Genomic DNA, 140,915 nt, shown 5'->3' on the forward strand with positions numbered 1-140,915 from the left:
CCCCTGCCTCTAGTCAATTCCTCAGGGCGGGTTCATGATCTTACAGTCGCAAGACCGAGTCTTACCCGTCGTTCCTCCCGGGAGACTCCGTCAGTGCTCTGTGCCCAGTCGGTGGCTCAATGAATACTATCAGCACCTGTATATATGAATATATGTACATATTTATTACTCTATTTATTTTACTTGTACATATCTATTCTATTTATTTTATTTTGTTAGTATGTTTGGTTTTGTTCTCTGTCTCCCCCTTCTAGACTGTGAGCCCACTGTTGGGTAGGGACCGTCTCTATATGTTGCCAACTTGGACTTCCCAAGCGCTTAGTACAGTGCTCTGCACACAGTAAGCGCTCGATAAACACAATTGATTGATTGATTGATCAGTGCTACTAAAACGTTGCCCGCAAGTTTGGTCCCGGTAGGCCCATCCTGCTGCCAGCTTCCAATTTGTACCCGTGTGCTTTGCGGATGTGGCTGAAGAGAGAATGAGAACTGAATTCAGGCCCGAACGGGCCAGGCCAACCAATTAATGCTATTTTTTGAGTGTCTCTGTGTGAAGAGGGAGAATGGGAAAGGTAACAGAAGAGCTAGTTGAGCTGCGTTCAACTCAACTTGCTCCCTTTGCTCTTCCCCCCTCCTCCCTGCCCCACAGCACTTTATGTATACATCTATAATTCTATTTATTTATATTGATGCTCATTTACTTGTTTTGATGTCTGTCTCCCCCCACCTACACCGCGAGCCCGGTGTGGGCAGGGATTGTCTCTAGTGCTGAATTGTAAGAATAACAATAATTCAATAATTTTGGTATTTGTTAAGCGCTATGTGCCAAGCACTGTTCTAAGCGCCGGGGGAGATATAAGGTAATCATATATATAAGGTAAGGAGATATAAGGAGATAAGGATATATAAGGAGATATAAGGTAATCAGGTTGTCCCACGTGGGGCTCACAGTCTTAATCCCCATTTTCCAGATGAGGTAACTGAGGCACAGAGAAGTTAAGTGTTTCTAGACTGTGAGCCCACTGTTGGGTAGGGACTGTCTCTATATGTTGCCAACTTGTACTTCCCAAGCGCTTAGTCCAGTGCTCTGCAAACAGTAAGCGCTCAATAAATACGATTGATTGATTAAGTGACTTGCCCAAAGTCACACAGTTGAAAAGTGGTAGAGCCGGGATTAGAACCCATGACCCCTGACTCCCAAGCCCGTACTTTTGCCAGAGCCACGCTGCTTCTCTAATTGAACTTTCCATGCGCTTAATGCAGTGTTCTGCACACAGTAAGCGCTCAATAAATACGACTCAATGAATGAATGAAGGTTAGGCTAGGTGAGGTTTGACCGAGGTTCCCTGAGGTGCCAGGCTCTCGAACTTTAACCTTCAACTTCAAAAAGCAATATCCATCACTGCGGCAGTATTCCTTATGGCACGAGCCCAGGACAAGTGACAGTGCCATTTTTCCCACAGCTCAAGGAAGGTTTGGACTTCGGTCCTGACTAGAACGCGGGTGCCGGCCCCATCAGTAGACTGTGACTTTTAGACTGTGAGCCCACTGTTGGGACTGTCTCTATATGTTGCCAACTTGTACTTCCCAAGCGCTTAGTACAGTGCTCTGCACACAGTAAGCACTCAATAAATATGATTGATTGATCAGTAGTCCTAATGCTGCAGCTCCAGTTCCCTCTTGATGTCTGCTCTTTCCTCCAGTCCATCAAGTCAATGGTGGCCAACTGGCTCTAACACAGGGCAGGTTGCAGGGATCGTCAAGTGGCTGCTTGAGACTTGGTGGCACTGGGAAGACTTCCAAATACCCAGGTGGTGGCCAGTCCCTGGCATTAAGATTCAGTTAAGTCGCCAACGATTCCCACCAGTTCTGGATTGGAAGCCGCAGGCCCCTGCACCCAGGCCCAAAGATGCCTTGACGTGCCAAGGCATGACATGCCAATCAGTTGACAAAAATAGGGAATGATAAATGGACCAGAGGAGGGGGGAACTGGAGGAGGCACAGCTGATGCACTTTTAGGTGATCAGAGGGTACAGCTGCATCTTGCCATTCTTGAAGGGTATAAAAGACACAGAACTTCTCGGAGGGACAATAGACAGATGATACCCGCCCCCCTGCCCGCCCCCGCCAGCCCTAGGCCCAAAAGACAGGGGCCAGGAAAGAGAGAAGGGAAGAAAACTATAGATTATAATTTGCAAGCCCTTCAAGGTCTCTAAACATCTTAAACAGGATAGTATTCTGCATATCTGCATCCAAATTTCCTTAATCACCCACTGCTGCCCCAACATTACCTAGCCATTGCTCTTGAAAAATAATAATAATAATAATAATGGCGGCATTTATTAAGCGCTTACTACGTGCAAAGCACTGTTCGAAGCGCTGAAAAATCTACTCTGAATTGAATATTACAGATATTTCAAGGCAAAACTCATCTCCCTACAACTTGTCTTAACTCAAGCGCTAAGTCCAGTGCTCCGCACACAGTAAGCGCTCAATAAATACGATTGATGATGATTAAGTCAAGATACATTTTAGTGCTGATAATGATCGTCCTCGCCCATAAACGAGCCACAGCTAACAAGAGACAGAACTGAGAACAGGATCCTCAGATCTTTTCACCTACGCACATCAGCTCAACTGTGACTCGATACGAGTTTGGACTTCATACTAGGGTTACTCTGACTCAGAGAAGGAACAATCAGAATGGAAGGAAGAGGAGAAAACGTGTGAGTTTTGGGGACAAGGCTGGCAACGTCCCCCCAATTGCCCCTTCGGCACCAATGCCCGATCACAGAAGCCTTCCGCCGCCGCAAGGTCTTTCACTACAAAACTAAACTGTTTCCATACTTTTTTATTTGTTAAATTGCTAAAAAGTCATCGGGGGAGGGAGGGAACATTAACAAAAATGAAATTTACACAGATTTAAATATCAATGAAATCCACTTTTCATTCCTATACTTGTATGTGCCTAAAATGATTATTACAGGGTAAGTCGTCATGGCGGTACACCTGAGTCATACGGGAAACCTCACTCACAGCACCAATTACATCGGAGCACACCGGGGGTTGACCTGGACTCCCGCTGGTTGGTGGTGAGCGGAGAGGAAGTCAACATCAATGGTTTTCTCTCTCATTCAACGATGAACCACTAAGGAAGCCACTGAGTGGGAACCGGGCAGAACATGCCTTCTGCAACACGCGAGCAGGGGGAACGGGAGAGGGGAGAGGTCACTTTTTCTCTCGCTTTCTCTCTTACTTCTGATCCTTCACGCTGACTTGTAAGCTGGTAAGGGACCACAAATGAAGCAGAGCAATGAACATCGCCATGCCAGGATCACCGCAAGGACAAAGACAGATGGGCAAAGTGACCTGGAACGTCGCTTTAGGTGGGGAGGAAGGAGAGAAGCAAAGCACAGGAGAATCCAGAGAGTTGGAATGGAATGGGGTGGGGGGAAGGAGAGAGAGGAAGGGAGGGAGGAGAGAGGAGGGGGAGCGAGTGAGAAACAGAGAGAGACAGAGAGAGGGAGGAAGGTAAGGTCCTTTCATTCTCCACTGACTAGAGGCCTGAACTGTAAGCTATCTGTCCTCAATGTTAAGCTGCAACAAGATCCCAGCTCGTCTTAGGCTACTTTTGAATGTCAGTTTTTGCTGTAAACTTCCAGCACTTGAAGGCTGAGTGTTTCGCCCAGCTGTGCCTTAAAAAAAAAATTTCCAGAACTCTAGCGCGTGCTCCCAAAACACAAAGGCAAAACATCCCTGTGTTTTCGAAAGACGCGAAACCAAAACACAGAAACCCCCGTGCCACAGACCACAATGGGCAAGAGAATTGGCGCTCTTTTCATGGAAGGTTGGGAACCTGTGGAAACTCCTGCTACAAATTCCATAGAGTGAGCCGTTAGGTCCACGCAACGCTGCAAACCTGGAAGGCACTCGGTAGGCCTGGAAGGGGTTAAAGTTTCAAGTAGAAACAAAATCGTTTTAAATAAATACTGATAAATAGATCTTCCTTTCTTTTTCCCGGTGCTCCTGAGGTTTAGAGAACAAAGTTCTGTCTTGTTTTCTCAGCAGGTTTAAGACAAAAGTGGTGTCCAACGTGTTGGTGTTATAAATCTGATTTAATCAACTCTCTCTCCGACCTTGGAGATGCTGGCCTCATGCCCTTTTCAAGTCCCACGCCTGGTGTGGCTTAGGGGTAGGCTGGAAAAAGGTCCACCACCGTGGTTAGATTGGGGATCTATCCGGGCTCACCCACTATAAAGGGCTCGGATTCCTTCAAGATTCACACAAACCCCCTCTTCGCCATCTAACACAATCCTGGTGTTCAGGGGCCACCAGATGCAAGCGAAGTTGGCAGGTCCCCAATCCAACCCAACCCCCAAATCTTCAACACCAAATGAGTGGAGCCGAGGAAGATTTTTCTTGGACAGCTGTAGCCCACCTCGGGCGGGGCCTGGGAGTGACAGTGTAGCAGCAGGTTCCCAGCAGGGAACCACACTCTTTTCGAAAGAAAACCTCCTTCGCTTGCTGCTTCCAAAATGGGGATGCAGCAATTAAGAGCTAGGATGGGAGATGGGGGTGGTGGAGGGCTGGCCCAGAGTGTTGTGATTTTGGCTACTACTAAGGAGATCTTTACCCACTTTCAGTCTCCCACCTACTTACTGCATCTACCAGTCACTGTTCTGAAACAGGAAATGGGGTTTGGAGACCGTTTCGGTTCCCGAACCCCATTTCAGCTCCAAGGTTCCGGCAACAGTGACTAAATCGATGCTTTTCTTTCAGGGTACCGCAACCCGGCAAAAGAAGACCGACCCCCAGCCTGGTCTAACAGTCCTAGCCAAGGAAAGGATGGAAACGGTCCCAGAGAAGTGAGTCCGGGGATCAACACTGAGCTTGGCTTAATCTGAGAACAGAGTAAGTAGGCACATGGGTAGCTCGCTCATTTAAGAAGATGGAATGTGGTTCAGTTCCTCGGACCCACACGCACCTTCTCTCCTGGGAGCTGGCACTTTGCTGGGCTTGGCAATGGGAGAGAATTTCCACCAGGACTGACCTAACACCCTGCAGTTCAAATAAACTACAATACTGGAGAAATCCGGGGCTCCGGATCCAGCTGAAACTAAGCCTCCCTGATCTCTGGGGTCCAGGAAATTCCCACAAAGCTAATAGAGGATGGAGAGCTCTAAAGACAGAATTGGAATTTAAAAGCATTTTTCAAATCTCCTGCTCTAAAAATCACTGAGAATCACATTCACACCCAATGCCTGGTATTCGACTGGAATCACATCTATTTCTGCCTTTCCCTTACGGGTTATGACTTCGGAATCTGGTTGACTCACATTTCCCAGGTCACCCAACTTTTCCAGTTCTGATCTTCCTGTGACAATGGAGCTCTCCACGGAGCCAGAAGAAAGGGTGGTGGGGCTTCCCTGATCTAGAATGTACTTCATCGCTTTCTGTAACACACGCTTTTTCTGTCCGACTTAAGCCGAATCACTGACGCCTGACCTACGAGGTCGGAAACATGGATTTTGGAAAAACTGATACGGAAAAGTTCTTGGGAAAAATGACACTTTGCTAATCGCGGGCAGAAGCCCCAGCCAATGACTTTTTTCATCATTTGCAAACGTGGATAATAGGTCCAACATGCTTTGGAAGAAAATGGAACTGAGAAAGAGGGAGGCATTTCTGAGATGCTACAAGTACGTCTCATGAAAGCATATGGGGTTGGCATCTCAAAATTCACCTCTGGCACCCCAAGAATAGTGGCAAATGCCAAAGCCCCTCTCCTGCCACCCCAACTGGACACATTCCTGGTAGGTACCTTTTTTTCCTCTCAACCTCACCGAGAAGAACTGATTTGAAGGGTACGAAAAACGGAATCCACATTTGCATAGAAATTGGAAAAGCAGGCACCAGCGAGGGAAGACTTTATCGGAGAGAGAATGAGTGGACTGGGGTTTTGGCAAGTTGCTACCAAATGTGATTGTCAGAGAATTCCACTATCAAGGGCAGTCTGACTAGGCTACATGCTGGTTGTACAGACACGGATTTCCTGACGATTCTGGCATTTCAATGAGGATCAGCCCCACCCTGCTTCCCTACACTTCTCCCAGCGCGATAGGCACGGTCTAAAGAGACCAAAGGGGGCTGAATGAAGCCCAGGCCTGAGGAAACCAAAGGTATTTTGTCTCCCTCCTAGTGTAGGTTGCTTTTCAGTCCCTTCTGAATCACCAGAAGGCAGGGAAAAAAAAAGAAAAACATTGCTATTTTTTTTCCAGAGGCAATTGCGTTGAATCTGCATTGCTATTTCAGAGCATTCAAGCTTGAAGTCTCTAGCTCTCCCTCTGCGCAATTTTCCTCACCTGGTTCCCCATCTCATAACCGCAGGGAGGGCAGTATATAAAAGTCTGTATCAGGCGGTTGGTTCTTTTAAGAAGGTATTTGGTGTTAGTTGGTATGTTCCCTAACTTCTGGGTCTAGTTACAAGCAAAGTAGAAAAAGGCAGCAAGGCCTCTGCTAAAACACAGCAACGATTTTATCGGAACCAGCACGGAGATCTCTCCCCCTTTGTAAACAGAGTTGGCTATATAATATATACATATATATATATATATATTTTTTAATATAACTTTTTAATGGAGACTTCTGACCCCAGCCCCTGGAGTGAGGGTTAGATTGGGAATTGGAGATTTGGTTTCTGTAGTTTGTTTGGATTTTATTTTTATTTATTCCCCTCACCTCCCACGCCCCGCAATTCACAGTTTGAAATGCCTGCATGACTGTGTAAAATTCAAAAGAAAAAGCCACAGAAAGGGGAGGGGTTTGGAACGCGCCTTTTGCCATATTATCTTTTTGCTCGCACGAAGTACAAGGCGTTTGTTTTGGGATAGTACTTCACGTTCTGTTTCTTGTCCATGAGGCCACCGAATATGATGAGTTCGCCCCTTCCCTGTACCACCGTGTGCAGGCTGGTTTCGGGCGGCCCGACCACAGAGCTGCTATTGAACACCTTCCACTTGACCCGCCCTTTCTCCTTGGTGTCTTTAATGTCTAACACGTACATCTGCATAGGCTTACAGTTCATGCTCTGGTACAGGGGCTTGCCGACGTTCAGAGACTGGGGCGGGTGGTGGCCCAGGCGCCGGGCGATGGGCGGCAAGGCGTGCCCGTCCCCCTGGGCCGGGCCCGGGCGCGGGATGGGCACGGTCTCTGGGCCGCTCAGGCTCTGACTCCCGGGGGAACTTGGGGAAGACACCAGAGGAGGGCTTAGCGCCGCAGAAGTAGACGGACCTTTCGAAGAGAGGGCTTTGACGGCTTCCAGGCTCCTCCGCAGGGCCCCGGGGGACACGGCGCCCGGCAGCGCGCCGGCCCCGTGAGGCGGGGTGTGGATTCCGTTCGTCTGTTCTGGGGGGTTCCTCAGGCTTCCCCCGACCGTCCGGTGGTCCGTGCAGTCCATCTGACTACTGCTGGAAGCGGGTTTTAGATCCCAGTTCAGGTCCATGGAGCCTAGTCGCAGATCCTTCTGATCCGGAAGGGATCCTCGCCGGGGGGCCAGAGAGAGTCCGATTTTCACGTCGTACCCTTCGGCAGCGGATGGGGTGCTGGGAGAAACCGCCTGAACTGGGCTGTCCAGGGAGGCCCCGCCCACCGCGGCTCCTCCCGGGGACAGACTCCCTCCGTTCAGGATGGGTGAGCTGTCCCCTCTGGCCGGGGAGAGGCTCCCTTCCCGAGAGCCCGAGGGCGTCTGCCTCTGGGCCCTGGGCCTCAGGGTCCCCCAGCGCCCATTGACGCAGGGCGCTTCGTCTGCGTTCCTTACGGGGGACTGAGAGCGGTACTCCCGGGGCTCGGGCACCAGGGCTGGTGGGGTGGCACTGATGGGAGACGGGCGAGAGTTCAAACTGGGGCTGAGAGGCGCTCTCCCGCTGGGAGCCTGGCTGAAGACCACCACACACTGGCCCACCTGAAAAACAAAGGGGACGTTACTACCGACTTCCTCCAGCCTGAAACTCTCTCTCTCTCTCGACTGGGCTGAGAGACTTCCAGGGTGCCCCAGTCTCAAATGAGACAGAAAACGCCCTCGGGAGAACTGCCCTGGCGTCGCAAGGCCGGTGGCGATCTAAGAGCCGCTTTCACCATTTCAGGAGAAATGAACGGGCCGTGGGAAATCCATCCTCACGGCTGGCTGCCATTCCCCACTCTTACCCTGCAGGCTGGGTGACACCAGAGTTCGGGGGCCCCGTGATCTTCGTTCTCCACCTTCAGGGGCTGCCAGGTCCACGGGCTAGAGTGCATGTGCAGTAACCAGGCATCCTTGAAGAGCTGTGAAGGAAAGGACGGATGCCCGAACTTGGCTTGGGGTACTGTGCTTTGGTACAGACACTCCGCTGAAGTTAGGGAATGTTTGCAAAAGGAGTGCCTCGGCAGAAAGAACAGATGGGGAAGCCCAGCGGGGACCTTTCTTAAATAAAGACCCCCCAGATCCGAGGCACTTGGACTGTGACAGCTCTTTACGTTTCAAATCTTGCCTCATTACCAAACCAGGGATAACAACAATAAAAACAAGAACCACAGTCACGCTATTTTCTAAGTGCTTCCTATAAGCCCAACATGATACTAAGTGCTGGGATGGATAAAAGATAATCAGGTCAGATCCAGTCCCTATCCCACATGGGCTTACAAGGGAGAGACAACAGGCATTTTATCCCCATATTACATGCGGAATTTTACATATTAATAATTAATATGTAATATTACATATTACATCTGGAAACGGAGGCATAGAGAAGTGAAGTGAATTGTCCAAGGTCAGACGGCAGACAAATGGGAGGGCTAGAATTAGAACCGAGGTCTCCTGAACATTGGGCCTGGGTTCTTTCCACTAGGTCACGATGCTTCTCAGTAGTCCTAGACTTCAACTTTTCCTTCCCTCTGTAGACTGTCAGCTCATTATGGGCAGCGAATGTGTCTACCTACCCCACTGAATTGTATTCTCCCAAGCGCTTAGTACAGTGCTCTGCACAGAGTAAGCCCTCAAGAAATACCATTGATGAAAAAATGGGAGAAGTGACTGTTTCAGGCTGAGTAGCAGAAAATACACATGCTCCCAAAACAAGGATCTCTGGTCAAAATGCCTAGCACAAGCAACTGGAAGGGAATGGGGCAAAACATCCAGGAGAAATGGGTGTGATATTCCTGATCCTGGAGTGCTTTTCTCCAAGACTTTCACCAAACACAAGTCAGGGCAGAAAAAAATCTTCCCTCAGGTGGCACGTTGACTGGCTGGAGCCCCTAAGAACTATTTCTGGTAAAAATCTACACACTTACTGCATTTGGACCTCCACAGCCTCCAAGGATTAGGATGGTCTGGTTGTCCATGACAATCTGGAAAAGGCAGACAAAAGAGGAAAGTAAACAATAATAAGAACTGTGATACTTGTTAAGTGCTTGCTACAGCCAAGCACTGGAGTAGATACGATATCATTCAGGTCCCATGTGGGGCTCATGGGCTAAGCAGGAGGGAGAACAGGTTTTGAATCCCCATTCTGCATGTGAGGGATCTGAGCCACAGAGAAGTTAAGTGACGTGACCACAGTCACACAGCTGATTGAGTGGCAGCGGTGGGATTAGGACCCAGGTCCTCCAACTCCCATGGTCCATCCTCTTTCCACTAGGCCACGTTGCCTCTCTGATTAGGAACAAATAATGTAAAGTCATCCCTCCTCTGCCACTTGTCAGCTGTGTGCGACCTTGGGCACGTCACTTAACTTCTCTGGGCCTCAGTTACCTCATCTGTAAAACGGGGATGAAGACTGTGAGCCCCACGCGGGACTACCTGATTACCTTGTATCTACCCCAGTGCTTAGAACAGCACATAGTAAACGCTTAACAAATACCAGGATTATTATACAGGCTCATGTGATCTGCATAGACCTCGATGGGTCTTTGATGCCTCCACAACCACAAAGTGGACTAAACTTTGACAATGAAACTGCACGGCTATGCTCTAGGTTGGTCAAATATGTAAATTAACGTTCAGACCTCATCCAGGGCAGTGTCCCCAGACGAGTGAAACCGGAAAATGGCTTGGTACTGTTGGACTTCTTGCGACCTCGTCCTCTAGACTGTAAGCTCGTTGTGGGCAGGGAATGTGTCTGTTATATTGTTGTACTATACTCTTCCATGCTCCGAGTACAGTGCTCTGCACACAATAAGCGCTCTATAAATATGACTCACTGGTATGACATTTAGGACCCATCAGATGCTGGAAAACAGACAGCAGATGAGAACGACGCTGACTTCTTTTCTGCCGAGTTTAGGTCGACCTCCCAAGGTGGCAGGCTGCAGAGGGCTCGTGTGATTCCCGTCCCATTTTTTTTTTTAATGGTATTTGTTAAGTGCTTACTATGTGCCAGGCACTGTACTGAGCACTGGGGTAGATACGAGGTTCTCCTCTCCGATCTCCCATCCTCCTGTCTCTCCCCACTTCAATCCATACTTCACGCCGCTGCCAGAATTGTCTTTGTGCAGAAACGCTCTGGGCATGTTACTCCCCTCCTCAAAAATCTCCAGTGGCTACCAATCAACCTACACATCAGGCAGAAACTCCTCACCCTCGGTTTCAAGGCTGTCCATCCCCTCACCCCCTCCTACCTCACCTCCCTTCTCTCCTTCTCCAGCCCAGCCCGCACCCTCCGCTCCTCTGCCGCTAATCTCCTCCCTGTCCCTCATTCTCGCCCGTCCCGCTGTCGACCCCCGGCCCGGAATGCCCTCCCTCTGCACATCCGCCAAGCTATCTCTTCCTCCCTTCAAAGCCCTACTGAGAGCTCACCTCCTCCAGGCCTTCCCACACTGAGCCACCTCCTTCCCCTCCCCACAGCACCTGCATATATGTATATATATGTACATATTTATTACTCTATTTATTTTACTTGTACATATTTATTCTATTTATTTTATTTTGTTAATATGTGTTGTTTTGTTGTCTGTCTCCCTCTTCTAGACTGTGAGCCCTCTGTTGGGTAGGGACTGTATCTATACGTTGCCAACTTGTACTTCCCAAGCGCTTAGTACAGTGCTCTGCACACAGTAAGCGCTCAATCAATATGATTGAAGGAATGAATGAATGAGGTTAGACACCATCCCTGTCCTAAATGGGGCTCACAGTCAATCCCCATTTTTACAGATGAGGTAACTGAGGCACAGGGGAAGTGAAGTGGCTTGCCCAGGGTCACACAGCAGACAGGTGGTGGAGCCACGATTAGAGCTCACTGGGGAGTTACGTCCCCTGACTCCGAGGCCCTTGCTCTACCCGCTAGGCCACGCTGCTTCCCGGGGTGCGGTCGCATTCACGGAATAATGGAAAAACTGTAAGTAGGGGGCACCTGAGACTGGCCACCTCTTGGATGAGGGCTGGGGCCGGAGACGTTTGGCTTGGACCAGCCCCACTGCTCCAGGTCCAGGACCCAGACGTCGTTACTCCTGCAACGACAAGAGCACAGGCATGAAGCTGAGGGCGCATCCACTCAGGGGTCCCACGGGAACCATTATATCGTGACACTCCTTTCAGGATGCTTGGCAACGGTAGGGCACGCCCACTTAGTCCCTGCCGGGTCTTCTAGATTAACGCGCGGCACAGATACTCGTTGGCTGTTACAATCTCCTGCCCAAGAATCAGGAATTTCTAGCTAACAAACTTCTATCCCGTTACACTCGCCACAGATTGGCAGAAATGGAAAGCAAGAAGCGGCAGGGGGGAGGTTTAGATAAAACCTACAACTCGGAGGTAGGCCAGCATAGCCCATACTTAAGGATCTCACTCTGTTTCCCAGACAGAAATTATTTCTTCTCTCCAATCAATCAATCAATCGCGTGCACCATCAAGAAGGGAAGGTTAGTTCACATTCATCGACAGTCGCCATTTAAGAACAGTACACTCCAGGTCGTGAATTGCATGCGTGATGGGAGATGGTGTCTGAAACACCTCAAGAGAACATAGTTAGCAGACACACACTTGTTGACAGTGAAGGTTGCTACACAGTGGAGTGAGCTGGAGGGAAAGTGTAGGACTGATCCCTTTCCTGGGAGATAATAATATAATAATAATAATAATAATGGTATTTGTTAAGTGCCAAGCACTGTTCTAAGCACTGGGGTAGATACAGGGTAATCAGGTTGTTCCACGTGGGGCTCACACAATCCTCATTTTGCAGATGAGGTAACTGAGGCACAGAGAAGTGAAGTGACTTGCCCAAGGTCACACAGCTGACAAGTGGTGGAGCGGGGATTAGAACCCAGGTCCTCTGACTCCCAAACCCGTGCTCTTTCCACTAAGCCACGCTGCAGAAATACCATCTGACCAGGACAGTTAGTCAGCCTGGAGTTAGGAGGATGGAGTAGACAACCTCTCGATTCCCCTACAGGCCTACCGAGTCTCTAAACCAAGTCTGCCGCTTTATTCTCTGGCAAAAATAGCAGAAGAAGCGCACCAGCCAATTCCCTCACGCATAAAATGGGTCAGGGAGGGGGGTTTTTGAGTTTGCTGATGAAACTAGGGAGAGGAGGGGAAGAATTACCCTCTCATCTACTACTCTTTCCCCTCCCCGACCCACTCAAAGACTAGAGAGATTGTTCCCGGCCTTCTCCCTCTAATCTGGATGATGTTTCAAGGGCCACAGCCCCCCACGTCATTTAGCCACCACTCCCTGCCCGCCGCCATTAGGAATTTAAGAGGAGAATGACAGGAGAGCTGCAGGAGGACGAGACTTTATTCAAACACAGTGGGGCTTGCAGGAAGGGCTGGATCTCCTTGAACCGTCATTGTTTATCCATCATTATCACGTCCACCACAAGTATTCCAGCGGGCTTGGGGAGGAACTGAACCGACTTACATTTGCCTAGATCCTAAGGAACCACCAAAGACGATCATTTTGTCTTCTATCACACAGGAAGAGTGGCCCGCCATAGGCGGAGGACCATGTGTCGTCACGATGCAATTCCACCTAGGGGAAGAAGATGGGAAGAAGCTAGGAAATCCAGTTTCACTTTTACATCTAGCGCTTTAACATGGGAACCAGAAACTGGGGATCAGTCCTTTGCAGTTATATACTAAGCAGAAAACCTTTTATTTTGCAAAAATACTTGAGAGTAGACAAATTGGTTCAGACACCCCTGTTCTCTTAGCAATTGGACCTCCTTTAGGATAGCCTGTCCTTTAAAAGTGAAATTCACCCTTGCATCCCTAATTTGGATGGTTCATATGGAATTCAAAACAAGCTCTCATCTTCTACAAACTGGCTTCTCTGCATAAACTCCACAGTGAATTACACCAACCACTTTGCCCGCAGTTTTCTTTCTCTTACCTCTGGCTGGCCCTTGCCAAGGGATGGGAATGGCTTGCATTTGGATGGTGAATAGTTTAAATAATCCATCCTTTTGGGAACACACCAGCAGAGGGGTTGGGAACCACGGGTCTCGAGATGTGCAGTCGCAGCCTCGAGCCCAGGGGTGTCCAGCGTGCAGCTCCTGAGCTGTGGACGGTTCTTGGGCGGCTGTTCAGCTCAATGGGGAGAGCTAGCTAACAGGTGCGTCTTATTATGGGTGATTTCACCTCTCTGGCAGCAGGCTGTGGTGCCCCCTGTTCCAGTACTTCCAGCAGCAGTAGAAGCGCCCCGGCCCCAGAACCAGTAGCCTGTTACTTGCCATCGCTCCTGGTCACCACTCCAAGAACACGGTTCTGGGCCTCGGAACTTTTTTTTTGCTCTGTGCCTTTGGACCTTGGTGCAGAGCACTTCAATTCACAAAGCTCGGACTCCCCACCACCCCGATCTAGATGGTCTTTGGTCATCAGAGTCAACCACCTGAATGGCTCCCTCCTCCTCTCCCACCTCCTCAATGGGAACCGATGGCACCCAGAGGGGCAGTCTCTCATTTTTAGGTCAGGAATGGCCCCTCTCTCTTCCTCTGACATAGCCACCAAGCACCCCGAGGCAGCCCCCATGACCAAGGAGAGCTTTTGGAATCAAAAGATCCCCCCTTCACTGCTTACCAGTTTTTGGAGGGGGAGTAGGTGTGTATTTCATCAAAGAACCTTTCTGGCTGGTGTAGAGGATAGGGACTTGGCCGGGTCCAGCCACCAAACAGCACAAGCAGGTCTTTGTACACCACCAGAGTAGCCCCAGCTTTCGGCGACGGATAAGAACCTGTCAGAAGACAAAAGCAGTTAGGACTAGGGAACGGCCGGCACCCGGCAAGTTAGCGGGGCTTAAGCTGCGGTTGCCTGTGGATCAACTTTTTCCTATGGAAGTCGCAAAATGGAACTGTCAGGATGAAGCTGGGAAGGCAGACAAGAGTAGGTTTTGAAATAGTAAGGGGAAACCACCACCCATTTGAGTGCCTTTGCAATTACTAAAAGCCTGAAAGCAAATCTTAGATATGGGCAAAACATCTGTCAGTCGGTGACGGGAAATTACTAGCTTTCTAACAGATTTCTTTAAATTACTACCTTGGCGGAGAGTAAAATTATTGCTTTGGCACTCAGTCCTTCAAACGTGAAACATCTACTAACTTTTTCCCTAGGGAGGCAGGAGAAAGAATGCTAATACAATTAGCTTTGTTCAACAAGGAATGAATCGGATGCACAGAAGAGGAAACTTCTTCAGAATCTGGGAAGCTTTAAGCTAACCTTTCACAGTCTTTGTGGATAAATCGCTAATTAAAAGTGCACCTTGATCATTCATTCATTCAATCGTATTTATTCATTCGTTCATTCAATCGTATTTATTCATTAATTCATTCAATCGTATTTATTGAGTGCTGACTGCGTGCAGAGCACTGTACTAAGCGTTTGGGAAGTCCAAGTTGGCAACATATAGAGACGGTCCCTACCCAACAGCGGGCTCACAGTCTAGAAGGGGGAGACAGACAGCAAAACAAGACATATTAACAAAATGAAATAAATAGAATAAATATGTTAGAGGGAAGTGTGATGGAGATGGAGAGAGAGTTCTGCACAGGCCCAAATTTTATGGCCCAGGTGAAGCCCACTGTGTATTGGAAAATATGGGCCAATTTTGGGCATGAACTCAAAATTACTGAAAATTAACCTGTAGCAGGCCTAAGGATTTTCAAGCAATCCCCTTCAAATCACTCAGCAGGAATGAAAACCAATAAGCAAACCCACGAAAGCTTAATGCCAATCTCTCAACTATTTGGGAAGCAAAATAAAGGAAAGCGTTCAGATCTCAAGATCAGCCTATCCATGACTAGAAGTTTCCAGTTTGAAGTACTGTGCCAAAGCAATAATTTTGCTCAGCACCAAAGTAATAATTTAAGGGGATATGTTAGAAAGCTAGTAATTTCCTGTCGGTGACTGCCCAGGTCTAGACAGGGGGAGCTTTTTTAAAAAAAAGGCCTCGGTTTTAATCTCTTCCTTGCCTTTTATGCAGGTTTTTTGGGAGTGGGCATCAGTGCTTGTTCACCTCTGTGCCACCTGCCGAGGCTTGGGCTCCCACTCGCCCCCAAGGATCCCCCAAGGGGATGGGGGAGTCCTGGGGCAATTAGCTCTCTGTGGTGAGAGCGAGTGCACCACCTCCAGCCCCAAACACACCTTTATGGTATTTGTTAAGCAATTAATAAATGGTATTTTTTGAGCACTATGTGCAGAGCACTGTATTAAGCTTGAGAGAATACAACAAAACAAAATTACAGACAAGTTTCCTGTCCATAATGAGCTTGCAGTCTACGGGGGGTGGGGGGAGACAGACATTAATAGGAATAAATAATATGTAATACATAATTTAAAGATATGTACATAAGTGGTGTAGGGTTGGGGTTCTTCTGGTATGTGTTGGAGCGAGTGCACCACCTCCAGCCCCAAACACACCTTTATGGTATTTGTTAAGCAATTAATAAATGGTATTTTTGAGCACTACATGCAGAGCACTGTATTAAGCTTGAGAGAGTACAATAAAACAAAATTACAGACAAGTTTCCTGTCCATAATGAGCTTGCAGTCTATGGGGGGTGGGGGGAGACAGACATTAATAGGAATAAATAATATGTGATACATAATTTAAAGATACGTACATAAGTGGTGTAGGGTTGGGGTTCTTATGGTATGTGTTAAGTGCTTATTATGTGCCAGGCACTGTTTTAAGTGCCAAGGCAGATATTCGTTGGGGTGGGGCTAACTCAATGTCTAAAGATCAAAGATCCAAATGCAAAGATGACAGAAGGGAGAGCAGGCTGGGAAGAAGAGGGCTTCATCGGGGAAGGCCCCTTGGAGAAGATGGGCTCGGGTTCTTACCACTAGACCCCGCGGCTTCTTAATTCTTAGGCCTGTCTTCCTGTGATAATGGGTTCCGTGTGTTTACCATGGAGGAGAGTAGTAATATTACAATAATAATTGTACTTGTTAAGCCCTTACTATGTACCAAACACTGTTCTACGTTCTGGGGTAGATACAAGTTAATTCCCAGACTAAGCTCCCTCCTTCCTCTCCCCCTTCTCTCCCTCCCCATCCCACCAGGCCTTACCTCCTTTCCCTCCCCACAGCACCTGTATATATGCATATATGTTTGTGCATATTTATTACGCTATTTATTTATTTTACTTGTACATATTTATTCTATTTATTTTATTAATATGTTTTGTTTTGTTATCTGTCTCCCCCTTCTAGACTGTGAGCCCGCTGTTGGGTAGGGCCCGCCTCTATATGTTGCCAACTTGTACTTCCCAAGCGCTTAGTACAGTGCTCTGCACACAGTAAGTGCTCAATAAATACGATTGAATGAATGAATGGGGCCTTAGTAAGTACTTACTATGTGCCCGGCGCTGTACTAAGCCCTGGGGTACATACAAGCTAATCAGGTTGGATACAGTCCATGTCCCACATGGGGCTCACGGTCTTAATCCCCACTTTGCAGATGAGGTAACTGAGGCCCAGACAAGTGAAGTGACTTTCCCAAGGTCACACAGCAGATGTGTGGTAGTGCCAGCATTAGAACCCAGGTCCTTCTGACTCCCAGGCGTGTGCTCTATTCAGAAGAATACACTGCATCTCGCCCCCTTCCCTCACCCCAGCATTCGTGAGTCTCTCTGCGGCCGCAGAGTGCAGAGACGCTTACTGTACCCCCGGTTCTTCCCTTTCTCGATTGTTGGCTGCCTCAATAGCTATGTGTAACGAGGACAACAGGAACCAATACAGACTGAAGCCACGGCCAACCAAGTAAAGACTCAATACCTGCTTGTTGTTCCTTCCAGGCTGAGAAATGTGAAAGCCTTTTGGGCGTTTGGGGGTGATGATGATGGTATATGTTAAGCGCTTACTATGTGCCAGGCACTGGTCTAAGCACTAGGATAGACACAAGGTAATCAGGTTGTCCCAAGAGGGGCTCACAGTCTTCATCCCCATTTTACAGATGAGGTAAATGAAGCACAGAGAAGTTAAGTGATTTGCCCAAAGTCACAAAGCTGACAAGTGGCGGAGCCGGGATTAGAACCCACGACCTCTGACTCCCAAGCCCGGGCTCTTTTCACTAAACCACGTTGCTTCTCTGCAGTCTAGGGTCAACCCATGTTGGGTGGGGATTTTTTAAAGATCTGCTCCAGCTCAAGCCGGATTGCTGGCAGATTCGAATCCGTGCAGATCGGTGCCCATCAGCCCAGAAACAACAGGGACGCTTGTGACACCACTCGAGTCAAATCCAGCCAGAGGAAGAGCAGTGAATACACTGCTGGCACATTTCCTTACACCTCTGAGCCTTCATTTTGCTCTTTTCCAATAAGTCAGTGTTCTCGCAGCCCGCTAAAAGGCTCCATTAGAGAAACTGCAAAGCTGGCTGTTCCTGTTGCAGAACGGCCCAGGGTCAGATTTCCAAGGACTAAAAGCTTCTGATGACGGCACAGCCCTCGGGGAAAAGGAGCTCAGTTAAGCTCCCTCCGTTCTGGTTTGATCATCCAGTGTGGTCTGGTGAGGGGCTGAACGACACCGAAAAAGGGGAATTTGCCTTGGGCTCTGGAAACTGTTATTGGCAATGACTGATTCAATGTAGTTTGTTGATGGGTTTTCTCCTCCAAAAAATAAAAGTTATTTTCCCCCCTACTAAATCAACCTTTTAGTCATTGATGCAAGTGCTACCTATGATCTTACAGCACTTGCCTTATCTGTTTTGTTCAGAAAACTTAACTCTAAAAGGAAGCTTCATCTGAACAGCCGGAGACGAGCCAAGACGGGCAGGCTTGTCGGAGAAAAAAAAAAATCCCGAGAAATCCCAGTTGAGATGATCCACAAGTGAAGCGATTCTTTTGGCAATGCCAAAGCAGCTGCTAACCTGACTTGCTGGGAGAGCAGCAGGACTCTGGCTGTATTGTTAGCTTCCTACCGTGTCTGCCGTTCTGGACGAGATCCTACTAAAATAGCCGCTGCCCTACCCACTGCAACGATCCCTCCCAAGTGCACCCGTGTCAATCGCCAGCGCGGGAAGATTGACTTGAGGTTTCTGGGAGGTGTGTTCTCACTATCATTGTGTCGACTGGACATCCTGTGCTGAGGACTCGTTATAAAACTAGCTCCTGGAAGGTAAGCTCCCCGACCAGAAAACGGGCCCAGCGATGAGAACTCAACCAAAGCCAGTTGTTTCCAATCAGCCAACAGGAATCAGTCGGGGAACAGATCTGGTTAGGGCCCTAGTTTCCTCCGAACAAGACGATCTCAACAACAAGCAGTGGCTATTCTAACTACGAATTCCTAAGAGCTGGGAAACGTTTCTTGAAAAAGAATGAGTAATGACAATTGTGGTATTCGTTAAGTGCCTGCAGCGTGCCAAGCGCTGGGGTAGACGCAGATAATCAGGTCAGGCACCGTCTCTGTTGCACACGGGCTTGCAATCTAAGCAGGAGGGAGAACGGGTATTTAATCCCCAGTTTACTGATGAGGAAACTGAGGCACAGTGATGCTAAGAGAACATCACTTGAGTAGCAGCCTATCTCTTACTACAACCCAATCAGCACAGTCCGCTCCTCTAACACCAACCTACTCTCTGTACCTCAATTTCGTCTATCCCACCACCGACGCCTTCCCGTGCCTTCCGTCGGGCCTGGAACTCCCTCCCCGTTCATATCCAAGAGTTCACTACTCTCCCCACCTTCAAAACCCTCCTAAGGTCACTTCTGCCCCAGGAGGCCTTCCCAAAATAAACCTTCCATTTCCCCTTTCTGCCCTCCCCTCTGCGTCAACTATGAACTTGGCTGCGTGCCCCTTAAACACTTTGATACTCACTCCAGCCCCACAATACTTGAGCAAATAATGTTATATGCTACCCTTTCCCCTATCCCTACTCTATCTTAATGTCCATCTCTGCCTGTAGATTGTAAACTTCTTGTGGAAAGGGATGGCACCTACCAGCTCTGCTGTATGGTATCTCCCCAAGTGTTTAGTACAGTGCTCTGTACACAGTAAGCACTCGATACATGCTACTTATTGATTGACAGATTGAGCGTGGCCTGTGAGAAGCAGCATGACCTACTGGAAAGAGCCCAGGCTTGGGAGTCCGAAGACCTGGGTTCTAATCCTACCTCTGCCACTTGCTTGCTGTGTGACCATGGTCAAATTACATGACTGCACTGTGCCTGCTTCCTCATCTGTAAAATGAGGATTAAATACCTGTCCTTCCTCCCCATTGAATGTGAGCCCCTATAGGGCAGGGACTGTGTCCAACTTGATTATCTTGTAATAATAACAACAATAACTGTGGTATTTGTTAAGTGCTTACTATGTGCCAGGCACTGTACTAAGTGTCGGGGTGGATATAAGCAAATCGGTTGGACACAGTCCAAGACCCACATGGGGCTCACAGTCTCAATCCCCATTTTACAGATGAGGTGACTGAGGCACAGAGAAGTGAAGCGACTTGCCCAAGATCACCCAGCAGACATGTGGCAGAGCCGGGATTAGAACCCAAGACCTTCTGACTCCCAAGACTAGGCTCTCTCCACTACGCCACATTGCTTCCCAGTACTTAGTACAGTGCTTGGCACCTAGCAAGTGCTTCGCAAAGATCACAATTATTATTATAACTGATGCGAAAAATGAGAACCGAATAAAAAGGAAGACCACCCTTTAAAGAAATCAATCTTCCCCTGAGCTATTTTTGGCAAAAAATGCTTTCCAAAACTCTCGAGTCTTGTTTTACCCAACCATGATCACTTAACTTTTACCACTCATCCAGCATTCCTCACCGAATCCTAACTATTATTACTATTTAGTATTTCCAATCCAAAGCACTTGTGTACAAAGGCATATTAGGCAATTATTTCTTTAATCTGGTTTGTATTTGAGTGGTCTAGCATTTATACCGCTTCCCGCTTTCTCCTTACCTCCTCCTCTGGCTTTCGCTATCTGTGAGGATATTTGTCTCTCGCACTCAAACTGTAAATTCCTTGAGAGCCAGGAGCATGTTACTTGTTACTATATAGTGCCTAGCATTCGGTAAGTATTCAAATACCACCGAGTGCTGGATTGACTGATAGCGTGTAGCCCAGAAGCATTAAATTAAGGTACATGAAATTTTCACAAGAGAGTGTGCGCCTTAGGGATTTGGGATATTGTGAAGGTCTGAAATTATCAGTAAAAGTACCTGGCTATATTTCACATACGACAGCAACTAAATATTTGTAATAGTCTATTCTTACTTTCCCCTGGCAGGGTCGCACCTGGAGAGTTTCCAGTACTTTACCAGTCTCGGCTATGGGAGGGAGAGTCAAGCAGAGGCCTACCCATTCCATTCCTAGCTTGGCCAGTGGCTAGCGAGTGGAAGGCAATCGGCCACAAGTCAAAACTCCCCTGTGCTGGGCACAGTGGCATGGGAGAGAGTCGAGGGTGGAGACTTGTGTGGAAGGTGGCAATGATAAACCACTTTTGTACTCTGACCAAGAAAACTCTATGGATCCGCTACCGGAACGATTGCAGATGGACAGTGGGGCGTTCTGGGAGAGATGTGTCCGTGGTGTCGCTATGGGTCAAAACCGACTCGACGGCATAAGACAAGACATTCTTGCTTATTTAAATATACGCCTTTTGCAAAACGAGCAGAAGCGCTACGAACAGTGTATAAAAATTTGAGTCTTGTTTTGACAATACCATTAAATGAACAAATACAATGACGTACTGTTTTCAAGAATGAAAAGCCACAGAAACGGGTAAAAAAAGAATTTCACACAATCGTAACACACAAGACCGAGCCGGAGAAAAGTGTAAAGAGGCCCAATTACAAAACTCACATCACCCTTGGCCCAAATCTAATTCCCAAAGGGAAAAACATTCAGCAAACTAGATATAAGTGATAGGGACAACACAAGCCAGGGCCAAGCGCTCAATAAATACGATTGAATGAATGAATGAATGAATGAACCTGACCCCACCGTCGTAACATCCTGTCACCAGTACCTTGAACTTAAAAACAAAAACAAAACAAAATCACAAGGAGCTTCAACTTGAAGTGTTTCTAGTTGACTTTTTTTTATTATTAAAGGAGATGCCACAGCAGGCAGAGAAACAGATTTAACAAGTCACTCCTTCTGATCTAGACATCAACTGACATCTAGCCTATAGAGACGTGCCCATCATTTTGTGCCGTAAGGTTTTCACAAAGGTCATGGTGTTTCTGAAGGTGACAGGGTACAAAATAATGCCTCTGGTGACCAGCTCCAGAGAAGATCTGATGGGTCATCTGTCACTTCTGTTTAGAACTCACTTTTGAAAGCTACCGAGGGCATGTACGATTAGGCTTTTCTAGTTTTGCAGAATCTTAGGTGGAATTATGAGATGAGTTACAATGAACGATACTTGGAAGCAAACTCTGTGAAGACTGAAGCAACGGACACACTTAAAGTTGGAAAACATCAATATTCTAAAAGGTGTAAAACTCTATAGGCAGGGGAACGTGTTTACCAGCTGCTGTGCTCCCCAAGCATTTAGTACCGTGTTCTGCATACAGTTAGCGCTCAATAAATAAGTACCATTGATTGACTGACTGGTCTACAGGATAAAATCTTCCCAAATCTATTCCGAGATATCTTGTTTTTTTTTCATTCAGGGGAGGAAAAAAAAAACTGACCAGAAGGCAAACGCTGATTACTTCCAAATTCAATTATCTCCAAGAGGAATAATATTTCCACATGGGTAGCCTTTCCAAGTTGCCTACTTTGCAAATAATAGTACCCAAACCCCGGAGGATGCTTTTGTACTCCAGCTCAAATCACTAAATTTACCATAGCAACAACACCACTGAACAGGGAAAGAAATCCACACCACACTAAAACCATGTCAGGAACAGAAACACCAAGGCAAAATAAAGTCATTATGACTGGAGTTGATATACTGGAATGTTCATGTCACTCCCCATCAAAGTCTGACCCACACCTCACTGGCAAGGGGGTGCAGGGAGGCCCAGCCGGTGGCCTAACTGAAGAATTTATTCATTCATTTGTACATATTTATTACTCTATTTATTTATTTATTTATTTATTTATTTATTTATTTATTTATTTAATTTATTTTACTTGTACATATCTATTCTATTTATTTTATTTTGTTAGTATGTTTGGTTTTGTTCTCCGTCTCCCCTTTTAGACTGTGAGCCCACTGTTGGGTAGGGACTGTCTCTATATATTGCCAATTTGTACTTCCCAAGCGCTTAGTACGGTGCTCTGCACATAGTAAGCGCTCAATAAATACGATTGATGATCATTTATTGAGCGCTTACTGTGTACAGAGCACTGTACTAAGCACTCGGAAGGTACAATTCAGCAATAAAGAGACAATCCCTGTCCACACTGGGCTTATGGTCTAGAAGAGGGGAGACAGACATCAACACAAGTAAACAGGCATCAGTATAAATAGAATTATAGATATGTACATATATACATAAGTGCTTTGGGGTGGGGGGATAGAGTAAAGGGAGCGAGTGAGGGTGAACCAGAGGGGAGGGGCAGCTGAGTCCAGGAAGGCCTCTTGGAGGAGATGAGCCTTCAGTAGGGCTTTGAACAGTGCTTTTGCACATAGTAAGTGCTTAATAAATGCTATTATTACTATTATTATTATTATTATTATTATTGAGGGGGGGGGAGTGTGATTGGCAGATTTGAGGAGGGAGGGTGTTCCAGGTCAGAGGTAGGATGTGGGCCAGGGTCGACGGTGGGCCAGGCGACACTGAGGCATGGCGAGAAGGTTAGCACCAGAGGAGTGGAGTCTGTGGGCTGGGATGTATATATGTTTGACGTATTTATTACTCTATTTATTTATTTATTTTACTTGTACATATCTATTCTATTTATTTTATTTTGTTAATATGCATTGCTCTCTGTCTCCCCCTTCTAGGCTGTGAGCCCACTGTTGGGTAGGGACCGTCTCTATATGTTGCCAACTAGTGCTTCCAAAGTGCTTAGTACAGTGCTCTTGCACACAGTAAGCGCTCAATAAATACGATTGATTAATGTAGAAGGAGAGAAGGGAGGTGAGGTAAGAGGGGGCAAGGTGATGGAGAGCTCTGAAGCCAATAGTGAAGAGTTTTTGTTTGATACGGAGGTTAATACGCAACCACTAGGAGATTTTTGAGGAAAGGGGTGACGCCCAGAATGTTTCTGTAGAAAGATAATGAGAAGCAGTGTGGCTTGGAAAGAGCCCGGGCTTGGGAGTCAGAGGTCATGGGTTTTAATCCCGGCTCTGCCGCTTGTCAGCTGTGTGACTTTGGGCTAGTCGCTTAACTTCTCTGGGCCTCGGTTACCTCAACTGTAAAATGGAGATTAAGACTGTGAGCCCCACGTGGGACAACCTGATCACCTTGTATCCTCCCCAGCGCTTAGAACAGTGCTTTGCACATAGTAAGCACTTAACAAATGCCATTATTATTATTATTATTATAATCCGGGCAGCAGAGTGAAGTATGGACTGAAGTGGGGAGAGACAGGAGGTTGGGAGGTCAGAAAGGAGGCTGATGCAGTAATCCAGTAGGGATAAGACGAGTGATTCTACTAACAATTGTACTAGTGGGGTGGAAACACTCAGCAAGAATTCACAAAATAACTGGCTAGATTTGTGGCAAAGATCGCAGGGGCTGCCGAGGTGGCTACCTTGGCGACTGCCAGCTGGTCTCTGGTGCTACCGCCACAGCGCTGGCACCACGCGACAGTCACTTTGGCAGTAAAGGGGTTTTGCACATAAAATTTTGTGGGCTCGTTGCAATAGGCGCCCACCTCCTCAGCGCTTAGTACAGTGCTAAGCGCTTAGTACAGTGCTCTGCACACGGTAAGCGCTCAATAAATACGATTGATTGATTGATTCTTGCACCCTCTGCCCCAGGGGAAGCCCTGACTGGTTAGGGCCAGAGAGTGCAAGACGTGCTGTGCAAATGGCCAGCACTACAATGTATTCATCCGCACAGATTCGCGGTTCCCAAAGCCTTCGTGACTGGGCCAAGTCTGGTCCGTTTCTACCCTGGGAGTCTCCATTCACTGGTGCCTTCGAACTACCGGAACTTCTGACAGGCCGTGTTAGACAATAACACAGACCTTTATTCGACCTTGCACGGCTAAAATTACCTCCATTTTCACAGCTGTACAATTTTATCGTTTACAGTTGTACAGTACGAAGAACTATTAGGTCTTTGGAAATTTTAGCCATTTTAAAATGCGAAATAAGTCCAAGCCACAAACGAGTGGGCCTGGTAATCAATACAGGTTCCTTGAACATTAGAGTGTAAGTCCCTCGGGCACAGAGACCGGGTCCTTTATTTTCGATTTTGCATTCCCAGTGCTTAGAACAGTGCTTTGCACATAGTGAGCGCTTAATAAATGCCATTATTATTATTCCCAAGTACCTCGTATGGGGCTCTGAACACAGTAGACTGTAGGCACCTTAAGGGTAGGGATCAGGTCAACTAATTCCATTATACTCTCCCTATGGCTTAGTACGGAATTAAAATTATTGACCGATTAGTAGCAACTCAGTAAATGCTGCTGCCACAGCCGCTGACCTTTTAATAGACCATGGTCCCCTAGCAGCCATATTTAACAGGTTTGCTTTACAAAAACTAGCTTGGGACTCATTTCATATGCATCGGTCCATTAGCAGTGGCATCCACACATCGATAATGCATTTATTTATTTGAATGTCCATCTCCCCCTCCAGACGTAAGCTCCTTGTGGGCAGGGACTCTGCCTACCACCTCTGTTGTGCTCTCCCAAATGCTTAGTACGGTGTTCTGCATACAGTAAGTGCTCAATAAATTTCACTGATTGATTGAATGCAACTCCAAATGAAAGGAAAACACATTTATTGTGACAAATAAGCCGCAGCTAGACACAGTTCCAGGGTTGTATTACACATTTATCCTTGAATTTTCAGGGTCTTTAATGAAGCCAGTCAGTCTTATGGACAATATGGACATTACACCCCGAGGCAATAAGTCCTGATTTATCTCATGTAAAATAAAGCAGTACTGACTCACTTCTATGTGAAGTCTGTGGGCCTGGGATGGGTGAAATAAGACTTTTTGAGATCCTTTAGATAATGATGCTATGGATCCAACTGTCTGCATGTTTCAGTCTCCAAACTAACAGGCCCCTTATCTTCTATCAGATATGATTCCCCCTGAAAAACAGGGCTGGAGCCAATGAAACAGATGTGGGAAACTGGAAAATCAGATACAGAGCCCTGCAAAATAAAACTGTTAATTGGTTTAGATGTTTCCCAAGATTTTTGTTCCTCTATGAAATCAGAGGGGATTTTCACATGTGAACAATTGAAATGGAACGTAATTAAACAGCATTTGTGTTTACTCTTGCAATGGATCTGCTAAAAACTGTGAGGCAATTCCAGATTCTAGTTCAGTTTCTGTGCCACTTTCCCACAATCAGTGTTCCAACAAACACTCTGGGCCCAGGACTGGAAAGCAGACAACTGGGAACCGATTTCCTGATAACAAGATAAAACAAGTAGTTCAGTAGTTTACTGGTGGAGAGAGCTGCATTTCTTACACGGTTGGAGCTGCTCTTTCAGTCTTTCCATGCAACTGACATTCTTAATCATCATCATCATCATCAAACGTATTTATTGAGCGCTTACTATGTGCAGAGCACTTTACTAAGCGCTTGGGAAGTACAAATTGGCAACATATAGAGACGGTCCCTACCCAACAGTGGGCTCACAGTCTAAAAACAAAAACAGAAAAAAGCTGACCCTAGCCTGAAAGCCGGCCACAAAGAGAAGTGTAGGTGGGAGTTAGTCCCTCGAGAAGCTGACAACTGGGATCACAGGCCTAACCACCATCCTGGGTCCCACCTTCTCCAAAAATCATTCTGGGGGGGGTGGGGGGGACTTGTTTATCTAGGTTCCAGATGGAGCCCCTGCCTCCCACAGCATGGAAGTGGTCTCCAGAGAAGGGCTACTCAAATGCCTTTGCTTTCCCATACCTGCAAAATAGTAATAATAACAATTGCGGTATTTGTTAAGTGCTTACTATATGCCACGCACTATACTAAGTGCTGGGGTGGACACAAATTAATTGGGTTAGACTCAGAACCTCTCCCACAAAGGACTCACAATCTTAAGCCCCATTTTACAGAAGAGGAAACAGAGGCACAGAGCAGCGAAGTGACTTGCCCATGGTCACACAGCAGACAAGTGGCAGAGCAGGAATTAGAACTCAGGTCCTTCTGACTCCGGGGCCCGTGCTCTATCCACTAGGCCACGCTGCAAAAATTGACCAAGGAATTCTCTTCAAGCTCTCTAGGTTGTAGGGAGTTGGACAGATTAACATCAACTGACCTTCCTGCTGACCGCCCTAGTGAATGAAAGTCATAAAACTAAGTTGCATTTTTGGGAGGGACTTGAACAACAGAAAAGTTACCAAGAGCTGGAAATCAATGAGTTCTTGTGGGTGAGAGGACACCCTGGGAACACAGAGACCACTGCAAAATTCAACCATCTCACTAATATGCAAATAAAAATAGTTGTGGGCGCTATGGCCATTTCTTCAATCAGACCATTCATATGTAGCCGTCTGGTGTCAAGGAATAATAATAATAATAACGGTATTTGTTAAGCGCTTACTATGCGCCAAGCACTGTTCTAAGTACTGGGGTAAACACACGGTAATCGGGTTGTCCCACGTGGGACTCCCAGTCTTAATCCCCATTTTACAGATGAGGTAACTGAGGCACAGAGAAGTGATGTGACTTGCCTGAAGTCACATAGCTGACAACTGGAGGAAGTCCAACCTCCTCTGCCATGCTTCTCCCCTATTCATTCCAGCAACCTAAGTCATATAACTCCATCAATCATCTCTACACTTAGTAATACCCTCCCCCTCAGCACCTAGGAATATGTTCATTCAGTGGTACGGTACATTATTTATTCTGATTTCTCCATCTGAAAAAAAATTACACCCACCTCCCTGGATCGTGTATTAGCTCTTTGTGGACATGAAACATGTCACGTCAGTTTTTTTGTACTTCCCGAGTATTTTGCAGCTCAACGAATTCCTCCTCCTCGGTCCTGTTATTCTATGCTGCCCTGTTGAGCTGCTTTAAGGGATGAAATGAAGGAATTTCTATATTTCTGATGCAACAGCAGAGCACTCAGCACTAGATGAAACTGGTTTCTAGATCAGGTTAAAATGCACATTAAAGCTTCATCTCTTTTGCATGACTTCTGTCTTTAAAAACCACTTGGGGGGAAGTGAAATGTCTGAGGTATGTTGGGGCTTGGAGAAACAGAGAAGAGACTACAGGAAATTTGTTTTGTTGATCCAGCCTAGGTTGGGTCTTGAAAAGTTTTTCCTGGGCATTTTGCTCTGGAGGGCTGTAACAATGATGGGCAGTGTGAATTTCCTGACCCTTAGAGAGTGACAGTTCAGAGGTCAGAAAGCAGACCATCTCAGTGAAAGCATTCTCCGTTGACCACATTAGCATCAGAATTACAAAATGCAGAAGGGAAGGCACAGGGAGAGGGCATACAGGGAGAACACTGGCATTTTCTAGGGCACTAACTACTGATTCATTTACAATTCAGAAGCCTCCTGGATTCCGACAAGAGAAATAACTTGACTGTAATTATACTGAATGATTTGCATTTGGAAGTGGGTGTGAATAAATGTACCCTCAAGAGTGACTACTGGAGTTAAAATTTCAGAACTCTGTTCATTCATTCATTCAATCGCATTTATTGAGCGCTTACTGTGTGCAGAGCACTGTACTAAGCGCTTGGGAAGTACAAGTTGGCAACATATAGAGACGGTTCCTACCCAACAGTGGGCTCACAGTCTAGAACGGGGAGACAGAGAACAAAACATATTAACACAATAAAATAGAATATGTACAAATAAAATAAATTAATAGAGTAATAAATACGCACAAACATATATACACATATACAGGTGCTGTGGGGAGGGGAAGGAGGTAAGGCTGGGGGGATGAGGAGGGGGAGGAGGAGGAGAGGAAGGAGGGGGCTCAGTGTGGGAAGGCCTCCTGGAGGAGGTGAGCTCTCAGTTGGGCTTTGAAGGGAGGAAGAGAGCTAGCTTGGCGGATGTGCGGAGGGAGGGCATTCCAGGCCAGGGGGATGATGTGGGCCGGGAGGAGAGATGTGGGCCATACGATGCTTGAGGAAGATGATCCGTTCAGCAGTGGGTAGGACAAACTGGAGTGTGGGAAGAAGGGGAGGTTGGAAGGCCAAGGAGGAGGATAATTCTATAGCCTAGCCACGGTAAAACCAATACTTCTACAGGGGTGGGAGCAGTTTGAGTGCAGAGGAAATCTTAAAATTCCCCTTTTACAGCTGAGGTAACTGAAGAAAAGAGAAGTGGTTTGCCCAAGATCACACGGCAGGCAAGTGGTGGACCTGGGATTAGAACTCTCATCCACTGACTCTATATCCTAGGACACGCCACTTCCCATAGCAAGGTGTTCATTAAGGACAACAGGGCAAACAAAGTTCTAGCCTTGGTCTCAATGGATTTTAGTCATCTTTAAAGTGTTCCCTTACGGCTAAAGTGCTCAAAAGAGAACAAGAAGTGTTTAGTGTAAGTGGGATTTGTTTGCAGAAAGGGTGGGACCCAGGAAAATACAATCCAAATACATAAATACACCCTTCCTCCAAAACACACTCGCCCCCACCGCCCCCGGCATTCTGGGTCATCTACAATACAAACTGGCTGCAGTTCGGCACCAATATTTTCAGTAATATATACCTATGGAAAAAGTCATAGAACAGCAGCATCCCAGAACATGACTGAGAATAATAATAATAATGATGGTATTTGTTAAGCGCTTACTGTGTGTCAAGCACTGCTCTAACTGATGAGATAGACACAAGGTAATCAGGCTATCCCACCTGGGGCTCACAGTCAATCCCCATTTTGCAGATGAGGTAACTGAGGCACAGGGAAGTAAAGTGACTTGCCCAAGGTCACACAGCAGACAAGTGGTGGAGCTGGGATTAGAACCCAGGTCCCTCTACGAGGCCTGTGCTCTAACCAGTTGCCACGGTGCTTCTATTTAAGCACTTTTTCCTGTTATCTGCAAATTGTATGTCTATTATATTATTATTGTCTAGCTTTTCCATTATATCAAAAACTCCTTGTGGGCAGGGACCATGTCCCCTACCCAGTCCCTGCCCACAAGGGATATTTTCCCCAGTGCTTAATACAGTGCTCTACACAGGCACTCAACAAATAGCATTGGTTAAATGATTGCTGGTATATCTGAAGGCCAGTTCCAGCCCTACATTAACTTTCTACATATTATCAGACAAGATACTTTGTTTCTCTGGTCCTCCTCTTTCCATTTCAGTTTGCCAATATTTTCCTCAGCTGCAGTCTGTGGAAAAACTGCTTATCCTACCAGTCAAGAAGAGTGTTATTTATGTAGAAAGCTAAAAAAGGTGAATCTACATGATTAAAATTGTCAGGCAAAACCCCCCAGACAAATTCTGTCTGTGTAATTCGGTTTTATCCCTGCACAGCATAACTCAGAGATTTGACGCTACCCAACCTACCCAGAGGCTGGGCCTCAAAACCACAGATGAATTTTTAGGCGTGCAAGTGCAAATAAAGTACTAATTGTCAATGGAACTTACTGAGCACTTACTGTTTGTAGAGCACTGTATTAAGTGCTTGGGAGAGTAGAACAGAGTTGGTAGACAACTTTCTCGGATGGAAAAATGATCTAAATTACAATTACACAGTGATGGGAATTCTAAGATATGGCTCCAGTGAGCGATGTCAGAGTCATGGTTGATTGCTCCTTTCAATCATCTGTCCAATATATGGCAGCAGCCAAAAAGGCCACCTGAATTCCAGGTAGCATCAGGAAGGACAGCCAAAAATACAACATAAAAGTCAGTTTTGTCACAGCGATAATCCTAATAATGCTAGTAGTAATATATTGGTATTTGTTAAGCATCTCACCATGTGTCAAGTACTGTTTTAAGCCCTGGAGTAGTTACAAGGTAATCAGGTTGGACACGGCCCTTGTCCCTCATTGGGCTCACAGTCTCAGTAGGAAGGGGGGGACAGATATTTAGCTCCCATTTTTCAGATGAGGAAACTGAGGGCTGAGAAGCAAAGCCACTTGCCCAAGGTCCCACAGCAGGCAGGTGGCAGAGCCAAGATTAGAATCCAGGTCCTCTGACGCCTAGTCTTTCCACTAGGCCGGCTCCTGGAATACGGCCAATAACTCAGGTCCGAGCACCTTAGGAAGAATGTAATGGTGTCGAGAAGAGCCAACAAAGATGACCAGGAGGATGGAGCAGAGGAAAGACTGGATGAGGACAGACTGAAAGTATCAGGACTCTTCAGTTTGGAAAGACACAACTGACATGGGGCAGGGCTGAATACCTCTGAGTGTGGGCATGACCAACTCTGTTGCTCATCAAATCCCCTAAGATGGAGAAAGGAGAGGAACCCAGTAGGACCTAAGTAATTGAAATTCAATACCAAAGAAAGCTTGTGCAGGCAGTATGTTCAGGGGATGGGGGTGTGGGAGGGATGGGATACCAATTCACAATGGGTTACCAAAAGGAAAGTTAAAAGGGCTCGGAGAAAACGAAAGGGATGTCAGGTGGTCCTCCCTTGAGTATTAGGGACCACCTCAAGGAGAGCAACCCAGAAGTGTCATTGCCACTGTCAACGACATAATACTGGACTGAGTGAGCCACTGGATGAAGGTAAGCCCAAAACGACTTTTTTTTTCATGTACTTAGTTCAAAATAAGAAAAAACACTTCTCAAACTGTAAGTGATAAGCATATGGAGTTCACTATCATAGCAAGTTATAAGTTGGTGCGGGCTAAAAATATTTGTCAGGTTCAGAAGAGCTTTGGATAAATTCAGGGACAGGTCCATATTGCATTACTCGAGCAGAAATTGGAGATGGTGAGAAAAAAGCTTAGGCTATCAGCTGGTACTTTTCTAGACATTAAGATGGATGCCAAGGAAGGCAGTTGTCCCCCGGGGCTTCCAAATCCTAACCCTACTGCCATGTTGATGAGAGCAGAATACTAGACTGGACAGACCACTGACTTGGCCCAGTAATGGCCTGTTCTCCCTCCTCTTTAAACTGTGAGCCGGATGAGGGACAACCTGATTTCCGTGTATTTTGCCCCAGTGCTTAGAACAACGCGTGGCACAGAGGAAACACTTAACAAAAGCTACCACCGTCATTATTATTATTACTAATAGTACTGTTACCTGAAGAAGCACTACTCTAGATCGAAAACTGGCAGGTAAGAAATCTGCCTGGCGGGGGTGGGGTCACGATTATAAGCACTTGCAATGGAATAACAGGAGCAACCAAAGGCAATTCTTCCTTGTATGAGCAGCTTCAGCACCTATCCTACCAATAGGTGTCCCTGCATTCCTAAGAAAACATTCTCAATAACTCTAGGACCCGAGGGAGAGGTGCGGAAAATTAGGCAGTGGGAAAAGGAGTCTGCTAGCACTGCCTTCAGTCAAACCTGAAGCCCACAAGATATACTCCAGATTGGTCCTAAATGCCTGTAAGTTTGATAATCAATCAATCGATCATATTTATTGAGCGCTTACTGTGTGCAGAGCACTGTACTAAGCGCTTGGGAAGTACAAGTTAGCAACACATAGAGACAGTCCCTACCCAACAGTGGGCTCACAGTCTAAAAATAATAGATAATGCAGCTCACTTCCAATCACCAATCACCAGGCTCTGCCTTTTAAACACCGGCCGACCGTTGCCACTGGGTAAAAGGGATGCTAAGGACACCCCAGAGAAGCAGCGTGGCTCAGTGGAGCCACTGAGCACGGGCTTTGGAGTTTGAGGTCACGGGTTCAAATCCCAGCTCCGCAAATTGTCAGCTGTGTGACTTTGGGCAAGTCACTTCACTTCTCGGTGCCTCAGTGAGCTCATCTGTAAAATGGGGGTGGGGATGAAGACTGTGAGCCCCATGTGAGACAACCCGATTACCTTGTATCCCCCCCAGCGCTTAGAATAGTGCTCAGCACATAGTAAGCACTTAACAAATGCCATCAACATCATCATCATGACCACCGGAAATCACTTAGAGCCCTGGATCCCAAGGCCCGCCGGGTCCCGTGAGTGAGGTACTAGCGAATGCAATCAATGCACGGCAAAGACTTGCCCACCCCCTGCGCGGAAATCACCCAGCGGTTCAGTTTATAAACACGACAGATGTCACCTTGTATCTCAAAGATGCATTTTCATTTGGCAAAGAGTAACTTTCTGTAAATGAAATCTGAAAACCGTTGCTCCTTTTGGGTGAGAGGTAAAAAGGTACCTTTCACCTCCATACAGGACATCATTCTATTTAATCTTCAACAGCTTACTGAAGTAATTATATTTTGAATTTTGTCTAAAATAATTAGGTCAAAGCTTTGGTAGGAGTGGAAATCCTCTGTGACCTTGGAAATAATTTTGCAATTCTTCGCTGTTAAGTTATCTTCTGAATTTTGTGCCAAGATTTTTACCTAGAGATCACAAACTATTTCTCAACGCTCAACTTCCATTCTGACATACAGCAAATCAGAATAAGGCTTAAAAATAAGTTGGGTAGTGCCATGAGTACAGCAGTAGTAGCAGAGTATTTACTGAGTGCCCCCTGATGAAATCCTCTATATTAAGCAGATGGGAAGGGCAAAACAACTGACCCGATAATCGGTCAATGGTATTTGTTCAGCACTACTGTATTATCCTCTCCCAAGCACTTAGTACAGTGCTCGGGACATAGTAAGCTCTCAATAAATACCACTGATTAAGCCAATTTCTACCCTCTCCATATATTTTTTTTAATTTGTAATCACTACTTGTAAAAAAAATGTTAAGGTTTTCTTAACATTCTCCTGCCCTTCCGCATTTCGTGGTATCTGAAGCTTTGGGTTATTTGTTTGTAAATGTGACGTTATTTTCCACAGGGGATCATCTTTTCCTGTCTGTAAATCATCTGGAGTTTCCTTGATCGGTGGCCAGTTTTGGTTTTTTTTTTTTTTCTTATGAACATCTCTCTTTTGATTTCAAAAGAGCTCTTACCTCAACGCTAAGGTTTGGAAACTGCTAAGTTTTAGACTGTCACTAGAGTCAGGGCTCAAAATTAAACAAGGCTGTTTGAGCTGTGCAAGAGAGGCCGAGTAGGGAACTGTGATGTCAAGCCCTGGTTCTGCCATTTGCCCCATTTGTACATGCCCGAAACAGGAATATTTCCGAACTGGCTGTGCCTGTGAAGGCTGTGACTCAAAAAATACACGCTAAAATAAAACCCAATGGTTTTGAAAGGCTATAAACTGAATTTTAATCCAAATATTGTATTAAAAAACTAACCCATAATCACCCATTTTAAAATCCCCTAAATCCATACTCTTTAGAACGTGCTCCATTTTGCCCACTTTGAGCGAAAAGGGTACAGGAATTTCCAGGGAACAAGTACTGGGGTACATGACAGGCTTCAGAGAGGTAAACATGCCAGAAAGCCACTAACCTGGGTCTTTTGACCAGACTGGAAACTTCTCAGGGGTTGCCCGGCAGGGCTGTCTGGGAGCGTAGTACAAACAGCCACGGGGACGATAGCGTCCAGTACCTCTGAGGCACAAGAGCTTACACCTTCTAATCTGTAAAAGTCACCCTGTTTAGGATCTTAAGTTGCATAACTGCTTTTAAATATAGATTACCCCATCCCCCTCCCCACCATCCCCCCAGATAATCTTGCTGGAAGTCCAATTTTGCTCCTCGACTGCTCTTTTCAGCTTCTTTTTGACACCATAGTCTGGGATACTTTACGCAGTTTTTATTTCACAGACAACATTCCAGTTTTAACATGCTGCCTTGCCATCCTTCATTTGCAGTTAGGGCCACATATGCAAACTTGTTTAAAGGAAAGGAAACCTATGCCTTAATAGCCCCAAACGATTTACTCGTCTACCTTGAAGCAGAGCGGCTTAGTGGACAGAGCCAGGGCGCCAGTGGGACCTGAGTTCTAATCCCGGCTCCACCACTCGTCTGCTGTGTGACCTGGGACAAGTCACTTTACTTCTCTGTGCCTCAGTTACCCCATCTGTAAAATGAAGATTAAGACTGTGAGTCCCATGTGGGACAGGGACTGTGTCCAACCTGATTAGCTTGCATCTACCCATTTAGAACTGCCTGGCACACAGTAAGCACATAAATACCATTGGGAAAAAAAAAAACCAAAACAAGAAACCAATTAACCTTCCTGCTTTCTGAATGAATTGGGGCTCCCTCAGCCATACTTTCAGAAAGAATACCATTATTATTATTGTTATTAGTAACACATTTTACCATTTGGTCAAATTTCTGAGTGCACCTCCAAAATCGAACCAGGAAGAACAGGATGCTCTTCAGCTCCACTCACCATCTCCAACTCCAGAAAGAGGACAGGGATTGAATCTTATGCTGGGAATAAACCACAGAGGTCTAAGCCAAGTGATCTAGGCCTTTTCCCTTGGGAGCTCACTCACCATGTCCCAGTTCTCAGCCAAAAAAAAACCCTGCAGAAGAGAGCTGAGAGGCTACCTTAAAACACAGAATGTCTTTCAATACACTGGCTTCCATCCACTGACACAAAGCAAAGAAAGACTGGAGAGGTGACTGACTCCACGCCTGATAATGTTCCTTACCTGGCTGGCAGTATCCATAGAAGCACTGAATGGCTAAAAAAAACACAACACTTCTTCCCTGTGGGAAGGAGGGAGAAGGGAGAAGAGAGAGTGCTTTCTCCATCTCTGGCAGCTGTAGAGCAACGTACTGATATTTTGTTCTAAAGGAACAGACATTGGCATCTTCTGAACCCAAAAGCCATATTAAAGTCATAAAAAATATGCTCCAAATGCTGACAGACAGGCCCTGCTGGGAGCTTAGAGGCTTTTATAAGTCTAGCACGGAAGCCTTTAATTTACTAATTGGAACACAAATTGCCATCTCTATTTTGATAAGAATACTTGAAAATGAGAGTTTGCCAAGAGGCTCCAAAGGACAGAAGTCATACTTCCATTTTTGCCTCTCCTCCCACCTCCCCAACTCTTAAGCACAGCATAGATCATCTAGCTCTCTCCAAAAGACAACCCCTCCTTCTTCTTGGCTACAGTTACCTTCAGGCTGCGGAGCCGAGGGAGAAGAGGAGGAAGGAAAGAAAAGAAAGAAATAAAAAAATCAATAAAAAACCCCACATACTTTCATCCACAACTCTCTCGTTCGAATGCAAACGACCAGGGCATAGTGGGAAAAATTCTTGTGTTAATCTCTGGAGGACTCCCCATAGAGGGACATTCTCTCAGATTCTAAATATGACAAGGTTAAGGCAACATGCTCTTTTTCCTGCCCTCCTGTGAGATGCCCACTGATAACAGTATCAGGGGCCTTGGCTTTTTGGGTGTATGTTCCAAAGGAAAATGAAAAAAAAAAAATTCTAAATATAACCAATGATATAGGATGAAGCTTCAGAAATTCCTCTCTTTCCTAGGCCCAGGGAAAGGAAGGCTCGGGATAGTGGTTAGTCTCAAAATTTTACTTCAGGACAAATGGCTCAAACTTTTATTTAATCTTTCAAACATCCCAGAAAACCTTAATGACTCCCAAGGGTCCTATTTAAAGAATACCTTATCAGTAAGTACGATAAAATGAGCTGCTGGTATCTTCGAAAAGTAAAAATAAAATTGTAAAAGACCACCCAAAGCTATTATCTAAATGTAATGAGGCCGTGGAGCACAGCTACAGGACTGGGCTGGGGAGATAGGGAATAGGTACGGGCTTCCATCAACTCTGCAGTGCATTTGACAGAGCCCAAAATATTATAAAACGACTGTTTTAGAGAATTTTAATTTGTATACAAACTCCCTTCTCTCATTTGGGTAAACTGGGCTACAAAAATGATATGTTGGATTCAGGGGGTTGCTTCCTACAATTGTCTTTACATTTGAAAGTTGAGGAAACTTGAGTTAATATAACTATCAGAATCATTTGAGAAGGACAAACCTTAAACCTGGAAGAAAAACAAACGATAAAGCTAACTCCAGAAAGAAATGCATAGAACATCCATATTTCTGGGAAAACAATCTAACGGCATTATCAAAAATAAAAACTAATTTCCCGCCGTTGGCCTCTGCTAAAATATTAATTTTCTGATGAATGCTCTTCCTTTTGCCCTTAAATGCCATGATCTATAGCAGATGGTGAACATTCATAGAGTTATTGGTGCAGATTTTTGAACTAATGAGCAATGGTTATAAAACAGAAATTGTATAAAATGCTAAGTTGGGTGATCATATTTACTAAGCCTCAATAAATCTCTTTAAAGCCTGCTTAGTCCAAATAAAATTTGGGAGATTCAGACATTGATCCAATGTGGCAGCAGACTCAAAAGATCAAAATGTTTTTAGCTAGAGAAAAAAGATCCTGCAAATCCCTTAACTTGAGAATAACAAGCAGCTGCAGGAGATTTCCAAGTGCCCGGTCACTCTGACGACCTACAGCAAGCTAAAAACCAACCTCCAAAGTAGCCAAATACGAGAAATAGGAGCTAGCATCATCATCATCATCATCATCATCATCAATCGTATTTATTGAGCGCTTACTATGTGCAGAGCACTGTACTAAGCGCTTGGGAAGTACAAATTGGCAACATATAGAGACAGTCCCTACCCAACAGTGGGCTCACAGTCTAAAAGTCAGATCATCAAATCATCAAATCAGCATCTTTTAAGATCAAAAAGCATCAAATCAGAATTCTTGAAACTGCCTCACTCAATCAACAAGGCATTTCAACACCAATGCCTAGAGAACCAGCGTGGCTCAGTGGAAAGAGCCCAGGCTTTGGAGTCAGAGGTCATGGGTTCAAATCCTGGCTCCGCCAACTGTCAGCTGTGTGACTTTGGGCAAATCACTTAAATTCTCTGTGCCTCAGTTACTTCATCTGTAAAATGAGGATTAAGACTGTGAGCCCCCCCCATGGGACAACCTGATCACCTTGTAACCTCCCCAGCGCTTGGAAAAGTGCTTTGCACATAGTAAGCTTGCTTAATAAAAGCCATTATTATTATTTCAGGCTGATGATCGGTCTGAGGAAAACTGAGGGGATGGATCAGCCTGCACATGCCAAGCCTTCCATCTTAAGGGCATTGTTTCCTCTGAAGGATCAATAAAAGCCCAGCAGCAGAAATCACGGGCAGACATGGAGATGAGATCCAGCTGGAGCTTAAAAGAACCCACCCTTGGGAAAGGCTAGTTCAACTTTGCTACAGAAGTTGGTAACCGGTCCTCTCCTTTCCCAGCCCTGGACACCTTGTCCTAGAAAATAAATACACCCACTTGTCTCACGGCCTTTCAGCTGGCGTTTCTCCAGGGAGTTGTTCAGTACAGTGCACTACACCTGGTGGGTGCTCAATAAATACCACTTCCACCACTAGAGTTGCAGGACCTGGGGGGAAATTACCCTCACCATGAGGCTCTCCAGGATATAGAGAGCGCGTGTGCGGGGCATGGATCAGGGTAGAGACAAATAATGAGCCCGCTGTTGGGTATGGACTGTCTCTATGTGTTGCCGACTTGTACTTCCCAAGCGCTTAGTACAGTGCTCTGCACACAGTAAGCGCTCAATAAATACGATTGATTGATTGATTGATTGATTAACCCCCATTTTACAGATGAGGGAACTGAGGCACAGAGAAGTTAAGTGACTTGCCCAAAGTCACACAGCTGGCAATTTGTGGAGCCGGGATTTGAACCCGTGATTTCTGACTCCAAAGCCCGGGCTCTTTCCACTGAGCCACGCTGCTTCTCCTTAAGACTGTGAGCCCTGTGCGAGACAGGGGACCTGATTAGCTTGTATCTATCCCGGTGCTTAGAACAGTGCCTGGCACACAGTAAGGGATTGCAAATACCACTATTATTAGTGAAGGGTTGGTAGCCCAAGGCTCGCTAGCCACACTGGGATTTCCGCTAGCCACACCGGGATTTCTTGGCACTTAATGTGGCTCTCGAGTAGGGCCTTGGGGCTAAAGCCATGACCTAACTAAAAGCCACGGCAGATGGCATGGGGCCATCGAGCCCGGGCCAGCCCACTGGTGCCAGGGTGGGGCGGATTTAGTGGTGGTAGCAGCATTTATTGAGCGCTCTCTTGGTGCCCACTAGTCTCTTGGGAACTAGAGAATAAAGAAGCCCATAAGGAGCTTACGCTTCTAACAGGGAAGACAAACATAAAAATCATTTACAGCACTGTCAAAATAAAATAAACTGAGTGGACTTACCACTGTAAGCTTGTTATAATAATAATAATAATAATAATGATGGCATTTGTTAAGCGCTTACTATGTGCAAAGCACTGTTCTAATCACTGGGGGTGGATACAAGGTGATCAGGTTGTCCCACGTGGGGCTCACAGTCTTCATCCCCATTTGACAGATGAGGGAACTGAGGCTCTGAGAAGTTAAGTGATATGCCCAAGGTCACACAGCAGACGTGTGGCGGAGCCGGGATTCGAACCCATGACCTCTGAGTCCAAAGCCCAGGCTCTTGCCACTGAGCCACGCTGCTTCTCACGCTGCTGTTATGGGCAGGAAATGTTTCTGCTAATTCTGCCGCGCTGTATTCTCCCAAGTGTTCAGTACAGTGCTCTGCACATAGTAAATGCTCAATAAATATCACTGATTGACATGAGTGCTATGGAAGGTGTAGATAAGCAGTGGTGTAGATGGGTATAGAGAAGCAGCATGGCTCAGTGGAAAGAGCATGAGCTTTGGAGTCAGAGGTCATGGGTTCAAATTCTGGCCCCACCAACTGTCAGCTGTGTGACTTTGGGCAAGTCACTTAACTTCTCTGTGCCTAAGTTACCTCATCTGTAAAATGAGGATTAAGACTGTGAGCCCCCCATGGGACAACCTGATCACCTTGTAACCTCCCCAGCGCTTAGAACAGTGCTTTGCACATAGTAAGCGCTTAACAAATACCATCATTATTATTATTATTATTCTCTGGGCCTCAGTTACCTCATCTGGAAAATGGGGATGAAGACTGTGAGCCCCCCGTGGGACAACCTGATCACCTTGTAACCTCCCCAGCGCTTAGAACGGTGCTTTGCACATAGTAAGCGCTTAATAAATGTCATCATTATTACTATTATAAATGAATGAGAGGCCGAAGGGACAGGGCTCGGTGAGCTGGGAAATGAATTTGGGAAGGCTTGTTGGAGGAGGTGGGATTTTAGGAGGGCTCTGAATGTGGGAAGAGCTGTCTGATGTGGGGAAGGAGAGAGTCAGGAGAAGGGGAAATGGTATGAGCGAGGGGATGGAGGAAGGAGTGTTGAGAAAGAGGGACAGGTAGAAGGTTGGCTTGGGAGGAGGGGGGACAGCGGGTTGGGGAATAGCAGGCGAAGAGAGCAAATAGGTGGTGGAGAGCCCTTGTTTGAGGTGAAAAGCCACAGGGAGCCAGTGGGGGTGGTCTGAATTCTTTCATTCATTCAATCGTATTTATTGAGCGCTTACTGTGTGCACAGCACTGTACTAAGCGCTTGGGAAGTACAAGTTGGCAACATATAGAGACGGTCCCTACGCAACAGTGGGCTCACAGTCTAGAAGGGGGAAACAGAGAACAAAACATATTAACAAAATAAAATAAATAGAATAAATATGTACAAATAAAATAAATTAATAGAGTAATACACATATACAGGTGCTGTGGGGAGGGGAAGGAGGTAAGGCGGGGGGGATGGGGATGGGGACGAAGGGGAGAGGAAGGACGGGGCTCAGTCTGGGAAGGCCTCTTGGAGGAGATGAGCTCTCAGTTGGGCTTTGAAGGGAGGAAGAGAGCTAGCTTGGCGGATGTGTGGAGGGAGGGCATTCCAGGCCAGGGGGATAACGTGGGCCGGGAGGAGAGATGTGGGCCATACGATGCTTAAGGAAGATGATCCGTGCAGCAGTGGGTAGGACAAACTGGAGTGTGGGGAGAAGGGGAGGCTGGAAGGCCAAGGAGGACGATAATTCTATAGCCTAGCCACGGTAAAACCAACACTTCTACAGGGGTGGGAGCAGTTTGGGTGCAGAGGAAATCCAAAATTCCCCTTTTACAGCTGAGGTAACTAAAGAAAAGAGAAGTGGCTTGCCCAAGATCACATGGCAGGCAAGTGGTGGACCCAGGATTAGAACTTTCATCCTCTGACTCTATATCCTAGGACACGCCGCTTCCCATAGCAAGGTGTTCATTAAGGATAACAGGGCAAACAAAGTTCCCACAGAGATGCGGCTGAGTGTGTCGCCAGGTGGGCTCCTGATCCCTAGTCCACCCCCCACCGAATGCTTCACGCCGGTTCCCTCCGTGCCCAGTGCCCCACACCAGGGCTGCTTCTCAGCTGTAGGATTGAGGCAGCAGCCAGGGTGGAGGGAATCTGAGCATTTATCAATCGTATTTATTGAGTGCTTACTGTGCGCAAAGCATTGTAATAACCGCTTGGGAGGATACAATATAACATCAAACACATTCCCTGCCCACAACGAGCTCAGAGTCTACAGCGGGAGCATTTAATACCAAAGATATTAGGCATTAAGGCGTTCGCTGCCGTGTCACTGGAGACGTGGCAAAAGACCTGCCGAAAACTAGACAGATGGCCACACCCCATGTAACAAAAGCTTTGGCTTCCACCCTTGGCCCTTACTTCACGATTCAAAAGAACTGGCCACCCTCTGCGAACACAATGCATGCCTTGCACCTGGTGAACTGAAAACACAGTCATATCTAGCATCTCATTAGGTGCTTCCCTAAGAAGGAAGGGGTCGGGGGAGAGCGGAGTGACAGCCAGGCTCTTTCTCCTTCTGCCCCGGCTACCATCACCGTAAAGATGGGAAAGGCGGCGGAGGCGGGGCCGTTCCGGGACTTGCTCTAGATTAGAGCTGACATTGCCGGCGTGGAATCGCGACCTCCCGACTGATGGCCCAGCATATTAAAGCATTCTGCCTCTTAGTCACGATCGACAGGAAAGGCACGGAAGAAAATCCCACTGCACTCACTCTCTACGATAGAAGATCTTTTCGGAGGCTAGAGGAGATAACAGTGCAACACAAAATCCACACACCTACAGAAAGCCAGGCAGCAGAGTTCCTGCTCTCCAACCAAATGCCATGGGGAAGTCTGGGAGCAGCCAGAACTCAAAACACACACACACCACCCAACCCCATCCATCCATCCATCCAAGTTGAGACTCAACTGAAGACTACCACAGTTCCCTCTTTAAAGGGAATGTAGGACTTTAGCTTGGTGAGTGGCTGGCACAGACCTGCTGAGAAATGCTATGGCTTCCTAGGGTTTCTGGATGGGTAGAGGCTCCTCTCCAACTAGATTTTTGTAGGACAAAGTGTTGGTCTGAAAGTGGCTCCCGGAAAATATGGTGTGTGACTACTGGCAAGAGGGGGAATTTGGGGTTTTTTTGCCAGGGCGGGGGAGAGAGGGAGGGGGAAGGGAAAGGGAGAAGGAGAGAAGTGGGAGAGGGGAGGGAGAGAGATGGAGAAAGAAAATAAAAGAGGTTGACTATATGCCCTGGGAAGGCTCATGGGGGAGAATATGGTGGGAAAGCAAGCCGTTCTCCCAGGGCGAGTTAACTCAGAAGTCGGCCTGAACTTTAATTCTTTACATAACATTTATAGACTATAGCAACATTTATAGGCTATTCTAATCATGGAAAGCTTTAAAACCAAAATTAGTTCCCCCTTTGAAAAATCAGTTCTTTGAAAAAAGAAAAAAGCGGGGGGCGGGGGGAAGTGCTTTGACAGCATCTTGCTTTTGGAAAATAAGTCACGTTCGCCCTCCTATCGAGGTGTAAAGACTTCATTTGGAAACTTTCTCCCAGGCCCAACCCCAAAAAGGAAAGCACAACACATAAAACCCCCTCACAGAACTAGTCTCTGGCACGGGCTAGTTTGGATTGCCTTCACGACAAAGCCCCCAAGCCCACTGATCTCGTCTGCTGGCCTGATGAAGGGACAGAGGCTCTGTGTTCACCATTCCCCAAATGCAAAACTGAACTGACACTTCCCTGCGCTTGTGATGATGATGGTATTTGTTAAGCACTTATTATGTGCCAAGCACTGTTCTAACAGCTGGAGTAGATACAAGGTAATCAGGTTGTCCCATGTGGGGCTCACAGTCTTAATCCCCATTTTACACATAAGGTAACTGAGGCACAGAGAAGTTAAGAGTCCACCGTCACACAGCTGACAAGAGGCGGAGCCGCAGAGAAGTTAAGTGACTTGACACCGTCACACAGCTGACAAGAGGCGGAGCCGAGATTAGAACCCGTGACCTCAGACTCCCAAACCCAGGCTCCTTCCACTAAACCACACTGCTTCTCGTGGACTGGATCCCAGTGCTCTCTGCACATTTCACTTTCAAAAAGCAGCAGCGTGACCCAGTGGACATCGCATCAGTTTGGAAGTCAGAAGGACCTGGGTTCTAATCCCAGCTCCACCATCTGTCTGCTGCCTGACCTTGGGCGAGTTACTTCACTTCTCCGGGCCTCAGTTACCTCATCTGAAAAATGGGGATCAAGACTGTGAGCCCCATGTGGGACAGGGACTGTATCCAACCTGATTAGCTTGTATCTACCTCAATACTCAGTACAGCGCTTGACACACAGTAAGCGCTTAACAAATGCCATTAAAAAAGGTTTCATTCAAGAGCCCTCTTGAAATATCTTCCATGGTCCCATCCCTAATGGCTTCCCTTTCCTCTCAAGGATTCAGTCTGCTGCAGAGTCACTCTTCAGGAGGAACCGGGAGCAGGGACGAGAGCTGACGGTTGGCTGAAGAACTCCTTCCACATTTTAGAAATGCCTTGCAAAACAGTGGTTGTGGAGAAAGAATCCTTCCCAACCTGCACACTTCACTCTAATGGAGAAGCAGCACGGCTCAGGGGAAAAGTGCACGGGCTTTGGAGTTAGAGGTCATGGGTTCAAATCCCAGCTCTGCCAGTTGTCAGCTGTGTGACTTTGGGCAAGTCACTTAACCTCTCTGGGCCTCAGTTACCTCAACTGTAAAATGGGGGTTGACTGTGAGCCTCCTGTGGGACAACCTGATCACCTTGTAACCTCCCCAGCGCTTGGAACAGTGCTTTGCACATAGTAAGTGCTCAATAAATGCCATTATTATTATTAATGCTGACCTACTATCCTTTGATCTTGTCTATCTCACTGCCGATCCCTTGCCCACATCCTCTTTCTGTCCTAGAACTCGCTCCCTCTTAATATACAACAGACCACCACTATTCAACATCTTTTTAAAATTACATCTCCTCCAAGAGGATTTGCCCTCTAAGCCCTCATTTCTCCTATTCCTTCTCCCTTTTGGGTCATCTGTGCGCTTTGATCTGTACCCTTTAAGCACTCTCAACCCCACAGCACTTAAGTCACTTTACCTGTATATATGTATATATGTTTGTACATATTTATTACTCTATTTTATTTGTACATATTTATTCTATTTATTTTATTTGGTTAATATGTTTTGTTCTCTGTCTCCCCCTTCTAGACTGTGAGCCCACTGTTGGGTAGGGACCGTCTCTATATGTTGCCAACTTGTACTTCCCAAGCCTTAGTACAGTGCTCTGCACACAGTAAGCGCTCAATAAATACGATTGAATTGATCGATACAGGCAATCACTCCCAACGGCACGAGTCTGGATTATCATTGCATTACTACTGGTGCTACTCACGGTAACGACGATCCGTTGTCTACAAAACACATATGAACTTGTACTACCCGGTATCCGAATACCGACTTCAGATTCGTGTAGTGCTTTTCTCGCAAGCGTGTCTGAAATCAACTATGGCTCCCTTATTTCTTTTATTCTGAAGCTGGGTAAGAGGGAACTCTCTCTCTCTCGGGTCTCAACCTGACATGTCCCAGGAAATCACAAGATGCAAATCTGAAATGTTTCAGAGAACTGAGAGTCGAGAACGTTGGGTGGTCTAGTTTTGGTTCCACCTACCTGCTGGGTGACCTTGGACAAATCTCTACACTTCCCTGAGCTTCAGTTGCCTCATCTATAAAATGGGGGTGAATTACTAGTTTTCCCTCCCCCTAAGACTGTGAGCCTCATGTGGGGAAGGGACTCTGTCTGCTCTGATGATCTTGTAACTTCCCCTGGCGCTCAGTACAGTGCTTGGCACCTAGTAAGTGCTTAACAAATTAAATTATCATTATGTACCCTTGGCCCAACTCAAAGTGCCATGGCCTCACAGGGAGCATCAGAGCACCCTCAACATGCCTCTGTAGGATGGAAAGAGTCAATGACTGGAGTTTAAGGGTAAAGCAAGAATTATAGTTATGACTTTTCAATTCTATTACTTAACTGGCACTACGCAGAAGTGACAGTATTGTAAGGATGGTGCACAGGGAAGCAGCGTGACCTAGTGAAAAGTACACGGACCGATTAGTGAGGGGGACTTGGGTTCTAATTCTAGCTCCACTACTCATCTGCTGGGTGACCCTGGACAAGTCACTTCATTGTGCCTCATTTACCTCAACTGTAAAATGGGGATTCCCTCCTACTTCGATTATGAGCTCCATGTGGGACAGGAACTGTGTCTAACCAGATGATCCTGCATCCATCCCAGTGCTTAGCTCAATTTCTGGCACACATTAAGCACTTTAATACCATAATAATTTTTTATTATTTCAACTCAGTCTTGCGGAAGCTCATATAACATTCTAAAGGAGAACTGCTGGAAAATTAAGGAAACACAAATAATGTCTTGTTTTTACTCTGCACCCTTCTCCACAGACAGTATTTCTACCACCTTGACTTCACACTGTTCCTTTCCTCCAATGAAGGCTTTTCAAAACACTTTCCCCACAACCTCATTTAGCTCTCATTCCCCTGGGCTAACAACTTAAATGTTTAAATTCAACAAGGAAAATAATAATTGTTGTGTTTGTTAAGCACTTACTATGTGCCAAGCATTGTACTAAGCACTGGAGTAAATCCAAGTTTGAGAAGCAGCGTGGCCTGGTGAAAAGAGCAAGGGCCTGGGCGTCTGAGGACCTGGGTTCTAATTCCAGCTCTGCCACTAGTCTGCTGTGTGACCTTGGGCAAATCACTTCACTTCCTCTGTGCCTCAGTTACCTCATCTGTAAATGGGGATTAAATTCTACTCCCTCCTAGACTGTGAGCCATATGAATGACAGACACTGTGTCCAACACAATTATCTTGTAATAATTATGGTATCTGTTAAGCGCTTACTCTGTGCCAGGCATTGTGCTAATGCTGAGGTGGACACACGCAAATCAGGTTGGACACAGTCCCTGATATTCTCAAGTGCCATTTTGCATAATAACAATAATAATGATGGCATTTGTTAAGCACTTACTATGTGCAAAGCACTGTTCTAAGCACTGGAGGGATACAAGGTGATCAGGTTGTCCCACGTGCGGCTCACAGTCTTAATCTCCCTTTTACAGATGAGGGAACTGAGGCCCAGAGAAGTTAAGTGACTTGCCCAAAGTCACACAGCTGACAATTGGCAGAGCCGGGATTTGAACCCATGATCTCTGATTCCAAAGCCCGGGCTCTCTCCACTGAACCACACTGCTTCTCTAATAATAATGGCATTTATTAAGTGCTTACTATGTGCAAAGCACTGTTCTAAGCGCTGGGGAGGTTATGAGGTGATCAGGTTGTCCCATGGGGGGCTCACAGTCTTAATCCCCCTTTTACAGATGAGGGAACTGAGGCACAGAGAAGTGAAGTGACTTGCCCAAAGTCACACAGCTGACAAGTGGCAGAGCAGGGATTTGAACCCATGATCTCTGATTCCAAAGCCTGGGCTCTTTCCACTGAACCACGCTGCTTCTCTAATAATAATGGCATTTATTAAGTGCTTACTATGTGCAAAGCACTGTTCTAAGCACTGGGGAGGTTATAAGGTGATCAGGTTGTCCCACGGAGCGCTCACAGTCTTATTCCCCTTTTACAGATGAGGGAACTGAGGCACAGAGAAGTGAAGTGACTTGCCCGAAGTCACACAGCTGACAAGTGCTTAGTCCAGTGCTTGCCACATAGTAAGCACTTAACATAAAAAAGTCCCTGCCTCAGGGACAAGAGGTGATGAATCCCCATTTTACAAAAGAAGAAACTGAAGCATAGAGAAATTAAGTGACTTGCCCAAGAACCACAAGTCATCAACTTCCCAAGCCAGTTTTTTTTTAATTTTCCTTTTACCAGAACCTTTAAACCCCTACTATAGACAAAATCTGCCCATCTCTTTGGCCTCGCTGATCAGGGGATCATCTCCCTCTCTGTTCCAAACTTACCACGGAAGGATTTAAAACGAAACAGTGCCAAGTAGGATTCAGGACTGGCACAACGAGACCATTGGGCATGATGGGGGGAAGATGACATCTTAAGAGCAAGAACTGAAGGAAAGATGAAGCATTGCTGATAAACCCGCTGCCTCTACAACAGTGGGCTTCAAGCCATTCCGCCTCAGGACCGCTTCAGCTGAACAAAAGTGCCTACAGAGCCAGTTAGATGGGGCAGGGGGGGTTACCGTGCCAACCCTCAGCTCCCAGCTAGACTCCTCCAAACCCACCAGCAGCCTCCCCTTCTAAGAATAGCTCCAGACCTGGGTGCCAACTTTTCCCTCTGAGTGTGGGGCAGAAAGGGGACAGGGATTTTCAAAGGGCGAGAGAATAATAATAATGATGATGGTATTTGTTAAGCCCTTACTATGTGCCAAGCACTGTTCTAAGTGCTGGGGTGGATACAGGGTAATCAGGTTGTCCCGTGTGGGGCTCAGACTTTTAATCCCCGTTTTACAGATGAGGTAAACTGAGGCACAGAGAAGTTAGGTGACTTGCCCAAGGTCACACAGCAGACAAGTGCCAGGGGTGGGATTAGAACCCACGTCCTCTGACTCCCAAGCCCGTGCTCTTTCCACTAAGCCAGGTGGGAGGGAAAGGTCTTAGCTGCCACTTTGGGAACCTTTTCAAGCCTGACTGAAAATCTCTAGGTCTTTTCCGAGAACTGGGATGAGGGTGGAGGTCCAGTTCAAAGAGTACATTTTGCTCTTGCGGCGCACCCGATATTTATTATTTGATCATTTTGTTAGGGCCGCACAATAGGTATCCGGGGGGGCGGGAAGGGGGGGGCCCTGCTTGCTCTAGCCTAGAAGCTGAAAAAGTAGGGGGGGAACCTAAGGACAAAACTTTTATTTGCAACATAATCAAACCCACTCTGGATTTCATGTCTGTAACAGAGCCTTCTGATGTGGCATCAACTGAAAAAGTCTTTCTGTTCTGAATCAAAGAAGCTCCACCCCTTGGGTAACATTCTTGCTTTTCCAAACAACGCCGCTTTGAGGATCGAGGACCGAGGAAAGCGGGCCCCGCTGGCAAACCCTGGAAGGAAAGGTCTACGATGGGCACACCAAGCTGCAGTCAAAACCCCCCGGGGGCACCGGGCTGGTTGAGTCATTTACTCTCGGGCAGAACAACCACGTTTTGTTCGCAGGGAGTCACTGACGTTTTCGGTTAGGAATTGATTTTGGTCAGAGTGCTCGTGACAGCACGCAGAAACGTTTCCTCGGGGGATCTTCCCATGGGATTCCTGCCTGAATGATATTCTCACAGGACTCGCCGTGCTATTGATTAAGATACGGTGGGAATTTCACAACTACACTTTCTAGGTAGGATGGCCTAAATGCAGAGAAAGGAATGAAAGCAATCTGCTCATTTCCCACTCAGCCTCTCTAAAAAAACTTTAGCCTTATTCCCTTGAGACCGTAAGGTCATTATAGACAGGGAATGTATCTGCTAATTCTGTCATACTGTACTCTCCCATGTGCTTAGTAGAGTGCACAAAGTAGGCACTCAATAAACACTATTTATTGATTTGATTATTCTCTGGGGTCCCTGGTGCCTGTGCCACTCAATAAACACTATTTATTGATTTGATTATTCTCTGGGGTCCCTGGTGCCTGTGCCCCCCACTTACATTAGACAGATTGGTACCCCAATAATTAGGATAACAAGGAGGAGAGGTGGGGATTGGAGAGCCCCTGTCCCTCATGGTGAAGCAGAGAAAATGGGACTGGGGGGCCAGGGGGAGGGGAGAAACAGGGGACTTTTAGACTGTGAGCCCACTGTTGGGTAGGGACTGTCTCTATATGTTGCCAACTAGTACTTCCCAAGCGCTTAGTACAGTGCTCTGCACAAAGTAAGCGCTCAATAAATATGACTGATTGATTGATTGACCACCACCTGGGCAGCTGCAACAGAGGCCAGAGGCTCTGGCGGGGGGCGGATGGGGGGCGGGCAGTGAAAATGTGGGAGCCAGAAGAAAGGGAGCAAATGATGAATAACATGGCAGCCTATCACAGATGATAAAAGTGAGAAACGACTTATTCCTAAAACATTTTGCCCCAAGGATCACAGAACATCGCATCAGGTGCACACAGGCCTCACGCTCACCAACGTTCTGCGATTGGCTTCGTCTTACAACCATCTGAAAGAGCTGAAAGTATTAAAGACCGGTCAAGAGACAGAGACAGTCAATTGAACTCAGGGTGCCTTGCTCCCAGGTCTTAGAGCCACATACTGTATGTCCTGTCACGTATACCCTGGAAAGGAATTTTTCATAGAGAAATGTTGGGTGAGAGTGGCTGGGGTACAATTAAGTAGCTGAACGAAGAACTCTTACCTTAAGCAGAGCTAGATTAAATGGTATATCAAAAAGTGAATTGACAGTGAAGCAGTTGTTCATCAGGGTAGCCTACACCATTCTGCGGTCTCGCCATTCCACATGGCTTTCAAAGGTTGGGGTCAGAGCTAGTTTCGGGAGCTGAACATTAGACGGAGCCATCATTTTGGGCCCTGCCCGTCCCTGTGAGCGGCGGAGACCTCTGTCCCCACCCCAACCCCAAGGGCAGAGATTCAGAGGACATGTCCCTGTCGCAGTAAAGCTGACCTCTTGCAGCCCCAGACGGCAGGTGAGAAAGTTTGGGCAGGGTTGGGCCCCTGTTCAATCTGGGGAGATGGAAGACGGTTTAAGGAGCGCCAGGAGGTTCTGCTCTTTGAACTGAGCCCCCTTTCTCCCTGCCCTCCCCCCTCTTATCTTTGGCTGGGAAATGTCAGCTTGCCTGGGGCTTCAGAACTTGAGCCAGCCCTGTCACACATTCCAAGACTAAAGAAAGCTACCAGACGGGGGTTGCTATCAAAATGGGGGGGGGGGGGGGGGGGTGAGGGGTGGAAGACCCCTGGATCAGTACCACAGTCAAGTCTATCTTTTCAGCTCATAACCTTTTTTAATTCCTGCTCGCCCTTAATTTTCTACCCTACCTGCAACCCTGGTGTGAAGTTAGAATGAGTACTGGGAAGTTTTGAGGTGCCTGCCATACTGTGGGAGGTAGACTCTGGCCCCTGGTCCGGAAAGGCACGACTTAAAGCCCAGTCATTTCCAAGCAATGCTAAGCCAAGTTGGGGGGAGGGAAGGGGGAGAGTAACCCGAGTCTCTTTCTCACGGAACTGACACAGAGGGGCTGTGCGGGAATGTACCTGCTGGAGAACCTTCCCACACTCTGGCTCGTTGAGAGAGACTAGTAAAGGCACGTCCCATCCACTCCCCAAATATCTGAGCTGGCAACAACCAAAGATATTCAGAGATCTCTGCCCTGGGACAATAGCTTCTATCAATCAAGTCGGGTTCTCACGACTCTGCGTCAGTGCCCTCGTTTCGCCCGGCACAGAGCCGCGTCGCCAACCCGCGTCGGAACTTGAGAGAGGGAAACAAATGTCTCGGCCCAGCGTCACACATATCGGGCGGGACGTCGCTACCGTTGCTAAATCGAATGACTCCATCGATACAAGAAAGCAAGCAGGCATGGGCCCGGGAGCAGACGGGCATACGATTTGTCCGAGAAGCGCAGAGTTGTCTGTTGGTTCAAATCAATCAATCAATCAATCAATCGTATTTATTGAGCGCTTACTATGTGCAGAGCACTGTACTAAGCGCTTGGGAAGTACAAATTGGCATCACATAGAGACAGTCCCTACCCAACAGTGGGCTCACAGTCTAAAAGGGGGAGACAGAGAACAGAACCAAACATACCAACAAAATAAAATAAGTAGGATAGAAATGTACAAGTAAAATAAATAAATAAATAAATAAATAGAGTAATAAATATGTACAACCATATATACATATATACAGGTGCTGTGGGGAAGGGAAGGAGGTAAGACGGGGGGATGGAGAGGGGGACGAGGGGGAGAGGAAAGAAGGGGCTCAGTCTGGGAAGGCCTCCTGGAGGAGGTGAGCTCTCAGCAGGGCCTTGAAGGGAGGAAGAGAGCTAGCTTGGCGGATGGGCAGAGGGAGGGCATTCCAGGCCCGGGGGATGACGTGGGCCGGGGGTCGATGGCGGGACAGGCGAGAGCGAGGTACAGTGAGGAGATTAGTGGTGGAGGAGCGGAGGGTGCGGGCTGGGCAGTAGAAGGAGAGAAGGGAGGTGAGGTAGGAGGGGGCGAGGGGATGGACAGCCTTGAAGCCCAGGGTGAGGAGTTTCTGCCTGATGCGCAGATTGATCGGTAGCCATTGGAGGTTTTTGAGGAGGGGAGTGATATGTCCAGAGCGTTTCTGGACAAAGATAATCCGGGCAGCAGCATGAAGTATGGATTGAAGTGGAGAGAGACACAAGGATGGGAGATCAGAGAGAAGGCTAGTGCAGTAGTCCAGACGGGATAGGATGAGAGCTTGAATTAGCAGGGTAGCGGTTTGGATGGAGAGGAAAGGGCGGATCTTGGCAATGTTGCGGAGCTGAGACCGGCAGGTTTTGGTGACGGCTTGGATGTGAGGGGTGAATGAGAGAGTGGAGTCGAGGATGACACCAAGGTTGCGGGCTTGTGAGACGGGAAGGATGGTAGTGCCGTCAACAGAGATGGGAAAGTCAGGGAGAGGACAAGGTTTGGGAGGGAAGACAAGGAGCTCAGTCTTCGACATGTTGAGCTTTAGGTGGCGGGCGGACATCCAGATGGAGATGTCCTGAAGGCAGGAGGAGATGCGAGCCTGGAGGGAGGGGAAGAGAGCAGGGGCAGAGATGTAGATCTGGGTGTCATCAGCGTAGAGATGATAGTTGAAGCCGTGGGAGCGAATGAGGTCACCAAGGGAGTGAGTGCATATTGAGAACAGAAGGGGACCAAGCACTGAACCTTGGGGAACCCCCACAGTAAGAGGATGGGAGGGGGAGGAGGAGCCTGCAAAAGAGACTGAGAAAGAACGACTGGAGAGATAAGAGGAGAACCAGGAGAGGACGGAGTCTGTGAAGCCAAGGTCAGATAACGTGTTGAGGAGAAGGGGGTGGTCCACAGTGTAGGGGGTGGTCCACAGTGTGGTTCAAAGACGAGGTTGTGACGGTGAGACTGCTCCCCTAAGAGCGAGGTACAAGCGAGAGAGAATCTTGGCACACTGGGCCTGTGGAAATGTAGTCAGGTGCCTTTTCGGCTTCTTGTCATTCAGGGTGAGCTTTGCTCAGACCCCAGTGGCTGAGAAAAAGGACTCTCTCTCCCGGCCGGACATGAACTTCTTTCACAGCGATGATTCGCCCCAAGCCATCCACACTCTCTCATCTATGGCTCCTGGGCCCAGACAATGGACGGAGCATTCTTTCGATGAAAACTCCACAGCTACCGGGAATGCCAACCTAAGGAGTTAGAGTTCTGCCAGGCCTAAATCTACCGGGTTTTGCCAGGAGGGAGGAGAACCTTTAATCAAGTCACAGACAGTTTTGCCGCCGTTGAAGGTTTACAGTGATTTGGGTGCAGGGGGGAAAGGGGCGGAAGGCACAGAGCCTGGTTTTACCCACTCCATGTTACACGGTCGCTTGGTGGGGAAAAAGATACGAGAATTGATGGTTAGCTCCAGGGGGTGCCGGGCTCCCGAGACCGTGAGGGGTATCTGTGGCACTCCCTTACCTTCAGCATCCACTGGCACGCAGCCTCCCCTAGAGAAAGGCCAGAAGCGAGGGTCCCAGCCTCCCCCTGCCCCGTCCCAGGCGCGGATCACAGTAAGACAGTGCCAATGTGTGTCTTCTCTCACCTGAAGCCAGAGGACGGATCCATTCTTTGCTGTTTAGATCAAGCCTCCAGAGGTCATTGAAGGCAGCATTGCAGCTGCTCTGGGTGCAGCCTCCAAACACATACATGGATTGATTGGCATCATAGTAACACGCACCTAGAACATAAGAAAACAAAATGAGCACCAGCGGCTTCTCTGGTTGCCCCTCAAATGGGGCAACTCAATTGTGTGCATAGCGAAACTGCTGCTATTAAGAAAATCAAATAGCCTCATAAAGAAAATATCGAAAGCAGGGGGAAGACAGCTTTTTTTGTTGTTGTTCCTACAGACTGATTACCTAGGGGATTGGACCAAAACCCAAAAAGAACTACTCTCTCAAATTAGCTATGAATGTTTCATGACTTCATCTCATTTAAATTCAAGTGGGTCACACACAATGAAGTCACCCACTTGCATCTAAGCATCCCAGGAACCGAGTACCAAGACCCTCAAACTATCATTTGTTTTCTAGACTGGATGGTGGTTTTGGTTCTGTCACTAGCTTGATGAATGAGGCAATTCACCTTTTCAGACCTCAGCCTGCACTTCCCCTTCGACTAGAAAAAAAATGCAAAAAATAATAGGAGCCTGCCAATCATTTTTAGGAACCACTGTAGAGGCTTGCCCGGGGTCAAAAATCCGAAGTCCTGAGCCCAACCTGCTCCAGAATGACATGAGCTTCCATGCCTCACTGGCCGGGTCAGGCCCAGAATCCTGCATTCCCCTTCTGCCCAATCTGGGTCAGAATTTGCCCCTGCTTGGCCCTGCCCTCTCCCTGACTTTCCCATCACTGTAGACGGCACTACCACCCTTCCTGTCTCACAAGCCCGCAACCTTGGTGTCATCCTCGACTCTGCTCTCTCGTTCACCCCTCACATCCAATCCGTCACCAAAACCTGCCGGTCTCACCTCCGCAACATTGCCAAGATCCACCCTTTCCTCTCCATCCAAACCGCTACCCTGCTGGTTCAATCTCTCATCCTATCCCAACTGGATTACTGCATCAGCCTCCTCTCTGATCTCCCATCCTCCTGTCTCTCCCCACTTCAGTCTATACTTCACGCCGCTGCCCGGATCATCTTTGTGCAGAAACGCTCTGGGCATGATACTCCCCTCCTCAAAAATCTCCAGTGGCTACCAGTCAACTTACATATTCAGGCAAAAACTCCTCACTCTCGGCTTCAAGGCTCTCCATCACTTCGCCCCCTCCTACCTCACCTCCCTTCTTTCCTTCTACAGCCCAGCCCGCACCCTCCGCTGTTTACCTCCTCACTGTGCCTCGTTTTCACCTGTCCCGCCATCGACCCCTGGCCCATGTCCTCCCCTGGCCTGGAATGCCCTCCCTCCACACATCCGCCAAGCTAGCTCTCTTCCTCCCTTCAAAGCCTTACTGAGAGCTCACCTCCTCCAGGAGGCCTTCCCACACTGAGCCCCCTCCTTCCTCTCCCCCTCCACCCGCCCTGCCTCCTTCCCCTCCCCACAGCACCTGTATATATGTTTGTACAGATTTATTACTCTATTTTACTTGTACATATTTACTATTCTATTTATTTTATTTTGTTAATATGTTTTATTTTGTTGTCTGTCTCCCCCTTCTAGACTGTGAGCCCGTTGTTGGGTAGGGACCATCTCTGTATGTTGCCAACTTGTACTTCCCAAGCGCTTAGTACAGTGCTCTGCACACAGTAAGTACTCAATAAATACGACTGAATGAATGAATGAATGAATGAATGAATGAATGAAATGGAGCTTCGGGAACACAGCAAATGAATCGAATCCAAACAGAACCGGAAGCAGGCACCTGGGCCTCATTTTGTAACCTTCATGACCTTTCCACTGTCCACCCACAGCATGAAAAGACTATGTGTGCCATACACAGTGAACTTTCCACTCCTACATATATTACAATATAGCTTTTACCTTAAGAAAATACTAGCACAATGCCAGGTCTTTGTTCTACTTCAAAAGATTAATAGTCTCGTCCTCTCCCGTTTTCCTCTGACCCTATCCTCCTCTGTCACTGTTATCAGCTTCCTGTTCCTGGGGTTGAGGTTGTAGCTTCCTCAGCCTGAGGTTTCTAGGGTTAACGGGCCCCTGGGATGTTTCTATTCCTGCTCATTTACCCCTAAGATTCTGCTGATTCTGCTCCTCCAAAGTAGGAAAGAGAGGCAGCATGCCTTAGTGGGAAGAGCTTGGATCTGGGTTCTAACCTCAGGCCTGCCATTTGCTTGCTGTGTGACTTTGGGCAAGCTGCTTAACTTCTCTGTGCTTCAGTTTCCTCATCTGTAAAACACTTCGACACTTCTCGCTCTTCCACGAAGGAGAGGGACTGTGTCCAACCTGATTATCTTGTTTCTACTCCAGAGCTCAGTACAGTGCCTGGTACATAGTAAGTGCTTAAATACCACCATTCTTCTTACCAGGCACGCTATTTGTATAAAGTACAATATGAGTTAAAGGCAAAGTGAAGTGAAGTGATATTTAGGACTGTGGTATTCTAGAAAAAAAAACCCTGAATTGATCAACTTTCAGTGGAAACGCACAAACGTTCGGCCAAGTGTATCCCTGGATTGTGTTACTTGGCAGTAACTGCCCCAATTTTCCCACTGCTGGGCCCTCTTCCTCCAGTTGGCAGGTCCCCAGTCTGAAGAGGTTTTCTACCACAGGAAGAATGGGGGCTCCAGCCTTGGGGGCTTTGGTACTCCCTGATGGCTTTGGTGCCATTAAGGGTGCAGCCTTGGGAACCACCGTTTCAAAAGGTCAAATGATGAGATGCCTGTTGCTTTTTCCCTTAAAAACACCCCACTTACACTCCCTGCCTAAGGGATCTGGGTGCCTAAGGGATAGAACTGAAACCTTTTCATTTAGGTGCCATACCCATAGAGTACTCGTTACCTACAGTGATGACTTTCTGGTAAATCTAGAGCGCGCATTATGGACCTTGGAAGAAACCTTGATGCAGAAGTTCCTAATAGAGCACTGGTGGAAGGACAGGGATAATTGATGGAAAGAGTCCAGGCCTGAGAGTCAGAGGGCCTGGGTTCTAATTTGGCTCCACCACATGTCTGCTGTGTAAGCTTGGGCACGTCACTTCACTTCTGTGCCTCGGTTACCTCAGCTGTAAAATAGGGATTAGGACTGTATCCAACCCGGTTAGCTTGCATCTACCCCAGCGCTTACTACAGTGCCTGGCACATGGTAAGCACCTGACAAGAAGAAAAAGAACCTATAATGGGGAGCATCGTTAGAACACCAGCATTCAGGAACAGGTACCGTTGGAAAATAATAAACATTCGGGACTCAGCAAACCTAGGGCGACAGGGGATTTAAAGTCTTCCTCCACCTTCACTGAAGTACGTCTCATAGTTAAGCTCTCCTTTGGATTGGTAACTGCAACCCATCAAAAATAAATGTGAATTTCTGGGTTTCAATAATAAGAGTGCAGGGCTGTGTCCATTGCTCAGACACACAGGCACCGGTAGAGATAAACACAGACATCATCATTCACGTACAATTAGGCTAAAACAACCAGTCAGGGGTCAAATCAGAAAAGGAGGAAAAAGAGGTGGAAGAGAGAACCAGAGACTCTTGAGAACTAGCACCGCAGATTTGATCACCAGAGAAAACATTTTTAAGCAGCTGACTAGAGTATATGACATTGCTTCCAAATTTATTCTGACCTCCAGCACCCTTTATTCCACTTCAGGAAGAGAGCAGGGAGAGACTTCATTTTCACTGATCAAACACCAGTGACCCAATTTTTTTTTTTTACCTCCAAGAAATGCTGGTCATGCGAATGACTTTTCGTGTGAGCGAGCCCACCCAATGCCCCAGTGAGGAAAGTGTCACTAGGCAGCGTGAATTAGAGGTAATAAAAGCAGCACACTGGGTCATTTACGCACAATCTCTTCACTCAGCAGGGGGAAGCAATGAAACCCCTCTCCTTTGAGGAGTGCCCTATTATCTGACCTGTGGCTTGTCATGCAGATCCCCTGCTTCCTCTATTCAAAGTCCACAGAAAAGCCAACAGCTGCAACTGAATGTTCATGGCACACTAGCTGACCACACAACTCCAACTTTCCCTCGGCAGATTTGAAACCGATCTCGACACAGCTTTTAGACATCACCCGGTGCTAAACCAATTACAAACCTGTCCCGACCATGTATCCGATCTCCACAAATTCCTCTCCCTCTAGTCTTTAGACAATTCATTTTTGAACTCTATGGTGTTCGATTTGACACGGACTCCGTAAGCTACACTGTAGCCTGAAATAGGCCTTCACCTACCCAAAATGACTAATATGAACAGAAAAAATTCCATGAGAGGGGCCAAATTTTGATCTCGGCATAACTCTCCTAAAAGCAATAATGGAATAACGGGGTGAGGCTGAATTTGGAAGACACCACACAGCTTAAGAGAATGGCTCCTTGGATGATGATGATAATAATAATAATGGTATTTGTTAAGCACTTACTATGTGCAAAGCACTGTCCTAAGCGCTGGGGGATACGGGGTGATCAGGTTGTCCCTCATGAGGCTCACAGTCTTAATCCCCATTTTACAGATGAGGTAACAGGCACAGAGAAGTTAAGTGTCGTGCCCAAGGTCACACAGCTGACAATTGGTGGAGCCGGCATTTGAACCCAAGACCTCTGACTCCCAAGCCCACGCTCTTTCCACTGAGCCATGCTGCTTCTCTGGATCCACACCTAGCCTCCAGAAACAGACTTCAACGCGGAGCCGGCCAAACCGAGGCAGTGGTTTTCGAGATGCGGCCCCATTATGTTTCGGGAAGAACAGGAGGAGATTTCAGGTCTACTCGCTGGTTGAAACAGGACTTGACCCCAGGTCACCAGAAACCCAAAGCAGCTTCCCACATCGTGAAAAACCTTAATTGGATATTCGGGCATAGGAGCCTGAAGGTGTCAGAAAATTCAGTGCGCGGTTGCCCAGTTCCCAACCAATCGGGTAGTGGGAAGCAGGGACGGGAGCCGGCCGAAGAGCTGATGGAAGTAGACGCCAAGAGGCAGGAATCCGGGGGGAAGACAGAAGGAAGTGAGAGCCAGAAGTCTGCGGGGCAGCCGGTGGGATCCTGGCACAAGGAACAAGTCAGGGGAGAGGGTGGGCAGACGAGGAAGCAAACAGAGTTTAAATGGGGCTGGGTTCCTTGCTTCCCTCCAGTTGCCAACCAACCTGTCCCTAGCTGACTCCCGGGCATCCGGCTCCCAATCCCCTCCCACTCCACCCCAAAGACGATTACTCTCCTCGCCTTCAAAGCCTTATTGAAGGCACATCTCCTCCAAGAGGCCTTCCCTAAGTCAATCAATCGCATTTATTGAGCGCTTACTGTGTGCAGAGCACTGTACTAAGCTCTTGGGAAGTACAAGTTGGCAACATATAGAGACGGTCCCAACCCAGCAGTGGGCTCACAGTCTAGAAGGTGGAGACAGAGAACAAAACCAAACATATTAACAAAATAAAATAAATAGAATAGATATGTACAAGTAAAATAGAGTAATAAATATGTACAGTCCTCTTTTCCTCCTATGAAATGAAATATGAAAAAAGTTCTCTTTTCCTCCTCTTCAACCCCCTTCTGCGTCGCCCCGACTTGCTTCCTTTATGCATCCCCCCGGAAGCCCTACAGTCCTTATGTATATATCTGTAATTTATCTATTTATAGTAATGTCTGTCTCCCCCTTTAGACGTGTGGGTAGAGAATGTGCCTGTCATACTGTACTCTCCCAAGCGCTTAGTATACAGTGCTCTGCACATAGTAAGTGCTCAATAAACACAATTGACTGACTTGCTCCTTTAAAGGATGCATTTCCTTTATGCGCTTGTGTACATATCTTTAATGTCTGTCTCCCCCTCTAGACTGTAAGCTCTTTGTGGGCAGGGAATGTGTGTGTTATACTGCTACACTGTACTCTCCCAAAGTGCTAAGCACAGTGCTCTGCACACAATAAGTGCTCAAGAAATACGACTGATAGCCACATTCCATTTTCCACTGGTTTCCTGACAAGTCCTGGGGCCGAGGTTCCAAACTAATAATAATAATGTCATTTATTAGGCGCTTACTATGTGCCAAGCACTGTTCTAAGGCGCTGGGGAGGTTACAAGGTGATCAGGTTGTCCCACGGAGGGCTCACAGTCTTAATCCCCATTTTACAGATGAGGGAACTGAGGCACAGAGAAGTGAAGTGGCTTGCCCAAAGTCACACAGCTGACAACTGGCGGAGCCGGGATTTGAACCCATGACCTCTGACTCCAAAGTCCGGGCTCTTTCCACTGAGCCAGGCTGCTTCTCCAAAAGACTCCTGCAGCCGGCAACTGGCCTCTCGGATCGGTAGTGCTTCGTGACTCTGCTGCAATGTCACTTGGGCGACCATTTACATCCCACACCTGCCATAGATTGCGATAGCAAGCGGGACCTTGACCCACAGGCACTGTGGCTTAAGTGACCTCACGGTTTATAGTCGGACGTGGCTTGGGTGACCTCACGGTTTATAGTCGGACACGGGCCAGGATAAGAGCATTTGGTGATGCAAAAGCTGAGCTCTTGTAATGTGCAAGCTCCTTCAAAGTGACTCACACTGTATATCAACACTTCTACTAAATAAAAGTCATTATTTCCCACGAGCTAACAAGTTAACTCTTGGTGACTGCTTCCTTCATGCAGCAAAATAGTTCACAGCATTTGTTTTTCCAAGAGAGGTGGCAAGCATTCTTCTTCTCTATTTGGATTGAAAACCTTCCCAGTCAGGCCGGCACTGACGTTCTACAACGCGTATTTTAATCCTCCGGCAAAATAAAGTCATTGGCATCCTCCTGCCTCTCTTTGAGCGGCCAAAAGTTTCTGGAAGCTGAAGATACTGGAAAACCTAGTGCAAATTTGACATTTTTCACTAGCCAGCAATTATCCCCAACTGATATTGGGAGAGGAGGCTGTGTTACGAGAACTAAGCATAACAGAGAAGAAATTTTAATAACTGTCGAAATCTGAATGATTTACAGAGAATTTAAACCAAAGATTCATTGATAGAGAAGCAGCGTGGCTCAGTGGAGAAGAGCCCGGACTTTGGAGTCAGAGGTCCTGGGTTCAAACCCCGGATGCGCCAATTGTCAGCTGTGTGACTTTGGGCAAGTCACTTAACTTCTCTGGGCCTCAGTTACCTCATCTGTAAAATGGGTATTGAGACTGTGAGCCCCACGTGGGACAACCTGATCACCTTGTAACCTCCCCAGCGCTTAGAACAGTGCTTTGCACATAGTAAGCACTTAATAAATGCCATTATTATTATTGTTATTATTATTATTATTTAGTAAATTCTATAAAGAGTGGTCCTGAAACTGAGCCCTAGAAAGTTTGTGCAGGCTTTCAAGAAAACCAGAGAAATCATTTCCCATTATTGTTGTGGTGTCCAAGCCTTTACCAAACAATCACTATAGGGTGACACTTCATCCCAAAATCCCTTATCTGAACAGTTTTCCATTCAAAACGGAGAGTGCAAAAAGGCTCAGAAGGGCTTGTGGCGTGTAGGGATGACCAAGAAGTAAGGCTTGAGTGTCCTTATGAGGCACAGGAAATGATGAATGAAATCATCTGTCTCTTCAAAAATAAAGGTGAAAGATCAGATTGAGGAAATTACTGAGGTACCTCATGATTTTCCGTTGTGGGCAAGACCCAAGCCAGAGGACTGGACACTGAAGAACAGCATCAGCCAAACTCTCCCAGAATTGCAATGTGGCTTCAGACCACAAAGGAGCCCAACGGATATGACCTCTGCTGTGCTTCAGATATGGGAAGAGTGTGGGAAACGGCACCAAGATCTCTCGTTACAGAAGTTTCACAGACCTCACAAAAGCCTTTGATCTCATCGCTAGATCTGGGCTCTGGAAATTACTCAGCAAATCTGGCTGCCCTGAAAAGTTCATGAAGATTCTGGGACAACCTGATAGTGGCCTGACTGGTGGGTCAAAGACAGTGGTGCTTTTTTTTTTCATGCTGTTAAGTGCATACTACATGCCGGGCACTGTATTAAGCGAGGGTAGATATGTGCTAATCGGGTTGGACCCATTCCCTGTCCCACACAGGGCTCACAGTCTCAATCCCCATTTTACAGATGAGGTCACTGGGGCAAAAAGAAGTGAAATGACTTGCCCAAAGTCACACAGTAGATAAATGGCAGAGCTGGAATTAGAACCCGGGTCCTTCTGAGTCCCGGGCTCATGTTCTATCCACGAGGCCACGCTACCCTGTCTGATCCATCACTGCCAATGGAGTAAAATAGGGAAGAGTAGGGGTTCTGTTCAAAGTATCTCACTGCAGCCGAGTCAGAAGATACAACGGGGGACCTAGACGCACCTGTTAGAACACGTTGCTGCCATCCCGGGAGACTCTTCAAATGAATAATCTTCAGGCACCAAAGTCCAAGAAATGGTCATTTAAGAATTACTTCAGGGAGGCGACTGCGCCCTAGAAACCACCCCCGACAAGACCTGCATGTGACTGTAAACCGTTTCACCAAATCGGCCAAGCGTCACGGGCTGACAGTAAATCTACGGAAAATGGAGGTGACAGTGTGAGCCAGCCCCCAAAATGTACCCTGGCAATACAGGGCTAAACGGCATCAAGGAATTCTACCGCAAACTGGGCAGTGCAGTGATAGTCAGGGAAGTAGAAAACAATCAAGGAGGCCACACGTCCTGTGGGAAAATGTCAACAGAATGTGGAAGCAGAATGACTGTATGTTCCAGACCAAACTAAAGGTCTACAGAGCTACAGCGACATCCAACTTTCTCTACAGATTGGAGACCCGGACCCTTCACAGGCCCCTCATCTGGCTCCTTGGGCAGTTTCATCAGCATCATTTAGGGGCCAACTCACTATGAAGGGAGGCAGTGCGGTCTAGTGGATAGAGCACAAGCCTGGAGTCAGAAGGACCTGGGTTCTAGTTCTGGCTCCACCACTTGTCTACCGTGTGACCCTGGGCAATTCACTTCAGGTCTCTGTGCCTCAGTTACCTCATCAGTAAAATGGGGATTAAGATTGTGAGCCCCATGTGGGACATGGACTGTGTCCAACCTGATCACCTCAGTGCTTAGAACAGGGCCTGGCACGTAATAAGTACTGAAAAAATACCATTTTTAAAAATAATTATGAACAATTCAGTTCTGGAAATAGTCTCCTGGCATCAGAGCTACGCTCACGTAAGATGGTTGTGTTGGGTTAGTATAGTGTGCTCTCCAGATCGCAAGCAGTCAATAAATACCATTGAAGGATTGAATGGTGAGATAGCCCAAAACCGTCTGCACGGAGACCTGAAATTGGGAAGCCTAAAGCAAGGAGGGTAGAGGCAACAATTCAAGGCCACGGTTAAGATAAAGGCTCAGACAGACAATGCTGCAGCTCAGCCGAAAACTGAACACCAATTGGGCAGCACAGACCAGCATCGTATACTGCTATCCACAAAGGAGCGACTCTTTTTGAGCAATACCACTATAAGTGACAAGAGAAAAGGAGGTAAGAGAGAAGAGTGACAGAAGCTGCGAACATTAAATAGAAGAGGGACGGCATTTTTTTTAATGGTGTTTGTTAAGCGCTTACTATGTGCCAGGCACTGTACTAAGCGCTGAGGTAGAAGCAGCGTGGCTTAATGGAAAGACCAAGGGCTTGGGAGTCAGAGGATGTGGGTTCTAATCCCAGCGCCGCGACTTGTCAGCTGTGTGACCTTGGGCAAGCCACTTAACTTCTCTGTGCCTCAGTTACCTCATCTGTAAAATGGGGATTAAGACTGTGAGCCCCATGTGGGACAACCTGGTTATCTTGTATCTACCCCAGTGCTTAGAACAGTGTTTGGCACATAGTAAGCACTTAACAAATACCATCATTATTATTATTATACAAGATAATTGGGTTGAACACAGTCACTGTCCCACATAGAGCACATAGTCTTAATCCCCATTTTAGAGACGAGGTTTATATGAAAACACATCCATAATCACACAAGGCCTGAGCATCAGTACTCAAGGGTCTACTAGAACGGTAAATATTAAGTTGCATCCAATGGGTCAATGTGCCTTTCTAGCTGGGTTAAATAAATGATCCATTTCCCAGGAGCTTTACTGCAAGCCCATGCCAGACTTCAACAGCTTCTCCCTTCAATGACCCCAAAGCACCCAAGAACAGCAATAACATTAAGTGCAAGGTTAGTATTCCTTGCCCCAAGTGAAATATCGAGATGGCTCATCAGCTCTCAAGTTTGATGTACAGTCAGTCACAAATAGGCCGAGGACACAGACCGACTCTTTGCCATTTACGATGCTCCATCACTTGTGTTTTCCCCACGTGACTACGGGAAAAAAAATTTCCCCTAGCATTTATCCCGAATACAAGTAGAAAGAGTTAATGTATCCAACACTCAAGCACCTCCCACTTACCTATAAGCAGGAACACAGACAACACAGATTTGAAATTGCATAACTCAGGAAAAAAACAGAGTGGGTCAGCTAGTTTGGGCCTCTTGACTCCTGCACAAAGAAAATTATCCACGTGAAAAGTCCACTTGCCCACATATGAAGCCTGGGCACCTTAGAGGCTATATTCATATTCAAATTTTGAGAAGCCATGCACAGTAACCAACCGTATCCATCAGCCAGATTAATCAGGGCTTCTTTGATGTGCTAAACTGGCAGCAAAACCCTCCGAACAGTAATGCTCCATTAAATGTGGTACCACCTAGATCACCCTATCTGGCCTAGAATCATACTTTCCCCACAAATATCTATGAAGAGAAAGCTTTTTCTTTCCAACCGAGACAAGTTGAAGCCCCAAGAGCTCTCTCTGCCCGCACACTGTCTAGAAGGTGTGCTAGATGGTCCTCTTAATAATAATAATGGCATTTATTATTATTATGTGCAAGCCACCTTCTAAGCGCTAGGGAGGTTACAAGGTGATCAGGTTGCCCCACGGGGGGCTCACAGTCTTAATCCCCATTTTACAGAAGAGGTAACTGAGGCACAGAAGTTAAGTGACTTGCCCAAAGTCACACAGCTGAAAACTGATGGAGCTGGGATTTGAACCCATGACCTCTGACTCCAAAGCCCGTGCTCTTTCCAATGAGCCACGTTGCTTCTCTTAAGCCACTCACATCCTGAATCTTTGGAAAAGCAGCATAATGGGGATACATGGAAGCCCACCACACCACAAAATTGAGCAGTCTGGTCTCATGGATAGAGCACAGGCCTGGGAATCAGGACCTAGGTTCTAGTCAACCCTCTGTCATCTATCCGCTGTATGGCCTTGGGCTGATCACTTAACTTCTCTGAGCCTCAGTTACCTCATTTGTAAAATGGGGATTAAGACTGTGAGCCCCATGTAGGACATGGACTGTATCCAACCTGATTAGGTTGTATCCACCCTGGCGCTTTAGTACAGTGCCTGGCACCTAGTAAGCACTTAATGAACACCATAAAAAAAACCAAAACAAAAACAAAAAAATTCCACTCGACCTAGTTCACACTGGTTTTGCAGGGCCTAATGTTCCCATGCAAGCCTAGACCAGCCCAAATAGTGGTTCTATGGCTTCTCAAAGGTGTTGTGAACTCTACCCAGCACCCAAATCAGGCACATTTGTTTTAAAGAATGGACAAACAGACACTGGCTTGGCGAATTGTTCAGACTGAATACTTTCAAACCAGTTTCCCTCTCCTTGGAGAGAGCTTGGGTTTTTAAGCAATCCTAGAAACGCCTGGGCAAAAACAAACAAAAAGGCTAGGCAAGTTACTGAAATCGCAAATTGCAAGGTGGCTTAGGAAGAACGATGGCAGTAGATGAAACATCTGTAAAAGGATAAAATCTGCATGTCAGTTCTGAAGTAAACCTGTGGCGTTCATCCTCCAGGAAAGGATGTATGAACCTCGGAAGAAACCCGGATACTTATCTTGGACAAGATTTCCACATTCTGTCCTTCACCCACCTCATAAATCATTACTCAAGGCAAGGCATCATTTGCGATTCCAAGAGTCCCATATCCTAACACTCAGAGTTTATTTACATATTTAAACTGGAACCCTGTTCCCAGAGGAAATCAGTCGCCAACTGGCCAGGAATGGGGCTGGGAAACAACCTAGTGCATTTTTAAACTCTCTCACTCTCTCTCAGGTTCTCAGTATGTTTTTCAGCTTTGCTTCAAAAATGAAAGTTGGTAAGGAAAGTAGCAATGAGTTCAATTCACCAACCTTTCGAAGGGTGCCAATTTCAGGTTCACTGGGTTATGAAAGATACAGATGCTATAACTTGAGAAGCAGCTTGAGATCACGGGCCTGACAGCTGAAGGACCAGGATGGGACATGGACTGTGTCCAACCTGATTAGCTTGTATCTTCCTCCAGCTTAGAACAATGCCTGGCATATAGCAAGTGCTTAACTACCATTAAAACAAAACAAAAAAACAGAGGCCATTTGTGTGACTTCAACAACCCATTTGCCCAGAAGCCCTACAAGCACCCAGTGTAAATACTTTAAAATAGTGTAGCACTAAGTTTATGGTAATTAAGCTTCGTGATTCCCCTATGTAGATGAATACCAATATATGGTTGATTACAAAGGCCCTAAAAGGTTTACAATTTGAAAGTCATACAGAAAGTCAATGCTTCACACCCACCCACCCCCACCGCCAACTTTCCAGACTGCAAAAAAGGATAACAGTATTGATTTAGCCTTTTAGTTCCATATCAAAGTTTGAAGGAGTTATTTTGGTAAGATAGTCACTAAAAATAGACAGTTCCATTTCCTGAAAAAGATAAAAACTTAAAGTTTCCATATAATCAAAATTCAAGCGCCAATTCCAAGTTCATCAAGTACAGGAAAAACACTAAATTAGGTTACACAAATGTGCTTACAACAGTGTTACACAAAGGAAACGAAGAAAAACCATGAATATGGACAGGCTACAGGGACAGTCCGGGGAAAGCTGCTTTACAATTACAAGGGGAGGAACTGGGCAAGGAGGAGGCGGCTAGGAAAGTAGAAGGGGTCCGAGCCAGGAGGAGAATTTCATTCATTCATTCAATTGTATATATTGAGCGCTCACTGTGTGCAGAGCACTGGACTAAGCCTTGGGAAGTACAAGTCAGCAACATACAGAGACAGCCCCTACCCAACAATGGGCTCACAGTCTAGAAGGGGGAGACAGACAACAAAACAAAGCAAGTAGACAGGTGTCAATACCATCAGAATAGAGTTATAGGTATGTATACATCATTAATAAAATAAATATAGTAAATATGTACAAATAAAATAGAGTAATAAATATGTACAAATATATACAAGTGCTGTGGGGAGGGAAGGGGGTAGGGCAGAGGGAGGTGGGGCGATGGGGAGGGGAGGAGGAAAAGAAAAATTGGGGTGAGGGTTCGGTCTGGGAAGGCCTCATGGAGGAGGTGAGCTCTCAATAGAGCTTCGAAGGGAGGAAGAGAGCTAGTTTGGCGGATGTGTGGAGGGAGGGCATTCCAGGCCAGAGGAAGGACGTGGACCAGGGGTCGATGCCAGGTGAGAACGAGGCACAGTGAGGAGGTGTGAGAATCACCCCTGCCATGAGAATCAGCCCCTGCCAGGCCAGGTGTTGGCAGAAGGCAGGTTTTCTGTGGGTAGAACTCTAGGGAAGGGGACGTGGGCATGGCGAGCCCACAGAAGAACTGCTAAGGGAAGTACAGCAGTGTTTCAGTGGTGGGCTGGAGGCGGTAACCCTGGATTTAAATCAGGAACCTGTACTAGATCAGAGCTGGGGGGTGGAGGCGGTGGTTATTCCTACACCTACTTTAAGATTGTTGAGAAGCAGCATAGCTTGGTGGAAAGGACTTGGGCCTGGAAATCAGGAGACTAAGGCTCTAATCTCAGCTCACCACTCATCGGCTGTGTGACCACGGGCTAGCCACTTAACTTCTCTGTGCCTCAGTGTTTCATTGCAAAACGGGGATTAGTTACCTGCTGTCCCTCCTACTCAGACTGTGAGCCCCATGTGGGTCGGGGACAGTGTCCGACCTGATTATCTCCTAGCTTCTCCGGTGCTAAGTTTGGTGCTCTGCACATAGTAAGCCCCAATCAATCATCTATTATTATCATAACCTACTGTGCTGTTGAAATCTTTAACCAAATAAATTCTAGTTGTCTTTGTATATAACTAAAGTGAGTTCCTGAGCGATCTGAATGTGTGTCACTCCCTCCTTCAGAAAGGTGACTGCTGTCTCAGTGGAGGAGGGGGATTTGCCATTCCTGCAAACCTCAGCAGCCAGACCCTAGAAAGCAGGACTAGAGAGCGGAATGATTAATCCTTAAAAGCAATAATTACCTATTACTGCATTTGTTAAGCACTAACTCTGCGCCAAGCACTGTTTTAATCCTTCCCATGCCTTTAAAGGGGTTTCCAAATCTAACAGCAAACTGATGGTGGCAAACTGCGGGGACAATCTCGGGGTGCACTAGCATGGAACCCCAACGGAGTCCCCACTCCGGCCGAAAATCCTGTGGGCATCTGGACCCTGGGGTGAATGATGGCAAGCACTTAGTACAGTGCTCTGCACATAGTAAGCGCTCAATAAATATGACTGCTTGATCCGATCTCGAAAAATAACCAGAAACACTACAGTCACACAAATACATTGGTATTTATTATACATTACGTTTGTACGGCTAACTCATCTGTGTATCTCCCTCCTAAACTTAGCCAAATAAAATTGAGTAATGCTCCAGAAAAGTAATTGAGCATCTACTCCTCTGACTGTCAATATAAATACCACATGATATAGTTCGGCTTCAAACAATGCTCACCATCAAGCCAGACAAAACAGACGACTCCCAAGAGGCTTATATGAAAATGTGGGACCCCGAATGACTCCCCCAGGCAGGGCTGGGTTCAGCTTACTGGGCAGGTACTTACTGTGTGAGAACCGCTGGGTGATTGGGGTTCCAGGATAGGGGTAGGTGCGACTCTCCCACTGTATGTTTCCTTCCTGGACGGCCTTAATAAAGCCATGGTAACACTGATGGGCCACGCCTAAAGAAAGAGCAGCACAGTACTTTAGCATGTCCACAGCATCACTAAGAAAGCACACCAAAGGGGCTGTTAAATAATGTTGAAGAAACCTGGGTTCTCTAACCCTGACAGGAGGACGCTGAATGACGGAGGGGATGGAGAGGCTGGTACCCGCGGTGACCCGCATTTCTCCATCTCCTACTCGAGGGCCGCAAAAGCGCTTTTAATTTGGTGTCGAGAATGTCAAAGAGCTGAGTAAAGGGAGGCTGGGAAATCCCTGACGCCAGCTATGATTCGTGACAATGACCTCTCTGGACTGACTCGGGAGAAGTATGGTCTAAGGCCAGATGGATTCTGCCGATGGCTTCTAGTCCAAGCTCCTCTGATCCTTTGCCATGCAATAGTCTGGTGGAATAGTCAGTGGGTTAACGCTGAATTTGCAAAACATACAGTGAGCTGCAGAGAAGCAGCAAGGAGCTCTAACCAGAATCCCAGTCTGCAGACTCAAACACTGACAGAGGGGGAAAAAACCATCACAACCCAAGAACCTTTCGGGAATTTTAGCTGTAGCCTGGTGAGGAGAGTCTGGGCCCAGGAATCAGAGGGCCTGGGTTCTAATCCCAGCTCTGCCACCTGTCTGTCATGTGCCCTTGGGCAAGTCACTTTTCTGTGCCTCAGTTACCTCATCTGTAAAATGGGGATTAAATCCTACTGCCTCCTACTTACACTGTGAGCCCCATGGGGGACAGGGACTGTGTTCAACCCCATTAACTTGTAATTACCCCAGTACTTAGAACAGTGCTTGGCACTTCGTAAACGCTGAACAAGTACCATAGTTGTTGTTATTAAAACTCTCCTCTTCTGTGAAAAAAACTACTGAAATGGCAGGGATACCAAATAAAACACCCGAGTGAATTTGCACGTTTTCCCTGAGCCAGTGGCTGCTACCCCATGGCTCCTCTCCCACCGTTTCCCACATTCCTTCTGGGGGAGACACGGTGTTTCAAAGCCTTTCTGAGGCAACCCCCTCCTCCTGTACCTATTAACTAAGTGACCTAAATCACCCAGAGCAGGTAAGTGCATGCCAGCCTCAACTCCTGGCAGTTGCCAGACACAGAGGGCCACCCACAAAGTTTCAACCCAGCCAGTCTTCAGTTATTCAGAATAACGCTGGGAGCCTTGGCTGGCTAGCTTTGACCTGGAGAATATATTTGACTCACAGTCGAGAAAACAGTGTGTGGCACAGTGGAATGAGCACAGGCTTGGGAGTCAGAGGTCTTGGGTTTGAATCTTGGCTCTGCCTCTATCCTGCGGTAAGACCTAGAGCAAGTCGCTTAACTTCTCTATCCCTCAGTTTCCTCATCTGCAAAAATGGGGTTTGAATACCTGTTCTCCTTCTTACTTAGACTGCAAGCCCCAAGGGGGCCATGGAGTGTGTCCGGCCTCATTACCTTGTATCTATCCTAGTGCTTTGAACAGTACTTGGCACTAACTCATTGCTAATCAGTTGCCACAATCATTATTATAATCTTATTGTAATACTTTTTTTTACATTGTCCAATTCTGACCACTTGCCTGCAATAAAAACTTTCATGATATTTGCTGCACTATTCTTGAAAAAAAAGCACCAGCTTCATATGTGACAATCCTCTAGATCCCCACTGGACTTTACACTCCTTGAGGGCAGGGATTATGTCTATCAACTTTATGGTACTGTACCTTCCCAAGCATTTAGTACAGTGTTCGGCACACAAGTGCTCAATAAATACCACTGATTGATAGAAGGTTAACCTTGATCCAAGGTTAATTCACTTGGCATGCCCCAATCCCTGAAAGATCAAACTGGGTATTTTCACAAAATATCACAATTTAAGGTAAAATCCAGGAGTAAAGCAATTATCTTCTCCTTTTCTACAAACTGAAACTACTGTACAATGAAACATGCAAATATCTTGATCAGGAAGGAACGAGGAAAAAAGGTTAATGAATAACCACTAGACTGGACTTGGGTTTTTTGATGACTGAACTTGAGTTTCCCCCGACTTAGACTGTGAGCCCCATGAGGGAGAGGGACTGTGTCCAACCCAATTAACTTGTATCTACCCCAGTACTTAGAACAGTGCTTGGCACTTTGTAAGTGCTGAACAAGTAACACAGATATTATTATTATTATTATTAGAATTTACCTCTTCTGTACCTGGCACATAAGTGCTTAACCCAATTGGGACAGAAAACATGTCTGCCAACTCTCTTTTACTATACTTTCCCAAGCACTGAGTATAATGCTCTGTACACTGTAAGCACTCAATAACTATCACTAACTGATTGATAACAAGTACCATAAAAAAATAAGACGACAGTGCCATGCTGAATGCTGATGGGGTCAGAAAGAACATGCCTCTTACATTCTCGAACTGCGACAGAAAATATCCTGTTTAATACTATAGTCCCTGCTTCCAGTTTCTCCCCACTTCCAGTCCATACTTCACTCTGCTGCCCAGGGCCAAAACAAGAGTTTGCATACATGTCCCCACTCCTCCAAAATCTCCAAACCCACTGTCCATCCCTCACTGCATCAAGTAGGAACTCCAAACCTCTAACTGCAAGGCACTCAAACTGCTCCCTTCGCCTCTACACACCCTCGCGGCTCCCCCACTAAACTCCAGGTCTCACCCTTGGATAGCCTCAAGCCAACCTGCTCACTGTCCCTCACTCTCGTCTCTCTTGCCGCCAACCTCTTCTGCCTTTAATTCCCTCCCCCTTCATATCTGGGAGAACACTGCTCTCCCCATCTTCAAGGCCCTTCTAAATTCACCTTTCTCCCAGGAGATGATTCATCTCTCGGTTCTATATGAGGTAACTGAGGCCCAGAGAAGTGAAGTGACTTGTCCAAGGTCACACAGCAGACAAGGAGTGGAGCCGGGATTAGAACCCATGTCCTCTGCTACCAAGCCTGTTGTCTTGCCACTAAGCCACGCTGTCTCTGTCTCTCTCTCTCTCTCTCTCACACACACACACACGCTGCTTCAGCACTTGTATCACCTAAACACCAGGTAATGCACTCCCCATCACATGCACATGTCCTTATTCTCTATTGCTTCCTCCTACCTGAAACCATTTTAGTGCCTCTCTCCCCCCACTAGATTGGAAGCTACTTGAGGGCATTTCTACCAACCCCACTCAACTGTTCCAAGCGCTTAGTTCAGGGCTCCGCAATGAGTTCACACTCGAGCAGTACCACTATTAGTTTCACACCACCTCTACCAGATTCATGCCATTAATCAGCTCGACCTGGGGACCACCCAGAAAAAGGAAACCTGATCTTTATTCCGAAGAAGTGACACTAACCCTGTAATGTTTTAGCCGTGCTCAGGAGGAACTAGGAAGGGGGCTTGAGGACGACAGGCAACTTGGCTCATTCTCCTGGCAAATTCTGTAAGCACGTTGAGTCTCAAGAACCTTCTCTAATATCAGCAGGGTGAAGAAAAGGCAGGATGAAATGGGACACGGCGATCTTTCCAATTAAGGGACTAAAAGCTCTTAATAGAGCAAGGTATACCTTTAATAAGCCGATACCACTGCTTGCACACAAGGGCTGCGGTTTTGTGTTCCTGGTACGGTGACAGAAAGGACAGGATATACTCCAGCACTTCTTCGGGCAGCTCTGACATGGATCTGTTATACATGGCCTCCTCAACTTCCAATTCAGGGTGGGCTTCCTCATCTTGTTCCATCGTTCCTTCCACCACCGCCTCTTCTTGGTCCACGGCCATGAAACTATCATCTTCGCTGTCCGAAGAGCTGGCCATGGCATTCCACTTGGTGGCTTCGAGAGAAAAGAGAGAAATGTCAGGCAAACGCACCCAGAGGGTTTTGAATAGGCTCTGAAACATGACCTCAACCTGCCAGTGTTTTCCTTTCTGCCCGCTGTTTCGAAACCTGCTTGTCAGCTCTTTCCCACACTCTTTGCAAAGACCTGATTTGTCTTGTGCAGCTCAAACTCTCAGCCTCCTTCGCTCCTCTAATGTCAACCTACTCACTGCACGTCGATCTCGTCTGTCTCGTCGCCGACCCTCCACCCATCTCTCCTGCCTCTGGCCTGGAATTCCCACCCTCTTCATATCCGACGGACGATCACTCTCCCTACCTTCAAAGCCTTATGAAAAGCATATCTCCTCCAAAAAGCCTTCCCAAACTAAGCCCTCATTTCTTCTTCTCCCACTCTCTTCTGTATCACTTTTACACTGAGACTGGAACCCTTTATTTACCTCTCCCTCAACCCCACAACCTTTATGTACATATCCACAATTTATTTACAGTAACATCTGTATCTCCTTCTAGACTGTAAGCTCATTGTGGGCAGGGAACATGCCTACCAACTCTGCTATACTGTACCCTTCCAAGTGCTTAGTACAGAGCTCTGCCCATGGTAAGAGCTCAATAAATATGACTGCTTTATCTGAAATACGCCGACAGATTCTCATACAGTACCTTCCTCTGTTGACTGAAGGCTGCACAGAGCCAACCAACCCATCCCAGTGGGAGAAAGACGCCCAGAGCCAGGCTTCAGCACTTTCTCAGACTAAAGAGTTTATTGGTAGGCGAGGCTGCGAGGCTCTTGGGTTTTTCTTGGCTGGGAGCTACGGCCCATGACTCAAACTTGAAAGTTGAAGAAAAATTGTGGAGCCTTATATAAGGAGCCCCAAAAACATCCAGAAAAGGAGGGATGGGAACTGATAATCATTCTGTCTCACAAACTGTGTTCAAATATTAACACTTTAATGGATGAATAAATGGGCCACGGCCATTGTAAGCTTGATTGCTTTTAATACTAAAATACTCCACCCCATGTCCCCAAGAGACAGAGTCATCAAGATTATTTAATGAAACCAGATCCAACCACTTTGAAAGGTCAGCAATAGGTATCGCTTTCCACCTTAACATACACGGGTGGTCTCACGTGGTGGTGAGACATGGTGAGTAGCTCTTTCCCATTAAACAGCATGAAAACACAGCAACATAAGTCCTAAGAGGCAGCAGCTGTGCTCTACCCCCTAAATCTGGGCTGCCGTGGTGTGTTAAAGGCTTTTCGTGATCTTCATCAGAGGAACTACAAGCTACAACAACCACAAAACCCACTGAGAGGCTCGGGCCCCCTAATCTTTTCTCATTCGCCTTGGGAAACTGCAATTCGAAGGCCTCCTGGGGGAGGTGGAGGGAGACACATAGGGACAGAGCTTGCTGAGCAGGGTGCCTAATCCTGGGCCCTGGAAAGGCAGTGGTGGTTAAGGGGGTGGGGGCTTCAATTTAATAAGCAGCCCACGGGTTCAATGGCTCTTCCCAATAAGAATGACTGCAATATTTGTTAAACCCTTAATCTGTGCAAAGCACTGTGTTAAGTGCTGGGGTAGATATGTGATAATCACATGGGGCTCATGGCCCAAAGTGGGCAGAGGGGGAGTCCTTCCCCACTTCCCAGGAGAGATGATTCCTTCACTTCACCACATCCCATCCCACCAAAAGGAGCCCCATCCTACCGCTCCACTTATTATAGAAGAACCAGATACTTTAACGATTGAGTGAAAATCCCACCAGACCTCTGATCATCTCCTCTGAACTGGGCCGGTTACCAACTCTGTTGAATTGTACCCTCCTAAGAACTAAGTTCAGTGCTCTATACACAGTAAGTGCTCAAAGGATACCATTGTTATTATGGTATTTGTTAAGCACTTACGTACCCAGCACTGTTCTAAGCACTGGAATAGACACAAAGTAATCAGCTTGGACATAGTCTCTGTCCCACATGGGGCTCACGGTCTACGTAGGACAGAGAACAGGAATTGAATTCCCATTTTACAGAGGAGGACACTGAGCCACAGAGAAGTTAAAGTGACTTGCCTAAAGTTACTCAACAAGTAACTCGTTACTTGTTTAAGTAAAGTTAAAGTTACTCAACAAGTAACTGGCGCTGTCAGAATTAGAACCCAGGTCTTCTGACTCCCAAGTCCGTGCTTTTTCAACTAGGCCACGTTGTTTGCTTGAGTGGTCCCTGGGAAAGATGGGAAAGGTACTTGAGCCTCAGCTTATCCACTTCTCCTAACTCCAGCTCCCATTTCAATATAGAAGAGCAGAGAGCCGGTAACCACCAGGGTGAAGGGGGAACAAGGGGTCTTTTTCTAATGGACAGTAAAATTGCTCCCATTCTGCCTCCAACCCTCTGCTTGACATCAAGGGCAGGAATCATGTAAACCAACTCTATGGTATTGCACTCTCCCGAGTGCTTAGTACAGTGCACAGCCCAAACTGATCACTTTGCTCGATTGACTACATTTCCTTTCTTCTCCATCCTTGTTGACTTCCTTCTACTTCTAGGATCACAGTCTCGACTCTTTTCCACCCATCCAAAAGCCATCGGAACACAGGGAAGATGCAAACTACCAAAATCAGTAAAACATAATTTTCCTTGGGCTAGAAAAAACCTTATTACGTCTAGGAATATTTAAGTCATCGATTTCTAGAATATTCACTCCCGAATGGTTTGATTCTTCGTAACCAACCAGTAGGGATTGTGTCTGTTGCTGTATTGTACTTTCCAAGCGCTTAGTAAGGTGCTCTGCATAAAGCAAACACTCAATAAATATGACTGAATGAATGAATGAACCAATCAATCAATGGTATTTATTGAGTGCTTACTGTGTGCAAAGCACTGTAGTAAGTGCTTGGGAAAGTACAAAGTAGGTAAACTCAATCCCTTCCCACAAGGAGTTCACAGTCTACTGGGGGAAGAGTGACATTAAAATAAACGACAGACAAAAGAAACAGAATATAAACATAGACAGTACCCCATCTTCCCTATCTCACAAAACCATAACTTTGGCATTGTCCTCAACTCATCACTCTCACTTTTTTAAATGATATTTGTTAAGCACTTAATATATGCCAGGCACTGTTCTAAGCACTAGGGTAGATACAACATAACTGGGTCCCTCACAAGGCTCAGTCTTAATCCCCACTTTCCAGATGAGGTAACTGAGGCACAGAGAAGTTAAGTGACTTGTCCAAGGTCACACAGCAAACAAGCGGCAGAGTCAGAATTAGAACTCAGGTCCTTCTGACTCCCAAGCCCGTGCTCTATCTACTAGGCTATGCTGCTTCCAACCCACATTATTCTGTCTGTCACCTAATCTTCCTGTAGGCCCTACCTTCACAACATCGCTCAAAATCCGCCCTTTCCTTTCCATCCAAACAGCTACTGTGCTGATCTAAGCATTTAGCATAGCCTTCCTTGATTACTGCATCGGCTTCCTTGCTGACCACCCTGCTTCAGTCCTCACTTCACCCTGCTGACAGGATCATTAAAAACAAAATGAAACAGTACATGTCGCCCCACTCCTGAGGAAGTATCTACTGGTTGCCCATCTACCTCATCGAACAGAAACTCCTTACCATCAGTTTTACAGTGCTCAATCAGCTCAAGCCCTCCTAGTCCCTCGCTGACTTCCTACTACTACTACTACTAATAATAATGGCATTTGTTAAGCACTTACTATGTGCAAAGCACTGTTCTAAGCGCTGGGAAGGATACGAGGTGATCAGGTTGCCCCACGTGGGGCTCACAGTCTTAATCCCCATTTTACAGATGAGGGAACTGGCACAGAGAAGTTAAGTGACTTGCCCAAAGTCACACAGCTGACAAGCGGCAGAGGAGAATTTGAACCCATGACTTCTGACTCCCAAGCCCGGGGTCTTTCCACTGAGCCACACTGCTTCGCTACTACCATCCAGCCCAATCACTTCGCTCATTTAATGCCAGCCTACTCACTCTACCTCAATCTCATCTATCTCACCACCGCCCTTGCCCATGTCTTCCCTCATGCCCCGAATTCCCTCCCCCTCCATATGGGACAGATCGCCACACTCCTGACCTTGAAAGCCTTATTAAAATCACATCATTTCCAAGGGGCTTTGTTTGACTAAAGCCTAATTTCCACTCCTCTGTGCCACCTAGGCACTTGCGTCTTTACTCTTGAAGCACTTGATATTCCCCCCAGCCCCACAGCACTTATGTACTTACATACTTCTGTACAGACAGACCTCTAGACTCATTGTGAGCAGGGAACGTGTCTACCAACTCTACTGCATGGTACTCGCCCAATCACTCGGTACAATGGTTCTGCACACAGTAAGCGTTCAATAAATACTATTGATTGATTGACTGAAAACTGTCAGTAATTTTACCATCTGTCTCCCTTTCGACTAAGTTTTAGTGGGCAGAGAATATGCCTAGCAACTGTATTGTGTGAGTGTGGTTTTTTTATGGTATTCATTAAGCACTTACTTCGTGTCACGCACTGTTCTAAGTGCTGGGGGTAGATACAAGTTATCAGGTTGGACACAGTCCCTACCCCACATGAGGCTCACATTCTAAGTAGGGATCAGGATTTAATCCCCATTTCACAGTTGAGGAAACTGAAGCACAGAGAAGTTAAGTGACTTACCCAAGGTCACACAGCAGACAACTGGCAGAGCTGGGATTAAATCCCAGATCCTCTAACTCCCAGGCCCATGCTCTTTCCACTACGGCACACTACTTTTCAGCATGTTATATAATATTCTCTCAAGCCCTGAGTACAGTGCTCTGCATACAGTAACCACTCAATGAATACGGACCTGGGTTCTAATTCTGGTTCCGCCACATACCTACTGCACTGAGCAAATCACTTAGCTTCTCTGTGTCTCGTTCCCTCGGCTATAAAATGGAGATGAAGACTGTGAGTCCCATTTAGGACATGGATCATGTCCAACCTGATTAGCTTGTATTTATCCCAGCGCTTAGTACAGTGCCTGGCATGCAGTAAGCGCTTAACAAATACCACAAATAAATCCAGTGCCACTCACAGTCATCTCATTTATCTTGTCTAAGTCAATCAATCAATGGTATTTATTGAATGCTAACTATATGCAGAGCATTGTACTAGATACTCTCCCAAGTACAACAGAATTAGCAGAAATGTTTCCTGCCCATAACGGGTTTATGGTCTAGAGGAGGAGACAGACATTGATATGAATAAATAATTTATAATAGATAGTTTAAAGATTTGTTCATAAGCGCCCTGGGGTTGCAGTGGGATGAATATCAGATGTCCAAATGTCACAGATGTCCAAAAGTCTAGGAAATATCCACTGCTAGAATCAAATCACCTTCCTCTTACCGAAAACGGCATTTTTACTTCTTCTGACCTTTCCCAGAACTTAATACAGGATCCAAAAATGAACAAGTACCATGTAACATAGTATTTCGGAAAGCTCTGCATTCGTTTCTTAGGACTCGGTACAAATAGAAGCCTGTGGTATGACTCCACCCTCCTTTAAGCATCCAAATGGAAGAGCTGCCACTGCAGTGCTTAGAACTTGATTTTAATCCACAATAACAAGTCTACTCTAGGGAAACTAATGAGATACTCCAATCCAGTTCCTTTGTGTCATGACTAACGCATTTCTGGCAGTGATTTACTTTTTCCAGCGGCTTATTTGCTACAGTGAATCTATTCTCTATGCGAAAATGATGGCGCGCCACTGTCTAGCTAGAGTATTGATCCAGTTATCAGATGGGAGGAGACGCTAATTCCATAAGATGCTTTTTGCTAAAATTCACATGGATATTTGTTTATTCAACAGAGAAGAATCTTTGGGAGGTAGATGGGGTGTCTCACAACCCTGCTCACAGCGAGGAAGAAAGGGGGGAAAAAAGAGCAGCAGGGAAATGTGGAACTTGATTGCCAACTGATCCCCTCGAGCTATAAACTATATAAATATCAGGATAATAAAGGTTCTCACAATCTTGCAGGGCCCAATGCTTAATTAAGGCAATCCCACCAGTAGTGTGGTTCAAAGACTAATCAATAGTTCCTATGATCTTAAAACCAACAGACCCCATGCCCCCGAGGGGCTATTTTTTCCACCTGAGTGGAAATGTTTTGGTAATTTGGCCGTACGCCCGGCTGCTCGTGTGAGAACATTGGGATGGGCTCAGACAGTTCCCCTGTCATCACATGCTCAGCACAAACTTGCACTTCTGTCCGTTTTCACGCCAATGATTCAGTAATGAAATTACAGCCACTTCCCAGGGGAGAGGCAAGCATTTTTACAGCTTTAAGCTACGTATTTCCCGCAGTTTTTGTTTTTTGCACGCGCCACACAAAGCACACCACTGTTCTGACAGCTCTGGTTGGGAAAGCCCAACCCCAGGTGCTTCTTTCAGCTCCTCGCATATTAGTTCTTCTCCAGGGCAGGCTAGGGATTGAGCAGACTTGGGATCTAGTCTGTTCTCTGCCACTAATAGGTGCTTGCGAGTTACTTCCATTGTTTTCAGCTGTACTCCCTTATCCCCTCTGTACTTAAACAGAGGTAAGTAGATAAGGGAGGTGAGCGCTCCTCTTAGGAAAGCCAGGGGCTTGACAAAATTTGAGTTAGTTCACGAGTCTCATCAAATGACCATTTGTGTCCTCTGCCTCTGCTTACCAGCTCGTGTGCTGCCTTCTCAGAAAGGAGCTTAGTTGTTGAGTCTCGATTACTGTAATCACAGATTTGTGGATGGAGTCGCTTGATTCTCCATCTGGTCAACAAGGCTTCTTTCTTTCATGCCAATGTCACTCCTGGCTATATGACCACAGATTCAAGGGCTTGGTGGCTCACTAAGGGGAAACGCTGAGAACTGACTCAATGAGCTTTCTACAGATCTTCGAAAAAACTCACAATCCCGCTGAAGAGGACTGTGTGCCACTGGGGCTCGATCACTAACCAAAACCAGAAGACTGCACCTCACTTATCCGAAAATTGCCTAGAAGGAAGATGGCCCTACCGCTGAAGAGGGTTAAATGGCTACATAAGAAATCAGTACCACTCACTCCTGTCAGAATAAATGTGCCTTAAAGACGGAGACTGTGCCTGGTATTCTTTAAGTTATAGTGCTTAGCACATGGTAGGTTTTCACTAAATGCTGAAGAGGAGCTCACAGCACTGATCAAATGAAAAAAACAAGAACAACAACAACAACAAAAAACAGACACGGAGAGGGGCCAAGATTTGAAAGTGGAACACCAAGTTTGTGTCCCATCATAACTGATGGTAGTTTTTTAAATGGTTAAGCTAAACACCCGGACAGAGGAGAGAAGAGAAGAAGGAGACCTGGTCGGTTCCAGTGAATCTTGTCTCCATCGTACAGGTTTGGTAGTTATTGCTCTGTCTGGAACATAAATGCCTTCAGGCAGGGCCTTGGAATGACTATAAACTTCTGGTGTTGCTATTTTCCAAATTTAACAAGTCTTGGCAATACCAGTGTAGAGCTGAATGGCAAGTGCCTCCGACAGTAAGTACTCCATAGGCAACCACTAGCCAACCAACAGACCAATACGGCAAATCAGAACCACCGTCTGGTGAAATCAAACAATCAATCATATTTATTGAGCACTTACTGTGTGCAGAGCACTGTACTAAGCGCTTGGGAAGTACAAGTTGGCAACATATAGAGACAGTCCCTACCCAACAGTGGGCTCACAGTCTAAAAGTCACTACCACCTTGGTACCCTAGTGGCGACTTTGCTCTGGGAACTCGCTCTGTGCTCTAATTCAAGTACTTTTTAGTACTGTCAGTAGTCTCTCGGAAGCTTCAATTGACTTCAAAGACTCTGGAGTCGAAAGCACTTATTTGGGGTATTATGAGATGGCTGCCACTTCTCTGTGGAGGAAAGGGGTAAATATCTCGTTTTTGCCTAAAGCACTATTTCCCTTAAAGCCCAGACTGCTTAAACCTTCAATTATGTTCATACAGGCTTTTAAAACTCGGAGGTGCCTCAGTCTATAAACAGTCTATGTTTTGACAAAGGAAGACTGAAAATAGAACGACGCGGCGTAACTGCTGTTACTATCCGCAAACTGCTAGCTGCTTAAATTCCTAGATCCATCAGCTTTAACAGACCTCAATTGTAGCTGAACAATAAAATCCCAATTTGTGGCCCACTGAGGGTTCTCATTCATGGCAATGACAAAATGGGATATTGCCCCAAACTGCGTGACGCTACTCAATTTCAAATTATTGTATAATGTTGTCCTTAATCCAACTGTTGGACAAATGCTGGTGAAAGCTGCTGTAATGAAAGTACTGCTGCAGAGGCAGAAAAGCCCCTTGGGGCCCGTGGCATCTGAAAGGAATCAAATTGAATCACCACTCACAGACGGTGAAGGAAGAGTGCAGTAACAAAAACCACTGAACTGTAATCTTTTCTATTTTATTCAAACCATCGGTTCTGAGAATCTAAGTTAGGAACCACAGACATCTCCATTTGAGTAGAACTTTCCTTTTGGTGGACTACAGCATGTAGAGGAGTGAGAGAAAGCAAGAATCATAGAGCCATAGAATTTTCAATTATACGTTGTCATTTTTAGCTGTTAGTGTTTCTTGAGAATGTGACAACATTCAACCTACAGTTATTATGGCAGCAATAATTATTTTCCCAGTGGACACTAATTTAGGCTAGTCTCAATTTTACAAACATTTTGAAAACAAGAATAAAGGAAGGAGGAGAAACCAAGGGGGAAAAAATACTTTTATTGTGAGGGTGGGGCTTTCAAGGATGAGAGAGCATGCAATTTTTTTCCCACCAAAATGGGTCCAAGGCAGCCAGGGGAATAAAAGGTGGCACCCAACCCCAGCCTAGCACGCTAATAAAGCATGAACGTAACTCAACAAATTGACTATAAAGCACTTTTGCAAAGTGCTAGAGGAATATTCAAGAAAAGCATTTACATTATAAGACCCATTATACTAAATCCAATTACTTGCCTCTGACCTGACTCAGCTAGCGGGATCTAAGGTGAAAATCCTTCTGAAGACCAGATTACCTAATAGATCAGGAATCCCAAATCAAAAATGCAAGTTAAGGAATATTCCTGGCACAAGGGTTGACAGGAATTAAGGGAGAGGAGCAGCCCAAACCAGAGAGTACGGCAAGTAAGCATTTTCATAGGAAGAGAAATGTGGTGTGCACAACTTGAAATCTGCAATTGTTTCAGGTGATCCTTGTTTACTGCCCCCAAAATGTGTCACCAGAGTGACAGCGAAACAACAATCAATGGTATTAAGCACTTACTGTGTGCAGGGCACTGTATTAAGCACTTGGGAGAGTGTAATACAACGGACTTGGCAGACACGATCCCTGCCCACCGTGAGCTTACGGTCTAGATACGGAGACGGACATTCAAAGGACTGCTGGAAACTTCAAAGGCAAGCAGTTTCCCCTCTCCCAGCTACAAAGCACCCTAAATTCTGTCACGCTATTCTGAACCCCTCTCCTTGCCATTCTCCTACTGCCATTTAAATGGCAGGGCTGCAAAGACTGCTCTGGTCTGATTAAGTGGTGTAGGAGAGAGTCACCTAAAATAGTGGTCTCCAAAGGAGCTCAGCGTATGCCAGACTGTGGAGACTGCAATCAGGATTCATGATCTGCTCAACTGGTCACCTCTGGAGAACTGAAGGTTCCTAATGAGTGGGAAGCATTAGTGAAAACTAGACTGTAAGCTTGTTGTGAGCAGGGAACATGTCTACCAACTCTGCTGCACTGTACTCTCCCAAGTGCTTAATACAGTGCTCTGCACATGAGAAGCGCTCAATAAAGACCACTGATTGATAATGAAAAATATCTGACAACAGGATACGTATATTCTCCTCTTGCTTTCTTACGTTGTTGCTGAAACGTCATGAAATCATCATCATCATCATCAATCGTATTTATTGAGCGCTTACTATGTGCAGAGCACTGTACTAAGCGCTTGGGAAGTACAAATTGGCAACATATAGAGACAGTCCCTACCCAACAGTGGGCTCACAGTCTAAAAGGGGGAGACAGAGAACAAAACCAAACATACTAACAAAATAAAATAAATAGAATGGATATGTACAAGTAAAATAAATAAATAAATAGAGTAATAAATATGTACAAACATATATGAAATGGTATCATATTCATCCTGCTTAAGTTGGCCTTTGTGATTATTTAAAGCTGCTACCTACATCAATGACTTGAAGACATTCCAATGTAGAATTCATTTTTTAGAGAGGACTGGCGCACTGCATTCCAACTACCTAGACTTCATTTCGTTCTATCGAAGCTACCTTCCAGGACACTGTGGGTTCTTGAATCTAGGGGTTATTTTTAAATCGCTTTTAAAAAAATCACTTCACAACACTGCCTACTGAAAGGTAATGAAGAAAGTGAGAAAGACCTAGTAAGTACTTGTTCCAACTGGACACCCTTGGGAAGGCAGAAATTATACACTTTGGGCTCAAATAGTAACAACTTCGGCTGCAGCTAAGGTTTAGGGAGAAGAAATGCCTTTGGAATCAAAAATCAAAGACCACCTCCTCCCTTACGCCTTGCATTTTCTCTCGTGCAAAGCGATTCTCAGACTGCTTCCCTCCACCAGGCCCCCCACCCCTGCTTCTCTCCTACCACATCTCTGTGCCCCCAAGGCTGGAAAAGGGTGAGAAGGCGAAAGCAGCGTTGCCCAAACCACTATCATTACCATCAATTCCTTCAACGCCAGTCCTCTGTCACGAACTCTTTGTCACCGGATCAAGGCTCGTCTGTCACTATAGAGGCCACATTCCAATCAAAAAGGAAATCCCAACTCCTACTACGGAGCACACTTTGAATCACCAGTTTTGAGTCCCAAATCAATAATCAATCAAGAATATTTAGAGTGCTCGCTGTGTGCAGGACACTGTACTAAGCGCTTGGGAGAGTATAATACAACAGAGTTGGAAGTCGTGTTTCCTGCCTACCAGGAGCTTACAGTGTAGAGGGGGAGACAGATTTTGAAGGACATTACGGATACGTACGTAAGTACTGCGGGGCTGAGGGTGGGGTTAATATCAAGCGCTTAAAGGGTACAGCTCCAAATGCATACGCAAAATCAATGAATGGCATTTATTGAGCGCTTACTAATAATAATAACAATAATGGCATTTATTAAGCACTTACTATGTGCAAAGCACTGTTCTAAGCGCTGGGGAGGTTACAAGGTGATCAGGTTGTCCCACGGGGGGCTCACAGCCTTAATCCTCATTTTACAGATGAGGTAACGGAGGCACAGAGAAGTTAAGTGACTTGCCCAAAGTCACACAGCTGACAGTTGGCGGAGCGGGGATTTGAACCCATGACCTCTGACTCCAAAGCCCGTGCTCTTTCCATTGAGCCACACTGCTTCTCTTGAACTCTGTGCAGAGTACTGTACAAAGCACTTGGGAGGGTACAACACAACTGAGTTGGTAGATACATTCCCCCGCTCATGATGAGCTTACAGTCAAGAGGGAGAAAATCCATATTAGATAAAAGTAAAATGTGAAAAGACACATTAAGAGTTGTAACTCTGCTGCACAGGTCAGTGTCTTCTAAGTCCCACCTACAGTTACTTCTTCAAGGAGGAGAAGACAAAGAAAACACCAAGACACAGAGAAACGTAAAGAAAGTGCGTTTTCTGAAGGGACCTTTCCCACAGATTTCATTTTAAGCCTCAAACTGCACACAAAATGACAAATTAATTTTAACCATGCCAGAAGGAGGGACAAAACTAGGTAATTACCCCAACCGTGTAATGGCTGGGAGAGTTTGCACTGCTAAGATGATCGAGTTTTCACTTCCTATCTATTTCGGATTTCTTCCAAAGATTGCCAAGGAACCTTAAAAAGGAGAAAGCTCTCTCCAGTGCCTCTTGATTGGTCCTGCATTCATTATCCTTCTTGCAGATTTTCCCCGCTCCACCAAGCAGTACCAGGCCCTCCCATTACAGTTTACCTGACCCCAAAACCTGAGGGAAGGTCTTGAGCAGATCCTTTAGCTCCCGACCAAAGCTTTGACCCACAACTGAGGTCATCAGTGGGCAGCAGGCACCTGCTATCTCTGAAAAAACAAACGGCTCTTTGGGGATCGGAAAAGCAACTGGGATTGACAGGGCTGGCGGTGGATTACTGCTAATTGAAAACTCTCTGTGGGCAGGGAATGCGTCTGTTTATTGTTGTAGTGTCCTCCTTAGTACAGTGCTTTGCACACTAAGCATTCAATAAATAGGATTGAATGAATAAATGAATGACTGGGGGGCCTCCCTTTGTTGCTTTTCCCGAGCGGTGGTTCTGGCCCGTGGCTGGAGGATGGCTTTTGGTGCCAGGAGCAGGGGGGGCTGGATTGTCTCTGAGCTCCTGTGCCTCAGTGTCAGGGGGGGTGATGGCCCTGGGAGAGTCCTTTGAGGCCGTTCTGCACTTTGGCCCCATTTCCGGGCAACAAAATCGCAGTTCTTCTGCTGGCCGGTGCCCCTCTCTGCCAGGCTGTGACAGGAAAGAATGTGAAGCGTCAGCCTCAGGGTGGGGGGTCAGGGTAGAGAGCTCCAGAGCTGCAGAGCTGGAGCACAGCGTTGGTCCTTCTCAGACTAGAGAGAAGAAGCAGGGTGGCCTAGTGGGTAGAGCATGGGCTTGGGAGTCAGAAGGACCTGGGTTCTAGTCCTGGCTCTGCCACTTGTCAGCTGTATGACCTTGAGCAAGTCACTTCACTTCTCTGAGCCTCTGTTACTTCATATGTAAAATGGGATTAAAACTGTGAGCCCCATGTGGGACAGGGACTGTGTCCAACCCGACTATCTTTTATCTTGTCTCTACCACAGAGCTTAGTACGGTGTTCGGCACATAAAAGCACTTAACCAATACCACAATTATTATCGAGTCACAAAGGGGCTTAGGTTCTAGTTCTGCCGCCTTGTTACTAGCATCTTCCTCCTCCCCTCAGCCCGAGGTGAGATGCAAAGCCTCTTGCTTTGATGTGTATACATCTAATTCCATTTATTTATATTGATGCCCGTTTCCTGATTTTGTTCTCTGTCTCCCCCTTCTAGACTGTGAGCCTGTTGTGGGGGAGGGACCGTCTCTATATGCTGCCGATTTGTACTTCCCAAGCGCTTAGTACACTGCTCTGCACACAGTAAGCGCTCAATAAATATGACTGAATGAATGAAGGAAGGAAGGAGGTGTTAGTCCACTGTAGGATAAATACAGAATGGGTAAGTGGGCATGAAGGAGTGACTTGGATTGGGTTTCGTTTTGTGGATTACCTGCTATTAGCTGTTCCATCCCTCCCCTAAAGAGTTTCGTGTATTTCTCAGGTAACGCTACAGAGCACAGGCTGGGGAGACAGGGAGATCCAGGGTCTATTTTTGTCAGCTGTGGGACTTTGGGCAAGTCACTTAACTTCTCTGGGCCTCAATTACCTTCATCTGTAAAATGGGGATTAAGATGGTGAGCCCCATGTGGGACAACCTGATTACCTTCCATCACCTCCAGCACTTAGAACAGTGCTTGGCACAAAGTAAGTGTTTAACAAATGCCATCATTATTATTACTCTGGGCTGGGCCTGCTGTGTGTCACCTTGGGCAAGTTGCTTAACTTCCCTGGGCCTCGGTTTCCTCACCTGTAAAAATGGGAACAAAATGCCTATTCTGCTGTGGGGCAGAGGCTGTGAGCAATCTGATTTTCTTGTATCTACCTTAACGCTCAGCACAGGGCCCGGCTCATAAATGCTTAATAACATCATTATCAATACTATTTCCATAATATCGATAATAAGGAATTTGCTCAAGTCATACAACAGGCCCCTGGTGGACCCACATTAGAACTCAGTTCTCTTGTCCCAGTTTTTGGCTGCATTTACAACATATGAATAAATCCCCTTACTCCACCAAAGTTCACGATGCTAAATACAGAAGGCTGGGAAACGACGCATTTCATTGCTTGATGTTTCCATTATGCATGAAATTACTCAATGTATATTTACTTCTGAAGCATAATGCTTATTTTTGGTCTTCATGCATCTTCTTGAGACATCAGTTGAAAGGGGATTAATGAAAGCTCTACTAATCTTTTTAAGTATATATAATGAGTTCTCAATTATCTCTGCTAATGGAGGGATCCATTAGCACAATTTCTTTAAAAAAAAAAAAACAAAAAAAACAAAAAACAGATCTCAAAACCCTCTCCCCTCATCACTGTGCTGCTGGGCTGTCACGGCTTCCACACAGCTGAATCCCAGAGCTGTTCCACCCCTCCTCCCGCCAAGCCCCTGCTTTTCCCACAACTGCTGCCAGGCCGGGAAGGGATGAGGAGTTCGAAGCAGAGGGAATGCTTCAACCGCCCTGTAACCGGCCCGGGACCTTTGAAGGTGTCAGACAAACGGGAGAAAGGGACCCCCCCCCGGATCCAGCATAGCGTAATCCCGGCTACCTGTCTGCTGTGTGGCCTTGGGCAAGTCACTTTACCTCTCTGAGCCTCAGTTACCTCATCAGGAAAATTGGATTAAGATTGTAAGCCCCATGTGGAACAGGGACTGTGTCCAACCTGATTTGCTTGTATCCACCCAGAGCTTAGTACACTGCCTGACAATTAGTAAGCACTTAAATATCGCAATTATTATTAATAATAATGACGGTATTTATTAAGCGCTTACTATGTGCAAAGCACTGTTCTAATATCTGCTCCCCAGAAACAGGAGGAAACTGAACAGATCAACCACATACAGATAAATAAGAGTCAGGACTATGTGTGTGTCTAAATACAAATGCCGGCTCTACTGTATGACCTTGGGCAAGTCACTTCACTATGCCTAGCACACAGTAAACATTTAAATACCATAATTATTATACATATAAAACATTTCAATGCTCAAATTTCAAGAGTCACCCTAGCGCTGCCACTCAGTGTTACTCTTCAGTCAATCAATGGTATTTATTGAGCATATACTATGTGCAGAGCACTGTACTATACGCTTGGGAGATTACAACTGAGGTGCAAAAAGGCAAAGTCCTCAAGTTAATCATTAACAATTTGCGACTCCAATAAAAGTTCCAATAATTCCATTTCAGGAAACTGTACCATACCAGCCATGCAATCCTAAAAAAAAAATAATAATAATCAAAATGAACAAAGCAGGGTTCAGTAATGAAGAGTCTTAGGCAGTTGGGTTGATGAAGCCAAGCTTGGTACGCATACTGTTAAGACACTCTGTCAGAATGCTAATTAGCAGGTATAGCAAAGTCACTCAGCCATAACTTTCAATTCCCACTGCCAGAAATCCAAATGGATTGTGTGAGACTGACGCGTCCAAGGCTCCCAACCAACCCCAGCCAATGCTGGATTACAGCCTGCAGCATTTGACGGTTTAATAGTACAAAGTGACTTGGAATCATTCCACTTTGCTAGATCATAACTTTAATTCCCTCATTTCAAAGATAATATCCTTCCCAGCTCTGCCTCCCACGCAATTTATTCTTCAAAATGGGAAATGCCCCCAAGTTATTAATTTACTGATCTCCAACACCAAAAAACGGGCATAACGATGCAGCCTAGAAAAAGTTCTCCTCGTTCTACGCGATAGAGTTAGACTCTGGTAAACTTTTACAGTGGACAACAAATCATATCAACCATGGGACTGTTGGACAAAGGCCATTTCTCCCACCTTGGGCAAACAAAACTTCTGTGTGATCTTGCTCCAGTAGACTTAGACCTGGGGGAAAGCAAAGTTACAAATACAAGACCGACTAAAAACGGACAGGAGTCCAGTCAAAAGTCCGAGAGTGGCAGCCAAAATTTTCCCTCAATCGGCCACAAGGCCTCTAGGTAGGGAGGTCTTGAGCGTTCCTTCATCATCAATCATATTTACTGAGCGCTTACTATGTGCAGAGCACTGTACTAAGCGCTTGAGAAGTACTAATTGGCAACATACAGAGACAGTCCCTACCCAACATTGGGCTCACAGTCTAAAAGGGGGAGACAGAGAACAAAACCAAACATACTAACAAAATAAAATAGAATAGATATGTACAAGTAAAATAAATAAATAGAGATAAATATGTACAAACATATATACATATATACAGGTGCTGTGGGGAAGGGAAGGAGGTAAGATGGGGGGATGGAGAGGGGGGTGAGGGGGGAGGGAGGGGGTTCCTTCCTCCTGCACACAGTGAACCAGGCTACTTGGGCTGACAAGTTTAGCTACCAGACTCCCTGCATGCTGAGTCGAACGCCATAATTGCCCTGCTTAGAAAACTATACTTCCATCTGGTGAGATCAGTCATAAATATTCATTAATATTTATGCAGCTTCAACTCTCTTGAAAGATCAAGACAGCGTTTGTAAAGAGTTATGTGACAGAGCCACATCAAAACCGTACCAGCAAAGCTTCAATTAACCCCTACAAGGAGACACTCTGGAGCCTGGGATTTCGGCTTGTAACTCACGTTCACACCAACCGGCAAAATCTAAAGCTCGCCTTGACCTTTTTTGCCTTATTTAGGAGACACCCCTGCTGATGACTTTTTGGGCAAACACCTCAAGTCACATACGCAACATCTGACAAGAAGCCGGGGACTGCTAACATCCTTCCTTCCTTCATTTACCCTCAGTCCTTCCTGTTAATACCTTCCTCCAAATCACTCCCACAGATTCACAAGAAAAGTCTGCATAAAGTACAATTGGCCTTCATAAAAACATCACTTGGCAGAGAGGTGCCATACTGATGACAAATCTTTTCCAGCCTAAAAAACTTAGCCATCACTAATTTAGCCTATTTCCACGTTGGAGAAATCCATTAACTTTCTGTTTTTCCTACTTTCCCAAAAACTGTTTCCAAGGTATTGATTTGTTTTGGAATTTTACAGAAGTGGCTATCTTGTTGCATTAGAATAAAACATCCATAAGGGAACTAAACCACATATGAAAGCAATATTACTGCTCTTTTGCTTTTTCCAACAAATCTGAGTATCCACAGTTCACCACCATTATTCTGAGTGATCCAAAATGACATTTAATAATACCGACTCTGCTACTTGTCCGCCACGTGACCTTGGGCAAGCCACTTAAGGACCCTGCAGGGACTGGCCCGGGGGCAGGGACCATGGCTGTGGGTCCAGAGTCCTGGGTTCTAATCCCGGCCCACTGGGCGACTGTGGGGATTCTGTCTCTGCTACTTTGCTGTGTGGCCTTGGGCAAGTTGCTTCGCTTCTCTGTGCCTCAGTTACCTCATCTGGAAATTTGGGATTTAAGACTGTGAGCCCCATGTGGGACAGGGACTGAGTCCAAACTGATTAGCTTGTATCCACCCCAGCGCTTCGTACAGTGCCTGGCACATAGTAAGCACTTAACAAATACCATCGTTATTATCATTATTATTACAAATACCATCATTATTATCATTATTATTACCTTCACTGTGCCTCGGTTCCCGCATCAGCAAAATAGGGATTCAACACCTATTCTCCTTCCTAGGTAAACTGTGAGCCCTAAGTGGGACCTGCTTATCTTGTCTCTACCCCAGGGCTTAGTTCAGTGCTTGGTACATAGTAGGTGCTTAAATACCACAATTATTATTATTATTATTATTGCTATATAAAGGCTACTCTGGGGCACAAAAAACACCTTAAAATGTATCTAAATGAATATACGGCCAGTACTAAAGCAATCCTGAGACCAAAGGGACCGAGACCATATAAAGATTGCGATTTATTAAGAGACGATACCTAGAGTCACCTAATGGAATAATGGAAAAGACTATATTAACTAACAAGACAGTAAAAATTCCAGGAGGAGCAAGCTAAAACAGCAAATTAACTGATAGGAATCCACTTATTTTAAGATATCCTACTCTACTAAAGCAAGTATTACCAAGAACTCTGGCAAAGATGATCCGTTTAGCTGAAATTACTCTAGGAGAAAGAAGGGCAAATTAACTCTTTACAGCAGAGATAAACAAACCTGGAATGCAAAGAAAATCCCTATAAATTATTCTCTAGTTATCAATGGCATTTTTACAATATTTTGTTGGTAGAGTAAATGACGGCCCACTGGTGAAGCCTATTTATAATAATAATAATAATAATAATTATGGCATTTGTTAAGCACTTATTATGTGTCAACCACTGTTCTAAGTGCTGGGGTAGATACAAGGTAATCAGGTTAGATACTGTCCCTCTCCCATATAGGTCTCACAATCTTAATCCCTAGTTTACAGATGAGGGAAGTGAGGCACAGGCAAGTGAAGTGACTTGCCCAAGATCACACAGCAGACAAGATGCAGAGTCAAAACTAGAACCCAGGTCCTTCTAACTCCCAGATCCAGGTTCTATCCACCAAGTACTGTTACTTTTCCATACTGCCCTGGGTTCACCCAGTCCAGAAGCTTTGCCCCCCAGAATCGGAACCGGACTACCCTCCTCCTTCTAGACCTATTCTGAGCAAACGTAATTTTATAAAACCTTTATACCAACTCACATGGAAGAAAAAAAGAGTATAAATACCTTGAAAATGTACTGCTACAAATTATTGATTGTTCTAAGAGCTGAAGGCTTGTAAACTCAGATTAAATTTTGATTACTAACCTGCCACAAAACTGATGTTTATACTCAGCAAACTCCTCATTAGTGAAGCTTCATAGCAATGCATAAAAAAGATCATACGTAAGTCTTTGGGAGCAAACTACCTCTGTTATTTCTATCAAGCTACAGTGAAATGTGGTAAAACAAAATTTCTAAGCAACTAACAGTGGGATACTTGGAACTCAGCAAAGTAGGTTACTTGTCTAAAGGCTGTTGTGCACATCCCCTCTCCATTTTCTTCAATACCATAATTCTTTCGACAAAACAAATTTTTCAGGGCCCCGTCAAGTCAAAAACAGAAATATATGAAGATGTGGAAAAAGAAAAGGATTCAAGCATATTCAATGGTACCGTAACAACTACAGTGGTCATTCCTAAAAATAACAAAATGGCAGAACGATGCATGGATTTCAACAAGGAAACTTCAAAGGGCAAATTCTTCTTTTAAATGGGGATTAAGACTGTAAGCCCCATGTGGGACACGGACTGAGTCCAACCTGATTAACTTGCATCTACCCCAGCACTTCGTACAGTTCCTGGCACACAGTAAGCACTTAAATACCATTTTTGAAAAATGCAACTAACCTGAGTTAACATGTAAAAAGGGGCCTTGGGTACAGCTCTATAAGAAATTCCACAGAAAATTGCTGGAGATGTTCAGAACCATTTGCAAATGCCTGAAATAGTCACATTTAAAATTTCCCATCTTTTCCTGTAAGTCCAAAAAAAAAGTTGCCCAGACTGCAAATTAGCTATTCAAGATCAATCTGCTGAAAGATTCTACATCTACCGAGCTTTCGAATCACAGTATATTACAAAGTCCAACCATTCCTGGGTCATTTTAAAGTCTTCCAGCTACTGCTTCCAGTCTTCCAGAGGCAAAGGCATATAGGCCTTCCAGCAGTCAACCTCTTCCTTTTATAAATGCACAAATCCCTTGCCTAAGATGTAGCGAGCATTTGCGCTGGATAAAATAAGAGTCTGTAAAATATACACAAAGGATAGGGAGCAAAATGTAGATTATGGGTCAGCAGCCCTCACGCATCAGCCAAAAATTCCTCACCATTGGCTCTAAAACACTCAATCCCCTTGCTCCCTCCTACCTCACTTTGCTACTCCCCTAACTCCAACCCAGCCCGCACAATTCACCGCCGACCTTTCTCTCCCACATCTGCCCCTGGCCTGGAACATCCTCCCTCCTCATATCCGACACACAATTCCCCCCAGCACCCCCATTTAAAGCTTTATTGAAGGTCCACCTCCTCCCAGAGGCCTTCCCTGACTAAGCCCTCCTTTCTTCTTCTCCCATTTCCTCTGTGTCACCGTGACTTGCTCCCTTTATTCATGAGGAAGGAAACGGTGATTCAGATGTGCTGGGGGATTTTTATTTATTTTTTAAACCTAAACTGGCAACCTTAAACATTTCAGGGGTCTATTTCTTAATTTCCTCCAAGACAAAAAAGGGAGTTAGTATGGGTTAGAAATGGCTACTGTGTAAAACACTCCCTACCAATAATTACTTTTGTCATTAATATTTTTGGGGGAAACTGCTTCTGCTCTAAGGTTGAAGAGTGCTTTTAAAACTGAAAATGCCTTTGCTTAGTCTTGCCCCCGAGCTGGTGTTTCTTCAGGGTGTAGCTACTGAGCAGCAGCGTGGCTTAGTGGAAAGAGCACGGGCTTGGGAGTCAGAGGTTGTGGGTTCTAATCCTGGCTCTGTCACATGTCAGCTGTGTGACCTGGGGCAAGTCACTTAACTTCTCTGGGCATCAGTTACCTCATCTGGAAAAAGGGGATGAAGACTGTGAGCCCCACGTGGGACCATTTGATTATCTTGTATCCACCCCAGCGCTTAGAACAGTGCTTAGCACATAGTAAGCGCTTAACAAATACCAACATTATTATTATTATCTCAGCCCCACAGCACTTATGTACATATCTGTAATTTGTTTATATTCACGTTTGTCTCCCCCTGTAGAATGTAAGCGCGTTGTGGGCAGGTAATGTGTCTGTTATACTTTACTCTCCTAAGTGCTTAGTACATAATAATAATAATAATAATGGCATTTATTAAGCGTTTACTAAATGCAAAGCACTGTTCTAAGTGCTGGGGAGGTTACAAGGTGATCAGGTTGTCCCGTTGGGGGGCTCACAGTCTTAATCCCTATTTTACAGATGAGGTAACTGAGGCTCAGAGAAGTTAAGTGACTTGCCCAAAGTCACACAGCTGACAGTTGGCAGAACCAGGATTTGAACCCATGACCTCTGACTCCGAAGCCCGTGCTCTTTCCACTGAGCTACGCTGCTTCTCCGTAGCTAGTACATGGTAAGCGCTCAATAAATAGAACTGACTGAGAGACTGACAAGCTGCCATTTGAGCCCCACCCCCTGTGCCTGGACTTCGAGGTCACCCCCAGCTGCTCCAATCAACCAACACCACTGTTTTTTGGTCCCAGGACCCCCACCTCTTGTCTCACTGCCCCCATCAATACTCATACTCCAGGGATGCCAGGGAAGCACCCAGCACTGAGGCAACGGTAGGCATGCGGAACCTGGAAATGGCAATAATAATAACTGTGGTATTTGTTAAGCGTTTAGTATATGGCAGGCACTACGCTGAGCACTGGGGTAGTTATAAGATAATCGGGTTGGACAAAGTCCCTGTCCCACTTAGGGCTCACTGTCTTAAACCCCATTTTACAGACAAGGAATCTTGAGGCACAGAAGGTTACGCAGCAGACGAGTGGCAGGGCCGGGATTAGGACCCAGGTCCTCTGATTCCTCGGCCCGTGGTCTTTCCACTAGGCCACGCTGCTTCTCATAATGGTTTCAACATTGAGAAGAAACCCAGTGCATTAGAACCCTACCCACGTTTTGCTCACGGATCTGAGGAAATTCAAACTCAAGCTTCCAGGGCCTCTTGGGCACAAGGCCAGAGTTAGGCTCCGAACCGATTTAAATAGTCTTAGTTCTGTTTCAAATCCAAGGAGTGGCACTACCAAAATGGAAGTGTCCCTGAACTTATTTTGGGGAGGACGGGGGTGGCACTGTGACCTGAGGCGTTATTTCCCCATGAAATGCTCAGAACCGCTCGGCCCAGCTCCTAGACTGCAAGCTCGTTGTGGGCAGGGAATGCATCTGTTATACTGTACTCTCTCAGGCGCTTAGTACAGTGTTCTGCACATAGTAAGAGCTCAATACAACTGACTGACAAGGCTGCTACTGTCCTAACCTGTCCACCTCAGCACGGGCTGGGGCTAGCATAATAATAACGACGTTGGCATTTGTTAAGCACTTACTCTGTGTCAAACACTGTTCTAAGCACTGGGGTAGGTACAAGCTAATCAGGTTGGACACATTCCTGTCCCACATGGGGCTCATAGTCTTAATCCCCAATTTACAGATGAGGTAACACAGAGAAATTAAGTGACTTGCCCGAGGTCACCCAAAGACAAGTGGCAAAGCCGGGATAAGAACCCAGGTCTGTGCTCTACACACTAGGCATGCTGCCTCTGCAAGTGGATGCTGCTCCACCACTGCTTTCTGAAAATGATTTTCTCATCTTTTTCCACTGAATTAAAACATTTTCTACGCCATTTCTTTTTGATAAAATTTTCCATATAGGACTTTTCTAGACAAGGCCTCTCTTCTCAAAGATTTGGTCTGGAAATTGTAATTACGGATATAAAACTAAATGTAGGCAATTGCACATTTTTCAACTTTTGCAAACTCGGATATATTTCATTAGCTCATGTTTTGCATTATTTCATAAAAGGAAACTTCTCTGTAGTCCCCATTTTTTCCAAATCTGCAACCTAATTTCCAAGATAAAGTATCTGCCACAGGGAACAAATATGCCCGCAAGACCGCCAAAGACAGCTGTACATAAATCTGGGAGTTTTCTGCTTCCTTAGAATGAATGTAACTGAAGAAGTCGGCGTTTTCTTTTTAAGTGCACAGCTCAAAAAACTATTAATACCAATATAAATTCTTAACTGCCTGCAGATAAAAACATGAAATTATTCCAACCCTTTAGCTCATTGCTGCCTAACCCCTATTGCATACAAACTTCCAGAAATCAGGGAAGTCAGTCCTAATATACAAAACAGACTTCCAACAGGCTAACATAAAAATGAAACCAGGTCCTAGTAGTAGTGATACTTAGCACTCGCTAAGTGCAATACACTATACTGGGCACTTGGCAAAATACAACAGTAAAAAGACATTTTCTACATTCACTCATTCAATCGTATTTATTGAGCACTTACTGTGTGTAGAGCACTGTACTAAGCACTTCGGAAGTACGTCAGCAACATATAGAGAAGGTCCCTACCCAACAAAACATGTACACAAGGAACTTACGCTATAATAATATCAACAACAATTGTGGTATTCAATAAGTGCTTACTATGTATCAAACAGTGTTCTAAGTGCTGGGGTAGGTACAAATTAATTACGTTGCACACAGTCCCTGTGCTGCAAGTGGCTCACAGTCTAAGTAGGAGATTGTAAGTAAGAGGTTGGTGGAAGGAAAGACAAGCAGCAGTAAAAACATGGAAAAGCAGCGTGGCCTATTCATTCATTCAGTCGCATTTATTAAGCGTTTACATGTGCAAAGCACTGTACTAAGCACTTGGGAAAGTACAAAACAGCAATAAGGAGAGACAGTCCCTGCCCACAACCAGCTCAGAGTCTAGAGGGGGGGAGACAGACATCAATACAAGTAAACAGACATCAGTATAAATATAATTAGATATATACATGGGTGCTGTGGGGTGGGGAGATGAGGAAAAGTGGGGCTTAGTCTGGGAAGGCCTTTTGGAAGAGACTGCTTTCAGTAAGGCTTTGAATGTGGGGAGTGTAATTGTCTGGCAGATTTAGGGGGTGGGGGGTGGTCCAGGCCAGTGGTGTAGACAGCGCAGGTCTGGGCATCCAAAGAGCCTGACTTCTAAGTCCACTCTGCCAAGTGACTTCCTTGGCTAAGTCACTTAAATCTCTGTGCCTCAGTTTCCTCAACAGCAAAATGGGGATGCCATTAAAAAGAATGAATCGCAGTGAGAAGGTCTGCTCGAGAGGCCCGTCCAAGATGAATTCTTCCTTCAAGGAGTCTTAAAATTCAGGTATTTTCAGAGAAATAGGGAACAATAACCAAGTGAACTGAGAAATATATTAGCCAGTGTACCACTAATTTGAATCACTATTAGGTAGTTCACAGAAGGAAGGGAGAATAGCATTGTACTGCAAAGGGACTGGGCAAACAGAAGAGTTCTTGCATGTGGGAAAGATGAAAGGAAAGAAAGCAAGGATTGCAGCAAATGCCGGTAATGAGGTCAACTTAAGGAAGACCCAAAAAAACCAAAAAATGCAAAATGAGGCAGGCAAGGCATCACAAACTTAAACAAAGTGATATTTGCATATAAGGACAGTTGCCGACCTACTTCCCAAGCGCTTAATAAAGTGCTCTGCATACAGTAAGTGTTTAATACAATTGAATGAATGAATTAATATGGTCTTTAACATAAATTACTTCTGTTAATGGCAGCTGCAACATAAGACTAAAAGCCAAGATTCTGCACCAACTAATCGGACTAAAAAGATCTGTCATTGACAAAAGGAGAGGAAAACAAAATCAGACAAGTCTGCGGTGATGTTGCTATATCATCTCTTGATAAATACACAACAAATTTCAACGAGAACAATTATTTAACAGAGATTTCCCTATCTCATTTAGCATGGATGTTTCCTGTTCTCAAAATGAGTTTGAGACTCTTCAACAGGAAGACACATTTAAGTCAAATTCCACAACTTCACGTCAAGGCCCGGAGTTGTTGGCAAGGCAATTCATCACACCGAACCCAACTTTGGCATTTTCTTATTCAACACACACACAAAAAACACTGTAAAGGTTTCATGGCCTGGGGTTTTTTTTTTCCAGTTAAAGAATCCTGGGAATTTGAAATGCTGATGATGAAATGTACAATCAAATTAGAACATCTTGTGACCCTGAGCTCAAATAATAATAGCCCAGAGTGCTGTATGGATTCCAAGCCACAGACTTGATCTCCTTAAACAGGACACAATGTACAAGTAAGGACCCTCCAGGAATTGAGGAATTCTGCATCCAGAATTTAATAGTATTTTACTTAATTGTGAGAAGCAGCGTGGCCTAGTGAAAAGAGCTGGGGCCTGGCAATGAGAGGAACCGGATTCTATTCCTGACTCCGCCACTTCTCTGCTGTGGGACCATGGGCAAGTCACTTCATGTCTCTGTTCCCCTGTTTCCTCATCTGTAAAATGGAGATGAGCGCACCTGTTCAACATTAGCCCTCTTCAACTGGGAGCCCCATGGGAAGGCAGGGACTGTGTCCGATTGGATTGTACCGTATCTCCCCAAGCGCTTAGTACAAGGTGAGCTCTTAAATGCCACAGTATCTAACACTGCCAAATGGTCTAATGAAGACCTGGCCATTGCAGAGCTTTCCTTGCTCATCCTTGGGGGAGGGCTGAAAATCTAGCTGATGCTAGCACCGAAAGAACTCATTATTGCTTAAAAATTTCCAGAGACCCACCCCCACCCTCACCCCATGGGGGAATCTCAAATACTTGTTCATAGTGAGTCCCCGTTCTATCAACTCTGTTGGTGTACTTTCCAAATGCTTAGTACAGTGCTCCGCACACAGTAAGTGCTCAAGAAATATGCCTGCCTCACATTAACTGCTGCGATCATTTCTGCCCTTATTTCTGCTCTTAAGGTGGCAGTCATATAGATCCCATATTCATATTATTCAGTTACATAGTCTTATAAAGCACAAGGTAACCACTAAAAACTAATTCTTATGGGACCCCTGCTTGGTCAGAAGGGGAAAGAAAAAAAAAAATCACAGATAACACAGGGATCACCTAAGTAGTGAATCTCTCCATGGAAAACACAAGCCACTGTAAAAACAGAGTTCTAGGTGTCAAGGATAGTGACATTTCAAGAGTGGCTCAACCCGAAGTGAAAGAAATTGGTCATCACATAAGCAAACTTGCTGGAAAACCATACGGCTAGAATAGAAATATTATTCATGAAAATGTTTCATTTTTCATTTGAAATCCAAAACATTGCTCTCATAAGTCACTTAACTTTCCTGTGCCTCAGTTAACTCATCTGTAAAATGGGGATTAAGACTGTGAGCCCCACATAGGACAGGGACTGTTTTCCAGCTTGAGTGACTTGTATCTATGCCAGCGCTTAGAACAGTTCTTGACACAGAAAGCACTTCACAAATACCATAATTTTTATAAGATGCAATAACATTTTGCCTGTACAATATTTTAAATAAAGTTAGCCTCAATTTATTCTCAATTTTGCCTTTTCATCTGGTGGAAACTCTTACCAGCAAGAGTTCCACTTTTTTTCTTTGATACTTGATTGAACAGAGTTAAATATTTCTTAAAACTGATTACTACATTTTAAGTGATCACCACTGGGTACAAAACTCAAAGAGAAAAGTATTAAACTACGGAATGGAAGAAAACTATATACCAGTTAACTTTTAGTCCTACTAGTCATGAATTGATCATGTTTCCAATGGTCACTTTCTTACTGTACTATTCAAACAAGGATGGGAATTTTTTTAAAAAAGCTATTCTGTGAAAAATTAAAGATAATACAGTTTAGTCTGAGATGATTTTATATTTTTCCTAACAGTTCAGATGTCAAAGTGGTGGACTGACCTATTACAAAGCATATTTGTGGGTAGGGAACATGTTTACCATCGCTGTCATATTGTTATCTCCCAAGTGCTTAGTACAGTGTACCGCACCCTTTAAGCACTCAAATACCATTGGTTGACTGACCTTTAACTACTCATCAAAATCCTATCCTCTATCATTAACTTTCTGCTGCTGGAAAAAAAATCTACTGACAATGGGAAACCTGGAAGACCCAAATCCTTGCCCTAAAAATGATAGGATTTTTAAAAATTATGAAGATTTTGGTTACACCTTAGAGGGACAGCTGGAGAACAGACTTTTCTACGTATGCAAGGGTGTTTTGGGGAGATGGTATTTTCCTCTGAAAATACTGTTTCTTATGGTCCCTTTCGACAGGTTGAAAATTAGACTGCTTACATTTTTTGCACCATTAAAAAAATACACAGAATTCAAACTATCGAATAATTTCAAGAAGACATGATCCAAAATTCAAGAACAATTAGGGTTAAACCCACAAGGTCAAGGCCAGCCGAGTACTGAATTGCTAAGGACTTGGAAAGCAAGCACTTCTTGATGATTCATCATGGCATTGACTTTGAAGTGGACAATCAAATTTTTCCCAAAAAAGATCTTGCTACTAGAGACAAAATTTATAAAGCAAAAAAAGTAAATGAAGTCAAAATACAAAGAGCACAATATGCTGTCAAACAGGATAAATTATGATCTAGAGATGATTAAACCACAAGCAGAACTCAAAAACATGCCAACAGCATCTTTAATACGGCAGCTTGGTGATAGTTTTAATGGAAAACAGGAAAATAATTTGCAGCCCATTAGTGATCCCAGCTTTTTTCCCCCCTCTCTGTCTAAGGGGATCTCTGCTCAGTTTTATTCCTCTGCTAGTTGTTGGCCTTCCTGGCTTTGGTCTGCCTCTCTGCCTCCTCCTGTCTGCCCTCCTACATTCAGATAAAGCACAGAAATTTCACAAATGAAAAACACGCATGCACTTTATTTTGCAATCAATCAATCAATCGTATTTATTGAGCGCTTACTATGTGCAGAGCACTGTACTAAGCGCTTGGGAAGTACAAATTGGCATCACATAGAGACAGTCCCTACCCGATAGTGGGCTCACAGTCTAAAAGGGGGAGACAGAGAACAGAACCAAACATACCAACAAAATAAAATAAGTAGGATAGAAATGTACAAGTAAAATAAATAAATAAATAAATAAACAGAGTAATAAATATGTACAACCATATATACATATATACAGGTGCTGTGGGGAGGGGAAGGCGGTAAGGCGGGGGGATGGAGAGGGGGACGAGGGGGAGAGGAAAGAAGGGGCTCAGTCTGGGAAGGCCTCCTGGAGGAGGTGAGCTCTCAGCAGGGCCTTGAAGGAAGGAAGAGAGCTAGCTTGGCGGATGGGCAGAGGGAGGGCATTCCAGGCCCGGGGGATGACGTGGGCCGGGGGTCGATGGCGGGACAGGCGAGAGCGAGGTACAGTGAGGAGATTAGTGGTGGAGGAGCGGAGGGTGCGGGCTGGGCTGGAGAAGGAGAGAAGGGAGGTGAGGTAGGAGGGGGCGAGGTGATGGAGAGCCTTGAAGCCCAGGGTGAGGAGTTTCTGCCTGATGCGCAGATTGATCGGTAGCCATTGGAGGTTTTTGAGGAGGGGAGTGATATGTCCAGAGCGTTTCTGGACAAAGATAATCCGGGCAGCAGCATGAAGTATGGATTGAAGTGGAGAGAGACACGAGGATGGGAGATCAGAGAGAAGGCTAGTGCAGTAGTCCAGACGGGATAGGATGAGAGCTTGAATTAGCAGGGTAGCGGTTTGGATGGAGAGGAAAGGGCGGATCTTGGCAATGTTGCGGAGCTGAGACCGGCAGGTTTTGGTGACGGCTTGGATGTGAGGGGTGAATGAGAGAGCGGAGTCGAGGATGACACCAAGGTTGCGGGCTTGTGAGACGGGAAGGATGGTAGTGCCGTCAACAGAGATGGGAAAGTCAGGGAGAGGACAAGGTTTGGGAGGGAAGACAAGGAGCTCAGTCTTCGACATGTTGAGCTTTAGGTGGCGGGCGGACATCCAGATGGAGATGTCCTGAAGGCAGGAGGAGATGCGAGCCTGGAGGGAGGGGGAGAGAGCAGGGGCAGAGATGTAGATCTGGGTGTCATCAGCGTAGAGGTGATAGTTGAAGCCGTGGGAGCGAATGAGGTCACCAAGGGAGTGAGTGTAGATTGAGAACAGAAGGGGACCAAGCACTGAACCTTGGGGAACTCCCACAGTAAGAGGATGGGAGGGGGAGGAGGAGCCTGCAAAAGAGACTGAGAAAGAACGACCGGAGAGATAAGAGGAGAACCAGGAGAGGACGGAGTCTGTGAAGCCAAGGTCAGATAACGTGTTGAGGAGAAGGGGGTGGTCCACAGTGTCAAAGGCAGCTGAGAGGTCGAGGAGGATTAGGACAGAGTATGAGCCGTTGGATTTGGCAAGCAGGAGGTCATTGGTGACCTTTGAGAGCGCAGTTTCCGTGGAATGAAGGGGACGGAAGCCAGACTGGAGGGGGTCGAGGAGAGAGTTGTTGTTGAGGAATTCTAGGCAGCGCGTGTAGACAACTCGTTCAAGGAGTTTGGAAAGGAATGGTAGGAGGGATATGGGACGATAACTAGAAGGTGAGGTGGGGTCAAGAGAGGGTTTTTTTAGGATGGGAGAGACATGGGCATGTTTGAAGGCAGAGGGGAAGGAACCAGTGGAGAGTGAGCGGTTGAAGATGGAAGTTAGGGAGGGGAGAAGGGATGGAGCGAGAGATTTCATAAGATGAGAGGGAATGGGGTCAGAAGCACAGGTGGCCGGAGTAGCACTTGAGAGGAGGGAGGAGAGTTCCTCTGAGGATACCACTGGGAAGGATGGGAGAGTAGCAGAGAATGTTGAGAGCCGGGGGGTTGGAGAAAGGGGGGAAGAGACTTTGGGGAGGTCGGACCTGATGGATTTAATTTTGTTAATGAAGTAGGAGGCCAGATCGTTGGGGGTGAGGGAAGGAGGAGGGGGAGGAACCGGGGGCCTGAGAAGGGAGTTGAATGTACGGAAGAGCTGGCGGGGGTGATGGGCATGGGTGTCAATAAGGGAGGAGAAATAGTTTTGTCTGGCAGAAGAGAGGGCTGAGTTAAGGCAGGAAAGGATAAACTTGAAGTGAACGAGGTTGGCATGGTGTTTAGACTTTCGCCAGCAGCGTTCGGCAGCTCGAGCATAAGAGCGAAGGAGGCGGACAGTGGCAGTGATCTTAATAATGATAATAGTAATGATGATGGCATTTATTAAGCGCTTACTATGTGCAAAGCACTGTTCTAAGCACTGGGGAGGTTACAAGGTGATCAGGTTGTCCCACGGGGGGCTCACAGTCTCAATCCCCATTTTACAGATGGGGTAACAGAGGCACAGAGAAGTTAAGTGACTTGCCCGAAGTCACACAACTGACAAGTGGGGGAGTCGGGATTTGAACCCATGACCTCTGACTCCAAAGCCCAGCCTCTTTCCACTGAGCCACACTGCTTCTCTCAACCTTATCTCCAACAGAACCAAACTCCAGGCATTTGGGTAATACAGGTATATCCACACATATTAATAGAAATGAAATCCCCAAGAAAAGGATTTCACTCAAATTCCTACTTTCTAATGCTCTTCTTAACCCAAACAGGTTCTGACAGTCTTATTTTGGTGGCTATACAAATTGGTTCTAGTTAGTACTATTTGTTTGGTGGTGTTTCCTGGGCCAGTAATAGACTGAAATGCCACGTTTATAGCAATACACCCATTATGTTGTACACTGTAATCAAATGCTATATTGCAATAATAGAAGAAACTACCTGGAAGAACTATCATAAAAACTTATAATTGAAGTGCAGACAGCAAAGGCCAGTCTGGATCCTTTACTTTTGGACTATTGGGTTTGCAGTTAAAAAAAACAAACAACATATTGAGGTTATGCTTATAGTAATGTCTGCTAATAAGAAAACATCCTGAAGTTAAAAGACTGGAAAGTAGTGACATTGTACTTTCTTATTCATTTCTTGAGGGAGCCAAAGACACAGCATGGCCTAGTGGATAGAACAGAGGCCTGGAGTCAGAAGGGTCTGGGTTTTAATTCTGGCTCTGCCACTTGCCTACTGTGTGACCTTGGGCAAGTCACTTCACTTCTCTGTGTCTCCATTACCTCATCTGTAAAATGGGGATTAAGACTGTGAGACCCATGTGGGACAGGGACTGTGTCCAACGATTAACCTGCATCCCAAGCACTTAGTACAGTGCTCTGCAAACAGTAAGGGCTCAATACATACAACAAAGAATGAAGCTACCCAAACACTTAGAACAGTGCCTGGCACACAGTAAGTGCTTAACAAATACTATTACTATTATTATCATATTCTGGGTAGCTCTTTTTGTCATCCAGTATCAAGTAATCAATTTTATTCTTTTTTTACGGTATTTGTTAAGCACTTAACTAGGTGTCAAGCACTGTTCTAAGCACTGGGGTAGATACAAGGAAATCAGGTTGGACATAGTCCCTGTCCCACATGGGCTCACCATCTGAACTGAAGGGAGAAGAAATTAATCTCTATTTTACAGATGGAGTAACTAAGGCACAGAGAAATTAAGTGACTTGCCTATGGTCACACAGCAGACAAGTGGCAAAGCTAGGATTAGAACTCAGGTCCTCTGACTTCCAAACCTGTGCTCTTTCCACTAGGCCATGCCGCTTCTCATTGAGTGATTCCTGTGTGTAGAGTATTGTACTAAAAGTTTTGGAGCGTACGATACAATAGAGTTGGAAGATATGATCTCTGCCCAGGAGGATCTTGCAGTATAGAGGGGTAGACAGACGTTCAAATAAATTAAATCGGGGAACTGGACTCAGAGTACCCAAGTATTGTGAGGTTGGAGGGTAGGGTGAATAGCATCTGCTTAAAGGAACAGATCAAAGTGCATAGCTGAAGAGGGGAAATGAGGGTTAAATCAGAGAAGGCCTTTTAAGGGAGGTGTAACTTTAGTCGGGCTTTGAAGGTAGAGAGAGAAGTGGTCTGTTGGATATGAAGGAGGGATGGACTTCTGGGCCAGAGAGAAGCCTACTCCATTTTACCATTTTTACCCTTCATTGTCATTTCCATTTCAAAGTAACATCAATTGTGTGTTTTTTTTAATATACGTAGCTACATTTTTATTAAATGGTATTTGTTAAGTGCTTTCTATGCGCCAGGCACTGTTCTAAGCGCTGGGGTAAGATAAAAGCTAATCAGGTTGGACACGCTCCATGTCCCGCATGTGGTCCAGTCTTAATCCCCATTTTACAGATGACGGAACTGAGGAACAGAGAAGTGAATTGACTTGCCCAAGGTCACACGGCAGACAAGTGGGAGAGCCGGAACTAGAACCCAGGTTCTTCTGTCTCCTAGGTCTATGCTCTAACCACTAGACCTGCTATATATTCGGAGAACCATAATTTGCAAAAGTGCAGGTTCGTACTGTGTCGGAAGAGTCTAGATAACTATGTTTCGCAGACATGAAAACAGAAAATAGGAAGCCACTGTTTGGAAAGCCACCAGCTAAACAGCTCGCCGAATGTACAAACACAGGCGGTTCATCTAGAACGTGGGTGTTTAGCTCCTGAAGAACCTCGCATTTCAGAAAACTCACGTTGTAGTACTCACAACCATGTCGGCCACGTGTTGGTGCCAAACCACTTCTTTCAATACCATGTCGCATTGTGCCCAGGCAGATGGACATGCGCCGTTTAAAGACTGTTCCCTAATCCAGCAAGAGTGGTCCATCCACCGTAAGTAGCACAAACACATGCTAAAGAAGACTGATTAGTACCAGTTTTGCAGCTTTAGTGAAGATAGCTCTAGAGTGAAAGCTCCATGTTCTATTGTACTCTCCCAAGTGCCTTGTACTACCAGTGCTCTGCACACAGTAAGTGCTCAATACGACTACTGACACCTATACTGCAATCGGCAAGTTCACATCGATTGTCTGCATGTGACCTTGGGCAAGTCACTTAACCTCTCTACCCCTCAGTTAACCTCATCTGCAAAATGGGGATTAAGACTGTGAGCCCCATGTGGGACACAGACTGTGTTCAACCTCATTAGCTTGAATCTACCCCAGTGCTTAGTATAGTGCCTAGCACATAGTAAATGCTTTAACCAATAACATTAAAAAGAAAGCTAAAGATTGACTAGTGATTTGGTGAAATCTTAAAAAAAATCCATAAATCCTCCTATCTACCCCATTGAAGGTCATATTAATCACAAATGATTCAAATCAAAATATCTCCCCACACACATACATGGTGGGACATGGGTACGAGCTCACACGGGACCATTTCTGTGCCTTGATCCCAGATTTCTGCGGGGAAGCCCAGCTCCTCTAGACTGTAAAATCACCATGGACAAGGAATGTATCTACCAACTCTGTTTTACTGTACTCTCCCAAGCACTTAGTACAGTGCTCTGCACACAGTAAGCTATCAATAAATACCAATGATGATAATGATAATGACAAAAGACCTACAATAGTGAAGTATTACTACCGAAGATTTCATTCATTGATTCAATTGCATTTATTGAGCACTTACTGTGTGCGGAGCACTATACTAAGAGCTTGGGAGACTACAAAACAACAGACAGACACATTCCCGGCCCAGGACAAACTTTTAAATTCCTTTTCTTTGTCTAGAAACATAATCCCATTTATACTTATCCACTGTACAGCCGTCCAAAGACTAAACAATAAGAACAACAGTGGTACTTTTAGGTGCTTACTATAAGCCATGCACTTTAAGTGCTGGGGTAGAAATAAGACAATCATGTTGTCAGAGTCTCTGTCCCACATGGGGCTCACAGTCTAAGCAGTTGGGAGAATATGTATTTTCTGAAAAGAATAACATGACATTTAAGGTACTAAACCAGTCTCAAAATCTTTAAAAGGCTCTAGTCCTCAAATTATTAAAATATCACGTGTTTTAAAGAAGATGACTGTAAGGTCTCCAATGGGGACTAGCCCAGCACTAAAATGAGAGCAGGAAAGACTGCTGACTGTCCTCGGGTTTGGTGAAAATTGGGATCGATTCTAATTCAAAAAAAATATTGAGGCTGTAAAGATGAACTTTCTGGAGTGAAATCTTATAGCAAAACCTGTCAAAATACAAAGCTGACCTACCCTGATGAACACTCACTCCAGCATTTAGAACAGTGCTTGGCACATAGTAAATGCTTAACAAATACCATCATTATTATGGTCAGGAAAATCTGAAGAAAAATTACAGTGATGGGAAAAGTTTACTGACCAAATTCTGAAGATCAAACCGTGCAGAGATAAAGGAATACTGAAGGAATAAAACTGAAACGGAAAGGGAAACCAGGTAAAATAATTAGAAGAAGAAGAGAATGAAATATTGATGGTGGAGGGGCAGGAATAGATAAGACACCCACCTCCTTGAGCAAGGACATAGAAAGTTCTGCTTTTGGAAAAATACTAAGTAATTTTGAGAAAAAGCCAGGGAGGTAGTCCAGCAGAAAGCACTGGTATTATTTGAAACCAGACAAAATATGCTTCTGGAGACTGACAGATTACCAGGTAACAACTTAAAAAAAAAGCGATGCTAAAATGGAGAAAGAATGACATTTTCCCTGCCCCCTAAGCCTGGAAACGTTGCAGAGGAGAAAAGCAATCAGCCTTAAACAGAATACTGCTAAGGAGAACATCAATCTATCGCCAGTCACTGTTCAGGGCACTTTGCCTGGGGAAAATTTTGTCAAGTACCGGAGACCAAACATCTAAAGAGGAGGAGAGCAGAGCGGTGGTCAGAACCCGGAGCCCAATTCTCCTGTTACTTGCAGTTACTACCTGGTGTTCAATCAGCTCCTTTTTGGGAAGCGTGAGCTCTTTCCAATCTCTGGGGGGGGACAGCTGCTACCTTCACCAAACGTTTAGACCCTGTAGCAATGCACAAAAAAGTTCCCAAACGGTCTAAAAGTGTTAAAATGCTCCCGAAAAAGGAACTCAATTACTATATGGACAGGAAATTTATGCCCATTTTCTCCCACTGCAGGAAGGTCTGGGTTCAAAAAGTCGGAAGAAAATTCCGGGGTCAAACAGTCTGTCATTCTGATCAATTTCTTCACTAGCCCCAGCTTACAGGCAGGCTACGTATTGCCTAACTACGGAAAATGCAGCTGTCTGAATTTAAGGACTTGGATATCCTTTTAAAACCACGTAACTAGAAAAGTACAAGTGAGGATGATGCACTGCCTCCCCCAATATAGTAAACAGCCTCATAAAGGATCTATCTATGCTTCCCTGCAGTGATTTTGCTATAAAATTTCTCTCGTTCCAAAGAATCTTCAGCTGCTTTAAAAAACTGTATGATAAAGACGTATTTACTCACCTCTGGAACAGAAACAGAGCAGCATCTCTGCAGAGGTTTGAGAAACGTGGGAGAGAAATAACTTCTCCAAATGAAACTGCAGTGGAAATTTAAGATGAGGAGAATCTAAATTCGAGGCAAATTTGAGAGCTTTCCATTAAATGCATGAGTCAGGAAATCCAAATAAGGCCACAAGGGGGCCAATAACTCATGAATTTTACAAGACTTGAGGGAGGGATATCACAGGAGATAATTTTAAAAATAGGTTGAAATGTGAGCTAACAAAGGATAATTTTAAAAATACAGCCTAATCATCTACAGCACACTTCAACACATCCCTCTACCTGTAGCAAGGTGCAAAAAATGGAAAAATTTAACATTTTTCATATAAGGATCAGAAACATGGCTCCAAACCCCAAGATGTTTGCTCAGAGTTAAGTTATAGACGATACATGTACAACAAACACAACAGGCCAGATTAGATCACATATTATTCCTCTCCTAAATGGCTAAATGCGCCTTCAAAAATAAATATGCTGTGGGATGTTTAAAAAGTCTGAAGAAGTTATCCTTGTCACTGTCAGCGAGCGAGCCTCTTTTCAGAGAAGCCCCACGCAGTACAGTACCCGAAATAGTCAGTCTGATTAGAATTATTTTCAGCCAGAGCCTTTCTCCCGCAAAAGGGTTGCTCTCTTCTTAGCCCAGCTGAAGAACCATCTTCAGCCTCGGGTTGTCAGGACTCGGCAATCCAAGATATTTCAACTTGCCTGTGACTCACTCTGAAAAATATTCTTCTATGCTCTCTTGGACTTTTGAGAATGCTCAAAGCCCAAACTCGGGCATATTGTGGGAAGCACCATGACAGTGAATGAATCAAAGAAAAAGCAAAATGAAAATATTTTTCACTAATAAACAGTCAAAAAGGGTTTTGGGTTTGGGTTTTTTTTAAAAAAACCTAACATCAGTAGCTACATAGCTGGATTGATTAATAGCTTCAAAACAACAATGACAAAAGCTTCTCTAGGGAAGAGCCAGAACATAATAGAGTAGCACTATCAAATGTAGGATTTCATAAACGAGTCTTAAACAAGTGAAAGAAAGCTTGACAGTTACAGATGCATCCCAAACTACCTTTTCTGAGAGCTACCCATGTCTGGAGACAAAAAAGAACAGAAATCTAAACATTTTCACCTTCTCTGGGCAACCGGGGTGAAAGAGGAAGGAATGATATCATCGGTGTCATGATGTTGCATCAATCCCTGGTAATGTTTCAGAATAGCAGAACAATCATTTGAAGATACCATCAAACTAGGTCTTCTACAAACCTCTCTGCAAATGCCTAACAAAGTGATTTTTTCAACTGACTGGTAGAGAACCCCTAATTCCCAGTTTAAGTATCCCTGTAGCAATGGCAATCAACAGAAGATATACACAGATCCGCAAACCTCCAAGAAAAGGCTTTTGATATCTCCAGCAATACCAGGAGGCATGTCCCGGCCCACTTTCGGTACCAAATGGCCTGATGTTCTCTGGCCTTGATTTCCAAAATTTCTTATTTTGACTACTAAAAGTATTTTAAAGGAAGGGAAAAGCTTATCAATAAATGAGGATTATGAAATCTCCTGACAGCTGTCCCTTACACTTGGAAGGCCTTGAAGCAGCGTGGCTTAATGGCATGAACGCTGGCTTGGGAGCCAGAAGATGTGGGTTCTAATCACTGTCTGGCACTTGTCTGCTGTGTTACCTTGGGCAAGTCGCTTCACTTCTCTGTGCCTCAGTTCTCTCATCTGTAAAGTGGGGATTAAGACTGTGAGCCCTTCGTGGGACAACCTGATTACCTTGTATCTACCCCAGCACTTGGAACAGTGCTTGGCAAATAGTAAGCGTTTAACACATACCATTATTATTATTATTATTATTATTATTATTATTATTATTAAAGGGGTAGTCACAAGATATAGACCTGGTAAAGCATGCAATAAAATTCTGAAGTTCAAACAGAATTGGAAAATCTCATCAACATTAATGGCCTGCACCTTAGAGTAAAAATTATACTAAATAGTACATTTCACTATGGACAATCAGAATTGGACATATTTTATCCAAAGATCTCTACCCTTATTGTACTTGGTCTGATCTTCGAGATGGTACATGCTAACACTACAAGTAAACTTCAGAGGGTATCCAATATGCAGGTGTCAACAGGGCACAAGTTCTGCTCTGCTCACAGTAAGCGTAAGATAGAGACGGTCCCTATCCCACAACGGGTTCACAGTCTAGAAGGGGGGAGACAGACAACAAAACAAGCGGACAGGCATCAATAGCATCGATATAAATAATAGAATTATAGATTCATTCATCCCATCGTACTGATTGAGTGCTTACTGTGTGCAGAGCACTGGATGAAGCGCTTGGGAAGGGCAAATGGGCAACAGATAGAGATGGCCCCTACCCCACAACGGGTTCACAGTCTAGAAGGGGGGAGACAACAACAAAACAAGCAGACAGGCATCAATAGCATCAATATAAATAATAGAATTATAGATTCATTCATTCCATCGTACTGATTGAGCGCTTACTGTGTGCAGAGCACTGGACGAAGCGCTTGGGAAGAACAAATGGGCAACAGAGACGGTCCCTACCCCACAACGGGTTCACAGTCTAGAAGAGGGGAGACAACAACAAAACAAGTAGAGAGGCATAAATAGCATCAATATAACAGAATTATAGATTCATTCATTCAATCGTATTGATTGAGCGCTTCCTGAGTGCAGAGCGCTGGACTAAGGGCTTGGGAAGTACAAATGGGCAACAAATAGAGCCGGTCCTTATCCCACAACGGGCTCGCAGTCTAGAAGCGGGGAGACAGACAAAACAAGTAGACGGGCATCAATAGCATCAATGTAAATATTAGAATTATAGATTCATTCATTCCATCGTATTGATTGATCGCTTCCTGTTTGAACAGCATTGGACAAAGCGCTCGGGAAAGACAAATGGGAAACAGATAGAGACAGTCCTTAACCCACAACGGGCTTGCAGTCTAGAAGCCGGGAGACAGACACAACAACTGGACAGGTATCAATATAAATACTGGAATTATAGATTCATTCATTCAATCGTATCGCTTGAGTGCTTCCTGTGTGAAGAGTGTTGGACTAAACGCTTGGGAAGGGCAAACGGGTGACAGAGCCGGTCCTTATCCCACAACGGGCTCTCAGACTAGAAGCGGGGGGACAGACACAACAACTGGACGGGCATCAATGTAAATACTAGAATTATAGAGTCATTCATTCAATCGTATTGGCTGATTGCTTCCTGTGGACTAAGCGCTCGGGAAGGACAAACGGGCAACAGATAGAGACGGTCCTTATCCCACAACGGGCTCGCAGTCTAGAAGCGGGGAGACAGACTCAACAACTGGACGGGCATCAACATAAATACTGGAATTATAGATTCATTCATTCAACCGTATTGATCAATCGCTTCCTATGTGCAGAGCGCTGGACTAAGCGCTCGGGAAGGACAAATGGGCAACAGATAGAGCCGGTCCTTACCCCACAATGGGCTCGCTGACTAGAAGCGGGGGGACAGACACAACAACTGGACGGGCATCAATATAAATACTGGAAGTATAGATTCATTCATTCAATCGTATTGACTGATCTTCCTGTGTGCAAAGCATTGGACCAAGCGCTCGGGAAGGACAAATGAGCAACAGATAGAGCCGGTCCTTATCCCACAACGGGCTCACAGACTAGAAGCAGGGAGACAGATAAAACAAGTAGACGGGCAGCACTATAAATACGGGAATTATAGATTCATTCATTCCATCGTACTGACTGATCGCTTCCTGTGGACTAAGCGCTCGGGAGGGACAAATAGGCAACCGATAGAGCCGGTCCTTATCCCACAACGGGCTCAAGGACTAGAAGCGGGGAGACAGACACAACAAGTAAACGGGCATCAATATAAATACTGGAATTATAGATTCATTGATTCCATCGTACTGACTGATCGCTTGCTGTGGACTAAGCGCTCGGGAGGGACAAATGGGCAACAGATAGAGCCGCTCCTTATCCCACAATGGGCTCACAGACTAGAAGCGGGGAGACAGACACAACAAGTAAACGGGCATCAATATAAATACTGGAATTATAGATTCATTGATTCCATCGTACTGACTGATCGCTTGCTGTGGACTAAGCGCTCGGGAGGGACAAATGGGCAACAGATAGAGCTGGTCCTTAGCCCACAACGGGCTCGCAGACTAGAAGCAGGGAGACAGATAAAACAAGTAGACGGGCATCACTATAAATACTGGAACTATAGATTCCTTCATTCCATCGTACTGACTGATTGCTTGCTGTGGACTAAGCGCTCGGGAAGGACAAATGGGCAACGGATAGAGCTGGTCCTTATCCCACAACGGGCTCACAGACTAGAAGCGGGGAGACAGACACAACAAGTAAACGGGCATCACTATAAATACTGGAATTATGGATTCATTCATTCCATCGTACTAACTGATCGCTTGCTGTGGACTAAGCGCTCAGGAAGGACAAATGGGCAACGGATAGAGCCGGTCCTTATCCCACAATGGGCTCACAGACTAGAAGCGGGGAGACAGACACAACAAGTAAACGGGCATCAATATAAATACTGGAATTATGGATTCATTCATTCCATCGTACTGACTGATCGTTTGCTGTGGACTAAGCGCTCGGGAAAGGCAAATGGGCAACGGATAGAGCCGGTCCTTATCTCACAACGGGCTCGCAGACTAGAAGCAGGGAGACAGATAAAACAAGTAGACGGGCACCACTATAAATACTGGAATTATAGATTCATTCATTCCACCGTACTGACTGATCGCTTAGTGTGGACTAAGCGCTCGGGAGGGACAAATGGGCAACGGATAGAGCCGGTCCTTATCCAACAACGGGCTCGCAGACTAGAAGCGGGGGTACAGACACAACAACTGGATGGGCATCACTATAAATACTGGAATTATAGATTCATTGATTCCATCGTACTGACTGAGTGCTTCCTGTGGACTAAGCGCTCAGGAGGGACAAATGGGCAACGGATAGAGCCAGTCCTTATCCCACTACAGGCTCACAGACTAGAAGCAGGGAGACAGATAAAACAAGTAGACGGGCATCACTATAAATACAATATAAATACAAATAAATACAATATAAGTACAATTTGTACTTCCCAAGCGCTTAGTCCAGTGCTCTGCACATAGTAAGCGCTCAATAAATACGATTGATGATAAATACTGGAATTTTTAGACTGTGAGCCCACTGTTGGGTAGGGACTGTCTATGTTGCCAACTTGGACTTCCCAAGCGCTTAGTCCAGCGCTCTGCACACAGTAAGGGCTCAATAAATACGATTGATTGATTGGAATTATGGATTCATTCATTCCGTCATACTGACTGATCGCTTCCTGTGGACTAAGCGCTTGGGGAGGACAAATGGGCAACGGATAGAGCCGGTCCTCATCCCACAACGGGCTCACAGACTAGAAGCAGGGAGACAGATAAAACAAGTAGACGGGCATCACTATAAATACAACATAAATACAAATAAATACAATATAAGTACAATTCGAAGCGCTTAGTCCAGTGCTCTGCACATAGTAAGCGCTCAATAAATACGATTGATGATAAATACTGGAATTTTTAGACTGTGAGCCCACTGTTGGGTAGGGACTGTCTCTCTATGTTGCCAACTTGGGCCTTCCCAAGCGCTTAGTCCAGCGCTCTGCACACAGTAAGGGCTCAATAAATACGATTGATTGATTGGAATTATGGATTCATTCATTCCATCGTACTGACTGATCCGCTTCCTGTGGACTACGCGCTCGGGAGGGACAAATGGGCAACGGATAGAGCCGGTCCTTATCCCACTACGGGCTCGCAGACTAGAAGCAGGGAGACAGATAAAACAAGTAGACGGGCTTCACTATAAATACAACATAAATACAAATAAATACAATATAAGTACAATTCGTAGCGCTTAGTCCAGTGCTCTGCACATAGTAAGCGCTCAATAAATACGATTGATGATAAACACTGGAACTTTTAGACTGTGAGACCACTGTTGGGTAGGGACTGTCTATGTTGCCAACTTGGGACTTCCCAAGCGCTTAGTCCAGCGCTCTGCACACAGTAAGCGCTCAATAAATACGACTGATTGATTGGAATTATAGATTCATTCATTCCATCGTACTGACTGCTCGCTTGCTGTGGACTAAGCGCTCGGGAAGGGCAAATGGGCAACAGACAGAGATGGTCCTTATCCCACAACGGGCTCGCAGACTAGAAGCGTGGGGACAGACACAACAAGTGGCCGGGCATCAATATAAATACTAGAATTATAGATTCTTTCATTCAATCGTATTGATTGATCGCTTCCTGTGTGAAGAGCGTTGGACTAAGCGCTCGGGAGGGACAAATGGGCAACAGACAGAGATGGTCCTTATCCCACAACGGGCTCGCAGACTAGAAGCGGGGGGACAGACACAACAAGTGGACGGGCATCACTATAAATACTGGAATTATAAATACATTCATTCCATCGTACTGACTGATTCGCTTCCTGTGGCCTAAGCGCTCGGGAGGGACAAATGGGCAACGGATAGAGCCGGTCCTCATCCCACAACGGGCTCACTGACTAAAAGCAGGGAGACAGATAAAACAAGTAGAAGGGCATCACTATAAATACAACATAAATACAAATAAATACAAGTACAATTCGTAGCGCTTAGTCCAGTGCTCTGCACATAGTAAGCGCTCAATAAATACGATTGATGATAAATACTGGAATTTTTAGACTGTGAGCCCACTGTTGGGTAGGGACTGTCTATGTTGCCAACTTGGGACTTCCCAAGCGCTTAGTCCAGCGCTCTGCACACAGTAAGGGCTCAATAAATACGATTGATTGATTGGAATTATGGATTCATTCATTCCATCGTACTGACTGATCGCTTCCTGTGGACTAAGCGCTCGGGAGGGACAAATGGGCAACGGATAGAGCCGGTCCTTATCCCACAACGGGCTCGCAGACTAGAAGCGGGGAGACAGATAAAACAAGTAGACGGGCATCACTACAAATACAAATAAATACAATATAAGTACAATTTGTACTTCCCAAGCGCTTAGTCCAGTGCTCTGCACATAGTAAGCGCTCAATAAATACGATTGATGATAAATACTGGAATTTTTAGACTGTGAGCCCACTGCTGGGTAGGGACTGTCTATGTTGCCAACTTGGGACTTCCCAAGCGCTTAGTCCAGCGCTCTGCACACAGTAAGCGCTCAATAAATACGACTGATTGATTGGAATTATAGATTCATTCATTCCATCGTACTGACTGCTCGCTTGCTGTGGACTAAGCGCTCGGGAAGGGCAAATGGGCAACAGACAGAGATGGTCCTTATCCCACAACGGGCTCGCAGACTAGAAGCGTGGGGACAGACACAACAAGTGGCCGGGCATCAATATAAATACTAGAATTATAGATTCTTTCATTCAATCGTATTGATTGATCGCTTCCTGTGTGAAGAGCGTTGGACTAAGCGCTCGGGAGGGACAAATGGGCAACAGACAGAGATGGTCCTTATCCCACAACGGGCTCGCAGACTAGAAGCGGGGGGACAGACACAACAAGTGGACAGGCATCACTATAAATACTGGAATTATAGATTCATTCATTCCATCGTACTGACTGATCGCTTCCTGTGGACTAAGCGCTTGGGGAGGACAAATGGGCAACGGATAGAGCCGGTCCTCATCCCACAACGGGCTCGCAGACTAGAAGCAGGGAGACAGATAAAACAAGTAGAAGGGCATCACTATAAATACAACATAAATACAAATAAATACAAGTACAATTCGTAGCGCTTAGTCCAGTGCTCTGCGCATAGTAAGCGCTCAATAAATACGATTGATGATAAATACTGGAATTTTTAGACTGTGAGCCCACTGTTGGGTAGGGCCTGTGTATGTTGCCAACTTGGACTTCCCAAGCGCTTAGTCCAGTGCTCTGCACACAGTAAGCGCTCAATAAATACGACTGATTGATTATTGGAATTATAGATTCATTGATTCCATCGTACTGACTGATCACTTGCTGTGGACTAAGCGCTCGGGAAGGGCAAATGGGCAACAGAGAGAGATGGTCCTTATCCCCCAACGGGTTCGCAGACTAGAAGCGTGGGGACAGACACAACAAGTGGCCGGGCATCAATATAAATACTAGAATTATAGATTCTTTCATTCAATCGTATTGATTGATCGCTTCCTGTGTGAAGAGCGTTGGACTAAGCGCTCGGGAGGGACAAATGGGCAACAGACAGAGATGGTCCTTATCCCACAACGGGCTCGCAGACTAGAAGCGGGGAGACAGATAAAACAAGTAGACGGGCTTCACTATAAATACAACATAAATACAAATAAATACAATATAAGTACAATTCGTAGCGCTTAGTCCAGTGCTCTGCACATAGTAAGCGCTCAATAAATACGATTGATGATAAATACTGGAATTTTTAGACTGTGAGCCCACTGTTGGGTAGGGACTGTCTATGTTGCCAACTTGGACTTCCCAAGCGCTTAGTCCAGAGCTCTGCACACAGTAAGGGCTCAATAAATACGATTGATTGATTGGAATTATGGATTCATTCATTCCATCGTACTGACTGATCGCTTCCTGCGGACTAAGCGCTCGGGAGGGACAAATGGGCAACGGATAGAGCCGGTCCTTATCCCACAACGGGCTCGCAGACTAGAAGCGGGGAGACAGATAAAACAAGTAGACGGGCATGACTACAAATACAAATAAATACAATATAAGTACAATTTGTACTTCCCAAGCGCTTAGTCCAGTGCTCTGCACATAGTAAGCGCTCAATAAATACGACTGATGATAAATACTGGAATTTTTAGACTGTGAGCCCACTGTTGGGTAGGGACTGTCTATGTTGCCAACTTGGGACTTCCCAAGCGCTTAGTCCAGCGCTCTGCACACAGTAAGCGCTCAATACATACGATTGATTGATTGGAATTATAGATTCATTGATTCCATCGTACTGACTGATCGCTTGCTGTGGACTAAGCGCTCGGGAAGGGCAAATGGGCAACAGAGAGAGATGGTCCTTATCCCCCAACGGGTTCGCAGACTAGAAGCGTGGGGACAGACACAACAAGTGGCCGGGCATCAATATAAATACTAGAATTATAGATTCTTTCATTCAATCGTATTGATTGATCGCTTCCTGTGTAAAGAGCGTTGGACTAAGCGCTCGGGAGGGACAAATGGGCAACAGACAGAGATGGTCCTTATCCCACAACGGGCTCGCAGACTAGAAGCGGGGAGACAGATAAAACAAGTAGACGGGCTTCACTATAAATACAACATAAATACAAATAAATACAATATAAGTACAATTCGTAGCGCTTAGTCCAGTGCTCTGCACATAGTAAGCGCTCAATAAATACGATTGATGATAAATACTGGAATTTTTAGACTGTGAGCCCACTGTTGGGTAGGGACTGTCTATGTTGCCAACTTGGACTTCCCAAGCGCTTAGTCCAGAGCTCTGCACACAGTAAGGGCTCAATAAATACGATTGATTGATTGGAATTATGGATTCATTCATTCCATCGTACTGACTGATCGCTTCCTGCGGACTAAGCGCTCGGGAGGGACAAATGGGCAACGGATAGAGCCGGTCCTTATCCCACAACGGGCTCGCAGACTAGAAGCGGGGAGACAGATAAAACAAGTAGACGGGCATCACTACAAATACAAATAAATACAATATAAGTACAATTTGTACTTCCCAAGCGCTTAGTCCAGTGCTCTGCACATAGTAAGCGCTCAATAAATACGACTGATGATAAATACTGGAATTTTTAGACTGTGAGCCCACTGTTGGGTAGGGACTGTCTATGTTGCCAACTTGGGACTTCCCAAGCGCTTAGTCCAGCGCTCTGCACACAGTAAGCGCTCAATACATACGATTGATTGATTGGAATTATAGATTCATTGATTCCATCGTACTGACTGATCGCTTGCTGTGGACTAAGCGCTCGGGAAGGGCAAATGGGCAACAGAGAGAGATGGTCCTTATCCCCCAACGGGTTCGCAGACTAGAAGCGTGGGGACAGACACAACAAGTGGCCGGGCATCAATATAAATACTAGAATTATAGATTCTTTCATTCAATCGTATTGATTGATCGCTTCCTGTGTGAAGAGCGTTGGACTAAGCGCTCGGGAGGGACAAATGGGCAACAGACAGAGATGGTCCTTATCCCACAACGGGCTCGCAGACTAGAAGCGGGGAGACAGATAAAACAAGTAGACGGGCATCACTATAAATACAACATAAATAAAAATAAATACAATATAAGTACAATTCGTAGCGCTTAGTCCAGTGCTCTGCACATAGTAAGCGCTCAATAAATACGACTGATGATAAATACTGGAATTTTTAGACTGTGAGCCCACTGTTGGGTAGGGACTGTCTATGTTGCCAACTTGGGACTTCCCAAGCGCTTAGTCCAGCGCTCTGCACACAGTAAGCGCTCAATACATACGATTGATTGATTGGAATTATAGATTCATTGATTCCATCGTACTGACTGATCGCTTGCTGTGGACTAAGCGCTCGGGAAGGGCAAATGGGCAACAGAGAGAGATGGTCCTTATCCCCCAACGGGTTCGCAGACTAGAAGGGGGGAGAAGGGCAACGAAACCAGAAGACACCACGACGACCTAGGGGTCGAGGGGTCTTTTAGACTGTGAGCCCACTGGTGGGTAGGGACTATGTTGCCAATTTGTCCTTCCCAAGCGCTTAGTACAGTGCTCTACACATAGTAGGCGCTCAATCAATATGATTGATTGATCGAGGGGCCTCACCTGAGTGTCGGCCGCCCACGCTGCGGCCCTGGCCTGGGCCCCTCAGGACCGTCTGAGGAGCGGCCTGCTTGGGGCCGCCATCTTCCTCGCCCAGCAGCAGCAGCTCCGCCACCGCCGTCCCTCCGGCTGAGGAGGGCCGCGGGAGCGCGCACGTACGCACGTACGCACGCACGGCTCACGCACGCCCGCCCCGAGCGAAGGGGAGACGCCATATTGGGAAGGGAACAGCAGTGAAGGCCGCCCTGAGGGCGGCCCTGAGAACGGGGCGGGATCTGAGGAGAAAAATACTAATAATACAATAATACTAATAACAATAATGATGAAGGCATCTGTTAAAAGCTTACTACGTTCCAAGCACTGGTCTAAGCGCTGGGGAAGATCCACATTTGTTGCCTGTCTCCCCCTTCTAGACTGTGGGCCCGTTGGTGTGGCTCAATAATAATAATAACAATAATGATTAATAATAATAATAATGTTGGTATCTGTTAAGCGCTTACTATGTGCAAAACACTGGTCTAAGCGCTGGGGAAGATCCACATTTGTTGCCTGTCTCCCCCTTCTAGGCTGTGGGCCCGTTGGTGTGGCTCAGTGGAAATAATAATAATAATAATGATGTTGGTATTTGTTAAGCGCTTACTATAGTGGAAATAATAACAATAATGATGAAGGCATCTGATAAGCACTTACTACGTGCCAAGCTCTGCTCTAAGCGCTGGGGAAGATCCCAATTTGTTGCCTGTCTCCCCCTTCTAGGCTGTGAGCCCGTTGGTGTGGCTCAGTGGAAATAATAATAATAATAATTATGTTGGTATTTGTTAAGCGCTTACTATAGTGGAAATAATAACAATAATGATGAAGGCATCTGTTAAGCGCTTACTACGTTCCAAGCACTGTTCTAAGCGCTGGGGAAGATCCACATTTGTTGCCTGTCTCCCCCTTCTAGGCTGCGGGCCCATTGGTGTGGCTCAGTGGAAATAATAATAATAACAATAATGATTAATAATAATAATAATGTTGGTATCTGTTAAGCGCTTACTATGTGCAAAACACTGGTCTAAGCGCTGGGGAAGATCCACATTTGTTGCCTGTCTCCCCCTTCTAGGCTGTGGGCCCGTTGGTGTGGCTCAGTGGAAATAATAATAATAACAATAATGATTAATAATAATAATAATGTTGGTATCTGTTAAGCGCTTACTATGTGCAAAACACTGGTCTAAGCGCTGGGGAAGATCCACATTTGTTGCCTTTCTCCCCCTTCTAGGCTGTGGGGCCCGTTGGTGTGGCTCAGTGGAAATAATAATAATAGTGTTGGTATTTGTTAAGCGCTTACTATAGTGGAAATAATAATAATAACAATAATGATGAAGGCCTCTGTTAAGTGCTTACTACGTGCCAAGCTCTGTTCTAAGCGCTGGGGGAGATCCAAATTTGTTGCCTGTCTCCCCCTTCTAGGCTGTGAGCCCGTTGGTGTGGCTCAGTGGAAAAACAATAATAATGATAATAATAATAATGTTGGTATTTGTTAAGCACTTACTATAGTGGAAAGAATAATAATAATAACAATAATGATGAAGGCCTCTGTTAAGCGCTTACTACATGCCAAGCTCTGTTCTAAGCACTGGGGAAGATCCACATTTGTTGCCTGTCTCCCCCTTCTAGGCTGTGAGCCCGTTGGTGTGGCTCAGTGGAAATAATAATAATAACAATAATGATTAATAATAATAATAATGTTGGTATCTGTTAAGCGCTTACTATGTGCAAAACACTGGTCTAAGCGCTGGGGAAGATCCACATTTGTTGCCTGTCTCCCCCTTCTAGGCTGTGGGCCCGTTGGTGTGGCTCAGTGGAAATAATAATAATAATAATGATGTTGGTATTTGTTAAGCGCTTACTATAGTGGAAATAATAACAATAATGATGAAGGCATCTGATAAGCACTTACTACGTGCCAAGCTCTGCTCTAAGCGCTGGGGAAGATCCCAATTTGTTGCCTGTCTCCCCCTTCTAGGCTGTGAGCCCGTTGGTGTGGCTCAGTGGAAATAATAATAATAATAATTATGTTGGTATTTGTTAAGCGCTTACTATAGTGGAAATAATAACAATAATGATGAAGGCATCTGTTAAGCGCTTACTACGTTCCAAGCACTGTTCTAAGCGCTGGGGAAGATCCACATTTGTTGCCTGTCTCCCCCTTCTAGGCTGCGGGCCCGTTGGTGTGGCTCAGTGGAAATAATAATAATAACAATAATGATTAATAATAATAATAATGTTGGTATCTGTTAAGCGCTTACTATGTGCAAAACACTGGTCTAAGCGCTGGGGAAGATCCACATTTGTTGCCTGTCTCCCCCTTCTAGGCTGTGGGCCCGTTGGTGTGGCTCAGTGGAAATAATAATAATAACAATAATGATTAATAATAATAATAATGTTGGTATCTGTTAAGCGCTTACTATGTGCAAAACACTGGTCTAAGCGCTGGGGAAGATCCACATTTGTTGCCTGTCTCCCCCTTCTAGGCTGTGGGCCCGTTGGTGTGGCTCAGTGGAAATAATAATAATAGTGTTGGTATTTGTTAAGCGCTTACTATAGTGGAAATAATAATAATAACAATAATGATGAAGGCCTCTGTTAAGCGCTTACTACGTGCCAAGCTCTGTTCTAAGCGCTGGGGGAGATCCAAATTTGTTGCCTGTCTCCCCCTTCTAGGCTGTGAGCCCGTTGGTGTGGCTCAGTGGAAAAATAATAATAATGATAATAATAATAATGTTGGTATTTGTTAAGCGCTTACAATAGTGGAAATAATAATAATAACAATAATGATGAAGGCCTCTGTTAAGCGCTTACTACATGCCAAGCTCTGTTCTAAGCACTGGGGAAGATCCACATTTGTTGCCTGTCTCCCCCTTCTAGGCCGTGAGCCCGTTGGTGTGGCTCAGTGGAAATAATAATAATAACAATAATGATTAATAATAATAATAACGTTGGTATCTGTTAAGCACTTACTATGTGCAAAACACTGGTCTAAGCGCTGGGGAAGATCCAAATTTGTTGCCTGTCTCCCCCTTCTAGGCTGTGAGCCTGTTGGTGTGGCTCAGTGGAAATAATAATAATGATGTTGGTATTTGTTAAGTGCTTACTATGTGCAAAGCACTGATCTAAGCACTGGGGGGAACACAAGGAGATGAGGTTGTCCCATGGGGGGCTCACCGTCTTAATCCCCATTTTACAGATGAGGGAACTGAGGCACAGAGAAGCGAAGGGACTTGCCCAAGGTCACACAGCAGACACATGGGGGAGGTGGGATTCGAACCCATGACCTCTGACTCCCAAGCCCGCGCTCTTTCCACTGAGCCACGCTGCTTCTCTGGAAAGAGCCTGGGCTTTGGAGTAGGAGGTCATGGGTTCAAATCTTATAATAATAATAATAGTAATAATGATAGAATTTATTAAGCAATTACTATGTGCCAAGCACTGTTCTAAGCGCTGGGGGAGATCCAAACATGTTTTGTTGTCTGTCTCCCCCTTCTAGACTGTGAGCCCATTGGCGTGGCTCAGTGGAAAGAGCCCGGGCTTTGGAGTCGGAGGTCATGGGTTCAAATCTTATAATAATAATGATAGCATTTATTAAGCGTTTACTATGTGCCAAGCACTGTTCTAAGCACTGGGGGAGATCCAAACATGTTTTGTTGTCTGTCTCCCCCTTCTACACTGTTGAGCCCGTTGGTGTGGCTCAGTGGAAAGAGCCCGGGCTTTGGAGTCGGAGGTCATGGGTTCAAATCTTATAATAATAATGATAGCATTTATTAAGTGCTTACTATGTGCCAAGCACTGTTCTAAGCACTGGGGGAGATCCAAACTTGTTTTGTTGTCTGTCTCCCCCTTCTAGACTGTAAGCCCGTTGGCGTGGCTCAGTGGAAAGAGCCCGGGCTTTGGAGTTGGAGGTCGTGGGTTCAAATCTTATAATAATAATAATAATAATAATAATAATAGCATTTATTAAGTGCTTACTATGTGCCAAGCACTGTTCTAAGCGCTGGGGGAGATCCAAACATGTTTTGTTGTCTGTCTCCCCCTTCTAGACTGTGAGCCCGTTGGCGTGGCTCGGTGGAAAGAGCCCGGGCTTTGGAGTTGGAGGTCATGGGTTCAAATCTTATAATAATAATAATAATGATAGCATTTATTAAGCGCTTACTATGTGCCAAGCACTGTTCTAAGCACTGGGGAAGATCCAAACATGTTTCATTGTCTGTCTCCCCATTTCTAAGCGCTGGGGAGGTTACAAAGTGATCAGGTTGTCACACAGGGGAGCTCACAGTCTTCAACCCCACTTTATAGATGAGGGAACTGAGGCCCAGAGAAGTGAAGTGACTTGCCCAAAGTCACGCAGCTGACAATTGGCAGAGCTGGGATTTGAACCCATGACCTTCTGACTCCAAAGCCCGTGCTCTTTCCACTGAGCCACGCTGCTTCTCACTAAGCTGTGTGACTTTGGGCAAGTCACTTAACTTCTCGGCGCCTCAGTTACCTCATCTGTAAAATGGGGATGAAGACTGTGAGCCCCTCATGGGACAACCTGATCACCTTGTAACCTTCCCAGCTCTTAGAACAGTGCTTTGAACAGCGTAAGCGCTTAGTAAATGCTATCATTAAATGCTATCATTGACTTCTCTGGGCCTCAGTGACCTCGTCTGTAAAATGGGGATGAAGACTGTGAGCCCCCCCGTGGGACAACCTGATCACTTTGTAACCTCCCCAGCGCTTAGAACAGTGCTTGGCACATACCACTTAAATACCATTATTATTATTAGGGACCATCTCTAGCCATTATTATTATTAGGGACCGTCTCTGTTGCCGACTTGTACTTCCCAAGCGCTTAGTGCAGTGCTCTGCACACAGCACTCAATAAATATGATTGAATGAATGAATGAATGAATCCAAGATAATCAGGTTGTCCCACATAATAATAATAATGATGGCTTTTGTTAAGCACTTACTATGTGCCAAGCACTGTTCATTCATTCATTCAATCGTATTTATTGAGCGCGTACTGTGTGCAGAGCACTGGACTAAGCACTTCTAAGCACTGGGGTAGATACAAGGTAATCAGTTTGTCCCACGTGGGGCTCCCAGGCTTCATCCCCATTTTACAGATGAGGTCACTGAGGCACAGCAAAGAGTAATAATGATGGCATTTGTTAGCGCTTACTATGTGCCAAGCACTTGTCTCAGTTATGTATATAACTTTAAATTGTGTACTATGAAGTACTTTTATTAATATCTGTCTCTCCCTCTAGATTGTGAACTCATTATGGGTAAGGAATGCGTCCGCTAATTCTGTTGTACTGTCCCAAGCGCTTAGTACAATGCTCTGCACATAGTAAGCACTCCATAAATTCATTCATTCATTCAATCGTATTTATAAAACACACTGTGCAGAGTACTATACTAAGCGCTTGGAAAGTAAAGTTCAGCAATAAAGAGAGACAATCCCTGCCCACACCGGGCTTACAGCCTAGAAGACACCATTGATGGATTGATAGTCAGCACTTAACAAATACCACCAAAAAATATATACATAATATTTCTCAGCCTAATCAAGATCCATCTGGGAAATAGACCTCGCAGGCTTACTTCAGGAGGCTGTGAATTAGGCGCTACGCACCCCAATTCCTCGCTCACAGTCAGTGCTCCAAGATGTATGTGAACATAAATTGTTCACATAAATTATTGTTGGCCCTTGGCATTCATCAGAGACCTACAGGATATCGTGTGTGTTAAGCTGGGGCAGCAGCATAACCCACTGTTGGGTAGGGACTGTCTCTATATATTGCCAACTTGTACTTCCCAAGCGCTTAGTCCAGTGCTCTGCACACAGTAAGCGCTCAGTAAATACGATTGATTGATTGATTGATGATGACATCATGTAAAATGCTTTCTGGGGGTGCACCCCAATCTAGAGGGTTTCTTCAGAGTTTTATATTGGACAGTCTGCTCCTTGTGTGATGGGGATTTGGCACCTCACGTCTTTCAGTTCTCAGATTATTATCATTTTCAGTGATGGGACTTGCTCCGCTCTGGCTCCCGAAACTGAGTTTCACGGTCCAGAAGCAGCAGCCAGGCTCAGGGGGCCGTGAGAGGGGAATGCAATGTCTCTGGAGCAATTGGGGAAGTTGAGGCACCCCAGAGAAACGATCTAGGTTGGAGGTTACTCTAGCGAAGCAGCGTGGCTCGGTGGAAAGAGCCCGGGCTTTGGAGGCAGAGGTCAGGGGTTCAAATCCTGGCTCCGCCACTTGTCAGCTGTGTGACTTTGGCCAAGTCACTTAACTTCTCTGGGCCTCAGTTCCCTCATCTGTAAAATGGGGATGAAGACTGTGAGCCCCCCGTGGGACAACCTGATTACCTTGTATCTACCCCAGCGCTTAGAACAGTGCTTGGCACATAGTAAGTGCTTAACAAATACCAACATTATTATTATTATTATTATTATATGCTGACATAAAATGTGATGCCACATGGATCTTGGGGTTTTTTGAGTGCCACCCCGTCCACCCTACCCCAAACCACCACGTGTGCTTCAAAGCTTTAATGTTCCCCCTTCCTGCTCCCCCTATACATGAGCAGCGTGACTTAGTGGAAAGACTTTGGAGTCAGAGGTCGTGGGTTCTAATCCCGGCTCTGCCACTTGTCTGCTGTGTGACTTTGGACAAGTCACTTAATTTCTCTGTGCCTCAGCTACCTCATCTGTAAAATGGGAGTTAAGACTGTGAGCCCCACGTGGGACAACCTGGTAACCTTGTATCTACCCCAGCACTTAGAACACTGCCTGGCACATAGTAAGCACTTAAATACCATTATTATTATTATTATTATTATTATTATTATTATTATTATTATTATTATTATTATGAGCACTACTTCCAAGCCCGAGGAGCAAGAGCCAATGTCGAGGAAGGCTGAGTGCTTCAAAATACTAGATATAAGAGCATCTGGGGCCATATCTGTACCAGACAGAGAACACGCCAACTGAAAAAAACCACGCCTATAAACTAAACCTTACATAACAACTAGACTGTAAGCTCGTAGTGGGCAGGGAACGTGTCTGCTTATTGTTGTACTGTACTCTCCCAAGTGCTTATTACAGTGCTCCACACATGGTAAGCACTCAGTGAATTTATTTATTTTATTTTGTTAGTATGTTTGGTTTTGTTCTCTGTCTCCCCCTTTTAGACTGTGAGCCCACTGTTGGGTAGGGACTGTCTCTATATGTTGCCAACTTGTACTTCCCAAGCGCTTAGTACAGTAAGCACTCAATAAATACGATTGATGATGATGATGGTAAGCACTCAGTGAATTTATTTTATTTTGTTAGTATGGTTTTGTTCTCTGTCTCCCCCTTTTAGACTGTGAGCCCACTGTTGGGTAGGGACTGTCTCTATTTGTTGCCAACTTGTACTTCCCAAGCGCTTAGTACAGTGCTCTGCACACAGTAAGCGCTCAATAAATACGATTGATTGATTGATTGATTGAATCTGACTGACTGCATGAATGAATGAATAAAAAACAGTACTTTGGGGTCCTCCTCAATGTGGATCTAAGCCCCTTCCCAGTTCCAAATCGAATTTGTCTCCAATTTGTCTTCAAAACCAAAGCGGCTTAGAAATCTGTCTTCAAAATACCTAAATTCCTCCTTTTTCTAAGAATAAGTTCACACCTTGTCATGTCAAAAACTGGTTTTGCAAGTTGCCAAGGAAATTGAAGGTTCTCCTTAGGTGGCATATGAATTGGAGCAGCTTTTGAAATCCAATGCGCATTTTACCTCCATGAAACTGCTGTTACTGAGAATTCCTTCCTGGATGAGTTGACACTGTTTTTGGCTAAGGATCAGCAGCCTGAGAACACACACCAAGCCCTTGAAGAAGAAAACTTTGAATATGTTTGGCACTAAACAAATAGCTCCGGACCAAAATAAAGTAATACAGAGCTGTAGATGTTGCTGAGATGCGATTGCATCCATTAGTGTGAGCGTCTTTCAGAGATCATCATCAATCGTATTTATTGAGCGCTTACTGTGTGCAGAGCACTGTACTAAGCGCTTGGGAAGTACAAGTTGGCAACATATAGAGACGGTCCCTACCCAACAGTGGGCTCACAGTCTAAAAGGGGGAGATCATCTTTTGCACACTTGAAAACCAGGAAAGTAACTTTGGGTCTCAGCTCATGGGCAGGGAATGTGTTTACCAACTGTCATATTGTACTTTCTCAAGCGCTTAGTACAGTGCTTTACACACAGTAAGTACTCAATAAATATGACTGATTGATTGATTGGTTGCCATTTGGGTAAGAGGGGAAAGGTATGCCCTGATCTCCAGAAGGATATTTATCGAAGTTGTTTTTTGCAGTAGTGGTGATGCTTTGCAGTGAGCCATCCACATCCTCCTCCATTCCCTCTCCCATCCCCACTGTGTCCACCAGGATGCATGGTCAGATAATAATAATAATAATAATAATAATAATAATAATATAATTTATTAAGCACTTACTATGTGCAAAGCACTGTTCTAAGCACTGGGGAGGTTACAAGGGGATCAGGTTGTCCCATGGGGGGCTCACAGTCTTAATCCCCATTTTACAGATGAGGGAACTGAGGCCCAGAGAAGTTAAATGACTTGCCCAAAGTCACACAGCTGACAAGCGGAGGAGTCAGGATTTGAACCCCTGACCTCTGACTCCAAAGCCTGTGCTCTTTCCACTGAGCCACGCCGCTTCCCCGATCAGTGGTGGGGAAAATGGGTACAGTCTGGGGTCACGTTACAAAATCTCTGAAACCTCAACAGCAGCCATCACCCAGTAAGCTGTTGCCGATTTGTACTTCCCAAGTGCTTAGTACAGTGCTCTGCACACAGCAAGTGCTCAATAAATACGATTGAATGAATGAATGAATGAGTATGATAACCTCATACTTAGAGAAGCAGCTTGGCTCAGTGGAAAGAGCCCGGGCTTTGGAGTCAGAGGTCATGGGTTCGAATTCCGACCGCCACATAACTGCTGTGTGACCTTGGGCAAGTCACTTAACTTCTCTGAGCCTCAGCTACCTCATCTGTAAAATGGGGATTAAGATTGTGAGCCCCACGTGGGGCAACTTGATCACCTTGTATCCCCCCCAGCGCTTAGAACAGTGCTCTGCACATAGTAAGCACTTAACAAATGCCATCATCATCATCATAACCAAAGCGGCTTAGAAAGTGTGGGAGGGCTGGAGATGAGGGGGAGGAGAGAGGAGCTTTTCCATTTTCTTGCAAAATTCTGGGGAAAAGCAAAAAGAAGCAACAAATAAAACAATGAACAGTCGTAGCAACTGCACTGTTTTTGCACGTTTGCACATCAATTGCACATTTTTCTACCACGCAACGAGACAGGCCAGAAATGGAAAACGGCGGGAACATCAGAACGGGTCATATGCGGGCAAGGTTGGTTTGTTTTTAGGGAGCAGTGCTGATGTGGGAAGCCTGATCCTTTCAATTACTTGACTTAAACCCAGTTGCTGCTTTGATGAGGACAAAACTCTCTGAAACTAAAGGCATCCAGATGCTGTTTCCCTAAACCATCTTTCATCTGGCAGCTTCTTGTCACCCAGAGCTGTGAAGCAGCTTGGCCTAGTGGGTAGAACAGGGGCGTGGGGGTCAGAAGGACATAGATTCTAACCCTAGCTTTGCCACTTCTCCGCTACGTGACCTTAGGCAAGTCACTTCACTTCTCTGTGCCTCGGTTACCTCATCTTTAAAATGGGGATTAAGACTGTGACTCCCGTTAGGGACATGGACTGCTTCCAACTTGATTACCCTGTATCTACACCAGCGCTTAGAACAGTGCCTGGCACACAGTAAGAGCGTAACAAATACCATAAAAAGAAAAAAAATACCGCACTGGCCAGTCCAGGTGCTACAAATGGCACCATACTTTCATACTTACTTTCTTTAAGCGCTTAGTACGGTGCTCTGCACATAGTAAGCGCTCAATAAATACGATTGATGATGATGGATGTTGAGTTCTCAGCATGCAGTGCTCAGGTCAGAGCGGATTCATTCATTCAATCGTATTTATTGAGTGCTTACTGAGTGCAGAGCACTGTACTAAGCGCTTGGGAAGTACGAATTGGCAACATATAGGGACGGTCCCTACCCAACAGCGGGCTCACAGTCTAGGAGGGGGAGTCAGACAACAAAACAAAACATATTAATAAAATAAATAGAATAAATATGTGCAAGTAAACTAGAGTAATAAATATGTACAAACATATATACATATATACAGGTGCTGTGGGGAGGGAAAGGAGGTAAGGCGGGGGGATAAGGAGGGGGAGAGGCAAGTCACTTCACTTCTCTGTGCCTCAGTTACCTCATCCGTAAAATGGTGATTGAGACAGTGAGCCCTACGTGGGACAACCTGACCACCCTGCATTTACCCCAGCACTTGGAACAATGCTTGGCACCCAGTATGTGCTTAATACCATAATTATTATTATTATACAAGGTAATCAGGTTGGACGCAGTCCCTGTCTCACATGGGGCTCACAGTCTTAATCCCCACTCTACAGATGAGGTAACTGAGGCCCAGAGAAATAACGTGACTTTCTCAAGACCTCACAGCAGTCAGGTAGGGGGTGGGGATTAGAAGCCATGCTTCTAACTCCCAGACCCGAGCTCTCTCCACTACGCCAAGCTGCTTTTCCAGGAGTAGGAGTAATAATAATTTTGGTATTTGTTAAGCGCTTATTATGTGCAAGGCACTGTTCCAAGCGCTGGGGAGGAGACAAGGCAATCAGGTTGTCCCACGGGGGGCCCAGAATCTCAATCCGCATTCTACAGATAAGGGAATACAAAAGTGAGACTTTTAGGTATAGAAAGAGTTGCGTGGAAAAAGTTAAAAAACTCATCCTCTGCTGTTAGCAGCTAAGACAGATACTCTACAATGTGGGGCCAGTCTCTCGGGATGATGCCTATTCCTTTCACTTGTGTTTTCCCAGATTTGTTGGCCCAATCCCTCCTTTCCCCTTTTCCCCTTCCTCCCAAAGAAGTGGAGGCACGTTCTTCCTATTAGACTATCCCTCCGTCACTTGAAATAGTTTGATAATCTGTCCTTTCTCTTCCACTTCAGGGCGTCTTCTTTCATCCAGACCGTTAAATTGACGCCCCTCAAATTCTTCCTCCCAGAGTCCTAAAAATTCCAGGAAAGAGGACTAAATAGGGAGCGTTGAGGACGGCCAATCTTCTACCTCATTGACTTAATAAGGTTCGGTGGTTCGATTTAAAAGCACACATGGTGCTTTTAGTCATCACGTTGTTTCTAAGTGTCTCTATCTGTTGCCGATTTCTACTTTCCAATTGCTTAGTCCGGTGCTCTGCATGCAGTAAACGCTCAGTAAATGTGATTGAATGAATGAATGAACTCCCTATGCCTTTTTTTCCTGAATTCAGTGTGTGTTGTACTTTCCAAGCGCTTAGTACAGTGCTCTGCACACAGTAAGCGCTCAACAAATGCAATTGAATGAACGATTGAATGAATGTGAAACTGTTATGAATGAATGTGAGAATGTTAGACTGTGAGCCCACTGTTGGGTAGGGACGGTCTCTATATGTTGCCAAATTGTACTTCCCAAGTGCTTAGTACAGTGCTCTGCACACAGTCAGCGCTCAATAAATACGATTGATGATGATGAATGCACTAAACCAACCAGGAAGCCAAGAGTGGAGGAACCATAATTCTCCCAGTGCCTTCTTTTCTACATCTTGCCAATGGGAGGACACATAAGAACCCTCAGCCCTTCTGTTTCCTAGATAATAATTATGAATTAATAATTTATTAAGCGCTTACTGCATGCCAAGCACTGTCCTGTAATCAGATTGGACCCAGACCCTGTCCCCCATGGGACTCACAGTCTTAATCCCCATTTTGCAGATGAGGGAACTGAGGTATAGAGAAGTAAAGTGACTCGTCCAAGGTCACACAGCAGAAAAGTCATGGAGCCGGGATTAGAGCCCACATCCTCTGGCTCCCAGTCCAATTTGTACACTCAAATTGAGTGAGAAACTCACTTCCAATGTCAAAATAATGAGAATCTAGATTTAAAATGGGACAGTGCCCTCAATCAATCAATAGTATTGAGCGTTTACTGTGTGCAGAGCACTATACTAAGCACTTGGGAGAGTGCAGTGTAGAACAGTGCTTGGCACATAGTAAGTGCTTAATGTGCTGTTGGGTAGGGACCGTATCTATATGTTGCCAACTTGTACTTCCCAAGCGCTTAGTACAGTGCTCTGCACACAGTAAGTGCTCAATAAATACGATTGAATGAATGAATGAATAAATAAATAAATACCATCGTTATTATTACAGTACAATAGAGTTGGAAAACATGATCCCCACCATCAAGGAGATTAACGATCTAGAGGGGGAGACAAACATTCAATCAATCAATGGTATTTACTGAATGCTTATTCTGTACAGAGCACTGTATTAAGCGCTTGAGATAGTACAATCCAACAGTGATGATAGACATGTTCCCTGCCCACATTAAGCTTACCACACCCACTAATCTTCCCTAGCCCTTCATTTCATAATATTCTTTCTCCAAAGCCAGACTTGTCTCAATCAATCAGTGGGACTTATTAAGCACTTACTATGTGCAGAGCACTATACTGAGCACTTGGGAGTCTACAAATAAAACAGAATCAGCAGACACGCTTCCCGCCCATAACGAATTTACAGCCAGAGGGGGGAAATTCATTCATTCAATCGTATTTATGGAGCGTCTACGGTGTGAAGAGCACTGTAATAATAATGATGATATTTGTTAATCGCTTACTATGTGCCGAGCACTGTTCTAAGCACTGAGCATTGTACTATGCCCTTGGGAGATGAATCAGGGGAAATGCATCTCCTCTGATCCATCTTAGAATAACCTCTAAGTAAATCTTTGCCTTCCTAATCTCCTTGACAACTCAAGCTTTTGTGAGAATTTTTATCCAGTGCCTCCTTGGAAGGTTTTCCAGGGCCGCGGCCCCAAATTAAATCATGTTGCCGATTTGGACTTTCCAAGCGCTTAGTACAGAAGCGGCCTGGCTTAGTAGAAAGAGAACGGGCTCGGGAGTCAGAGGACATGGGTTCTAATCCCGGCTCCGCCACTTGCCTGCTGTGTGACTTGGGGCGAGCCACTTGACTTCTCTGTGCCTCAGTTACCTCATCTGTAAAATGGGGATTAAAAGTATGAGCCCCACGTGGGACAACCTGGTGACCCTGGATCCACCCCGGCGCTTAGAAAAGTGCTTGGCACATAGTAAGCGCTTAACAAATACCATCATTATGGGTAGGGACCGTCTCTATATGTTGCCGACTTGTACTTCCCAAGCGCTTAGTACAGTGCTCTGCACACAGTAAGCGCTCAATAAATCCGATTCAATGAATGAATGAATATTATTATTACAGCGCTCTGCACACGGTAAGCACGTGGCTCGGTGGAAAGAGCCTGGGCTTTGGAGTCAGAGGTCATGGGTTCAAATCCCGTTCCTCCAACTGTCAGCTGTGTGACTTTGGACAAGTCACTTAACTTCTCTGTGCCTGAGTTCCCTCATCTGTAAAATGGGAATGAAGACTGTGAGCCCCCTGTGGGACAACCTGATCACCTTGTAACCTCCCCAGCGCTTAGAACAGTGTTTTGCACATTGTAAGTGCTTAACAAATACGATTATTATTATAGTCCCCTTCTAGACTGTGAGCCCACTGTTGGGTAGGGACTGTCTCTATTACTCTATTTATTTATTTATTTTACTTATACATATCTGTTCTATTTATTTTATTTTGTTAATATGTTTGGTTTTGTTCTTTGTCTCCCCCTTTTAGACTGTGAGCCCACTGTTGGGTAGGGACTGCCTCTATATGTTGCCCACTTGTACTTCCCAAGCGCTTAGTACAGTGCTCTGCACACAGTAAGCGCTCAATAAATACGATTGATTGATTGATTGTAGCCTCCCCAGTGCTCAGAACAGTGCTCTGCACATAGTAAGCGCTTAATAAATATCATTATTATTATTATTATAAAATGGGGATTAAAACTGTGAGCCCCCGTGGGACAACCTGAACACCTTGTAACCTCCCCAGCGCTTAGAACAGTGCTTTGCACATTGTAAGCGCTTAAAAAATACTATTATTATTATTATTATTATAGTCCCCTTCTAGACTGTGAGCCCGCTGTTGGGTAGGGACCGTCTCTATATGTTGCCCACTTGTACTTCCCAAGCGCTTAGTCCAGTGCTCTGCACACAGGAAGAGCTCAATAAATACGATTGAATGAGTGAATGAATGAATGAATGAATAATAAATACGATTGAATGAATTGAATGAATGAATGAATGAAATGGGGTCCTAAGCACGCGGTCTCCCTCTTATGGTGACACAGTACAACTGCACTTCACTTTTTTCAAACAGTCGCACTTGAGGAAACCTGACCAAGCCAGAAGCTTTTTGTTTTGATCAATCCGTCAATCAATCAATCAATCCTATTTATTGAGCGCTTACTGTGTGCAGAGCACTGTACTAAGCGCTTGGGAAGTACAATTTGGCAACATGTAGGGACAGTCCCAACCCAACAGTGGGCTCACAGTCTAGAAGGGGGAGACAGAGAACAAAACCAAACATATTAACAAAATAAAATAAATAGAATAGATATGTGCAAGTAAAATAAATAAATAAATAAATAAATAGAGTAATGAATATGTACAAACATATATACATATATACAGGTGCTGTGGGGAAGGGAAGGAGGTACGATGGGGGGGATGGAGAGGGGGACGAGGGGGAGAGGAAGGAAGGGGCTCAGTCTGGGAAGGCCTCCTGGAGGAGGTGAGCTCACAGTAGGGCCATCTCAGTAGGATCATTTCTGTCAATTTTACCCCAAACTACCTGCTGTGTACTGTAGCCTCTACCTCAAGAGGAGAACTCAAATCCCACTTCCAGTAGAATATTTTGTGCTTTTACGACTATACCTAGTAGCAGGACATGAGAAGCAGTGTGGCTTAGTAGAAAGAGCCCGGGCTTGGGAGTCAGAGGTCATGGGCTTGTATGTATTTATTATGTATGTAATATGTATTATGTATGTATTTATTACAAAACAGTAGGAATGGGTCTACCAACTCTGTTGTATTGTACTCATTCATTCATTCATTCAATCGTATTTATTGAGCGCTTACTGTGTGCAGAGCACTGTACTAAGCACTTGGGAAGTACAAGTTGGCAACATATAGAGACGGTCCCTACCCGACAGTGGGCTCTCCCAAGAGCTTAGTGCAGTGCTCTACACAGAGTAAACACTCAATAAATACTATTAACTGATTGATGACTAGGACATGAAGTAACAGGATATCAGATTATCCCTTCCCCAGCAATTCCTGAATAGGGATAGGGAGGAATAATTCAACAGTGTGCCCAAGTGGAAAGAACCAAGGGCAATAAAATATGTTGCCAGCTTGTACTTCCCAAGCGCTTAGTACAGTGCTCTGCACACAGTAAGCGCTCAATAAATACGACTGATTGATTGATTGATTGAAACCAAGAGATTTGGGGTCTCACCCCATCCCTGCCACTTGCCTGATGTATGACCTTGGGCAAGTTACTTAACTTTTCTCTTCCACGGTTTCCTCATCTGTAAAATGGAAATCAAATATCTGTTTTCCCTCCCCTTAGGCTGTGAGCTTCAATAATAAGCTGCGTGGCTTAGTGAAAACAGCACAGCCTTGGGAGTCAGAGGACGTGGGTTCTAATACTGACTCTGCCGCCTGTCTGCTGTGTGACCTTGGACAAGTCACTTAACTTCTCTGTGCCTCAGTTCTCTCATCCGGAAAATAGGGATGAAGAATGTGAGCCCCACGTGGGACAACCTGATTACCTTGTATCTACCCCAGTGCCTAGAACAGTGCTTGGCACATAGTAAGCGCTTAACAAATACCATAATTATTTTTATTACTAGTATTAGAATTGTGGTATTAAGTGCTTAATATGTGTCAGGCACTGTATTAATCACTGGGGTGGATACAAGCAAATCGGGTTGGAAAGAGCCCCTGTCCCACGTGGAGCTGATAGTCTTTTACAGATGAGGTAACTGAGGTACAGAGAAGTTAAGGGACATAATAATAATAATAATAATAATACTTGTTAAGCGCTTACAATGTGCCATGAACTGTTCTAAATGGTGGGGTAGATGCAAAGTAATCAGGCTGCCTGTCCCACAGGCGGCTCACAGTCTTAATCCCCATTTTACAGATGAGGTAGCTGAGGCACTGAGAAGTTAAGTGCCCAAGGTCACACAGCAGTTAGGTGGTGGAGCTGAGATTAGAACCCGGGTCCTCCGACTCCTACATCCATGCTCTTTCCACTAGGCCACACTGCTCCTCTCGTGGGAAAGGGTTTGTGTCCAATTTGATAATCTCAGATTTACCCAAGTGCCTGACACTTAGTAAGTGCTTAACAAATAGTACTATTACTATCACTATTATTATGGGCAGTCTAATATTGAACGTAATAATAATAATGGTATTTGTTAAGTGCTTACTATGTGCCAAGCGCTGTTCTAAGCGCTGGCGTAGATACAAGGTAATCAGGTTGTCCCACTTGGGGCTCACAGTCTTAATCTCCATTTTTCAGTTGAGGGAACTGAAACACAGAGAAGTGAAGTGATTTGTCCAAGGTCACACAGCAGACAAGTGGCAGAACCCATTCATTCATTCAATCGTATTTATTGAGCGCTTACTGTGTGCAGAGCACTGTACTAAGCGCTTGGGAAGGACAAGTTGGCAACATATAGAGACGGTCCCTACCAACAATGGGCTCAGCTGAGTGGGTGGAGAACAAGATAGAAAACCCCGCCCAAGGGTGTTGCCACTTATTCTGATTTATTTATCCTGTATGTACGTTGATTAAATTAGATGCTGTACTGTATAAAAGCAGCTCTGGTTCACCCAAACCAGAATAAATCTATCAGAGTAAACCAAAGGCAGGGGGAATCTCTGCCTCTCTACTGCCTCTCCCTCACTAGAAGCGCTAATAATAATAATAATGATAATAATAATAATAATAATAACAATAATAATGATGATGGCATGTATTAAGCGCTTACTATGTGCAAAGCACTGTTCTAAGCACTGGGGAGGTAACAAGGTGATCAGGTTGTCCCCCAGGGGCCTCACAGCCTTAATCCCCATTTTACAGATGAGGTAAGTGAGGCACAGAGAAGTGAAGTGACTTGCTCAAAGTCACACAGCTGACAATTGGCAGAGCCGGGATTTGAACCCATGACCTCTGACTCCAAAGCCCGGGCTCTTTCCACTGAGCCACGCTGCTTCTAGTCATAATAAATCTGTCTCTGACAAACCGTTTTTAAACACAACACAGAGTTTATGAAGTTTTTCTTTCACACCCCCTAAACTCACTCCTGGCTCACTGGAAAGAGCACGGGCTTTGGAGTCAGAGGTCAGGGGTTCGAATCCCGACTCCGCCACATGTCAGCTGTGTGACTTTGGGCAAGTCACTTAACTTCTCTGTGCCTCAGTTCCCTCATCTGTAAAGTGGGGATTAAGACTGTGAGCCCCACGTGGGACAACCTGATCACCTTGTAACCTCCCCAGCGCTTAGAACAGTGCTTTGCACATAGTAAGCGCTTAATAAATGCTATTATTATTATTATTATAAGTGCTGGGGGGGCCGGGAGAGGGGATGAATAAAAGGAGCAAGTCAGGGGGACACAGAAGGGAGTAGGAGAAAAATGTCTAGAACAACTGGAAAGGGCATCGGGCACGGGTGTCAATAAGGAGGGAGAAATAATTTTGCCAGGCAGAGAAGAGAGTTGGAGAAGCAGCGTGGCTCAGTGGAAAGAGCACGGGCTCGGGAGTCAGAGGTCATGGGTTCGAATCCCGACCACCGCTTGTCAGCTGTGTGACTTTGGGCAAGTCGCTTAACTTCTCTGGGCCTCAGCTCATCTGTAAAATGGGGATTAAGACTGTGAGCCCCACGTGGGACAACCTGATCACCTTGTATCCCCCCTGCGCTTAGAACAGTGCTTGGTACATAGAAGCGCTTAACAAATAAATAATAATAATAATGTTGGTATTTGTTAAGCGCTTACTATGTGCAAAGCACTGTTCTAAACGCTGGGGGGAACACAAGGAGATGAGGTTGTCCCATGTTGGGCTCACAGTCTTAATCCCCATTTTACAGATGAGGGAACTGAGGCACAGAGAAGTGAAGTGACTTGCCCAAGGTCACACAGCAAACATGTGGGGGAGGCGGGATTCGAACCCATGACCTCTAGCTCCCAAGCCCACGCTCTTTCCACTGAGTCACGCTGCTTCCAAATACCATTATTATTATTATTATTATTAAAGCATTCAAGGATTAACTTGAGATAATAATAATAATAATGGAATTTGTTGAACACTTATCATGTGCCAGGCACTGTTCTAAATGCCGGGGTGAATACAGAGAAGCAGCGTGGCTCAGTGAAAAGAGCACGGGCTTTGGAGTCAGAGGTCATGGGTTCGAATCCCGACTCCGCCACGTCTGCTCTGTGACCTTGGGCAAGTCACTTAACTTCTCCGAGCCTCAGTTACCTCATCTGTAAAATGGGGATGAAGACTGTGAGCCCCCCGTGGGGCAACTTGATCACCTTGTGACCTCCCCACCGCTTAGAACAGTGCTTGGCACATAGTAAGCACTTAATAAATGTCATCATTATTATTATTATAAGTGAATCGGGTTGGACACAGTCCCTGTCCCACGTGGGGCTGACAGTGTCAATCCCCATTTTACCGAAGAGGTAACTGAGGCACAGAGACGTGAAGTGAGTTGCCCGCGGTCACAGAGCAGACAAGTGGCAGGGGCTGGATTAGAACCCATGACCTTGAGATGGACAAAGTCGGATTTCTGCCAGCAGTGCCCTGCGACTCGTGCTCAGGAGTGAAGGAAGCGGGCTATGGCGATGACCCAGGGCTGTGGCTTAGTGGTACGAGATGGATGAAGGGCCAGGGGAGCGAGAGAGTTGCGTTCAGTGGAGAGGGCGCAGTGTTGAGGGTGCCGATTTGGTTATCAAGGGAAGGTAGTTGGGGTATGGAGGCCAAACGGACTTTACTGTACCTCGTTCTCTTCACTGTACCTCATTCTCGCCTGTCTCGCCGTCAACCCCCGGCCCACGTCCTCCCCTTGGCCTGGAATGCCCTCCCTCCGCACATCATCATCATCAATCGTATTTAGTGAGCGCTTACTATGTGCAGAGCACTGTACTAAGCGCTTGGGAAGTACAAATTGGCAACAGATAGAGACAGTCCCTACCCAACAGTGGGCTCACGGTCTAAAAGGGGGAGACAGAGAACAAAACCAAACATACTAACAAAATAAAATAAATAGAATAGATATGTACAAGTAAAATAAATAAATAAATAAATAGAGTAATAAATATGTACAAACATATATACATATATACAGGTGCTGTGGGGAAGGGAAGGAGGTAAGGTGGGGGGGGATGGAGAGGGGGATGAGGGGGAGAGGAAGGGGGGGCTCAGTCTGGGAAGGCCTCCTGGAGGAGGTGAGATCTCAGCAGGGCCCCAAACTAGCTCTCTTCCTCCCTTCAAAGCCCTACTGAGAGCTCACCTCCTCCAGGAGGCCTTCCCAGGCTGAGCCCCCTTTTTCCTCTCCTCCTCCCCATCCCCCCACCCTACCTCCTTCCCCTCCCCACAGCACCTGTATATATGTTTGTACTGATTTATTACTCTATTTTACTTGTACATATTTACTATTCTATTTATTTTGTTAATGATGTGCATCTAGCTTTAATTCTATTTGTTCTGGCGACTTGACACCTGTCCACATGTTTTGTTTCGTTGCCTGTCTCCCCCTTCTAGACTGTGAGCCCATTGTTGGGTAGGGACCTTCTCTAGATGTTGCCGACTTGTACTTCCCAAGCGCTTAGTACAGTGCTCTGCACACAGTAAGTGCTCGATAAAGACGATTGAATGAATGAATAAATACGTGGGGTGTGATGACTTGAGAAAATTGGATGGGGTCAAAAGATTGGAGGTCTCTGTGGGGGAACAGGACAGATTTGTGGGGAGGAGGTGTGTGGGAGAGAAGGCAGGTGAGGAGGTTGTGGTCAGATGGAAGGATTTCTGAGTTAGTGAGGATAGAGGCTGCACAATGGCTAGAGTACCTCCCTCCCTCCTCCTGCCCCTTCTTCAATTCTCCCATCTTTCTCAGCACTATCTTAAGAGGAGATCTGCAACCTCCTCTCAAAATCTTCCTTCCCCCCCTGCACCTCCAATCCTATCCCAGCACACCTTATGAAAACACTTGGCCCCCTCACTTCTCTCCTGGCCATCTTAAACCATTAACTTTCCAATGGCATCTTCCCCATTGCTTTCAAACACGCTCATGGATCCCTTCTCCTAAAAAAAACACGCGGGATCCCACAGTTCCCTCCAGTTATCAGTCTATCTCCTCTTATAATTCTTCTCCAACCTCCTTGAGCAAGTAGTCTACACCCACTGCCTCAACTTCCTCTCCTCTAATTCCTGCCCTCTCTAAGGTCACCAATGACCTCCTGCTTACAAAATCCAATAGCTGCTACTCCATCCTAATCCTCCGTGATCTCTAAATTGCCTTCGACACTGCGGACCATCCTCTTCTCCTGGAAACATTATCTAACTTTGACTTAGTCTACACCCACTGCCTCAACTTCCTCTCCTCTAATTCCTGCCCTCTCTAAGGTCACCAATGACCTCCTGCTTACAAAATCCAATAGCTGCTACTCCATCCTAATCCTCCGTGATCTCTAAATTGCCTTCGACACTGCGGACCACCCTCTTCCACTGGAAACATTATCTAACTTTAACTTCACTGACAATATCCTCTCCAGGTTCTCTTATCTTTCGGTCGCTCTTTCTCAATCTCTTTTGCAGGCTCCTCCTCTGCCTCCGACCCCCTAATTGTGAGAGTCCCTCAGATCTCAGTTCTAGGTCCTCTTCTATTCTCCATCTACACCCACTCCCTTGAAGAACTCATTCAGATCCACAGCTTCAACTACCATCTCTATATGGATGATTTCCAAACCTACCTCTCCAAGCTATGACCTCTCTCTTTTCCTGCAATCTCGTATTTCTTCCTCCCTTGATGACATCTCCACTTAGATGGCCTTTTAACACCTTAAACCCCTCATCTTCCCACCCAAACTTTGTCCTACTGCTGTCTTTCCCATCACTATAGACAACACCATCATCTTCCCTGTCTCACAAGCCCATAACCTTGGCAATACCCATGAATCATCTCTCCCATTCAATAAACATATTATTCACTATCACCAAATTCTAACTCCACAACATTGTTCCGCTCCTCTGCCGCTAACCTCCTCGCTGTACCTCGTTCTCGCCTGTCCCACCCTCGACCCCCGGCCCACGTCCTTCCCCAGGCCCGAAATGCCCTCCCTCTGCCCACCCGCCAAGCTAGCTCTCTTCCTCCCTTCAAGGCCCTACTGAGAGCTCACCTCCTCCAGGAGGCCTTCCCAGGCTGAGCCCCCTCCTTCCTCTCCCCCTCCTCCCCCCCCCCCATCTTCCCTCCTTCCCCTCCCCACAGCACCTGTATATATGTTTGTACAAATTTATTACTCTATTTTATTTGTGCATATTTATTCTATTTATTTTATTTTGTTAATATGTTTTGTTCTCTGTCTCCCCCTTCTAGACTGTGAGCCCACTGTTGGGTAGGGACCGTCTCTATATGTTGCCAACTTGTACTTCCCAAGCGCTAAGTACAGTGCTCTGCATACAGTAACCGCTCAATAAATACGATTGAATGAATGAATGAATGAATGAAATGGTATTTGTTAAGAGCTTACTATGTGCAAAGCACTGTTCTAAGCACTGGGGGTTGCAAGGTGATCAGGTTGTCGCATGTGGAGCTCACAAACTTAATCCTCATTTTACAGATGAGGTAACTGAGGCACAGAGAATAATAATAATAATAACAATAATGGCACTTATTAAGCACTTACTATGTGTAAAGCACTGTTCTAAGTGCTGGGGGGGTTACAGGGGGATCAAGTTGTCCCACGGGGAGCTCCCAGACTTAATCCCCATTTTACAGATGAAGTAACTGAGGCCCAGAGAAGTTAAGTAACTTGCCTAAGGTCACACAGCTGACAAGTGGTGGAGTCGGCATTCGAACCCACACCCTCTGACTCCCAAGCCCGTGCTCTTTCCACCGAGCCACGCTGCTTCAATGCACGGATGAATGGATGGATGGATGGATGGATGAATGAATTACCTCCTTCCCCTCCCCACAGCACCTGTATATATGTATATATGTTTGTACATATTTATTACTCTATTTATTTATTTTACTTGTACATATTAATTATATTTATTTTATTTTGTTAATATGTTTTGTTTTGTTGTCTGTCTCCCCCTTCTAGACTGTGAGCCCGCTGTTGGGTAGGGACCATCTCTAGATATTGCCAACTTGTACTTCCCAAGCGCTTAGTGCACTGCTCTGCACACCGTAAGCTCTCAATAAATACAATTGAATGAATGAATGAATGAATGAATGAATGAATAAGTGTGAGCCTGCTGTTGGGTAGGGACCGTCTCTCTATGTTGCCAACTTGTACTTCCCAAGTGTTTAGTCCAGTGCTCTGCACACAGTAAGCGCTCAATACGATTGAATGAGTGAATGAATGAATATGAACAATAAATACGATTGAATAAAATGAATGAACCTGCTGTTAGGTAGGGAACATCTATGTTGCCAACTTGTCCTTCCCAAGCGCTTAGTCCATTGCTCTGCACACAGTAAGCGCTCAATAAACACGATTGAATGAGTGAATGAATGAATGTGAGCCCGCTGTTAGGTAGGGAACGGCTCTCTATGTTGCCAACATGTACTTCCCAAGCGCTTAGTACAGTGCTCTGTACATAGTAAGGGCTCAATAACTACGATTGAATGAATGAATGAATGTGAGCCCACTGTTGGGTAGGGACCATCTCTAGATGTTGCCAACTTGTACTTCCCAAACACTTAGTCCAGTGCTCTGCACACAGTAAGTGCTCAATAAATACGATTGAATGAGTGAATGAATGAATGTGAGCCCACTGTTAAGTAGGGACCATCTCTAGATGTTGCCAACTTGTACTTCCCAAGCGCTTAGTCCAGTGCTCTGCACACAATAAGCGCTCAATAAATACGATTGGATGAATGAATGTGAGCCTGCTGTTAGGTAAGGACTATCTCTATATGTTGCCAACTTGTACTTCCCAAGCACTTAGTCCAGTGCTCTGCACACAGTAAGCGCTCAATAAATACGATTGGTTGAATAAATGAATGAATGTGAGCCCGCTGTTGGGTACGGACCATCTGTGTTGCCAACTTGTCCTTCCCAAGCGCTTAGTCCAGTGCTCTGCACACAGTAAGCGCTCAATAAATACAGTTGAATGAATGAATGAATGAATGTGAGCCTGCTGTTGGGTAGGGACTGTCTCTATATGTTGCCAACGTGTCCTTCCCAAGCGCTTAGTCCAGTGCTTTGCACACAGTAAGCGCTCAATAAATACAATTGAATGAATGAATGAATGTGAGCCCGCTGTTGGGTAGGGACCGTCTCTCTATGTTGCCAACTTGTACTTCCCAAGCGCTTAGTACAGTGCTCTG

General features: G+C 45.6%; 1 protein-coding gene and 1 non-coding gene across 2 annotated transcripts; one reads left to right on the top strand and one right to left on the bottom strand.

Moving 5' to 3' along the window:
- Window positions 1-2,835: 2,835 nt before the first annotated feature.
- On the bottom strand, window positions 2,836-117,258 carry FBXO42 (F-box protein 42). The gene is made up of 10 exons (XM_038746416.1): window positions 117,182-117,258; window positions 71,227-71,493; window positions 67,572-67,688; window positions 52,612-52,746; window positions 14,045-14,198; window positions 12,888-12,998; window positions 11,382-11,478; window positions 9,325-9,381; window positions 8,203-8,319; window positions 2,836-7,960 (listed from the first exon to the last, which is right to left on the bottom strand). The coding sequence occupies exons 2-10, from the start codon at window positions 71,474-71,476 to the stop codon at window positions 6,845-6,847; spliced, it is 2,154 nt and encodes a 717-aa protein (XP_038602344.1). The 5' UTR covers window positions 71,477-71,493; window positions 117,182-117,258; the 3' UTR covers window positions 2,836-6,844.
- On the top strand, window positions 20,692-20,829 carry LOC119929163. The gene has a single exon (XR_005451301.1). It is a non-coding gene; the product is annotated as a small nucleolar RNA SNORA7 (small nucleolar RNA).
- Window positions 117,259-140,915: the final 23,657 nt, after the last annotated feature.

The sequence above is a fragment of the Tachyglossus aculeatus genome, chromosome 5 (genome assembly GCF_015852505.1).
Source record: "Tachyglossus aculeatus isolate mTacAcu1 chromosome 5, mTacAcu1.pri, whole genome shotgun sequence".
In the NCBI taxonomy this organism is placed as follows: domain Eukaryota; kingdom Metazoa; phylum Chordata; class Mammalia; order Monotremata; family Tachyglossidae; genus Tachyglossus; species Tachyglossus aculeatus.

Coding starts and splice junctions, on each gene's coding strand:
- FBXO42 (XM_038746416.1), bottom strand. CDS start 71,476: ATGGCCAGCTCTTCGGACAGCGAAGATGATAGTTTCATGGCCGTGGAC. Junction 67,689..71,226: donor GTGGTATCGGCTTATTAAAG/GTATACCTTGCT, acceptor CTCTTTCTTTAG/GCGTGGCCCATCAGTGTTAC. Junction 14,199..52,611: donor GATCCGTCCTCTGGCTTCAG/GTGAGAGAAGAC, acceptor GTCTTCTGACAG/GTTCTTATCCGTCGCCGAAA.